At 39.8% G+C, this 144,179-nt stretch overlaps 2 protein-coding genes across 5 annotated transcripts; one reads left to right on the top strand and one right to left on the bottom strand.

Annotated features, from left to right (window-relative positions):
- Positions 1–29,678: 29,678 nt before the first annotated feature.
- Positions 29,679–61,518, bottom strand: AQP9 (aquaporin 9). Its single transcript, XM_074155933.1, has 6 exons — positions 60,927–61,518; positions 48,108–48,234; positions 44,392–44,529; positions 41,950–42,068; positions 40,116–40,333; positions 29,679–34,599 (listed from the first exon to the last, which is right to left on the bottom strand). The coding sequence occupies exons 1-6, from the start codon at positions 61,026–61,028 to the stop codon at positions 34,440–34,442; spliced, it is 864 nt and encodes a 287-aa protein (XP_074012034.1). The 5' UTR covers positions 61,029–61,518; the 3' UTR covers positions 29,679–34,439.
- Positions 61,519–73,692: 12,174 nt separating this feature from the next.
- On the top strand, positions 73,693–131,417 carry ALDH1A2 (aldehyde dehydrogenase 1 family member A2). 4 transcript variants are annotated; one of them, XM_074156468.1, is made up of 13 exons: positions 73,693–74,074; positions 98,237–98,341; positions 98,535–98,675; positions 100,289–100,418; positions 106,331–106,392; positions 109,132–109,260; positions 109,393–109,506; positions 118,815–118,917; positions 121,708–121,892; positions 122,638–122,802; positions 123,515–123,672; positions 124,476–124,550; positions 129,144–131,417. In XM_074156468.1, the coding sequence occupies exons 1-13, from the start codon at positions 73,958–73,960 to the stop codon at positions 129,214–129,216; spliced, it is 1,557 nt and encodes a 518-aa protein (XP_074012569.1). In that variant the 5' UTR covers positions 73,693–73,957; the 3' UTR covers positions 129,217–131,417. The 4 variants fall into 4 exon arrangements, with proteins under 4 accessions (XP_074012569.1, XP_074012570.1, XP_074012571.1 ...); XM_074156470.1 differs by lacking the exon at positions 73,693–74,074 and adding an exon at positions 97,994–98,011; XM_074156469.1 differs by lacking the exon at positions 109,393–109,506 and having other exon boundaries at positions 73,958–74,074; positions 129,144–131,357.
- Positions 131,418–144,179: the final 12,762 nt, after the last annotated feature.

Below are 144,179 nucleotides of genomic sequence, written 5' to 3'. Positions count from 1 at the left end.
GAAGTCTGATAAAGTATTCCAGAAATTCTATGCATGGTTTCTTAAGGTTCCATATTTTGTTATAATTATGTTAAAACTTCTTTTGAAAAGGTCCATACTCTGCCTGGAAGGTGAGGGAAAGCCTGGAACAGTGTAAGATATAAGCAAGAAGGTTTTACAGGCTTTATCTTCCTACTGTGCTGTTTACAGCGTCATCCTTGCTTTCCAGTGCTCTGGTCATTGCATAGCACCTGAACTACTTGCCTGGAGTGTTTTTAAGCTTAGGTACTGAACCACACCACTGTTTCTAAAAAAAAAACCAACAGAATAGTCTAAACACAAACAGTGAAATGAAAAGGTTACTTACGTGAACCTGTTCTAATTGTGGGAGAGCCACGTGGCAAGAAAGAGCTCTTACCTAATCCACAGAATGGTTACAGTGGCAACAAGGAATGCATTTTAACCCAAAAGCCTTGGCTTTCATTAACGTTTGTCTCTGTGTTGTGAGTAGAAGCACTGTCTGATCTTTTCATATAGCCTGAAAGTGGACTGCACCGTGGAGCTGGATAACTTGAGTTTAGGAAGTACAAAGCAGAGCTGCACTCCCATGAAGTGTAAGCAGCTTCTTTCTCCTTCACTAGTTAGCAGATTTACAGTCAGGAAAAATCAGAAATTTATTTCCCACAGCAAAATTATTACTAAAATATATTTTTAAGTGCCCAGAACTCGGATCAGTAATTAGCAAAACTGAGAAGATACAGCCTTCTACAGAGAGCTGGTAAGAGACAGTCCAGGCTCCTGTGCAGCTCCCCACTGTCTCTGAGCGAACGGCTGTATCACGTCTCTGCTGAGGAGCACCACTGATTTGTTCAGGACCGAAGTGGGAGACTGTCTGGGAGCAAACGTTTATCAGTAGTAACACTGTGGTGGTTTGAGCTCCCCAGTTTCTTTCTTCCCCAGTGAATGAGGCTCCCATCTCCAAACTGCAGCTAATGGTTTGAGCATTAGCCTTTTGGCTGTGGATTTGTAAAGCATAGCACCTGTGGGGAAGTGCGGTACTGGGAGAACAGGAAAAATATATATGGATTTTAAAGTATTAAATGCTTTGGAATAAAGGTGCTATATGCGGTGTGCTATACTCAGGTGTTCATGGTGAACTTGGATATGACTATTCAGTGTCTGTCCATTGTTGTTTGACTGGTACCAGAACTCTAACTCCCTACAGTTTTTCTTTCCTGAAATTGTAGCATTTATACCAGAAGCATTCAGTTCTTTAGTTTGTTACCTGAAATTATTATTATGTTTCTATATATTGCTAGGATCCATTCTTAATGCTGTTAGGATGTATTGGTGCTGTCTTTTTTATTTTCTCTCTTATGAAACTGTACTGAAATTAGTGTTCTTTATGAATAGGAAAGTATTCATTCCCTCCAAAATGTCGAAGTTTGTCATCAAGGGAAAGCACAAAATTGTGCACATTACCAGTCAAAGGGACTGCTGACCATTGTGGATGGTCTCCTAATCCCTACCAGACCCCCCAGAAATATGCGTTTAGGGAAATTGTAGCATCTTTGAACAGTCTGTTATGAGTAAAATTGGTTCATTTTGCAACAGACTTTATTTGCTATGAATAATTTGATGAGCTTTATTTAACTGGCAGACACAACAATAACCAATCATGTCACATTTCCCACAGGCTCTGAATCATGTTAGAACCCTTTTGCACTGTTAAATGGTTACTAGTTTTCCTCTTTCAACATCTGTTTTAGTCAATGTTGCCAAGTATCCATTCATTGATGTTATAACATGATGTCAAATATTTAGAATTACAAAACAGCTTTAGGATGGTGCCTGAACAGCATTTAGCGCTCTCTTTTTTTTTTTTTTTTTTTTCAAACTTTGTATATCATGTACAGAACTTTAAAAGAAAACACAGGAATCTATTAGTAAAATAAAAAAGAGAAACAAAGCATTAACACTTTCAGCAGAATTACAGATTTTCATTTGGATTTCAGTAGAATACAGATATCTGAATCACTTAGGAAAATCAGCATTTTTGATCCAAACAGAAACAATCCAAAGCCTTTTTCTTCCTTTCAATAATAGTCAAATTCACTGATGTTAAATTATATTGGAAAACCTATTAAAACCTAAGTAAAATTTACATGTCAGCAGTTCTCATTCTGATCTAGTAGATAATGGAGACATAACACTGCAATATTTGGGTCCCAGGTTGAGTCAATTCTTTTTGACTTCAAGGACCAGCCCTGAATATTAAGAGTAATAGTAGATTCCTAAACCAATTAATCTTTTAATTAATATTCTCATTCATAAGCAACAATGGATCTCATGCTGATTTTAAGCTTTCATGCTAACCTCTCTGTAAAAAAAGCAGCTTAGTAAAGCAACTTCATTCTGAAAAGGATTCAGACCACAATGTACTAATTAAATACAAAAAACATGTGCTTACCCAACTTCGCTTTACTTGATGATATGTTCCAGTTTGCATAAACTATTTTATAAAATGAAAATTGAAAAGAGACACTAATGAAGATTCCTTCCTTAGAAACAGTGAATAGATATCACAAGCAAACATTTCTCAATTTTATATCCTCTTCAACAGAAGGCACAACTCTGTCACATATTTGTATGGCTGGTTTCTCAAAATTGGTATGTTCTTCAAAATATTGCTAAATAAGATCACTGTATACCACATTCTTTTGCCAAAATACACAAAATAATGCTATATAAGTAAGTCACATATGTACTTAGGCATCCAGGATAGAACCTTAGAATAGGCTTTTTTAAACTGTAAAATAACAAGCCTCTATTATGAACTAAATGCTATTCTCTCTGTGAGAAAACCATAACATTTGTCTACCCAAATTCAGCAGAACTCTTCCTCTCAAATTATAGGAAACTATGAGAGACAGAAGAGAAAGACAGAAAAGATTTAGGTCCGGATCTTGGCCATTTTTTTGAAGTCAAAGGCTGATCTGTCATTCCCTAAAAGAGACCAGTATTTTGCTTATAATGAACAGTTACTTGAAGCTGGCTTTATGGTCAAATGAAAGAATAAGGAATGTATGAGGGAGATCAGATTTCCTGTAGAAGACCAAGGATGCATAAGCTGGTGTGCAGATAAAAATGTGCACAGTAATCTTCTACATGCTGGATCTCGTACAGGAAAACAGGTCCCTGTAATAAGATACTAATTTTGAAGGAAATAGAGAAAAAAAATGAAGCCCTGACGTGGGATTTAATTGGTCAGATACAGGGACAAATACAAAACCACTGATCAAGGAAAGATTTATGTGATACACAGAAGCAGTTGTTGGGCTTGTTATCTTACCGTCGATTTTGACTGAGAATTTTGTAAGACTATTTTGCAGGATTTCATGAAGGAATGTCCTGAAAAGCATGATTTTGTGGAAGTCAATCAACCTGGGTTTCAGACAGAAAGGTTCTACCTCATTAATTTTCTTGCTTTCTTCAAGGATAGAGTGTCACAGCTGTAGCTGGCATGGGTGATACAGGGGATGTTATGCAGTGCATGTTGAAATAGAAGAAGATGATTCTATGCTTTAGTGAGAATTGCACAGCAGGAGCAAAAGCATGTAATGGATAAAAATCCATCTTTGAACAGGATACTGAGTGTGATTATTAGAAAATGGTACATTTCCTTAAGGATCTGAGAGAGACATCTTCTGTTTATCACTACATCTAGCTACCTCGGATGGCAATATCAATTTTTAAATAATCAGTTGCTTATGAAACCAAAGATGAAGGTAAGTAAACTGCAGAGTAGTGCAACAATGTCCCAGGAGACTTACCCATTTAAGATTATAGTGGAGCTAAATGATCAGTCAAGTATAATGCAGGCAAGCTTAAATTAATACTCATGAGTTCACATAAGTACATACTGCATGTATTAAGAGCATGTTCACAGTAAAACAGAGCTAAAGGATTTTAAGAATTCTGGCTGCTTTCATCTCGAAAAAAACACTTGAACGCTGTCCCAGTGAGTTAGAGAAATGAACCCTGCAGAGGGTTTGAGGGGAAAAGGGTCTTAGCTCAGAGTTTCTGAAGAATATATTTCCTAGCCTAGAGAAATAATATGAAAAAGATGCTTAGCTCAGACAAGGACATTGCTCTTGTTTGCTTTCCCAGGGGCGATTTGCCTTTTGGTTCAGATGAGAGAATCCATGGGTGTTTAACCACAGTTCTGGAGACTTTGCTCCAGCACAAAATGCTCACCTCTCCATATTGCAGGCCTGGCATATCACTTTCCACATCTCCTACAGTTTCCCTCCTGTTAGGAGCCCAATCACTGTACATTTGCAGAGCAAAGTGCACTGAAGTCCCAATCTCAGAGGCAACTATCTAGCGAAGAGAATATTCACAGCAGGTTAGAGGGAAATAAAATGCGAGAAGAGAGAAAAGACAGAGAAAAAAGAGGAGGCTGAACAGAAGTGTTAAACTTCCATCTCTAGTTTGTGGGATAAATGCAGGCCACTCAGCTCAGTTGACACAGCTCTACCTCACCAGATTTCATGAGGAGGCAGGAAACTCGGGTTTATAGTTTAATTTGTATCCCTGGATTTTAGTCCCCCCTACACTGCCCCCATGTGGTCTTAGTTCCAGCCAAAAAAAACGTGCTAGAAGCACAAAAACTGACACTTTGAGGTTTGGAGTGGTGTGAAGCCAGTCATATCAATCAGATTTTGGACCCGATTCCAGTACTTAATGCAGAATATTTTAACCAGTCCTGCTGTTCTGGGCTAAAATCTCACACTGAAGATTAGAATCTGTTGGTATCTGATCAGAGCAGTAGTTCTTAATCTGATTGTCAGCCCCTGTGCTCTGAGAGCAGGCCTTACTATGATCTAAATGCCAGTGTCTTGCCCTATTTTAGCCTCTGGGTTTATGTCTTCTGCTTGCTCTTGTGTGGCTTGTGTGAAATGAGTTGATGATTCCAGTGCTATGGATAGCCAATGGTTGTTTATATCATGAAAATGAAGTTATCTCCAAGCAAATGGCATGATTAGCACAATCAGATCTCTGAACCAGAGAGGAGAAGGCTTTAGGGGTAGTGGGACTGCACCACTTTCTCTCAGACATGACTCCTACACCTGTGTTGTTAGCTAATGCAGTTAAAAATCCCCCTAACTGTAGAATGTGCTGAGTATGTTTCACTGATCTATGAAAGAGTTTTGGTCTCTGACATTTGTGTCCTTTCACAGCTCTAAACTGTCTAAAAGTATAAAGGAAATTCCATGCGACTGGCAGGAGGCAACCGTTTATTGTAGCATTGCCAATCAGTCACTATAGAGTGATTTCGGGCTTCCCCTCACCCCCAGCAGTGTCTGAACAAGATCTGACTAGAGCCAGTTGGAGGCAACTGGTTGTGGCTGTGTGTAGTGTTGCAGGCTATTTTCCTCTCTTGCAAAGACAGGACTGTCTGACTCAAAGTCACCTCTTCTTCCTGCACTGTGCCCTTTACTGCGTTAGACCTGACTGCTGCCGAAGGATGGACCACACTTTCAAGGATCGAGGGCTCGCATTGTCTGCAGTATGGGCAAATGTAGCTCTAATAAAGCCAGTGGTACTGTGCTGGCTTACACTGAATATAAATATTTCTACACCAGTGATTTTCTGGGCAGTGTTTTACTTTAACTTAACCTGAACTAATACTAAAATGCAGCATGGAGAGGGCGCTCAGCCAGAGCTCCGGATTCTCTTCCTGGCTCGGCCACGGTCGTGCTCCATCTGTTTTACTGTCTGTCACATGGGAATAGTAATACTGAAATTCCCTTGTAAAGCTACAATGCTGTATGTAAGAATTAACTGTTATTACTGTAGGCTTTGGGAGCCAAATTTTGACCTTTCTGTGCACTCATATGTCATCAAATTGCCATAAGCCTGTCTGAAGAAATAATTTAACCAGCAGGCTGTAGCAGAGTGAGGACAGCAAAACCCGCTCGCATCACAGAACTGATTGAAGGCTGTTGCCCCACTATAAAAACAGAACAGGAGACAACAGGTCTAGGCAACAGCAGGTCTTAGCAACCGTTTCACACCAACGCCTTCTAGGAGAGGTGAACTGATGGAAGTTCATTTGGGTGTGATTTGAAGAAAAATCTCAAGAGAAACAGTGGATAAAAGAAACAAGTGTTGTGAAAATGAATATGATGAGGCCTTTTGGGCCATGTGACCTTGGCTGTTGTCTAGAATCCTTTTCTGCTTGTTAGTGAATACCCCTTTCCTTCAGTTCAGGAAATTTTCTGTTTAGGCAAACACGAATAACAGCTATGTACTTTTTGTTTAGGGGAGACAACAAAGAAAGCAAAAAGAACAAAAGCAATTTTTCCATGAGAAGCCACAGTCTGATCTTTAAGAGGCTGTAGCAACTCTGAGAACAAAACAGCTAATGCCTCCGCTTACAAGCAGAGTTCTTAACAGCTTTACAAGAGGGAACAGGCATGGTGATTTCATGGCAACACACTCAGTGCTCTGACTTCCACATTTAAGAAAAGGTAAAGGGTGCTAATAAAATATCTGAGAGCAATACCCTTAGAAATTAGTAACAGAACATGAAAAAAATTCCTTTTCAGTTATGAGTCATGTTTTCTCAACAGCATATCCATTATAGAATAAAATACTACCCAGCATACCCTGATTGTCAGTATGTAGGGCCTAATTAACCACTGAGGAAACATTATAATAGTCATAAAAATGAAGGTACAATTATTTGAAGATGATATGATAAGAACTGGTTTGTGGAAAGAAGGTTGGATTTTAGCAACTCACTGCAAAGAGAATTCCAAGCTGGAGAGAATATGATTTGCAAATAGCAGTGATCTATACTTTCCAATTGTGTCAGAAAAGGAGGCATCTGAAATACATAGCTGTGAAAACAGATTTTACAGCTCCCGTTCTATTTGTTCTCCCTATTTTTCTGCAAATTTCCCATGTTCAGACCAGTGTTCTCCATTGCTGGCCAAAGTCCGCTTTCCTGCTAGTGCACTCAGCTGTTCTTTACTGTCTCCTTCTAGGATAAATTATATGCAGGTTGCCACAGGTGCTTCTAGCATCCTTGATCACAGTGATTATCAACATACGAAAGTGGATTAGCAAAGGTTAACAATTAACGGGACACAGAAAGGTACAGAGAGAGCTGGTAGCAGGATAACTGCCGTGCTCAGTGAAAGTTGTACAGACAGATGCATGAGATTTTGCAGCTAAACTGTGCAATGAATAAGTTATCATTGTAGAAGGTACATTTCATTCAGCACTTGTGGAAATAATCTGGTGGCAGGAAGATGAAGTGTCTACCATACATTTTGGCATTACCTAGAATTTGTAGATATTTGTGTATTGGTTTTGCTTTATGTTTTGGTTTCTTAGGTGGTGCGTGTAAACGTGTATGTACCCGTATTCCTTACTGATGGCCATTATTCTTGCTCCTCTCCTCCCTCCCACAAGCCACCATCAATGAAAATGATCCACTCTAATGAAAGAACTCAACTACCATGTATTAATTTTAGATGGCACCTCTGATATACTGGCAAGTTAGATTCCACTGTGCACATTAACATTGTGCTAAATACCATCGTTATTGTATCTGGACACTGTGTTCTGTGCTGTAAGAGCTCTGACAGCAAAGCTTTTGACTAAATCTACAACAAAGCTGTTTAACACTCAGCAATCTGGTCTCCATTACACAGTTGGACTCTTCCTTTGGGTTGTGCCTGGAAGTTTTATTGCAACTATTTGGATCTAAACTAGACATCAGAGTGGAAAGGAGAATTTAAGAAGGAAGAAGGAGCAAAGAAAGATTACTACTTTTATTTATAACAGAAGGCATTTTAGTGTGTGCTCAGAAAAGAAAGGGAACAATTTTAAATCCAGCCTTTCAAGATGTAGCTTTCCATGTTTTTTGTAAATTTGGATCATACTTCAGTGTATTTCTATAGCAGTCCATCCCCCACTTTGAAACAAACAGAAAATTTGCGCATCACATTCTGATTATGCAGAGGGGAAGCTTTTGTGATGCTCTGCCCCAGTCCTACAAAAAATTAACAAGCCAGGGCACAAACTCGCTTTTAGCTGCAGATTTGTTGCAGTCCCTTTTCCAGTTCCCCAAAGCAGACTCTGGTGTGGGGTGGAGGTTAGTGCACTTGAGCATGGGATCTCACTAACCTATTCTCCACCAGTGAGATGATGAATTTGCAGGACATAAAATGTCCCAAAACATTTTACCTTTTGGACTATGGGCCAAATTTTGCTTGATTTTCCTGGTGTGAGTCAGAAAATGGCTCAGTTACAACAGCGTAAATTGGATAAGCCCTATTGGCCTCAGTGGGATGGCTGAATTTGGCCCATTGCTTTACAATTGTGTTATTAAAACAGTCAATCTTCTGGCTGCAAGGAATAAAAAAAATTAAAATCACTTATGTTGGGATGTGCTCTGGATAGTGTTATAACAGAATAGAGCATCAGACTTAATCCTATTTTGTACTACAGTGCTGACAACATATATGCGGCAGCACTGGAGAAAAAAATGGCCTCCTCGTTATTCTCAGTGCGTTTTGTAGCACACCAAGGCATCAGGGCAAGGAGACTCTCAGAGCCATGGCAGGGCTGGAAAAAATTGCCTGAAATGAGGTGTAAAGATGAATAAAGAATGATTTCCTTGCTTTAGCTTGAAAAAGAAAGTATTTTTTTCAAAAAGCAGGAAGATAAATTAGAAAGATTTGCATCTCGTGTGAACAGTTCCATGTATCTTCAATTAACAGAAAATATACATCAAAATTTATGATGAATGATACGTCTGCTTGGTCCTGTTCTCATTATACATACATCTGAAGTGGAACCAATGCCATTTATGAATAATTTAATTAAAGTGATGACAAGTATTATTTTTGTAGTATACAAAACTGTAAACATTAATTTATTAAGGCTGAGAATCATGAAATGCAATCTTAATTACTAGAAACTAGAATAATCAGCTGAACTGAGGCAGACAAGACAATTAACTCTTTAGAAAGGAGTTTACAGCTGCTGGGGTGGGACTAACATCCTAAGAGGGTTAGCATAGTCATTACTTTGAAGTGCACAGTGTTTTGGAATAAACCATAAAAGCACCATAAGATCTCTTCATTCTGCTTGTCTTTTGAATATTCTGCAGCCCTTATAATTTCTCCCAGTATTTCATGTTTCTGTTGTCTGCCAGCCCCAGGGCTTAGTAATAAATCTCCATACCAACTCTCCTTCACAGTGGTGGCTAAGCTGTCATCAGGTGAAAGTACAGACCAGATGATACCGCTGGATCATTGCAGGCATTCGTGGTTGTGTTATCCCTCTCCTGTCTATAACTGTCAAGGTCTGCTTAATAGTGAGTAAAGTTTCTTGCATCTTGTGCTCTCCTGGGAGGCACTTCACTGGCTTGCCAGGTAGAAACCACCTGAATTCCCAACTGTCCCCTACTTTTATTTGAGGACGCTTTTTATAGCTGCTTCTCTGCTCAGGGTTTACCCCTCCCCCTGATGTATTTAAAGAAAACAAGCATACTCTCTATCAGGATAAGCAAAGTAGTTGTTAGAGCCTCCTGTTGTAAGATGGACTCACCTTTCCCCTGATTATTATTTCTACTTTGATTTTAGCTTTCTTTAATATTGGTACCAAAATTGTGCAAAGCTTTCTGTCTGGCTGTAGTGGAGAACGCTTTTCAAACTGGGTCACCCTCTGCAAGGGTGAACTTTTAGTCCAAGTTCAAAGTCAAAAGCATCAGAAAGCTGAGAGTTATTACCCTGAGAATAAAATATATGGAGCTTTTAAACCATAAACACTGTGCTTGACAGCATCTCTGTTACTTACAGCAGGACAAAATTACACCGTCTGCTCTGCAAGTGGCACTGCTTTTTTTTCTCAGTGTGTTCATTTCTCTGCTTCTCATTCTCCAGTGCCTCATTTCTGACTCATTGTATGAACAGAGCAAAAGAAGAATGAGAACAGGTAGCTGAGGCTTCATGTTTTTCTTCCAAAATCACCACACTCGCTCCCATCAGCAGTGCTGCCCCTGCACGCTGATGGCCAAGCATTTCCCAGTTCTGTAATTCCCTAAGTTGCAACAGAATTACAAAACAAGCAAAAGTGTGATTTTGTGGAGCTAAAATTCTGATCCCAAATTACAGATGTGATAGACAAATTTAGATGACATTGACACTTTATGAATAAAGGGGATGAATTAACCTTTGCCACAGTGTTTTAAGAGCTCAGATTTTGGAATATGGAATAATAATAATCATTAAAATAGGTAGAATACTCATCAGCATCACCAGTTCTCACTTAAAACGATTTAAAATGAGAACGAGATTAAGAAGCTAGCTACTAACAGAAATAAAACTCACACTAGGGGGAAAAATTCTTAATAAAGTGACATCTAGTGGCTACACCCAGACATGACTGAAACCCGAGAAGCTGGCCCCAGAGCAAGGCTGTGCACAGCCTGTGAAGTTCAAGGCTGAACAGGTGTGGCAATAAAAGCAAGTGCCATTTAATTTTGAAGGGAAAATGTCTGAACATGGCTTTTTAAAAACTCTGCTGTTAGTCTGTGAAATATTAAAATTTACTTCAATAAGCAAGGATTTCTGATCCTAAATTTTAATTCCAGATTTAATACTGAACAACTCTGTGAACCTAATTCCTCTTGGCTTGAGTTTCTCTATCTGCAAACTTGGGACAACACAGGGATATCTTTTCTTTTAGTGTGGCTTTCCAGCAGTGCTTTATTAGGTCATTTCTTACAAAATGTTTGCTATTTTCGAATGGAAAATGCTACTAATGACAGGTAATTGAATTGATCATGCACAGGAGATGGAGAAGCTGTGCATGCTGCTTAGACTAAAGGGAAAGAAAGTGAAGGCAAGTATTGTTAAAACCATTAAATTTAGTCTTTCTCTCTCGGAAGTGGTGCATCTGGAAGACTTTGGAGAGGACAATTCTGATTTCACCTTTGTCCCAGTGTATTTGTTAGCCAATGTGTTTCACCTTTTAAAAGCTGAGGTGGTCATGCTGTGTAGCCTTTAATCAGCATAACCAAACATCTTCCTCTGTAGCTTCAGTAAGAACACCAGCATGCAGGAATGAAAGGATTTAATGCACTGTGTACCAGTACAACAGAGCTATCCTGTGTTTCAGACAGTGACTATGGCCAACATCCAGTTTACATGAATAAACTGGAGGGGCATCAGCCAACAGAGCCGATCAGTCAGGATCCCGTTGACTGACACAGCTATTCTGATAGACACCTAGAATGATAATGCTTCTTCCGTCACCAACGCACACAGCAGTATGATGCTGCCAGGACTGGGAATGCTTCCCATCTTTGTATCTTACTGCAAACTTTTTCTCCTAGGTTTATTAAAAATTAACATTTATTTTTAAATTTTTAATTGTTAGCACATATTTTGCTGCTCTTGGCATTTTCTGTGTATCAAAGTTTCCCATCCATTTTTATTTTGTGTTTTATATTTTCTTGAAAGTTAATAGTTTTTTTAATACAATTCCAGCTTGAGGGAATATAAGGAGAGTAGAATTTGGTGGCATGAAGCCCTGAAGTAGTACAAATTTCAGCAATATCTGAAATGTCTGTTGCTCCTTAGTTTGAATATATAGTGTCTATATGATTCTATTTCATTCCATGTACATTCATCAGCTTTGAGTCTCTTCAACAATGGCAACTTAATAAGTCATGTTTGCCAGGAGCATTGAAGTTTGTATGTCACCAAGAGCAGTTTTACACTCTGTAAAAATGGATATTCCAGGGCTCTTAGATATAATCAACTAAAAATATGACTGTAGCTTACTAAATTTGCTGTTCAAATGTAACAGAACTATGTTTGTCTTGGAGTTTCTATAAGAAAACACATGTATATTTTTTCCTAGAAAGCAACGTATTGTTAAACAACCTTGCACACTAAGGATTGTACCACAATTTTTTTGTGGTTTACATAGTACATCTCTTATTTTAAAGAATGACAATTTCCATAGGAAGTTTCAATGATAATCAGTAAGGTTTGACAGTAAGTAAGTTTTAAGGACAGAAAATAGAGTTGTGCCTTTATATGGACAGACAACTGATTTCCTGATATGCAAAAAATATCTGATGGCACTTCAGAACCGACTAATGGGGTTGTGTTTGCACAGAATTGATCTATGTTTAACCACATGATTAAATTCGGACTTGGATTCTAGTTGAAGTATTTTGTGCTACTGTGAATCTGTGGGGTTTTAGAGGTCAGACTGTAGGAATCAGAAAATTTACAAGTTCTGGAAACATCCACTTCACAGAAACGAGAATCCAAACTGTGTGATGTTTTATCTTCAAGTGTGAGTCCAAGAGAGACATTGGTTTTCATCTTCCCCACCCCTCCTCAGCTCCTCCTCCTTCTCTCCCTTCATCCGGTATCAGATTATAAATGGAAGAAAAGGCTTCATGCTGGGTCTAAGCAAATGCCCCAATTCCAGTTGTTCAGGAAGTCTAGGTCAGGATTTTACTCCTTGGTTCTGGACTAGTGCTGGATAAGTTGAAGCACTAGATAAATCATTCACTTTGAACTCGTGTTATGAAAACAGGGCAGGGGGATCAGTTTGGAAAGACTACCTACAGAATATGCTGTAGTTATGGCCAGAGAATAACCTAGTGCTGGAAAAAACAGAGAAATTACTTCCTAGTTTACCAGAGTCTTTTAAATGTTTCTATAAAGCAGAAAGCCAATGACTACTGTGTCCAGGACTCGAAGCGTACTGGCAAACTGCCTGATAGGGCAAATAAGGACATCCCACAATCCAGTCTTCACAACCTTTCTTAAACAAGAGAAAGAAGCAAATTATTGCATTCTGTCATTAGACAAATATTCAGTTCTCAAATATAACAGTATGGAGTATTTTACTGAAACTTGTAGACATCAGCCTGCACTCTCCGTATGTTCAGGGTTTTGCAAGCTGTTTCAATTACAAAAAGAAATTGATACTGAAGCCAGATAGTTAATTGGTTAAATCCTTTTTATTTACCAAAAAAATGTAGGCAAAACTGTTCCACTCAACACAGTAGGCAGATTCCTTGTTCATGCTTACAAACCTTCTTTTCCAGAAACCACTCTGCTTAAAAAGCTTTCTCCGAGGAAGAAGATTCTTTTACTCTCTCCTTTTTTTTTTTTCTAAGTGTGTCTCATTCATTAGGGCAAGAAGAGTGTTTTTCAGCCATATAGAACTTCTAAATTCAACCCTTTGAAAGGTCTGTTCATTTCTGCTGTCTTCTGTGAATTTCCTACGTAGTCTATATTTTTCATGGGATACTAATTATTTATACTAATCATGGATCAGTAGAAAGCGTAATCTCTACTGTGTATAATTAATGCAACTGTTGGAAAGTTGCTGTAGTCAGAAGAAAGTGCTCCAGATTTTGGGTTTTTGTTGTGTTTTTTTTTCCTTCGCAATGCGTAAGACAGGACAAAACACTTGTCCATCCACTGGCCAAATGGTATGACAACATGCTTCGCAAAGGGATAAATACCATCCAGTGAATTTTATGGCGGAAAAAATCTGTCTGTAATAAAAGGTTCAGGGATGTTAGTTGGCCCAGCTGCGATTACTCTCTAGGCAGTATTACCCAGGTTGTCACATGAGCCATAGATCTACTGAAAAGAGATTAAATTTTAGATACGCAGATAAGCTACACACTTTTCAATATATGTTAACTGATACTGAGAATCAATGTTCAAGTTATTTTCTTAATTTTTGGTGGCATCAGCTCATGGTGGCATCATTTAGGAGCTGTCAGGGGTCCTCCCAAACTCTCATTCTCCACCGTGATGAAAGCACGGTGCAGCACAAGTGACCGGTCTCACTGCCAACAGGAGCTTTGACTGCAGCACACGCAGGCTGTCTGTGTAGCACACTTGGAAATCAAGAGGCTTTTGCACAGGTTAGCTGCTGGAGTCACTGGACTTCACAAAAGACTTATGTGGTCTGTGCCACTCCTATTAGTATCTGAAACAGCTGATATAAAACCTAGATTGCATCTGCTACAGTCACACCTCTTGTTGGCACTGTGGAGGAACCCAGATGGAGCAGCTGCTGCTCACCTACCCTTCCTAAGCACCAGTGCTGCATCACAGCCTGCATTTTAGCAACTGCAGGGAGACAGGGACAGGAGGTCCAGGAAATTAACCATAATTTTAAAGTGTGTTGTCCTTTCTATATAATGTCTGTCACATAATTCTTTCCCTTGCCCTAGAGTTAGAGCAACTTTACATGTGAAAAGCTATCCTGTTTCCTGTTCAAAAAAGAAAGAAATGAGAATTCCTAAATTGCTGAATATTTCTTGTGAGGCAAATCCAAACATAAAACACCTCATACTGATCACAGTGGTGTAATTGCTATTGAGAAGTTAATTTTAGATTTTTTTAAAATAAAAAAGCTCCATTTCATTTGAGTTTTCAGGGCTTTATAACAAACAGAGGCTAAAGTCCATTTCAGAGAGGTCATTTTTTCACTCGTGCTTTTGTTCTGTGAAGTGCAGATCAGAGCCAGCTCTGTAAAATGGAACAGGCCAAAGCCACACTGCCAGCTATGGTCGTGTCTCAACCCCTTTTTACAAAGTGGTCTTTGTACACTTTTTTATCTCATCTTTTCAGCATACAAGGTACACTCTTTCTCTGAAATGCAGGGCATGTATTTCCTATTCTGGTGAGCAGTGTTGCTCTTTGAGTCTACCCCTAAAAAGTGTCTCTGTGAGTTTTGGAGCTATAACTCTGCCTTGCAAAATTTGAAAAAATAAGTACTTCGGTGGTTTTATTTTTAAAATCGGTACCTGTTGCTCCAGATAATCTAGGTCCTACATAAGATACTTTTTTGCTAATTAATAATGGACTGTGAGATTTCCTAGGTCGTTGTTAAGGAATCCATTTATTGAAGTCAAATGGTTACACAATCATCTTAAAATTTAGGAGCAGCAGAATGCATTTCAGTAGGCAGAATTTGAAATAATTAATTCTGTAAAATAAAATAAAAGGCAAGCTGGAGGGTATAGTCTTTCCTTTAAACTAACTTCTCCTAGAAAGTTCTTTGCATCTTTATTCAGCTGATTGATACTGCGTGGGAGGAAGGGTTTTATTTAGAGAGGTGCAGCTGAAGGCTCAGTTCGCGCACTCTTAGGCGTGTGCAATTTTATTGAAATGAATATAGTCCTTTGCAGAGAGCAAGCTCTTAGACCACTATAGCTCATGTCATTTCCCAATGCCTACAGAAACCCCTCCAATTTCATCCTCTATGTGCATTACAGAATAAACAGGGAGAGCAAACAAAAAGTACCTTTGACTCTTCAAATACAGGCAGTACTTGTTTGCAATAGGAGATGGCCAGCTCTGTGTCACCTAGGAAGAGGTAAGTAGCACCCAGTTCTTCACAGATCTGCCACTGGCTGCACTGATAATTTACAGAAGGCCACACTATATCAGATTTTCTTACTCCATCTCTGTAATTCAAATGGAGAACATTTCATTTGTAATGAATATGAAATGAATATGAAAGTTTCCATTTATTTCAATGGCCTTTAAATCAGGAGCTTGTTGTGTAATCAAACATGGAGAGAGGATGAGAAGATACATGTTAAACAGAGTGGGTTTGGCAATAACACAAAGGATGAATTATATTTAAAAAGAAAATCTGGTTGGCAGTTATGTTAACACTATTTTATCATGTTTGTTTCTGACTTGGGAAAGGTGGAGAGCTTGGCAAGGAAATGTTTTGTTCTAAATCCTGGCAAGCATGTTCATATGCCAAAAATGCTATTTTGTCTACTTTTTTTCTGAATTCTGGAGACATCAGAAAATACCCACATGTGTGTTTGTGGACATTTATTCTGTTGTGAGAATGTATATTCATCATGTGAATATGAAATCAGAGGATTAAAAAATTAGGTGTCACAGCTACTTCACACATACATGTTGGAACCTTAAAGTTTTCTCAGTATGCATTCTGAAGAGAAAAATACCCAATTCAGTAGAAATATTGCCTTGATTTTCCAGTCACTTATATGAGTTTTGCATTAGTGCAACCTTAATTGGGTTTACTCCTGATTTACCACAAATGCAAATAGAATCAGGTCTATATGCTTTTGCAGACTTTCACTGGGTTTTGGTAGGTTGCTGGTTTAGTGGGAGAGCCATAATCTCAGAATACTAATCAAGTGATTATTACCAAAACCATCTCAACTTCTTGAAGACATTTTTCATAACTTTTTTGGCACCCTGGCTGATTTGTGCTCTGGGCTTCAGTCTGCTGTAGACTAATACAAATGATCTATAAAGACCTGGAAAGGAGGTTTAATAGAAATCTGAAATTGTATTTACTAAAGGCAGTTTTCTTAACTGTCTTTGCAAATACATCAAGAGCTGGTGATAGTAAAACTGAGCTGTGCCATAGTTTTCTAGATGGCCAAAAGCATATCCTGAATCAAAGGGATTGTGTTTCTCAGATTCTTTTCTCTCCTAGAGCACCTGTAGCAAAGATTAGTGTGAATGACTCATAAGACATATCTACATAAACAGTTTTAAACACCTTCCCATACACAGCATGAACAACTCTCTAAAAAAATATAGCATTAAAATTATTAGAACAGGTATTTTTGAAGTATCAGTACTTTACAGGTATCACATTTTCATTTTATGTTCTTAAATGTATGACATACCCTAAAGAGAAACTCCAAATTCATATCACATTGGAGGTTGAAAGAAATAACTTACAGTTGCTTCACTATCAGTGCAAAACTTTAGAAAAAAACCCTTCATTAGAACATTTATGTTTCCCATCTTAACATTGGGGGACCTCAGATTTAAGTTTGATAGTTCACAGAGTCTGAGATCTAAAGAAGCTGACAAGTATCCTTTTAAGATGGATTTAGTGCATAATGTGTCTCAACTAACCTGGCTGAGGGGAACAGTTTATGGAGTCCCAGATTATGGAGTTTATGGAGTCCCAGTTTCTGCTTCTCCATTTGAGTTGCAAGAGAAATTGCAGTATATTTCATACTGAGAGGCAGTGAATAATTGTATCCTCTGCGGTAGAATTCTGTCTCTACTTTACTTTTGTAGTGATTTTGTAGTGAGCAATGTCCAACCTTTAGTATCCAACACACAGCAATGAAAATGATACATGCAAGTATTTCAACAGCTTGTGTAGCAGCTGGCAAATGATGTGTAGGAAGGTTTGTTCTCTTGTCCATGTACGTGCTAAATACATACTGGTCCCCACCTTTTAAATATGAAATAATAAATAATGAAATTTAAAGCAGTAGAAGCTCTTAGAAAAAATGTGATTTTATGTAATATGTCTCATATTTCATTATGCAATGAGGAAACTCCTAAATGTCAAGACAGGACTTAAAATTTAATCTCCACTCCCACACTAGACATTAACTTGGACATTCAAACATATTTTGAAAAATGTTGTTTGGCCAGCTGTCTATAATTAGCAAAGGAATTGAATAACACATCAGTAGTAATGAAAACCCTATCAAATATTTGTACTAACCAACTTTAAACCTCAGCAAGTGTAAGAATCCTGTAGTGGAACCTTTAACAATTATTTTCTACTATATGGACTAAACAGTTTTAACAGTTTTAATGCATGATTTAAATGTTGTAGGACCAGTAAGATATGTAGGTAATATACTAAACAGAAGAAAGTACAATCCAAGAAATGATACCTTTAAATTAAGTTTATGATGAAGTAATTTGGTATTGGAATAACTTCTTGTGCATTTCCAGAGGGAAGAAGAAACAGTTTGCCTACATCCCATTATTAAATAAATTCTTTAATGGACCATAAATGGAAAATTCTGAAATTAACATTTTAGAATTTCTCATGTTAAAAATCTAGAGCAATTCATCATTTGATAGGGAATACAGAGATTCTAATTTGATTATTTTACAAAACATTTAATGTAGAAATCATTCAGTGAGAGTGCTTTCTAATCCTACAAATGTGCCTGTGTGAGCTACACTAAATAGGTGTGCTTGTTTCAAACCCTGTTCCCTGCTGTTTCTGAATACTCATTTGCATTTCCTGGACTGACTTTGGACATAACTTGCTACCTTGCATTTGTCTGACAATGGCTGGGGTGTTGATGGAACCACCTGCTGTCCCAGCTATGCTTTGCTTGCCCCAACCAGCTGCCGTGGGTTGTGGTCCTGCCTGTGCTGTGTTTGCTCTCAGCTTCTCTCACCAAGCAGCCCTTCTCTTACCGCTCCCTGATGGCAAGTTCAGGAAAGGATGGAAAGATTCCTATAAAGGAACAGGGGAATTTCTAGAAAGCTGCAAAAAAATTCATAGAAAGTGGGGGGAGAAGTACTAGAAAGCATCAGGAACAGCCCCAGAAAGCAGCATATGAATTCCTAGAACACTGTCGAAGTTCAAAGAAAGTGTGGAAAAAATACCTGGAAAAAGGACAGGACATTCCTAGAAAGCACAAGGTGAATGCCTAGAAAGTATCAGGATTTCTAGAGTCTAGATGGGGAAGCCCTAGAAAGTAGTGGGAAAATTCCTAGAAAGCAGTGAATGAACTGCTAGAAAGCCAAGCGCAAATTCCTAGAAAGTCTCAGGAATATTGATAAAATGGACTGGTATAATTCCTAGAAAGCACTAGGAGAAATCTAAGAGAGCTCTTGAAAATTTCCAGACTCACGATTTCCCAGCAAGCCGCAGAAAAAGTCCATGGAAGTTCTAGAAAATACCAGCATTGGTTAAAGATCCAGTTTTCTTTATAAATCTTCAGAAAATATAAGTTTTATACCTTTAAGCACAGTATCTTGTTTTGCTTGAAAACTTGATGCTCTCTTCTGGCCTTTGATGTTCTTCCTTTTAATTGTTTTATTGCAAATATTCTCTCTTTTTTCATGAGGAATTGCGGTTTCACAGTCAGCAGCTTGTGATTTCAGATGAAGGAGAAGGAAGTGGAACCAATGAACTTCCAGGAAAAAACCCAACTTGCTGTCATGCGAATCTTCTTAATAAATGAAGAACAGGGAAGCAAGAAAAAAGAATAAAAAGAATATAGGCTCTCAGCAGATTCAGTGAGATTGTTTTCCATGAGAAGTTACTGGTTCTTAGTGAATTACATGAATCTATTAAAATATGATGTCCATTTTTCAGTGTATAATGTCTCAACTTCCTGTGAAAAATACAACTAGTCTGATTTGAAATTATTTAGGAGGGTGCCAAAAATAGTAATCACATATAGAGACATGTGAAGGGAAAAATTAATCTCCAAAGTAGTGCCTCCCTAGACCCAACTATTTGTACCTAATTGTATGAAAATTCATCCCTCCCTTTGCCCTCCAACGCCTTGTTGACTGAAATGCTTTTCCCTTTGTTCTTGTGCAACAGCACGACGCAGCAGATGGGGCCCCAACAGCATCTCTGCCAAGCCCTGCTCTTGCTTGTCCTCTTCCAAGCATGAATCTCACCAGCTCAGTTCACTTCTGTGTCTGCTTTGCCGTTGAACCAGAGCTCCCCAACCACTGTGCAGCACTGTGAGATTTGTGAGCAAAAAGCACTATCTGGGTACTTGGTGGCTAACCAAATAGAGTGATAACTTCTACAGGAAGAATTCTTCTCATTTCAATAGATTTTGTGCCTGAGCAGGCCCCACAGGTTATGCTAATGTGAACATTTAATAAATATATATTCCTTGGGGAACGTAGTAACTGCATTTTCATACCAATGACTGATGAATGCTCCATAGGGCTTGACCTGGCTAAAGGCATTTAAAATATTGGCCATGTTGAATAGTTACAAGCCGACATATGAATCTCTTGGGACGTATTCCTTCTGGATGGGAAGTTCCCCATTGTAAATGGTTTCCCTGCTTTAAGGCACCAGACTTTTAATTCAGCCTTTATTGCAAATGTGTCTGGCTAATGTTAAATTAAAACACTCCAGGGAATCTGTACTTTTAACTGTATTTGTTATTTATGTAAATCTTTGGACAGCGTCCATTGCTCCAAGATCAAGTTAATTGGAAACATAGAGCAACAGGCGTGAACACAGTCCCAGCAGAGCGTTCTCTGTCTGATGCTGAACTGTTAATCTTTATTATTCTTCTAAGACATTCTCCAGATTTCCACACTGTGAAATCTTCAGATGCCAGGTGAAGGCACAGTCTTTTATACTGAATCTCATTTTTTTTTCTGAAGACTATTCCTATTCAGCAAATCATTTTGGGTAAACATTTTAAGTCAGGTTGATGTAAAGCTAAATCTGTGCTCTGATGACCTGGGGTGTTGGCCTGCATTTGGAAGGTTTGGGTAGATTCAGAGGTCAGAGTCCACGACTAAGGCATCAGATGCTGTTCTGACTCACATGTCCGTGGCCTGTGGAATGTGATTCTCTGAATGAATGACAACCCACAGTGCAGATCTGCTCTCTCTCTGTGATGTTTCAGTGACATTTTATACTGACATAAGGCTTTGTAGACTGCTCCCAGGCTTTATAATAGGACAGCTTTCTGCTGCGTGAGACCGTTTTTTCCACTGCAGATGTGCGTAGCTTCAACAGAAAGTTTCTCTGCTTGGCTGAAGCACTTACTTTCAGCATAATGCAGGCCAACATCTTTGCCTGGAAAACAACGCAGCAGCATCAACAGTAAGTAACCATGGCTAGGGATACAGAGAATTTAGGAACTATGGCTTGGCTATATGTTTTCCTCCTATGATGAGTCTATTTGGGTGAAGTAGCTTATTCTACATTGAAATGCTTTTGCCAGCCTAGTTATATTGATTTTAAATTTAGCAAATCATATGTTACCTACCAGCATAGTCTGTCCAGCAAAAGCTCTAGTGCACCTTAACCAAAAAGTTAACCAACTTGTCTGTGTGCTGAGGCTGTGATAGTTAGGAAGATATTTTTGTCAAGTGAAATTCAGGCAGAAGACCAGGCCACTCAATGTGCCTGCTTGGGACTGAGCTCCCCCATGTATAATGTGCCACTCAACTAGCAGAATTGCTTGAGAATCACAAGATTCTCTGAGACAACCAAAACTGAGATCTAAAGTTGGTGTTTGTATCATAAAATTTCCCTTAAGTAGGCCACAGTTATGACAGCAAGGGAGGAAGTTTGTTCTTTGATTGCAGGCATTGCCATGGCAGTTTGAAGATGTTAATTTTCAGGAAAAGAAGTTTTCATGGAAATGAGATGTATTTGCAGAGAGGGGCTTTTACTGTGTTATACTGGTTTTGAAACTGGTGTAAGGCTGGTAAGTGCCTCACGCTAAAGTAAGGTAATTAGGATGCAGCCCCCGGTTGCTTTACCAAGAATTACAAAGATTAGCAATGAGTAACAGCGTGATTTTACCTTGTGAACACATAAGTTACCACAGGACAGCCCAGACCCAAAATATTCCAAGGTGTTCCTTGGCCAGTTAACTTCAGGAACAGGTGAGGCAAATTAGTCCCAGCTGAAGCCTTACTAATATGTCTCTATAACTTCTGGCACCCAAACTAGTATCTTCAGCCAGGCATGCAAAAAGTCTGCTACTGTCTTTGGAGAACTGCAGCTTTTCTAGATAACAAACCTTGCTCAGCTACCCCAGGACACAGGTATGTGCACTCAGTCAAAGTCTTCAGCGCTTCCACTTTTGAGGATTTTTGCTCCAAGTCATATGGTCATCTCCCGCCCTCTCCTTTGGCCACAGCTGCACCTTATTTCTTTGTCTTTTGGCAAGTTGGGCTGGTCAGCCTGAAAAAGCAGAGACGATGTCTCCTGTATTTGCAAAGCAACTGCCAAGTCTGATGAGGGTACCTGCATTGTGTTTCCCTGGGCTTGTGTGCTCTAACAGCTCTTCCAAGATACTTGATAGCTTTTGACCTTTATTTCATCATAAGTATACACAGTTTTAGGGATTACTGTCTTTCTCCACAAATCTTATGGATTTCATCAGGCACTTGATTCTTTTTTGTGACTTGCTTTCTGCGCTATGGGCAGTCCCAACATCGAGGAGACATATTCCTGTTTTCTTCTCAGATAAAGGGTATGCCTTTTAAAAAGTACTCAGTGCCCGGAGTGCTCCATTGTTATTTAAAGACTTAGTCCCAGCTTTTGATAAATTTCTCATTTCACATACACAGACAGTGATTATTTGGTGGCCTGGACTTTGGAGGAATTGGAGAGTAAACTACAGGTTATTTTTCAAAAATCAAATTAAAATTGTGAATGGAAATAAAAATTTATATAACTTACATTTCAAAACTGAGTTGACTATATTTTCTAATGTATGTGCATCTCTTGGGTTTGCACTCATAAGGACCTGAGAATTATAATCAAATTAAAATCCTGCAAGCAATGATTGTTTTTTTCCAGATGGGGAAGATGAATATGATATTTGAAAGTGTCTTGAAGGAGGTCAAATATGGTTTATGTATATAAGAGAGGTTAAGTAAACTGCGTCAAGATTTTTTGCAACATGTTTCATGAGACTAAATACAACTTGTTATCAGGCCTTTATGGGCTGACATTCATAGAAAGTATAAATTACTTGCAAATGAGGGCTATCTCCTGAGGATTAGCTGTTAAAAATGTTTACCTCTGTTCATAGTTTTCTAAGTCGGGGTTGTTAACAGAAGAGCAGGCAACTCCTTTAAATATTACACATTTCTGAAGAGTTTGACTGAAGCACACTATTCTAATGGATTATTTACTGCTGACAGTGCTGGTTGTTATCGTGAGATACATAGGTTAAATATTGACTATCTAATTTTAGTTGCTATGATAGTAAGTGGGCAACTACTAAAGTATGCAAGTATATCTTGTAAGTCTAGATCAAAACAATCTAGTATGAAAGGAATGATTAATTATCCATGAAATGTGTGAATCCCTCAGAAAACGCATTTTTATCCTAGGAAGTATTGAGATAGGGAAAGTAGATAGCTGTTTTATATATACAGGTTATATTGAAATGTTAGTTTCAGCTATCCTGGGAACTCATTAGTTTCTTGTTATATCTTTGGTTTAAACATAATTATCTATTAAGTAATTAAGCAATGAACTTGCTATCGTGTTCGTCGTAATAATATTCTTAAGTATATATAATTCTCTGCTGACGAATGGTACTGTGGAAACATCGCTCTGACTAAAAATCATTAGTTGATAAGAAAGAAATTAGTGTGACAGAAAATTTGTGGTTCCACAAGATCAAATGCCATTTTTTAGCAACACTGGGCAAGGTACTAAGACTTATACATTATATATAGCTTTCAGTATTAGTCTATGCAATTAGCCTCTCTTTTCTTGTAGTGTAATCAATTTGTTTATAACACTTCACTTTCGTAGTGCTCCTAATATGACAAGGGTAGAGAACCTACAGCAAAATGATCTCTTTTTATTGTCTGGTTTCCATATTTTTTCCTTCTGTTTGGTCTCTGCAGGATATTTTCTGGCTGTGTGTTATTGTTTAATCCAATGTCTTTTGTTTGGACTAGATTTTTGGTTCCCGGGCTCCTGAATTTGCTTATTGAAAAATGTATATATAAGCCACCTGGAAACTAGAAAATTTCAGTGCATTGAGGACAAAAAATCTAAAATATGTCAATGATTTAGTGTTCATGTTTTCTCTAGTGTTTTAAAACTTCTTCAATACTGAGAAGGTATAGCATTTGCAAAGGCGGGGGAATAAAATTAATAGGGAAAAAGTTTAATATATCATATGATGTTTGCCTTTAATTCTGTTATTTTCAGAGGCCGAAAAGAGGAAAATTAGAATTTATTATAGATAAAATATTCTCTTTTTGAAAAATTGAGCAAGAAAATATTTTGGTTTATTTTGGAGCTTTCTAATAAATAAAAATATGTAATTTTGGATGAAGACCCAGTTCTAATGCACACTTAGTAGATCGCAAAATTTTTGCCTAGCTGGCATTTAAACATTCATGCTTCCATATACTTCATTCATGCCAGCAGCCTGCTTTCTACCTGCAAAGTTTTATTACTATTTTATATATAGTCTGTTCTGAGTGTGGATGCACAGAAGAACATCACCCAGGGTTCATAAGAAAATGCTTTTTTTCCTAGTACAAATCTTGGGGAAGACTTGTGTGTAGGCTTCTGTAACTTGGATGCTAAATTCAGCACGTCTTTGCAATTTGTCTGCAACTATTACAGATTGTATAGCTGCCCTTGCCATAGCTGTGGCTGGTAGCTTTCTCCGCCCTTTTGTAGAGAGCTTACTTTTGCGGTGTTCAGGAGATAGAAAGTAATTTTAAGAGGCTGTTCTCTTTTTCATGGGTAATTCTGTCTCTAATTTTTTGGCCCTTCAAAACTGCAATAGGAAAATGTAGTTATCCCTTAGGAAAATCTCAGATATTGACTAAGGAGTAAACCATTAGATCAGAATGTTGCTGACATGAGATATTCCGATGTGCTATTTCAATAATGAGCACTTGCATTGCTTTAAAGATTTTATTAAGCTTCCCAGGAGGGCAAAACAACCAATCAGCTTAACGATGAGCTCTCCAGCTCACTCTGGAGCATCTAGCTCATGTTACTCTATGGGTCGCTTTACCACATTCTGGCTCCTTCCCTGCACTCCATTAGCTGGTAGCTAGTGGTGTAATGGAAGTAGCCCATTCCCACAGTGGTCTCTTGCGAACAAAGGTAACCATTCTTTTCTGTCTTTAAAGTACTTCCAAACTGGTGAGGTTTTTTTTTTTTTAATATATGCAAGTACAACAAATAGCCCAAAAATAGAACAGTAGCTGGAATGTGAGCTACTTAGCATGGATTAATGTGTTTATTAAAATCTAGGGATTTTGGATAGTCTTGTGAGATACACATGACCTTTTCGTGATAGTCCCCAGAGATACTAGTCATACTGTCCAAAAACAGCATAAAGTAGTTCAGTCTCATACAAACAATACAATTAAGGGCACTTTGAGCCTGGTAATGAGATATGAACGTAGTAGGCTGCTCCAATTGTCTTTCCAAGTATACCATAGTTGTCAAATATTGCAATTATTGCAAGGGCTTTATTTCTGCGGATATAAGTAAGTTTTGTTTTTATACTGTTGAATATAAAGAATAAATTTCTTCTCTTAGTAAGCTTATGCTAAATGCTACTCTGTGTTAACAAGGAACCAGAATCTGCCTCTGAAACTCTGCATGGTTGATGGTAATCTCAGTTTACTGGAAGTCTGTCCAATCATAAAAAACAGCCATCACTCTTGGCAGTCGTTGGAAACTGTTATTAGCAGTCTCGGCAGAGGGGTCAAGGACTGCACAAATGATGTAGGTTAATCTATCTTCCCTACAATAAAGGGCCACACTTGGGGTCAAGGATTATTGTGGAGCAGCAGAGAGAAGCTGTATATCCTATTACCATCCCCAATACTATGGGGCCTCATAATTGTGTTTAGCATCAGGCAAACCTGTAACAAAAACATATCTGCACTCAGACCTTAAAGTCTAATCATTGTCCCCCCATCTGGGCACAGGACCTGAGTGACACAAGTGTGACACCTCCTATTTGTGTTATATTTACTGACTCCATTTCATACTTACACTGCTGATGATTATAGAAGCCACCTCTATAAAAAGGGTAGGACCAATAGACCTTGCTCTTACAAATTAATATTTAACAAGCTGTTAGCATTTGAAAAGTCTTCTAATTAAGACATTCATATAAGCAAACAGCTTAATAAAGTACAGACGTAGTCCATGTATTTCAAGACTGAGACAGATAAATAAAATTTTTTTTATTAATGTGATCTTGCCATACACATCACACTTAATATGTATATTTTGCATCAAAATAATATGTTTCTGTAGTTTCACAGTCTTCAAGAAGTAATATAGTAAGTAATGGTGATAAACAGCATCCTGTCCAAAACAAACTTTTAAAACCAGGCTTTGTTAAAAATAAAATTCTACTGCTAAGTATGGTGCTGATTATTGAAACTTACAAGTGCTGTGGCTTTTGATACATAAATGACTGAAAGTTTTCTAGGTGGTGTTGCAGTGTTGATGTTTGGGGAGGGGAGAAAAAGATTTCTTTGAAGCGCTGCCTTCCACCAGGAACTGCTCTTTGCTGTGTAAATGCTCAACAACTTATATAGACCTCATCTTATTGTATCATCCCTTGGTCGAAGTTGCCCAGCAGAGGAATCGCATGCCTGAAATACCTCCTTATGCTTCAGTGCTACATTTGCTACAATAGAAAATATTTTTTCTGTCCAAGCTTTTCTATGACCCTTACTGCAGAACAGCTGGACGCCTTTAGTCAGCGCTGCACCCCTCCTAGGAAGGTGCACCATCCTCTTCCTCTCACACCAGTGAAGTTGAGGTACCACTACGTCCTTTGTGCTAGACGTTGCTTTTGATAAAGCTGTCCTACAGAATAAAGTACTGTTCTGACAGTGAAAATCTTCCCAAAGCCACTGTAGGAGGAAGGTTTGTGGGATAAAGCTCTCTAGGACTGACTGAGCAGCTGCTGTTTTTTTGGAAGGCTGGTGTGTAATGTTGCATTTCCATAGTTAGACGCACCACCTGCATGGAGTCAGGGAGCTTTGCTGAGTGTACCAAAGCTGAGGAGCGAGATGATTGTGAAGGAACATGTGTTTATTATCAGACCAAATAAAAGCACACAAGAAAGGACTACATTTGTGTTTATTAAAAAAAAAAAAGGAAAAAAAATATTTAAAAGTTCAGAAGCGTTTGAACAGAGCACTACACTTTCAGGAACACCAGGAAAAATGATGACAGAAGCCAGAGGCTATGATGTTACAAATCTATTAAGGAAAAAAAGGTTTGGAAGTAAAGCCAACTAAGTATTTTTGGGCATGGCCATCTCAGTCATGATAACGTTAAAATGCCATCAAAAAGGTTCAGATCACAGGAATTCCTTTACAACATTCCATTTTTATAAACTGTATACACTTACTCTTTGGGAATGGAGTGAATTTTCTACATCTGAAGAGAGTTTGGGGGGGGTTGTTAGGTTGAGGTTTTTTTGTTGTTGTTGTGTGGTTTTGGTTTTTTTTTTCCCCAGGATAGCTGTGCTCTGAAGTTTACTTAGTATTTTTTAGGGATGTATGTTTGTTTCTGGCTTTCTAATTTCTAATGAAATTATCTGAAACCAGATGTACAAATAAGAACTCTGTTAACCTTAAACACTTTCTACCCAGAATCTGGAAGACAATCTGATTCTTACTGACTTATGAACGACATCCTGTAACAGTGTAGGTAACTACCCAGTTTCTCAGGGTCGATCTTGTATAACAAATAAAATCCACCAATGCCTGAGCTATGTTTCTTCTTCTAGGATTTTCCCTTGGGGGAAATCCAAATTCCATGTACTGTAGATCTCCTTTAGTGAGATAGCAACCTGGTAGGGTAATAACTGTAAGCAACACCTCTGATTAAAAGCAAGGAAAAAGAGTATAATTGCCAGGTGAATTGTTGGATGACCAGTTTACTAGCAGTATACACTTCTTGAAGCTGTATGGAACCATATGCATTTTGATATAAACTATAAAGATGACTGTTTTTTTCGGCTTCATGGAAATGGAATATTTTCGGATGAGGCCTGGTGCTCAATGGATATGAAAGATCAGTGGTACGCAGTCAAGACAGGAGCCCAAGAGTGAACCAGAGGCCTGCTGCCAGTTGTGCTAGACAACCAGATAAAAGACCTGGAAGAAGAAAAGGCTACAGATTCACTTGCAGGCAGGGTAAATAGTTTGGGTAGATTTTTATCCTTTGTTTTAAAGCTGTACTGTTCAGTTTCTTGCATTTCTCTAATTTCAAAGAACTGCTTGTGACAGCAAATGGGGCTACTAGTGGCTTCCAGTATTCTGTAGCTTTTAGTATTTTCTTTTTGTGACAGAAGATAGAAATGTTTGTGTTTATACCCATATTTTGTTCAGCTATCACATTCGCTTGGACCAGAAGCCTCTGAAGTGCTAGTGGTGTTTGCATATACATTGGGTTTGCAAATGGCCTGTGTCTTTGAAGCATTCTTCTGTGAAGACTATTCATAGGTGTGAAGAACATGTGTTTCTGAGTCAAAGTTTATCTGTTGTTGCTTTCCTCCCCCAAGACTTGCTGGAGCAGCCTTTGCACTTGCTTTTTCCCCTGGGATTCCATGGTAATCTGGCAGCTGGATTCATGTCTCTATTTGTGTTTCTGATAGCTGTTCTTCAGTGCTAGCGTCTTCAAAAACAGGTGTTGTTTCTATAGCCTGAAAAGCATGAACCCACTGGGGATTACACGTGTATGAGAGAATTCTCTCTGCATTGAAGCTAAACAGGCTTTCTTCTTTAGATGGCAAAATGGTTACATAGCAGAAGTTTTCTGCTGTGCGTTGCCATCAGCTGCCAATGTTTTGAACATCTGAGATGGAAATGAAGATAAAACAATTCTGGTCTTGGTATCACGCAGCTTAAATGAAAAGGTCCTTACTGCTTCTTGTGAGGGGCTGCAGCAGGGTTCATAGGGCTGGAAATTAATTCAAGAAAGTTACTACTGTGCTTTCCCTTTTTCCCCACTGAGATGTGCATTCTTTTTTCCTTATTTTTTTGTTTCAATAACCTGAAAATGTTCAAATTCTCAAATTTTGCTCCTTTACTATGGAAAAAACCCACCACTGCAGTTTAGTCCTTTTATTCTCAGATATAATTTATTTTATTAGTCTATTTAAAAGGCATTTACAAAACACCCAGTTCTCTAATTTACCTTTTTTTTTTTTTTTGCCAAGCATGTGCTGCTGCTTTGGCTTCATGTTTATTATTTGATGCCTCAATCATGCTACAGAAAGTGTTGCATCTGTTCAATTCTGTTGAGATTGTTCATTTCCTTTTGTTCAGATGCTGACTTTTCAAGTCTTAATGTAAAGTTTGCTTTGAAGCTTTTTCAGTCATAGCCTTGTTAATAACTGGAAGTCAGGCCAGGTTTCCTGAGAAGAGTTGTGCAGTGAAACAAAGTACTTTCATTTCTGGGGGTGTGGAAAATATCTTTCACTTATTAGACTATTTTGTGCCTAATGCCAAGGAAATAATAGTATTAATGTGCCTAAACTGGTTTTCTTGGTGATACTGCGAATGTTTGAATTTGTATCCAAAACAGATGTGTTTTCTGACAGGTGAACAAAAAGAAAATCTTCTGATAGTGTTATTTCTTACTGTTGTCTCTTTATTTTCATGTTCCACAGTAAAATGTGTGCTATTTTCTGAAGTAACCAAGCATTTATCAATCAGCCTTTTGGCTGACCTCTGGCCAAAAGGGCTTGCTTTGTTTTACCAGCTTTTGAAGTTTTCTCTCTTCTTTATTATTACTTTATTTGTCAATGTAGTACATAGCAGAATCTTTGCTCTCAATTTCTGGATGGTTGGAGCAATGTTTGGAGTATGAAAGGAACGCTTGATTTCTAATAATGTAAAGCAGACTGCTCAGTCTGTAGGCAGGTCGTAGAGAGACCATGGCTGTCCTCTCCTGTTGTGGAAAAGGAGGTAAGTGGGTCATCTGGCCAGAAAGCTTGATCACAGCTGATTTAAGGTGCTGTAATATTCATGTTCCCTATCTTAGTAACACCCTTTAAAGGAAGCAGTGGTCAGCAAAGAGAGAAAAATGACATAAGTACGCCATGTCTAGCTTCATACTATATGGATTTCTTTAATATTTGATTCAAATATACAATGAAACGTCAATGGCTAAAAGTATTTACCTACTATTTTCTCCTCTAAGACTATGCCATTAGAGTGTGCAAATAAGCAGAAAGACACTAACATTCACTGTACAATAATAAGAGGGTTTTTTTAACAAGTTGTAAGTGCAAAATAAGATAAAAATCCAAACTACTGATGCGTGTAGATTTTTTTTTTTCTGGATGATCTTGGCTATTTTTAATAGTCATTTGAAAAAGGAAGGCTTTAAAATTTGTACATGTTTGAAAGAAGTAATCTGTTATGCAATAACAATTGTACTAAACAGAAAAAGAGCAGCTGTTACTGGAAGTTACAGTTAATTGTTGTATTTTCCAGCACAAGGTTGTTTGGTGGGAACAGTGGGGAAAAAATGCAAGCAACTGCCAAAAAACAAGCGTGTGAGGTGAAACTTGAATTTGCTCTCATGAGAACTTTCTAAGGCTCATAAGTAACTGAGAAAAGCATGCTGTATTTAAATCTCTGGAGATGTATTGTACTGTATAGAGACAGAGCACAGCACATAGTGTTGGCAGGAGAAAGAAAGGAGAACAGAAAATTAGACTTAAGGGAAGGTAAGGGTCGTTAGAATGGATGGAGGGTAAAATGCCTGCTGCCACTTCAAATTGGGTTGTCGGTTTTGGTTTTTTCCTTTTTTCCCTTTTGTGGCTTCCTGAGTAAAATTGAAGCTCCTAATCTTCCCTGCCCCGCACAGGCTTTCATGTGTTTTTTAAATGACAAGAGCAAAGAATGTCCCTGTTACAAACTTGTAAAGTAGAAGATAGATAAATTTTCTTGGGGCATTTTGTAAGCACTGTAGGCCAAATCGGATGGATATATGCATGCCTTAAAAGCAATCTCTGAAGAGGGACTTAAGCAAAATATCCCACCTAGGTTCTGACTATTATTAGACTGGTGGGAAAACTGTAGCAAAACGTCCCTCGGCACACTGCAGGCAGGAATAGGAGAAGGTCCAGAGGCTAGGGCCCTGGCCCTCTCGTTGCATGGGTGCCTCCTGGCCCAGCGGTGGCCATTACTCATCTGGGAGCATTTCGCTGCTTTGGTGCTGCTTCTGACCCACAAAATCTGCCACAGCAGCTGTACTCTGGGAATACAGCTTGTTAGTCAATGTGTTCTTCCAGCACAAGGCTATAAAACATTGTAGGTCATAATAGGCAACTATTTATTTCTTAATATGTCCTTAGGTGCCGGGGGGAGATTGGGTTTGTTTTTTAATAAAAATAGTACTGGAATGCATTTATTAGGGATTGACTGCTTTTATTTTGAACCATAACACATTCATCCAGACCCACAGTCAAAACTACAAGAAAGTACAATTTCGACTATGCTCCAAGCTCAATTCTCTGAGCACTTATCCTTGCCTGTATTGCCTCCTGTTGTGAATAATTCCACTGGCTTCTATGAAACAACATGCAGTAGCCAACCTTTAACCCAGTACTATTTGCAGGATCACTCTCCAAATTACTTCAGTACTAAGTTTAGCTCTAAAGAACAAACACACTGCCCAAAACGAACAAACCCAGACGGAAAGTTGAGCAATCCTCTGAAAATGAAGTTTTTTCGACATTGAAATGGTCAAGCCTGATTACTATTAATTCATTAACCAGAATGTCTTACAGCTGGAAAAAATGTTTACTTTCCAACTGTATTATATAAATTCAACATGAGTGTGACCACTGAATATCAGTTAATACTAGAAAATTGCATAGCTCATGCAAAGTAAAAATATTTTTTGTTTTGCCCAAAACAATCATGATGTCTGTGGAAGCTTATGGCATGAGATGATTATTATTGTTCCCATTATATTATAGAGATACTGGTCGTGGCTCTGCAGTTAAGACTCAACTGAATTTTGTCCCTAAGGCAGAAATTCATTCTTGTAAATTATGTAAAATCTGAGACAGAGCTATAATACCTTGTTCCTCAATGAAATTCTGGGGTTTGTGAAGTCAGTATGAATTGTGGTACTAGTACCATGTGTCTTCAAAGAACTTACAAACCTATTAAATGACTAATTAAAGTTTAAAAATAAGTTCTTTAAGCAAACACAGCATTGAGAATAACTTGTTGAGAGCGTATTTTAGATATTGCTGTGCTATGACTACTGTGTCACTTCTTACGATTTGCATGTTGATAACTTCAGACAAGTAAATATCACTTATACAGAAATTCAGTGCATAGGAATGTCATAAATAGGAGAAACAAATCGTGTTGACTTACAGGCAAAACCTGTTTTGCTCAGAAGGATTTTGAGAAAACATACAACTTTATGTACCTTGGCCAATGCACAGACACACAACGAGTGTAGGCTGGTCACTCAGTAGGCTGTATAAATAAACTGTCCCTTTCTCATTCCTGACCTGCATTCTGCTTTTCCCCATGTTTTCCATGGTGTATTAAAGGAAGCAATATCATGAGGCGTATGAAGCTAGCAAAATTCTAGCACAATAAGTGATAATCTGCCTCTACCATTTTGGACAAAATCAGTTACTTCTGGTTAATTGGCTGTCTATTTTTATTTTCTGCACAGGCATTTCATGTTAGATGTTGGCATCAATGGAAGAGTAAGCGCCTTTTAGACCTGAGGGCAGCCCTCTGGCTGTTCCAACCTATGTAATCTCTCTCTTGAGACACATGGCTGGCGGCCACCTATGAGTGCTCCTGGCAGGTATCACCAAGGGGCGAGACAGGGCTCATTGCAAGAGGGAGCAAAAGGAAGCTCAGTCTGCAATCGGTTTTACACACTATCTTGTTTTATGTAGTGCAATTTATCAATATACAGGAAAGATGAACTAACTTGTCTGTGCTGCTGATACAAGGTCTGCAGTTAGGAATAATTTCTATGTTGTACTCCTCATTTTCCTGTATTTGCCTCTGCTTGAGTTGAGGACTGATTCCTCTTGTTATTGAGGCTCTACAGATAATGATACAGTGCAGTCAAATGTGGATGGATATAGCTTTAACCCACAGCAGAGAAAAACTGAATCAAGTGAGCTTTTTTTGCACAGGGTTGATATGGTCACTGGGCAACCCACGTTCATTACAGTTCTGTATGTTTTCTTCAACAACATAATTAAAATTGGAATTATACTACCTCAAGTATACCACCTCATCTGACTTACAGGTGCAGCAAGCAAAGCTTTGCTTGACCTGCTAGTTCTACCCCTTTGCTGCCATGAATTCAGCATGGCATACCAGGGAGCGTGATAAAGACATGCGGTGACACAGGCCTGATTTGCCCAAATGCTGAGGCAGATTCTCACCACAGTATGTTCCAAAACACTTGTGTGGATGCCTCACCAAAATGCACAGACTCCTATGGCAACATGAAGGATTTCTCCCTTCAGAACTGATATCAGAAAATACTGTGGAATGTTAGGGAGCAGAACTGTAGGAATCCAAAGGGAAGAGTGCCCTAAAATGAGTGCATTGAACTTGGTACCCTGAAGTTTTGCCATGAAAATAGCTCAGAAGCATCACTGAACAGGATGTCTGTTTATTCATGATCACCACCACCCATATATATATATGTATATGTGTTAGAAATTAACTTTGATTTAATTGGCTAGATTCAATTCACAATGACTAAGCAGAAATAACTTCATTTTTCAAGGCTGGATATTTAGGGAGTGGTGTATATCCAACCACTTCTCTTTAGCAAGAGAGAACCCATGCTTCAGAACTCTGATGAGGAGCTGGCCTTCCTTGGGGAATTCAGAACTAGGACTAGGCCTGAGACTAGTTTCTAATTTTAATTACTGCTTCCCAAATAAAAATTACTCCACCAAAGCTGTTGAAACCCCCCCATGTAGATCAGCAGCAGCAGGCCTTTTTAAAGCTTATACAGATATAGGCCTTGTGCTGACCCCTGCACAGCATAAGCCTCTGTTGCTGGCCCATCTCCACGGGAATTAATTTTATCCAGAAAGCACAGTGGAAGAGGTTCATATTGATATTCTAGGGTAGAATTTTAATATTGAGTAGCATAAAGGTCAAGTAAATAGTTTAAAAATAACTGAACATTATTGCTATGAAGAACCTGTGCAGAAGAACAGCTTTGTCTTTTTGGTGTTGATCTTATCACACAGTTTTTACCTTTTGTGATCATATTCTGAGTTACTAAACCTCATCACCGATAGGTTGATTCCTTGCTGTTCAATTAGTGAGTTAATAAAAATTTATTAAGTTATTTAGAACCACTTCAATTGACATTTAGGCAATTCAGGTATTGTTTTTAATTTTCAGAGGAACCATTCTTAAATAATGGCTTTAAGATGTGAGCGGTGCTCTTACACATTAATTCAGCACTGAACCAATTAACTACCTATGTATGCTATTTCATAACAATATCTCATCTCTTTTCAGTTAATTAGGCAACATGATTGAGATCATATGTGTTGAATTAACAGGTCAGTGCATCATCTCACTACAATTTAATCTAGGAGATGACTTGATCCGAAAGCCATGTGAAAAGAACAGCAATTTACCCTTCCTATCCCCAAGTTCCCAGTTTTGAATGTGATCAGCCTGATCCTTCATGGAAAGAGATGGGTATTGACCTTGTCTTCTGTATAGATTTTCTACTTTGAAATGTGAATTTCTACTTGAGGCATACAGGTTTTATAATATGGTCCAAACAATTATTTGCATAAAAACTAAACAACAAAATGAGAGAAAATTCTTCCCTTCTTACTCCGTATTGGTCAGTTCATATTTGTCATACACATCGTTTTCTTCTGGCTGAGTATCTGCATGATGAATTTCAATAAAAACAATATAGGTCATTGCTCCAAGCACACCTCCCAGCATAGGTGCAACTATAGGGACCCACCACCAATTATTTCCAGCCCTGTAAGAAAAAAAAAAAAGTAAACAAGAATTGTCATTATTTGTTACTCTAGTGAAAAGTATTTGGCAGTGAAGAAATATGGTGCTGTGACACTCACTATGCTGTAGATCTTTCTATTTTGTCTCATGTTTCTGTAAATGGCTGACAGCCCTGTCTGTCCTGCCTGTGTTGCGGCTGAAAAGTAAAGTAACAACCACCAGGCACGTTGGTCTGGTGCTGTACTCACACCTTAGAAAATAAGGCTTCTCTACTATGTGTCTGGTTTGGGGGCAGGGTGTAATTTCTCCCTTGTGGAAAATGGGCTTCATTGACTTACAATGAAATGAACTGGGACATATTTATTGCACAGCAATCTTGACTGATGCTGTTGCCAGATGCTCATGAATAGGTTTTCAGGAGTGATTAATGCAAATGTATGTGCAAAAATGGGTTATCTCATCTGCATGGAGGTTTGCAGGTTGAGGCCTGCAACAGTATATACGGTGTTCCTCCTGACAAGTGTAATAGGTTATACTTGATTTTTGAGTATATTTGCCTTAAGGAACATAATAAAACACTGTAAAAAAAAAAAAAAAAACCAAAACCAACCCAAACAACAAACTGTACAGTGGATTATACTTAACTAGAGTGGTCAAGATTCAGATTTCATTATGTAGTGTCTTTGTGTTTAAAATATGGGGTCTTTCAGTAAGAGGTAAACAAGTGGTTAGGGGTTTTATACACCTAAAAATCTTTCTTAGAATTGCTGTGTTCACTAAGAAAGTCTGGCATGTTGGTTCCTCTGAGATGTTTACATTCACTTTGCACAGTTACTAGGATTTAATTTTAAATGTGTAAATTTATGAACATTTTTAAAGAAACAAGTCCATCATTAAAAGGTATAAAACAATAAATAACAAACTCTTTATGCAAGATGTAGAATTGCTTTCCCTTTCCTGGAGGTCCACATTCAGGCAGTGAATTATTGAGTACTGGTTTCAGAGCACAGACTTTCTTAACTGTACCGCTGGTGCATGAAGGTGTTTTGATTCGATAACATGCTGTATTAATTGAATAAGTGAGTCTGCAGTGAAAACCCAGCCACCTCAATTTCACGCATATTGAAAATGGAGAAGTAACTTTTTTTTTTCCCAGAAATACAAAGGGACAAATTTATCTGTGAGAAGAACTTTACAGGAAGCTGCCAGGGGAATTTTAAACTGTAAGGATAATTATTCAGTACTCAGTTGTATAAATTTATGCAGAAGTGAACTTGTGGTTAAGTCACAACGCAAGAATAGAACAGGGCTAGAACCTGGTGCCCTATTGATGATAATATTATTCCTTGTTCAGAAATGCCTTGGCTGTGTATGTTTTCCCTTTGGAATTATTTAGATTTTGCCCTGAGGATATAAAATAACTACTGATATTGTACTACTGAGTTTATAGATCTGTTTGTTGTTGAATCATGAAAGTCTGTTGAGCCCCTGAACTTCTCAAAGAAACACGGACTTAAGGTTTTACTGAATTAATCAGCAACAACAAAATCTATATCAAGTACTTGCATGTATTCCTCCGTCTGAGTGCCTGAGTGTGTACGTGGGCATGCAATGAAGGTGTTTCTTGGCAGGTTTCTCTCTCGGCTTGTTCCGTGAACTCGCATGTGACTTTTTGGGTCCTGCATGACCTTGTCCAAACCATGGCCTGTATTTGCACCAGCTGCTTTCAGCTGCGCTTTAGACACCCTCTGCTAAGTTGATGGGTGTAGAGTCTTTATAGAGGGCAATACCAAAGCTGAAATAAGATCAGGACACAGCTGAGTTATGAGTTTCCATGACACTCAGTCCTCCTTCACTGACACAGGAGCAAGAACTCTTTGTGACAAGCACAGATAGCTTCGCTGAAGTAACCTTAGTTCCCTTATACCCTAGCTTTAGTCTTTGCTGCCAAGTTAGCAGGAAAACATCCAGCTATGCTTTCGTCATCATCAGGTGGTTTTGCTGGAGGGAGCGGGTGTGAAGGGCAGGAGGAAGGGGCAGAAGCCTGGCAAGAAGCACTTCGGTTAACTGCAAAAATCTGCAGGAAACAACAGCGTATAAGCTACATGGACTGGGGACTTTAGCCCATTTTAGAGCTGCAAATACATTTCTCGCCTAGCCGACAGCTGCGGGATGGTGAGATAACCGTTTGCTGTAAGAAATGCAGGGTAATTCAGGCATTCGGCAGCGTGGACGGTGCCTGGCCACTGTCCTACGCTCCGGCAAGAATGCAGAATATTTCAGAGGCCACTTTCCCATCCAAATCCCTGTGCAGCCAAGAGTTGCGTCTCCTGACCCTTCCAAAAATGCCGTTTAGTGTAGTCCGGGCGACTTGTCCCCGGTGCCGCCGGTGGGGCGGGCGGCCACGAGGTGTCAGCGTTACCGCGCCGGCGGCTCTGCCCGCCCGGCCCCGCCGCGCCGCAGCGAGGCAAGCGCCGTGACAGCGCTGCGGCCATCGCCAGCCAGACCCCGCCGCAGCAAAGGTGTAAAAGGAACCTCAGTAAACCCATGTTCTATGGCTAGCTTCAAACGCTGATGCGAAATACTACTTTGTAGAGCTGTTTCTCCCTTTCTCGTTGCCATTTCATGCTCTGTTGTGCTTGTCAGAATCTAGCCTGGTATTTGTACTCAAAGCTCTGTCTGTTTTCTCACTACAGACAAAACTTCACTATCCAAAACTTTTCTTAAACTTATTATAACATTAAGCATGGGCTTAAGAAAGACTCTGGTTATTTCCAGAGGTTTAGGACAAATCATTAGAAACATTGAGGTCTCCAAAGTCAGCAGTTGTCTCTAATAGAATGGTTTGGGTTGGAAAGGACCTTAAAGATCTAGTTCCAACCCCCCTGCCATGGGCCCGGACATCTTCCACGAGACCAGGTTGCCCAAAACCCCATCCAGCCTGGCCTTGAACACCTCCAGGGTTCCACAGCTTCTCTGGGCAACCAGTTCCAGTGTCTCACCACCCTCACAGTGAAGAAATTCTTCCTAATACCTAATCTCAATTTACCTTCTTCCATTTTAAAGCCATTACCCCTCGTCCTATCACTATGCTCCCTGATAATGATGGGGAAAGTTGCCACCTGTGACACCTACTCCCAACAGGTTGAGGAGCAGTTTGTAGGAGGAGGCCACAGTGCTGAGTATGTCTATTGTGTGAAAAATGTTGCTCTATATAGGGTGGTAGACAGACACCCGCTTTCCAGCTGCAGCGGGTCAGAAGAGCTTCTAATGGGAGCCTTTAACCAAAACAAATCCTGTTGCACTGGCTGGGGAAACCACACCATGTTGAGAACATGATAAAAGCAGAATTTACTGGACCTGCAAGCACAAAGAAGGGTAGAGGGGGTTTTCCCCCTGTGAACTGATTATCTCAATGTTTAGAGCATTTCCTTGGGATGAGGGTGTAGGGCAGGATGAGACTCTCCCTCTGATCTCTTCCGAAATGAGGCTTTCCTGGTGGTCCCTGCCTGCTCTGTAAGCAGCACCCGAACACTCACTGACCTGGACAGAGAGTGAATCTGTCACCTTGTGAGATACTTCCATCCTCACTCCAGTGAATGCTCAGTGTCTCTTCAGTGTTTCCTATTGCTCAGTTTGTGTAGCACCTCCCTCATGACACTATGGAGCTTGTGCTCTTGTGCTTAGGTCCCAGTTCCTGGGCATGCCTTTTACTAGAGAGCTTAAACACGTGCCTCAAGGCTGTGAATTCCAGTGAAGTTGAGACATCCAAAGTTTAGTTGTCAACTACTGCTGTATCACTTAAGTCTCTCACACATGCGTAAAGCCAGCAGAGCATCAGGCGGTTCAGAATCCCAGCTACAATCATTCTCATTTCTCCCATGGCCTGGAACTGATCCAAAGCTTCCAGCTACCTAACAAAGCTCAGGTCTTTCCTATGTCCCACCTGTATCTGAGCTGTAAATGCATGAGAACATATTTCTGTTGTATCATTCCCTTGAACTTATAACTGTAGCCTTGTAACTGAAGGCAAGGAAGAAGACTTCTCAATCTATACGTCCTTGAGACTGCTGTAAGTTTATTCTGGCAATGACCAGAGATCTCATATCTCATTTTTTATGTTCCCATTTTTAATTTTCTTAGTATTATCTTTACAGTGGGAATGCATTTCCTTTCTGTATATAAATCCTAAAACTAAATTAGGGAAGAGTCCATATTGGTACGGATGTAGAGTTTTCTTGTAATTTCATAATTGTAAATGAGTAAGACCTTACTTTTGGAGGCAAGGGGAGTTCACAGGTATTCTGTGACTAGGCCACAGCACAGTCAGGCTTCCAAACTTTTTCAGCAACGTAATAGCCAACTTCATAATATATTACAGATTATAGCACATGACACTGTAATTAACAACATAGTCAACAACTACTTAAATAGGCATGAGAGAGGAGAATCCTAGGTCTGGGATGTTAGTCTGTGTGCTGCTGTTTTAAAAAAAAGTACAGTCTAATGGTACCATGGTAAGAGCTGACGTCCTGCTGGCGGCTCACCAGAGCTGTGTTACATCTGAGCTTTGGATCTGCCTATGGTGTGACTGTGTGCCTGTTTCTTCTACGCCATGCCTAGTTTTTTTTGTGCAAGAAAAGCTTTGCTACTGCTCTCCTCTACTAAGGCATGTGATTTGTGTAGATGGAAGTCATACTAAATAAATACAGATTATTTGTACTTGGTGAAGTAGCTAAAATGAAATCTCTATTAACCAGAGCTCTCTAGTGGTCTACAGTACTTCTGGGGATTCCTACTTGTAAATAACTGGAAAAACAAACTATACAAAAATAAACCAAAAGATCTGCCTCCTGATGACAGATTACTCTAACTTGGATATCCCAGAGTGCCTCTTACACTGGATGTGTGTAAGCTCTGGATTCGATGTGCAACTAATTCTGTGCATTTGGCCAGCCAAGAGCATGTGTGTGTGTGTACACACACGCATGCCCAGGGATTTGAGAGTGTGCTCTGAAATGTGGGAAAATAAAGGAGCTTGCTTTCATTCACTCCTTCGCTCCCAGGCAGGAAGTCAGGCTTTTAGATTGTTGTATATTTCTGCAATAACTCAGTAGTAATAATAAGCTAAATCAATCTGATATGTCTGTGTGTTTTACAGCACCCAATAAATATTCCCACCTAACTCTCTCACGATTTCATTTTTTTCCTGAAAGCTGCCAGACAAGAGAAGAAAGCATTCTTATATTTTCAGTGACCTCTAAGAATCTCTAATATTTTGGGAAGGGTCTGCTTGAAACAATGATTGATATTAGAGATAATGCATGTTTGATTTGCCCTAGGAGCAGGAAATCCTTTTTAAAGCCCAGTTCCTAGAGGATGTCTGGCTTAAACTGCATGAATAGCTTCTTTCTGGTATGCAAAGAATTACCTATACGTATATAAAGTATAACTTGGTACCATGTTGAATCAGGATCTTACTTTCCTAGGAAGCAACTTTAGCCAAGAGCATTTTACTTCATATCCAGGCATACTTACGTGAATACTTCCATCCCCCATCCTGCAATGGCTGTGAAGAGCCTTGGGCCTAGATCCCTCGCCGGGTTCATGGCACAGCCACTGTTCATTCCCAAGGAGCAAGTAAGAACAATTATAAGAAGTCCTACTGCAATTGGCTCCAGGCCCTTTGGTACACTGCTATTTCTGGTGTCAAAAATAGCAAATATAGCCAGAAGAAGAACAGCTGTTGACATCACCTGGCCAATGCAAAGAAAAGAATATTGAATAAGTATGTGCAGATTCCTTCCACTAATGAAAAGAGGGGCCATGGCAGCTCTGTGGATTGTGGTGGCTCAGATCTGGTATTTAGATTTATCCCACTACACAGAGTAGCAAAATTTGGAACCCAGTGCCTCTCTACTTCACAGTAATGACAAGTTTTGATACCTGTACTGTAAGAAAAAGACAAGAAATATGTTGAGGACATTGTTGCAAATCTGCAACAACCTGGTGTGGAAAGAATAGAGGATTTAAAAGGCATGTCCTAGTGTGAGGTCTGATGCTTTCTTCCTACATTTTTTCCTAGCAATTTAACAGTTCCACTTACTTGATTTTTGGTAGTTCTGCTATGCCAATACAATCAGTTACATTGTTATAAAAGTGGTTTATGTGACTGTAGGTTATGCTGATAAATTAGACTAAAAATGCACGTCTTCATCCTTTATTGCATAATGTGACAAAAAAAAAAAAGTGAAGACTGCAAAGTCAAAACTAAGCAGCGGAAAAATTACCTAAATTGAGGTTGCACATGTAACTGTAACATGAACTCTATTGCATATGGTAATTGAGCTGATGAAGGAAATTTTCTTGGAATTACTTTGATGGAAATGCTGCTCTGCTTGAATCAAAGGCTTTGTAAATGTTGATTTTGCTAATAATTAACTTAGGGGAAAAAACAGACAAAAGTTTCAGTGATGTCAAAACATTCGGTTTCTATACTGATTTAAAGAAGCTTAAGTTTGGGGGTTTTAAAAAATTATTTTTATTTAATTTTGTTTTAAAATACCAGTGGGCAAAAAGATATTATGGAAAAGTCTTACTGATCCAAAGAATTGTCTGTCTTACAAAATTTCAAAACAATATTTGGATTTTTTTGAAGCCAAATTTCACAATCTTCAAGTCTTTTACGTAAGGAATTTCTGTGCTCCAGCAATCTCTAGTTTTTCATAGCTTGCTTACGCAGTATATTTATTTCATGTATGCCTGAAGAAGCCAGGTAAATTGATTAGAAGTAGATAGAAGATATGAAACTTCATTTTTCACTGTTGGATAAGTGGGATTAGAGGATACAGATTGGAAATAAACCTGAGATTTTTGCAGATTCAGCCATTTGAAAAATAACAGATATTACAAATCTATTTCCAAAGAGAAGGTTAGAGAGGAGGATTATGGTAGCAGAAAACTTGGTTGTTCAAGATGTGTTAATCTGTCTGCTTAAGCCTTACTTAAGGAATAATAGGTCCACAAAATGGGCTTGATTTTGATGTAAATGGACATAGTTCAGCTGAAATTTATGGAGAAACACTGATTTATGCTGGAGAAAACCTCTTACATATATTGCATTAAAGACATATAGAGTGCAACAATTAATTTGATATATGTGGAATGAACAACTTGAAATTATCTTGCTTGTAAAATAAGACTGTTACCCCCACAAACAGCACTTCATTCTCATTGCTATTGTACACAGGGAGGTATGACCAAAACAGTGAGATTCATCATACCAGTTAGAGACCTATGTATTTTTTTACTGCTTGGTTTTACAATTTTCAGTGTGCTTAATTTGTAGAATCAAGACGGCAAGGGCACTTACCTGATCTGCAAATCCATTTATGAGGGACAGATACGGAGCTGGGTAGGTTGCAAAGATATGTGCTGTTGCGTTGGGTCCTGTGACTTCAAGTGTTCCGTTGCTATACTCCATAAAGGCATCTGCAGAAAACAGCCATTACCTGTTTGCACTTCTCCATAAACATTAGGTTTTATAGGACTAGAATACATGTGATAGGTCTGTGCACTTCACATTCTCAGCTGAAACAGATTGTTTTTTCTGGGAGCATAGTTAACGGGTTTGAGGTGATGTACTAATTATACCCTCCTGTCTCATCTCTCCTCCTGTGCCTTGAAGTACGTGTTTTATCTATCGCAGCTTTCAAAATGGGGCTGGTTTTTCCCCTGCTCTTTGCTCCCAACTCAATGCCAGGGAGCATTTTCTGATTCTGAACACAGTTGCATTTTTCTGTAAGAGGTGCTATATTTGGCATGATGCCCCAAAAAATGCGTAGTGTCCTGATGGTACTGTTGTGGATTCCCAGTCACCAGGAATTACTGCTATTGCATTTGACAATTGTGCAATGACTTCTGGGAGTTAACTCTCCTGAGAGACCTCCTCTTCTAAAGGACTTTGAATTTTTCACTCTGCTTGGGCTTTACACCCAACTGCTATGCAGGTCATCCAAGATGTGAGGAGAGAAGCTAGACCCAAAACTTCAGTTCTTAATATATCAAGTTGTATATTGTAAAAATTTGTGTATATTGTAGATATGTGTATATTTCTGTTAGTATATTTAAAGTGTATTTTAAGTAGTACAATATGACTTCTATGTCAGAATAATTTGCTGTCTTGGCAAGCCCTGAAATGTTAAAACTAGGAAGACACTAAGATGAAGCACTCAAAAATCTGCACAGACAGACATGAATAACAAACACTATGCCTTTGTTTTGCTAGTGGATCCAGTGATGGGGTGATACTTGTGAGTAAAGAAACAGCTTCCCATCTCCCTTGGAAGTCATGGTGAGGATGGTTAGCTTCTCCTGAAGCTAGCAGACAAATCTATTTCTCCTTGCCCCTGTTTTTTCTAGCTTTTCTTAAGGCCATGACATGGGTGCAGAGAATAGGTGTTTACTGGTTTTCTACCAATGTTTTCAGTGGAGTACAGGACACTTCTGCGAGTTGCAGGAAGGAAGAGGTACAGAAGAGGTTTGGGAATTAATAAGAAGCAGCAGGCAAAACATTTGAGCAGAGATAGGGCTAGAGATTTCTTCCTGTTATTCAGGAGTACAGGATTTTCTCATATCCCTAAGTTCCCTATCTTGGCTCCCTATCCTACTGCTGCCCTTTGGCAGAACACAGTGAATCCAGCCCTAACTCCACGTGAATGTTGACGTACTGCTGCATCCTGGCCACAGCCCTGATCCTGGCTGTCTGGCTTAAGGAGGACTTAGATTCAGGTGGAAATCCTGTTCTAGAATCCCACAGTTTCCAAATTCTAACACTAAACTTAAACTCCCCTTCTCTCCCCCTGCCCCAAAACCTGAAGAAACAAACTTCCCCCTCCACCCCCCAACCCATCAAACCCAAAACAGTTAGCACAGTTCCTAAAGATTTTTCTGTTCATGATTACCGCAAGTACTGAGCACCTAGCTGATACACAATAGGTATTTCCATTTTCATTTTTCCTCTGAAGCACCTAGACCCAGCACTGTCTGCAAACATAGTGCCCATAAGAGAGAGGCTTTGGAGGAGGTGGGCTGTAGAAGTACAATTTCGGAGTAGGTGATTGAAGCAATGATCTGATGGATTCAGAAAGTCAGGGAGTCTGTTACTAAGTTTTTTCCCTTTGTGGCACACTGTGTAAAAGAAACATGCCTCAAAGATAAGGGTAATCTTTTTCTTTTTGCCTTCCACCCCCCCCCCCCCCCCCCCCCCCCTTCTAATATGTGACCCCTTTATCACTCTACCTGGAGCTCTTTGCCTTGGAGAGCTACCTCTCTAGGGTGGTCTGAAGTTTAGTCAGGAGGGACTTGATCTCATATCCTGTAACCTCAATGAACAACGTTGGTGATACTTGCCTACAGGCACTTGGATCAGGTCTTTAATGTTTCTAATTTGCTTGGAAGATGAATAGCCCTATATCCTGGCTATTAAGTAATTTAAAATCCTTACTGAGAAATACATGATCTCAGAGTATCTGATTTCCCATGAATAATTTTTCTAAATTTCAGAACGTTTCCTGGAGTATTAGTGTTTCAGAAAAGTTGTAGGATATCTGGAATCTGGAATGTTTGAACTCTTTTCTTTTTCCTTCAAACTCTTTATGCTTCTTCCTTTCTTCTGTATGGCTTTAGCTTCAGTCCTATCATTAGCACTGTGTGAACGGAGTCCTCTGCTTACTTGGCATTCATTGAAAAATTGAGGCCTTAGAGACTGCCTGACCTCTAGTTTGTCCTGTGAGCATGTCTAAGGTGTACTCACCATAATAAATCCCAAAGACAGCCGCTGCTCCAACAAATGCTCCCAGGAGTTGTGCTAATATGTAAATTGGTAATTTGGTCCACTTTAATCTTCCAGTCACGCACATGGCTAATGAAACGGCTGGGTTTATGTGACCACCTGAAAAATAAATCACAAAATAAGTCATAAGGATGACTCGGATACATGAGGAAAGGTGAAGGATTTGTAAAAATATGGGCACATTTGAGCACGAGACTAGTACATGCTTTTCTAGATGTTATTTAGCAATTAAGTGCTGACTGCAATTAAACAAGTTGGATGAAATTAGAAGAGGATGTGGAAAAAAGCCAATATCCACCAAGATCCAGCTTCCCTCTTGGTGTTTGCAGACTGTGATTTTATCATACTGCTGTCCTGCAGTATATAATCTATAGATAACTTTTCTAGAAAAAGCCTAAACCTGTCCTATTGGTTGTGATGAGAGGATCCATCATTCTGCACATATTCTCTCTCCTCAAGGGATTTGACTTTTTATTTTTCAGGGAGGACTGGGGCAGCAGAACATTCATTCAGTTTAGTAAGCATGTATTAAGATTAAGGACTATTACTGTCTTGATCATATATCTTGAGGCAGATGTGGAGTACGCTGGATTTGTCATGTTTATGTCACCGTCTTCAACCTGGGGTTACTTAGGAACTTGGTTTTCCGGAACATAAAATAAAATAACGTTAGGGCTGTCCAGCTTCAAGCTGACTGCGGGTGAGCTATGCCCAGATGGGATCTGGGGACAGCAGTGTGTAGTTCTTCATGACACATTTTCATCAAGTTCTTGCACCTTCCAGAAAGGTCTGTAGTAAGGAAACTGATAAAGTAGCTGTGCTGAAACAGATAGTTCTATTTCCTATGGAATTTCCTTCTTTTGTATTTTGGAGTAGCTACATCTAAAGTCACACATGGAAAAGATTTCAGCAACGTTGAAATTCTTTGTGACAATTTTACTTTCTAAAATATATTTATTATTATGTCACATACTAGTCACTTCCCTCAACATCTTTTATCAACATGGAAAAGAAGTGTTGAATGCTTTTGGAAAACTTCATTTTTTACAAATATGTAGTTGATACTTAAGAAATACACATTGCCAAATAAATAAACTGATGAAACGTACTCCATAGTAAAAGTACAATAAAACCCAAGTTTTGCAAGGACGTAGTAAATGTCCATTGCTTACCTTCCAGGTAAAGTCTCATTTCAGCCTGTATGGTTATCAGAAAAAATGGCCTTTGTCTTAGTAAAATAACTAAAAGAGCATGACCTTTGTCTGTCAAAGTCTAGTCATGGAGAAAGGGCCTCTATGTACAGTTTCTGTGTTTGCTTGCACTTCAGGTCAGTGAGTCATTATCTTATGAAATCCGGGCACCTTTGATACATAATGAACTGACAAACACAGATAACAAGCTGGATAAAAACTTCTTTGTATCATTTCCAAAACTCTGACCTAGTAGCACAGGTCTTGAATTAATTTTGAATTTTTCACTGTGTTTCAAATTCTTCAGCACAGAGCAAATAGATGGATGGCACCTTATTTAACAGCCCTTCATGTGAATTTTGATAAATTGTTGTCTTGTCTTTTGTTCTTTACTCTGATTGGAATGAATCATTTTCCTTTCTTTCAACACTTGATATTGTTCCCCACCTGTATATAATACAGAGTGATTATGATGGCCAGGACAAGTCATAATAATATTAGAGATGTCTGATTAACATTAAATCTGGAAAGAAAAAGTCTAGTTGCAGGCTCTCATGCTGACATAGGGGAGTTAAAAGATTCTTGGTTCCTGTGCCACTGGTAGTTTCCAAGTTAAAAAAAAAAAAAAAAAAAAAAAAGAAGGTCTGCTTTGGAAAGTGTGTTCCCCATTCTTTTGTAGTTGCAGTGATGACAGTCATGAATTTTTTTTGAAATGCTAAGTTGGAAAAAATGGTGGAAAATTACCTAGACATTGAGGAAAATTAGGTGGAGGAAAAGCAAAACTGGGAATTTTCCTAGGTAAAAGAGTTCAAATTCACCAGGTGCTGACTATATATTTTATGTTACCTTGAATTTAGAACTTCATAAAGAATGGATGCAAAATATTTTAGCAGTACTTAAACATGAGACTTCATAGCCAAAGTGCCACAGAATTTGCTAACAAATTCTGTACCGGAACTGATATTCTGAAGTGTCCACTAGTAATCAGATGCTGGATAGGCATAGCCTGCTGAAATATCTGTTCCTATTTTTTCACAGAGAAAATGCACTGCATGCAGAATCCTTTGTCATGGGAAAAACACAGGAAGCACAATACTGCAACATCTGCAACTGCTCTGCCCTGCTGGGATTGAACTCTAATCTTCTACATGACGAATATAGAGATGAATATCCCTTACAGATGTAAATGCAGGACAGGTTAGTGTCTTTACAGGTTGGTTTTTTTCCCGATATTGCATTAGACAAGTTTACCTGCCTATATATAAACCAAGATCTGTAGTTTAAAATTGATCAGATAGTAGGAATGTACTGCTGAATTAATTTTGCGTGGTATTAAGGAACCATTCTGCTGTTTCAATGACAGTAACAAGACTGCCTGTTTTGCAGTACCTTGAGCACTTTCTAATGTGAACTTAGAAACCTCCTCATGCGTGGTGTCTCTGTAAAAGAATTTGTAAAAGGGAAGAGAAATGGCCCCAGTGACTTCTGCTATAGCAACTATTTATAGTGGCCTTGTTATACCTAGAGATATCTGCCCAAATCACTTTACCCTTTTCATGAATGGTAAAAATTCGTCTGTGAGAACTGGAGTACAGGGACACCACTCGCTTTAAGAGTGCAATAAAAACTCCACGTGCAACATGGAGTATTGTGTATTATAATACACAACCCTGTGTATTATTACAACTCATCATTTTCTATTTTAAAGGGAGAATTTAAATGTTAAAAGCAGTTACGTTAATGTTCCTGATATTAATTTAGCCAAACTGAATGGTGGAAATAGGAGACAAAGCACCATCCAATGTGGCGTATGTAGACACTACTTAGTTAGCCCAGCTACGGACAAAAGAGAGATTCCTGACCAATATATAGTGAGGAAATGTTATAGCAGAAACAAAGGGGCAATTACAGTACATTGACAGTGTGTAACAGAATGTATCTCTAGTACTGTATCTTTTTGCTGTTTCTGCTTTCTGTGATCTGCAAATAAGCAAAGAGACAGAAGCAGACTTGCTACTGCCTGTGATAGGACAAGGAGAAATAAATTGTACTTTGTAAGGTAAACCCTGCTCGTTATACCCATTAGTATGTCATTCTACCTTCTACCAAGCTGGCAACCATTGTAGCTGGTGACTGCTGGATTCTGTAAGCTTTTCATGGTTGTTTTCTTAAACGCCACGCCTGTGCTGTCCAGGATCATCTCTATTGACAGAATTTTCCAAAGCCTTTTCCATAAAGGCCAGAGGTCTGCCGAGGTTTGTACATGGGAGTTCAGAGTTTCATAGAAGAATGTGAAACACAAAGAATAGAAGGAAACATGAAAAACATGAAATTTTGCTACTGAAACACTGATGCTGACTCTGGTATAAGGGTGCTTGTTATTGCTAGATACATAATTGTTTATATAATGAAATGGAAGTAATTTAGTAAGATAGCCTTAAACCTTTGGCAATAAATGCTATATAAGACCCAAAAAAAGTCACTTACCAGAAACCCCCCCAGACACATACACTGCTATAGTGACTGCCATTGCAAATCCAACTGATACTGTCATGGGCCCGCCATGGGTTCCTCGGCTAAGGACAGCCTGTGCCACACACCCACATCCAAGTGCCTGTATTTTAAAAGAGAAACGTAAAACCATGAGAGTGTCTGTCAAATGTTATTGGTTAGTTTGCAACTCCTGCTGCTGTCCAGATATAGCTGAAAATGTTATTAAATATTGAAGCAATGCTAGAACTTTAGATTAGTGGCATGTGTACCATTGTTGCCTTTGCTGCAATGAACATTTGCTCTTTATTTTCCCCTGCCCTGTGATCAGGAAGAATGTGTGCTAATAAGGACCCATCTCTGAGGCCCAGATGACGGGATACAGATCAGAACTTGGAGCCTAAACAAGATCTCACAGGGTCTACAACAAATCCCTGCATCTGAAAGTGAAGAGAGAATTAGTTCTGTGTGGTAAGTTTTCAGTTCCAGATTGTTGTTAGAAGCAATGAAAAAAATACTATAGAAGTTGTGAAAGATAGTTTAAAAAACTTTTAATGTTTAATGCTGAACTCTGAAATGAGACAACTTTGTGGAGGTGAAAGTGTCTGTTACTGTTATGCTGCCTTGATATCATATAAAGCTCTATCAAAATATGAACTTTTAGACCTTAATATAGCTTATTTAAAATGGACACAATAAATGAGGGAGAAAGTTGGAACAGGTAGAATGATTCTGAGCCATGCAAGAAGAATCAAGACTCAGGGCAACAGAAGTGAAAATCTGGGAGTTATTATGGGCCAAGGCAAAAAAAAAAAATATAACTTGGGGAAAATCCTGGTGAAATGAGCCAAATAATGTTTGTGGCTTCATAGTTCAGGCAGATTTAAAAATAAGTGGTTACTTACGCTCCTGAAGTGTTAATTCTCCCTCTGCCATGCTCATCTAGGTTTCTGCAAAAACTGAGTGCAGGGTATGTTCTAAGGAAAAGGAGAGGAGCACTGGCTGTGGAGCACAATTGCTTATGCTTGAAGCATATGTTTAGATCCTATTAAAGTTGGTAGGAAAGATTTTTCAGAGGTACAGAAGGCCTTTAGTTTAAGATAGACTAGCTGACCCATTTCTGCCAGAAATCAATTTGTGTCTTTGAAAATCTCCTTTTAAAATATATGCCTAAGTGCTTTGCTGAATAAGGATACAACACTCTACGGAAGATAGCAAATAATATCTATAGTCTGAAATATTTTGCTTCTCTGCAAGTATAAGTGATCTGAATTATACCATTTCTGGGATGTGACTAGATTTATCTTGAGCAACCTTAATTACTTTGATGTTAAATGGGATATATAATATATATATATATTCATATTCCTCCTTTGGTGGTCCATGGGAATCTGATCTTTTGTCTTCCTATAAAATCCTTCCATCTCAGCCAATGTAGTTGCTTTGGTTAACCTCCTTGCTTCGCTCTAGTGTTCTGCCATTAACTGTGTCACCAATGACTCTATTGCAAATATTCTTCCTAACTATGCATATTTGAATACGTAAAAGTTAGTTAATTTATAAATGCTTATTTTCAGTTGCAAGGCAGTTGCATTCAGAAATTGCAATGTAATGGGAAAATCTCCCCTGCCTTAGAATTAGACTGTACCAAAAAGATTTGGTGATTGAGGTTTAACAATCAAGTCCTGCTAGAATAGATGCAGTTTAAACGGGCAAAATTTTACTTTTGCTTCCATTATTTCCCCAAGGGTTTTAACTAATACCAAAATGTGACAGAAAAAGTCTCAATAAAATTACACTCTTAACCAGCTTTGCCATGCAGACGGAGTTTCGGTTATAAAAGTGCCCCAAGTCTGTGTCATATACCCAGGTGCAGTTCTTGCCTTGAGGTTATAATCATGCAAGCAAACAAAACACTGTCTGGTGCCAAAGTGTTCCAGCTGCCAGGTTAGGTAAGGGTAGGGTGGTGTTAGATAGTAGTTTATTGGACTGTATAATTGAAAGTTACAAGACACAGTCCAAGCTGTGGTCAACTGCTGTGCAATGGATAACGTAGGCTTACGTTAGGCATTCTCTCCTTGCTATGTGTCACATACCTAGCTATTCAAATGGTAAGCGCAAATGCACGTACAGATATAAAACCGAAACAAAATACATTTTAGTTGTTTGCAGCTGAAATCACATTTTTTTTTAAAAACTTCATATGAAACAATTCTACTCATCATGTATTTATATGTTTAATTATTAAGGTAAGAATGGGTATGCTGGAATTAATCAAGTCTAAGATTAGGGCACAAGTCTAGAGGAGATGGAATTAGCATGTTCTAGCCTTCATTTTCCAGACTTCTCAATGGGACTGTGTCCAGAAGTTGCATCAAGCAAGCTTTAGTGAAAGATAAGGCTGAGATGCGGAGCAAGTGCAGTGGGCTGGTCTGGGGCCCTGTGTACGCTGGGGTGCAGTCTGCATTCAAACAAGTAATTAGATCTACAAGTATGCACTTGCTTTCTGAAATGGCATGGACAAAGTTTTGCAGATTCAAAGAAAAGGATGTTCTTTTGAAATATATTACCCCTTTATGTAAGGACGATGAAAAAAGAGAACAGAAGTTGAGGAGATGGGTATTGAAAAGGATAAGGGACAGTAACCACATCTGTGTATATTAACTACAAATTCACAAGAAGCGGGAAGGAAATAACAGAGGAAGGCTGTGGGCTCCCTTCGCTGATTACCAGAACTGAGAAGAATCATACAGAAACAGCTGAGTAGTCCTCTTGCATAATAGCTTCTGCTCTGCACGTCGTAGTGAAATATGCAACCCCAGACACTTCATTTTTGTGCTAACCAGCCTCAGAAAAGTGAATCAAACAAAAAAAGGATACAAGCCAGCTTGAACACAGCTGCACTGGCTTCTTGCTCGGCAGACGTTGGTAAATGACTGCCTGCTCATGTACGATGAATGAACACTGCTGCAGGCACAGTCAGTGTGTGCCTGTTCTGGGATGGGGAAACTGGGAACTGAACCTGCAAATCTGAACCATGTCACAGTAATATTTTCTCCATCTGCTGCCATTTTAGGAAAGAGATAAAAAAAATTTCTCATACCTGCTGTAGCTAGGTTAACATAACTGGAAACTATCACCTAATCATGTAATTACATGAGCAGCAATTTAGTACCCTGTGAATTTTTGCTTGGCTGAGTTAAGACCAACTAGATCATCAAGTTGTAACTAAATATTCCAAGTTCCTAGGCCAAGCTCAGCCATCAGCTGCACCCACACAAACTCATTGATTGAAGCACATGGAGTCGATGGGAGTTTAATTTGTAGTAGAATCTAGACAGATCTCTTTATCTTATCTTGTCTTATCTTATGTTACCAGATTTTCATCTTAGCAGTTGTCTATAGCCTGATCTGCTTAAATTTATTGGAGTAGCTTCAGTGCTGACTTTTTGTTCACAAAGTAATTTGATTACTGTCATAAATAACATATTTGGGTGTGGAATAGCTGTCTGCACTTTCTGTGCCAAAAACCTTGCTTCATAATCATTAGATCCTTCTCTTTGTCTTGGGCAAGAAGGCTAGTGTTAGGAAAGGAAAACAACTGGCCTCCAGTGAGCATAATGTCCTGTTAATCCCTGGAAGATTCATCCCACTCATCAGAGAGACTAAAGATCATTTTGCCTCCATCTGTGCTATTTTCAGGATTTTTGCAAAAGCTTGTAATAGCATTTTTCAATGTAAATAGGATTTCTTGCAAGATCTGAATTCAGAATTTTAGGGAATCTATTTTTCTACATGGCCTGTAAAACTTTAGACATCTTAAAGCAGAATGCTTATATATTGAGCAGATCTAGTGGCAATGTGCATTCATAGCCATACATGTCTTACTGTAACATTAAAGCAGCAGCCAGTTCTCTAGCTTTTTAGCAGTGTGGAGACAACAATGTGTGTTTTGTTCTATCTTGTACATCACCAGCTGCCAAGCTGTGGTGAGTTACATACGTATGGTGGGCTACCATAGATGTCCCTGCATGCAAAGTATGGCCTCAGTGGCTGCACAACTAATGGTCCTCTACATGAATGCAAGAATTCAGTGTGCTACAAGGAATTTAGAGTTAGCAGTTACAAAAAAGTCATATTTTAATTATAAGCTGCACACTTTCAATCAGGGAATGCTAGAAAAATAGTTCAGAATTACTATTACAGTCAATTTTCAGGACAGAACCGTACTTGCAGCCGCAGCTAACTATGAAGAATCTCCAAGGATCCCTCCACCAATTCACAGTTTTCTGTAAGGATGCCTTTGTTCAGGGAAGGCAGCAGCCCTGCCCTTTTCCCACGCCACACTCCCACCTATGTTCTCCTACTGTTCCCCAGACAGGCATTTCCTGCTGGCCCGTGACTTGTCTGCTCCCCTTTTTCGGACTAGAGGGATCTGCAGTACTGTGGGGATTCTGCCGCCCGCGCCTGCCTGTGTCCCTGTGCAGTGCGGTGACGGTGACGGGTTCTCTGGGGCAATGCAGTGCGTCAGGCTCAAGTTGCGCTTGTGGTGAGTGTCCTGCTGTCCTAAAGTACCCGTTCTGGCTCTGAGGAAGCAGAGCGATATTGCTGGGACACTCAAGGACATGAGAGCAAGCCCCAGTATTTCACTTCTTAGGGAAACCTCCATGACTTCTCCAAGCAGCCAGACTTAGCACCGCATATTTAGGCCCTTAAAAGCAGGGACAGGGGTGGGAAGAGTCAGAGTCCTTCAGGGGCTGGGAGATGTTGTTGCATTTGCCCTTCACTGCAGGTAGGGATCTCTTTGACCAGAATTGCCCATGAAAGCATTAGAGGGTTGTTTGTGGTTTACTGTAGCCTTGTACAGTGTCCCCAGCCCCCCATTAATATTTCCATATACAATTAGTTTGGGTGTTGGTTAAAAACTTAATAAATAATTTTTTCAGATAGGAGGCTGATTACTACATTCATGGTGTCCTTAAGGTCTTTAATTTGGAGTGTATTTTAGAACTCACTTTCATTTCCAACCTCCTTATTTACAAAGCAAGCCTGCTTAAGAATTTATCTATTGCATTTCATAATAAGGTGTTTTATAATGGGTTAAAAACTCTTTCCACACAGAGCCGTGTTTTAGCTACATTTGTGTATTATGTAGGGCTTTAATCCAGACTGGGCTCCTAAGCATTCTTTCTACTAACAACATAATACTAACAACAGCAACAATAATAGAGACACATTAGATCTATTAAAATTCAGGGCATTAGCTCTGCAAGAATTCAAGTTGCAGGAAGCTCCTATTCTTCCAGGAAAGAGCAATCTTCATCTAATTTCATGTTTAATATTTGCTGTCCTTTGTTAGATCAGATAGTAATTAAAATTTTTAAGGTGAGATAAAAATACAGCTTACTAGTCAAGTAATTTTTAAATACTTTAAAAGCACATGACTCTGATTTTATCATAAATTAAATATTTTGGTGGGGCTGGGGAGGATTTCTGTACATTATGATTTAATCAAACTTGGAGTAATAAAAAATCGCTATATCCGTTCTCTTGGTGATCTCCTGGGACACAACCAATATCCTCTTGGGTTCAAATGGATTTCCCTTTATTTTTCTCAGCCCTGCTATCTAATAAAATAAGGGTTTGAAAAAAACCCTTATCATTTAGTTAATTAAATAGTATAGACATAAGCCTTAAAACTATTGCCATTTTGAAACCATTTTTTTAATGACAGAAAGCATTAATACTTGGAGACATGAATGCAAATTTAATAAGGTTTTGGATGAATTGTGTATATAAAGCTTTTAAAACATAAAGATCTGCTTCAAATTGCTCTGTGGGAAAAAATACAGTGAAAATATTGAGGGACAGACTATGCTTTGTTATATAAACTGATGCTTTTAAATTTTTATTATTGCTTTTGCACATGCAATAGGAGGCAAATAAAAGCTTGAAATCACCTAGAGAGAATGCAAAGGGCTGTATTCTCTCATATTTTATTATGATTAATATTGCACTCTTCATCCTGAAATGCTAAAATGCTTTTCTTTCCTGAATTGTATAAGGCAACTGGCTTGAGTCAGTTTCTTCAGTGAAGATTATTTTTATTTTCTTACTAAGTTTTAGAAATTCAGGAGAGGAAGGAAATGAAATATTTCATATTCAGATACAAATTTTCAGGAGTGAAACATGGCCCTTTGCAAAGGGGCTAAGAAGGAAAGGTTGTGCAAGGGAATAAAATCTTACCTAGTAGCTTCTTGAGGAGAAAAAGAGCCTATTCAGGTGCTGCTTCCCTCCCGGGTTACTCATTTATTCTCAAGCTGAGATATACTTCTCTGCTTTGCTTGCTACACCAACTGAAATGATTAAAATCTCTCTAAACTCATTACATGTGTTTAGTCTCTGTAATGGTGCTCGGGGCATCGTACCATTCAGAGAAGAGTGCAGGAGCAGGCACTGCAGTTTCTGAGAAAGGAGGTTTTCTGTCCTCTTTCAGGAGTATAAGGGTACACGTATCTTTTCTTTTACTCTTTCCTTTGGGTGCAGGAACAGGGTGGCTGGATCTTTGCTGTGCCCTCATGGTTGAAGGTGCACAATTATAAGTAATCAAAGCCTCAGTATGTTCTCTTCCTAATCTGTTTTCTGTTGAAAAAAATAAAGCTGAATGCTTTTAATCGTAAAGAAACCTTTGAGGAATGGGTTAGAGGAACTGCATCGAGTTTGCCTTTAGATGAGACCATGTACTGGAGAGCTTAGTAGAATTCACTTTTAGCCAGAATGTTTTATAGAAGTGTTGAGAACCTAAAGATATAAACTCACTGTATGGCATGAACTGCATTTATTATCTTTTATTCTGTTCTCCAACTGTTTATGACAGTTTTAAAAAGGTAATTACTTTTATTACCTTTCTTTTTTTATTTGGTGAAAGCTTTGAAAAAACATCCTGGAAATCTCTGTCTGTAAAACATAAATTTAAGTTTTGCACCCACAGCTGAATGTTGGAAGGATGCAAGTCTTCTGAGAGTGCCTACACTTCAGTCCTATAGATGCAAACTTTCTGGAAAAAAGTGCATCTACAGAAAAAGCTCTTGGAAAATTAAGTTCAACTTACTGGAACCTCTTGGTTAAACGATGAAAGCCAAGTTATGTGTTGGGGCTGATGTTGCAGAGATGAATATAATTCTCTTTTAAAACTTTCAAGCAACACAGAACATCTGAGTCACCTGAAAGTTTAAAATGTCATATAGTGGAAAACTTAAATTTGTATTGAAAACGAAAGATTTCCTGTGACTTTTCAGAATTATTTGCTGTAATAAACATTTCAGGGTAAAAGAACAATTAGGTAACCTTCCTTTCAGTTCTTTCACACTGTTAACTATTCAGCTGACTTAAAGAATGACTTCAGGGAAACAGAAGTGTTGTCTAGAAAAATAAAAGTTAATTAATTTTGATAATAGCAAAATTATAGAAATAATACCAGTGTGTAAGAACACCTCCTTAATCTCAGCACAACTAAGGGTCTTGGTTACCACTTTGACTTCTGTTTGCAATGCTGATTTAATACAGTTGCAAGAAAGAGGAAGAGTTTGCACATTTTCAGCAGAATCACTAGCAAAATTTCATGCAGTCAAAATATATGGAACTGGTACAACTGCAGAAACAGAAAGGAATCTGAGTTGGTGACGACAGGGAAAGGAAGCATCTTATTCCCACAAAATGATCAAGTTTGGTCTGTAAGTGCAGGATTCAATTCTATGACATTGCATTCATGGGTGCTATTAATTTCTGGTTGTACTATAGTATTGCTGCTAGAGGCCCTAATGTATGGATCTCTATGACATGAGAGCTGCTTTTCAGAGCACAAACATCGCTAAGACCCATGGTATTTGTAGCATTATATAATATTTTAAAAGCTGTTGAGTAACATATCAAAACACGAAATATAAATATGTTTTAATAACCTTTTTTATCTAGCTTTGACAAACTTAAGTTCAATGTCTAAGAGCTAATTATGCAAGATTCTGTACTCTGGGAAATTCATGCTTGATGGCAAACAAGGTAGCTGTTAGAAGATACTGCTATTTAATTTTCGACCTTTAAGAAAACTCGCTGTAAGCAATTTCATCTTATACAAAGGAAGAGTCTACCTTTCACAAAATTTAGACCACAGAATTTATCTTTGTTTAAAATTTCTAAGTAGTAATTTTGCTAAACACTTATCTAAGATGCTAAACGCTTATCTAAAGAGTAAATGATCAAAAGCTACGTGTGCTTTCATGTAATAACTTCATGTACTGAGGATTCTAGTGCATGTTTTGAATAAGGGATATATATAAAACTATTCAGTATTGTAATTAACATGCACTGGAACGTAGGGCCAAAAAAAAAGATGTGGAATAGTTGTTTAAACTTTTGTCTTCTGGACTGAGCAAATCCATGGAATGTCATACTTAAAGATTTTTCAGGCAAGATTAAACTCTCCAGCAAAGCAGGAGTGATAACTTACATAATGAAGTGGTCAGAATAGGAAAACAAGTCAAAGATTTTGATGTGCAGAACATCACTAGCATTCCTTCTGATTAGTTGGACTATTTGCAGCATGGGGTGTCATGCATTCAATTCATGCTCGTGCACTGCATGCTCTACGAATACACAAACACTTACTTCAGTGGGTGTTTTGCAAGATGCTCCCTACCTCCAGTTGGAGTCTGAGCTTTGGGATACGAATATATATACTACCCACTTGTCTTTATATGCTAAATGGAAGCCTGTGCTCTGTTTCAGCAAGGAAGCATACACTGCTCTGGACTCAGGAGATACCGGCTCCTGTGCAGCAACTTTCTGGGAAACTGTTTAGTGAGATGCTCTCAAGAGTGAAATTGAAACACAAACTATGTTAGGTGAGCAGTAGCTGGTAAAGGAAGCCACATGGCCCATTTGGCTTCTCTTTTTGGAACTGTTCCAATTCAGATATGCTTAATGGTGTAAGCCAGAGTAAATCCCATTTTGTCTGAAAGCAGTGCAGCCAAGTTCCAAAGGGGAAATATGGAGAGAAGCATGATTAAAAGCAGAGAGGCAGTTGGAGAGGTGAGTTCCAGACAGACTCACTGAAAAGTCACACAAACCATCTATTCGATGCATCATGGCTTCTTGACTCTTTTGTGCTGGCACCTAAATGTTGTCACCCAGAGTAACACACAGGAGCTCCAAGGGGAGATGTACTGAACTAGGAAACATATTGGAGGACAAAAACTTCTCCAGAGGGCTCTTTCTCAAGGGAGGCCTCAGGGGCAGCCCCAGCTACAAAAGGCTGAGGCTGTGTCAGAGGCTGGGAAACATGTGCGAGCACTGGCCTCTCAGACACCATGGTGTCCTCCCACCTCAGGGACCTGTTGCATGGGTGTAGGCTGGAGGGACCAGTCCTACAAGTTGGTTCCAAACACACTGTGTGAAACTTGCATCACTCAGTATACATTTCCTGGAAAACAGCTGTATGCTTTTCAAATGTTCATTGAAAACCGTATGGGTAGATTGTGGTTTTTGTGCATATTTATTCTAAATTACAAATGGTACAATTGAACTTTGCAGGTTCGGGGTTTACCACATGACAGCACCAAGGTAAATTCAAGAAACAGGCAGGAGTTCACAAATAATCTGTAAATATAAATACCCAGCATAATGTGTGCTCCTCATTGCCTGTACTGCAAATGTAACTTAGTTATGTTAAAACTGCATCACTCCATTTGTTTTATAGAAATCACAAAAGAGGTGAAGTGCAACATTTTCTCAGGTTGGTGGAACCTTATAAATTGAATATGATAGGGTTCAAGACAGTAACCAAAAGCTCAGTGTAACCAAACCCACATGCAATTTGCGTTTGGTTGTGGACTCTGCGTTTTGGGGTTTCTGCCCCAATTCTTGTTCTAGAGTGCAATTAGAGAAGCTGTGCTAATGCTTCAGATACTGAAAGAAATACTTGTTCCCCCAGCAGAATAGATCTAAGAGTAAAATAGTCCAATGACCAGCAGGATTACCCAGACAGGAAGTAACAGCAGCTGCTCTGTATTCCGTCGGATCCGCATATACAGCAGGGCACTTCCAGGCTTCTGGAGATTAGTGTTTCTCACTGAACCCTCAGAGGTTGGAATGGGGTGTGTTATAAGCAGAGAGTGAGGCTCGCACAGGCTATGTCTGTATTATCAAGTCATGTAGTGCAAGCAGCTGGTTCAGAGAACCTGGCTGTGGACAACTCTGGAGGGATTACTTAGGAGTATCTCCAGTCTGATCCACTGGACTGAGCATCCACCAACGGTCAGCACATTTGCTGTGATTCTGGAGCTCACCTTCCACTTTGAATTCTTTTCAGATGAAACTAGTTTATATCTCTGAGACTATGCTGCAAGGTAAACCACAGCATGTTAAGTAAGGATGACAAAGAGATGTTATCCAAACTGTATACCCAGTGACTTTCTCAAGGCTTGTTGTCTCAGATCTGTTCAACATTGCAGGCAGAGCCCTTCTTACCCCCAGGTGAAGGCTTGGTTTTTGCCTGAGGAGTGATTTCACTTTCTAGATGTCATAAAATTAATCTTACAGTTTGTACATTTTCCAGTTTGGAAAATAATGTTGCAAGGCTTGAGAGTTACCAAGAATGGTAGTTTAAGCTCTTAATTATGTGGTCTGTGATGATATTCTCCAGAAAAAGTAGAAATAGGTGATTCGGGGGTACAGAATTCCACCCGGCTAAGGTTGGTCGCAAATTTAGGTACAGCCAATTAGCATTGACTTCCAGACAGAGCCTGTGGGTAATGGAAATGTTGGTCCCTGCCTTGCTCCCTGTCGCGGGCGCTCCCCACAGGCTGCAAAACCCATCACAGTGACATGAAATGGCTTTCAGCAAAGATCTGAATCAACTGTGCTGTAGGCTGTGAACTCTCATCTCGCTTTCACTTTGTAACAGGATTAAGACATAGTAATAGGAGGGTGGAAGAAATCTATTGCTTCTTTTGAATACACAGTGTCTGTTTTTCAAGGATTTCTGCCCTCTGACTTACCAGGGCGCCCCTTTAATTAGCTCCAATTGAAGTTAAGGGTTTAATATTTATCTGTTCTTAAAGAGAAACTGCCTACTGGCTGACAGAGCCTAAAAGCAATAGCAATAAATAACGGCAGAAAGGTCAGTTTCTTCACAATAAACACTTCGTACTGCCACTAACTTGCACAGTTGAAACATAAATTGAGGTAGCCGAGCACTGAGAAAGCTTCAGTTTAATGCATTTGGGGCTCTTCTCTGCTTTAAGTCAAGGTTGAAACAAGAAAGGGTAAGATAGAATTGAGAAACTCAGATTATCAACAACAATTTTGTTGCTTCATTTTCTACTATATTCATATGGTGAATATACTAGAAAATGGGGTCTGGGTTTGCATTTCCTTCTACTCTTGTGCAGCAGGACATTAAATAATAGCATTTGCGGTCTAATCTGCACCTTAATACATTTTCTCTGCTTGCTTAATTGTATTAATGGAAAGAGGAGGATGATCTTGTGGCGAGGACAGAGTACTGGAAGTCAGGTGACCTGGGTTATATTCAGAGTTCTGCCACAGGCTTCCTGTGCAGTCTGCTATAATCAGGTTTGCTAATATATAAAATGAAGATAATGACATTTCCCCTTCTTACCAGGGTGTTGTGACACTTAATTCATTAATGTTTGTAAAGTGCTTTGTGCTCCTTGCTTCTAAATGTGCTCCTTACTGTAATAATGTCTTATGGATAGTATTAAATTTGAGAATAATGTTACTTTAGTGCCTGTGCACTTCAGCTGGCTGAAGTGTAGTAAAGACCATTATTTTCATGTATTTTATGAGCTACTGGAATTTTTTAGATTACTTACTTGAAATTTAGCTAATATAGTTACAGTTATAAAGTATACTATGTCAGTACTATGCCTACTTCTTATTTTTTTCTGTCCTTTCACTATGATGAAATATTCAGCAATAAGCAAGACTGTCTTGTTTGAACTGAAAGGAGGAAGAAAGAGTTTGGCATAAATACTCCAGCTGCTTGACTTTCAGCTCTGCTACTGAGCCTGCTCTCTCCCCTGGTAAATCACCAAACGGCTGTGTCCCAGTACAAAACGCACAGAAAAATGGAGAAAGAAATTAAGTTAAAAAAATCTAGGGATATGAAAATGGGGAGTTTTGGTATTTATCTAAATTGTAGCAGTGCTACAGGACCAAGCAACTGTATAACTTTCACAGTACAGTTAAAAACAAACCAAAAAATAGTTAACTTGCAAAATCTCGGAAGGTTCAGCAATGCAACTGCCAATAAATTCACCACAAATCACACAGCTTAATTTCTATATTGCACAGGAAAATAACTCAGCTAAAATTTTCTTATTGTGCAATAGAGTATGTTTGCTAAAGCAAATGGAAGTTGTGAATAGAAGTGAAAGTAGAATAAACTGCTGAGTTTTTTAAAACAAAAGCAAGAGTATTATTAAAATTCATTGTCCATATCTGGATTTCTCAGAATGTGGTAGTTCACTGAAATTCTGCTCCTGCGTGAAATCAAATACTTATCAGGCAATTGTAATACATAAAGCTGTCTGTTTTTAATAGCCAGTGATAATTACATCAGGTGAAGAAAGGAATTACAAACTTACCATAAATAGAAGCAATTCATTCAAGGCTGTACAATGTTTGTTAGGCAGTAACCACGCTGCTGGTACAGTACAAGAAAAATCATGCGTGTCCCCTTACAAGCACTGTCCAACATTAGATTAGTAGGAAGAAAGGAAAGCAGCTGATACTTACTATCAATATAAAAGTTCCCAGGAATTCTGAGAGAGCTTCTTTAACCAAGCTGTTCTTCAAGGCAAATTTCTCCTTTAAACTCCTTTTGCTTTTCCGGCTCATTTTGGCTTCCTCTATTGCTCTGGTTCCCTAGTAAATACACACAAAATTTGTTCTGGATTCGTCCCTGCTTCAGCTGAACTTTGACACTTTTACTTATACATTGAAATATGAGATTTCATCTTGCACAGCCAGTGAAATCATCTGACTGCAGGCATTGACAGAACCAACTCAACATGCCCTAACAATTCATCATGAGTTTTCAGTCCTGTGCCTTCTCTGACTACACTTCTATTTATACTGGTTAGATAACACCAGTAAGTTCAAAATCAGAACTCTTCTTTTTTTTTTTCAGAATAGATTAATCATTACCTTTCCTGCTATGTTACTTTTTCCTTTTTTTTCTAGTAAAAATGAATAAAATATTGTTCCTGCCACCCTGATCAAAAGAAAAAAAAAAAAAAGGCAAAAAAAGAAACCACAAAGTAAGGAACCAAAATATGGTTGAAAATTTCTCTCTGACCTAGATTGGGATTTAAACCATGCTACTATTGGCTGTCCAAAAACTTTTCAAGGGGAAGTTGTAAAAGAGAGTGAACACTTGTGAGAATGCTGTGCTCTGTAAACAGAAGCTCCTATTTTGTCACTTCTGAGGGATTGCAGTGTCTAATGAGGAATCTTACCTTGGTAGCTTGTTGAATTTGTATATTCACTCACAATACTCTATTTGGACTAAATGCCTTGCTCTCTAGTGACCCACCCGGTTTACAAAAGAGCAATGAGGCAGAATAAATTAGGAATATTTAATGAAATCTGCTTCGTTCCAGTGGCTCCCTATAACGCAGTATAGGCAAGTGAGGCACTGAGTCACTATATGTCTCCAATATATTTAGCTTGAAAGTGCATAGGTTGTACAATATGAATCATTATAATATTATTTTCTTTGGGCTTAGGACATGAAGTTGCTGAATAAGTCAAAGAATTGGGCCTTCTAGAGAAAAATATTGTACTCGTCATCTCTTAAGTGTCTTGAATGGTTTTATCAGATGTTATACTGACTTGACTAACACGTTGTTTTGTTGATTTACAAGTATTTTCTGCCATTTGACTTGACACCAAAACCTTGGCCCAGTTCTGGTAGATTATGTTGGCATGTGTTGTAGATGCTCAATGCCTCGATTTGTATCTGTCCTAAACCTTTTTCACGTTGGTGGTAAATATGTTTAGGTTTGTCAATACTGCTGCCTGCTGTGAATAGGGCAGAGCTTTCTGGGATTGGGCAAATGGGCTACTTCTGTTATCCCATCAGTGCTCTTCCTTGCCTCAGGCTAGGACCTGACCTGTGTTCCCTGCAGCTGTAGCCACCTTGCCCACCACCATTTCATCCCTTAATCACCCAGTTCACCCTCACCGCCCAATTTTAATCCTTAACTGCTTTTTCATGTCCTTTTACTCACCTTTCTCTACCTCTGCATTCAAGTACCACTCTGCCTTTAGCTGATTCAGAAAATGGTGGCATTTGGAAAGCCACAGAGGTGATGAATGATGAGATGACTGCATCTGCACTGGTGCTGCACAAGCCAGGGTGAGGATCTATGCAGCAGCAGCAGCGCGCTCTGTAGGAGTGCAACAGGTCCCCACTTGCACAGCCAGCTGGGAGATGCCTCTGGGAAGCCCCTGAAAATAGCCTGTGTACTGCAGTTTGAAAAGCTTTACCCTACACTACTGCAAAACAAAGATATTATTCAGGACCTTAATTATCACAGCGTGTTAAAGTATATGTTTGTTATGTCTGTGAGAGAAGTCTTTCAGAATTATGTATACACTAGAACTGAGGGAGGATGGTAGGGAGGCCATTCATTACAGCAGGAATGAGATAAACCACTTCCTCTCTTCCAGGAAGATGAGAACTAAATGAATACATTTATGGAAGCAATTTTTAGTTGATTGTCCATCATGGTTCTTTATCTTACGCAGATGCAGGTCTCCCTCACAAAGTAGTATGCAGACACCTCTTAGTTTAGTCTTATAACAGGTGTGAAGGCATTAATGCTATTTTTCAACTAACAATAAGGCAATAATGCGTCAGAGACAGAAATCCCTACTCATTTGTCTAGATCCTATTGCCTTCCTTATAATCATTTTCTCTCTTTACAAGGTGGAGAACTGACATAAATATGTATATTTTACATTTGCTTTCCTCAGATTGTCTTCAATACTTTATAGAAATCAGATGATTTAACTTCATTAATAAGAACTGTGATGCTAAGTTAGACAAAAGATCCTCCTCAGCTCCATAACCAGATTCAAGCAGATGCTCTAACAAAGTATAGAAGAACAGAGTACATAGGGGATGTTTGCTTCCTTGGTAAATCCTTACAGCTTTTGACAATTGGCAATTTAAAATCACTGCTACACTTTGGAACCATTCCAAAACTTTGGATTAAGTTTCTTCTTTTTTTGTTTTTAAGTATTCAGAAAGATATTTCCCAAATCTAACAAATATGTATGTAGCATAACAAGAAAGACAAGTAAAATATAAAAATAAACACCATGAAAGCTTTGGCCTTAATTACTAACCCACGTGATCCATGCTCTCTATTACTGCCTCCTAGTCACATGCAATGGACCACATGGCTGAACAATGGAAAGCAGATCCACTGTGATTACTGTTTTCTACTAATCTCCCTCACCTGGGCCCTGCTCCCAGAGTCATAATGGCAAGGATACTGGCAGTGCCATCCACAAATATCAACAGCTGTGGCATCTGAGGGAAGAAAATGCATGCATCCTTCAAAAATGGAAGTCAAAATATATACACACCTTCAAAAATATATAAGCAAGGAGCATAGAAAGAGCATAAACTCTGTCATATTAAATGTAGAACCACAACACAGGTGACCAAAAAGATCGTAAGATTTTGCAAAGAATGTGGAAGTAATAATATAAACTTTTTCAAATTCCATCAACAGAGGAGTCCTGCAAGGCAGTAAGTAAAGCTATAGAGGATGAAAATGTAGAAGCAGCATTCAGGTGGCTAACTCCGCAGCTAAGAAGCTGAAAACATTCTTTGCCTTGCTAAAGAAGCAAACATTAGGTGGGCTGAGCGTGAGGAACTGTCCTCAAATGAATTGTCAGTAGGAAGGACTTCAAGAGAAATTGATAACTTAAACAGTAACTAATTGCTGGAGCTGTGCGGTGTTTCCACCAAGGGATTCAGCTACTGAAGTGTTAGTGCCAGCGGGTTGTTTTTTGCTGAACCTGATCCTAATGACAGCAAAACAGAACACAGGAAATGTACCACTGAACCACTGGTCTTTCAAAAGAGTCCTCCAGGGGTGCTCACAGGAACTACAAAACTGTCAATGTGACTTCTATGCCAGGAAAATTAGATGAACTGTTGTAAAGAATAAAATCAATAGACACACAGATAAAGCTGATTCTCTGTAGAAGCATCAAATGGATTCTGCTAAGGGAGGTTATGCCTCTCAAATCTATTGGCATTCTTTAAAGGCATCAAAAAGCACATTGATATTATTGTTCATGCTTGAATGTGTGATCAGTGTAATCTTAGATTGCAAGACTAAGACCCTTGGGACCCTTACCCCAAGGCAGTCTGAACAGAACTATTTCTCTCTTTGCCTGGATTCAAGCAGAGCAGGAATTCACACAGGGTATATAGCCTAGCCATTTTTATAATAAACTTCACTTCTATAGAAATAGCAAAGTAGAGAATAATACACATAGCTCCCACAGTTTAAATCCCATGGGTAACAGTATATACTGTACTGAATTTTTAATAGCACATTATTCAGAGTATCACATAAATTGTTATTACTGATGTAATAAAACCTAAACCAACACAGCTGGAGAGACCAAGGCTATAAATACACCATATATTTTTTTGTATTGTAATAATATGGGCCAAATTATTTTTAAGTCTAATTCTGCTGATTTTAGTTGCATTAGACGAAGTCTGAATGTGTATTTCTACTATAATTCATGTCCCTGGTCAAATTCCTTTGCCTAATTTATATTTCTGTTTTCATACAGAAACTGCTGCGTGGTCCTAAAGGACAGTCTCTGTTTTATGGATTGATCCTGCTGCTGGGGAACTCAAAGAAAAAAAATTCAGGTGAGGAAAACCTGAACACACTGTAATTCAGCATTCTAAGCTTTTTGAGTACATAACCCCCCTATTTCTCTAGTTCTTGTGTTTTCTGGTCATCCCTCTGTCTCTGTTGTAGTCTGGTGAAAAGTGCTTACAGGGGCAAACATCTGCACTGTGCAGCTCAGGTCTAGCAGAGCCCACCTTGCAGGAGGGACAGGGCACACAACATAACTCCTTGAGAATTTCTTTGTTCTTTCTTCTCTGTTTCTGTGATCTCAGTGTCCAGATAAAGCTTTTCAATCACAATCGTGAATATGACATCAAAACCACATCACATATGTGTATTTCAAGCTTTTCGGAAGTTATCTTTAAGGTCCCATTCAAAGCATGTCGAAGTCCACTGTTGCTGACACTGATTTCAGGGAAAATTAAACTGAACTTTCTCAAAAGCAGGACTTAAAACTTTTCTTTGTTCTTGCTTGGCTGGGCACACCATCAGGCCTCAGTGCATAACTGATGGTACTACCCATGTATGTATTACATATAGTTATATAATTGATGATGCTAAATCTTAAAATCTGTTGTACAGACATGTCTGTGTATAACACAGGCCCCAAGATCTTCCAAGGAGGTTTAATCTCTGCAATAGCCACGCTGGCATAGTGGGGCACAGAGAACATTTCACACCAAAGGGCTCTGTGACAGCACTGTCAGTGCTGGCAAAATGTGCAAGCGTTAGGGAAATGTCACACAGATGGTTACATGCACCAGTACTGTCTGCTGTGTGGGGCTGCGCTTCCTTCCAAACGTGCCAGACACCACTCCAGTATAAGCTTATCTGATAGGTTACAGTATGGGCAGGTCTTACTTTCTGAATGTATCCGGAAAAAAGACTTTTTCAGTGCAAGAAGAATTTTGCTTTTAAGGAATAGATCAATTTAGTACAGATAAATGCTTTGTTGCAGCCAATTCCCCGCTCATTTTTTCTGCATATTCCCTTTTCTTGAATGTTTAGTGTAATACATGAGAAGTAAGTGTAAGGGAAGATTTTTAACAGCATGTTCTTTTCAAAATAATTCCTTCCTTTTCTGAATTCTTTATAAAAAACCCTCAAAATGGAGATAAACATTTTAAATTCAGCTTTGCTATTAAAAGCAAAAGATATCTTGGTAAATATATCCCTGCAGCATGAAGAAAACCTCAAAGTATATCCAATGGGCTTTGCAGGGATCTAAGCCCTATGTTTTCTTGATACGTTGTCAAAACCTTTCCTCTTTCTACAAGGCACAGATTCCCTATAGGAATAGACACCCTGAGACTTGTTATGGCTACCTATAGGGTTGTGAAGAACAGGGAGATCTGAGCTTAATAAAAGTGATTTAACATGAAAGCCAAAGATAATGACAGATTTGACTCCACTGACACACAAAGGCTGAGTAGCGCATTTGGCAGACAAATAGATGTAGCTAAATAGGACTTAATGGTTCTGATGCCTAATTACTATCAGGAAAGTGACGGTGTTTCCGGCATTTGACTCGCCAACCCACCTCCCTTCAGATGTTGCCCACTCGACATGGGCCCCCAAGGATGCCATCCACGTTTTTAATCTCTGTTGGAGAATCTTTTTCTTTAAGAGCTGCTGTTTCTGGTGCTTTGTTCCCTCTCTCCCACAAGAGAGTTCGTTTGGTTTGCCTCCATGCTCCAAACACTCATCCCTTGTCCTTTAGTAGGTGAGGTGCCACTCTGCCTGGTTTTAAAAAATTCCTTTTTATTCAGAATTAATCACATTTGAATGTTTAAATCCTCTGTCTTTCCAGAAACGTAGGCTTTGCTTCTGGGATTCCTTTTACATATTAAATGTTAACAATATAGATGATAAATTTATCTCAGACCCCAGTAAAAGAAAATTGGATTGCCAGGCCCAGTTCCCTTGGAACTCCCCAATGAAGATTTTTTTTAATAGAAAAAAATAGTTCTAAGCGTGTACTTAGGAGTAGACCCAGGCAGCAATCTTTTGTTACTTCTCTGCAGTATCTATATTCATTAAGGTAATGAAGCTATTAATTGAATATGTAAGTTCAGGTAATTAAATATAAGACTTATTTCTTTAGTTTAAAGGGTAATAATAAAAAATTTAAACTTGCAAACTAGATCACACATTTAGTGATGATAAATGTGATCTGGAAAGTGCAGTATTCCAATATGAATTAGTTAATTGCATCTTATTCATTAGGTGAGATACATTAGCAGAAGGTCAATCCATTTGAGGCTTGATGTGTTTTAAAAATAATAAATTCAAACAGGTAAATTGAAGAGAAATTAGAAATAGAAAAGTTCTTTATATATTTAAATTCAAACAGAATCCCTACAACCAATAGAATGTTGTCTATAACTTCAGAGTTAATGGCATGTGTTCTTTCCTGCACTCTCCCGAGGCACTGCCACTTGCTGCCTTTCATGCTCTGTGGGAGAAGATGGGTGCTATTTTGCAGAGACTGGGCAACCCCCCCTGTGGCTACGTGTTGGTGTGTGTTGCTGTGCACGGGGTGGTGACCAGCTGAGAAGCAATGGTGAGCTGGATGGTCTCAGGGAGTCTTCAGACTGTGCGAGTGGTACCTTGGGCTCACTCCGTACCTGGCAAACCCACCCTTCTGCACAAGAGTCTAGTGAGGGACATCTTACATTTCAGCTGTCACCTTCAACTATGATACTCAGTTTTGAAACTGACCCAGTTATAAGTGAGTCAAACACTGACAGTCTTTCTAAGCATATTCTGGTTTTTCACCACCACCGAATTATTTGTGGCTTACTTAAATCCTTAAACTCGAATTTCAATTTAGGACTGAATTTACCACAGCAGCAATTTACAGTTCAGCTGAGTATAAAATGGCCAATATCACAGGTAAGAAAACTGATACGTTTGACTCGTTTTTAGTAAAAATGATGTTAAATCAAGTTTTCTTCATTAGCCATTCCTGGATTTTCAGTAATAAAATTGGTTGTTCCTGATATCAGCATTTATTTTATTTTTTATGTTAATGTAGAAATAAGGAAAATAAAAATAGATTTTCTTTTGTTTCTATAGAACATAAAATATATCCAGACTCATTCTTAAGCAAGTATTATAAGATTTATAATTTAAAGACAATTAATCCACTGGGATATTTGAAAAATTTCAGAAATAATATTTTATAGGATCATCATAGTATTGTGGGTGTTGCTTTACAGATAATACTGCTTAGATGTATACCAGTATTTTTACCTTATATGTATAAAACATCTTTGTCTGGAGCAAGGACCGATACCATCCTGCACACAATTCAAGAGCCGTAATTCTTAAGAGGTTTCAAAGAGTGAGCCTCTTTCAAATGATCAGACTTAGAGACATTTAGAGAATTGATTCAATTAACCTAGAGGGAAAAAGTGCTATAATGTGTGATTTATGTTTGCAGATAAATTAAAATACAAGTATCTCCTGAAGAGCATTTGCTGCCATCATGGTCAATAATGAAAATAGCAGGCAATTAAAATAAGACACCTGAGGCTGAAGCTTTTACTGTATGGATGTCGGAAAATGAAGTTCAGATTTCTTAAGTGCAAATCTGAAAAATAACTTAGTGGAAGTTTCTTTTCAGTCCCTATTTTTCTTCCAAAAGTGATTTCTAAAGCACATAATAGGGAGGGCCATTTGCTGAGGCAGGAGGCAAAGAGTACAGAGCAGTAGGCTCTCTCAATCGGCGCTGAATTTGTATGAGGAACCATGGACGTCCTTGCTAAATGGTAGTGGGACAGCTGAGAGATATATACATAGAAAGAACACAAAGGTCAGACTGAAATAATTTTGGGGCAGGTTTTGAAGCTGATCTTGAAATGAATCACTGGAAGTGTCTGACAGAATATGAGTCAGTTCCTTTGCGTGTGTGACAGTGCTTAGAGTCTGGAGCTCACCAAGGAGCAGAAGAAATAGTCACGGGTTGGAAGTAGTAAGAATGAAGAGCTCTGTGTTGCTGTAGCCACTGTCCATTTCAGTGATGTGTCAGTATATGCTTTGGTACACCTGCTCTGCCCAAAAGAGGTATTCGAGATACAAAGTTTCACCCAATCCTCTAGTTTCATGACTTCCTTTAGGCAATGGGGACAACAGTAACATAGAGCAGAAAAAATACCAGTACTCTGCCTGAGCAACCCAGGAATGCCTTGATTACATCTGTATTGTCTTCAACATCACAACTCTGGCTTTTGCACCCTCTCTGGCTACCAAAGCTCCTGTTTCCATCAGGAAGATGGAAAGACCTTGTATAAGCAAGGTCTATGTCCTTGTCCACAAATACTGCCAGTTGCTGGGGATGGATGAAGAAATTGAAACTTGTAAATGAAACAAAGGTATTTCTTCAAATTTCTTCTTCTTTAGATAGATCTAAATTAAAAAATAAAACTCTTCAGGAATTATTTTGATCTTGGCTATATACAAGCCTAAATTCTAACACTGAAATAAGAAACAGAGTCACTTAGTTGTTCTTCGTTTTTTTGACAGCCATTTCTTCACAAAGTGTGAAGACAGTAATATCTCTGTCATTACGATCTGAAACAGAACATATTTGTTTCCTGATTTGCTGTCTAAGTAGGAGTTTAATTAAAACCCATTCATGTGAGAGAAAATAAGCCAGTCTGACTTAATTGCTGGTTGATTTAGTACTGCCAATTCACAAAAAACCCAAAACTAGAAACTACAGGACTGCAGTAAGACTAAGTGGTTTCTCTCCCCTGCGTAGGTGTTTAGGAACGGCAGAATTCGGGGCTGAACCTGGAGTGTTGTTTCTCTTCTTTCTCTACTTGGTGACTATGGAACTCACTTTTTTCTTTCACAAATAATTTAGTTCTGTATTCATTTTTGTTGTGTCCTATGTAGTTATTGTCCTAATGTCCAAGACAATAAGGGTAGTAATCCCTTCCACAAAGAAACAGCATTAAATATTAAAAATTCACTTGTGCAATTTGAAGCCGTGACTCAATTTGCTCTAATAAAGTGGGCAGTGTTGTGCTGAACCACTGAAGCAGGTCACCACGCTGGATCCATCAGTGTGTCCAACATCCCCTTACAGACCTTGTTCCTAATTCTGATTGGTGAAACTACTGTTGTACTTGATGAGACCCCACTTGTGGTGCTGGCGCTGAGGCCTATGTTGTTGTCTTTCCAGGTGGCAGAAGAGGAGCTGCAGCTGGTCACTTGCTATTGGGAAGAGCAACGGCACACGTCCACCATGATATTCTGGGGAGCCCTCTGAAGCTAGCTGAAGACCGGGAGCCTGCAGCATGGTAAATGCAGTGCTGTTCTCTGCTTGGGGTGCGCCAGAGAGGTGTAGGAGCAGTTAGTCTAGAGGTGGTCAGCTCCGAGAGCTTTTGCAAACTGAATTGCTTTTAGATGTAAGAGGAATGTGGTTTGTATGACAAGTAGTTGATGGAGGTCTCTTAAGCAGCTCCGGATTTTGTGGGTTTGAATTGCGTCTCCACATGCACTGGAATCCCTTCTCACCAAAATCTCCTGAACTTTATTGACTTGATTTAATAGTGAAACTCTTATACGGTTTCCTCATTCCTGAAACTTGTTTAAATGCAGTCCCCTTTTGAAGGAGCACATCCCCACTCTGATTTATTTTAAAGCAGCTTTTAGAAGGTGTCATCCTTGTGATGAAGTGTTAGCTCTGTGTTGCCAGTGTGCCATTAAAAATTATATTTCTGACGTTTAAAAGTCTCACTCATCCCAAGTGTCACAGTTTGACAGCTCTGCATGTCACATTACAGTACAGTATTATGGATCCATTTCCTCTGTCGAGGGGGAAAAAAAAAGATGAAAAATGAGAAAAAGCAAAGCCTGCAGTCTCCTTCTTCATTATTGAGCTGGAAATTTACAGCAATATGCATGTTAACGCTGAAATGACTTAAATGGCACTCTGTATCTTGTGCTGCCTGTCTGTGCAGAAGCAACCTTTGTCCCACGCTCCCGCACAAACACTAAGAGAACACTGGGACAGTCTTTTCAATTGTCTGTGAACTTGTAAAACACAGAGCAAGGAGTATCTATGGAATCAACAAGTGGATAATGTAACAAAATCAAAACATGGCCAGATCCCGTTGTTTATTCTTGACTAGGTCAATAAAAAGGTCACACAGTATATTTCTTGCTGCTTTGTTTTGCCAGCTTTTGACAGCTGTAGGCTTTGGTGTCCCTTCTCTGTTTATCCATCTGCAATGTGATAACTTCAAAACATGACATCTGATCGGTTTCAAAATGTTGGGAGTGTTTGTATCAGTAAGTAGAACTTTATTGATTTTGTTGAAAGTAACAAAAATGGTCTGGGCTTCATAGGTTTTCTGTCTAGAAGTTTTGACCAGAGAGAGTGCAGGGCTTTAACCATAGATTTCTGATGTCCATCAGCCCAGTCAGGGCACAAGCTCAAGCCATCTGCTGTTTCATCCAGCAAGCTAGGACAGATGTCCACTGCACATGGGCTGCTTGCGATGAGTTTCAGACTGGGAGCAGTGGCATTGGGCGCTCTTTGGCTGCTGACTTCCCACTTTATGGCATGCCCAACCTCTTGCATGATGTGACCTCCCACAAAGAGAGGTCCCCCAAAAATAATTGCTGTGAACAGGTGGTTGTTGCTTGAACAAATTATTCTGCTCTTTAGGCCTCTTCCTTTTGCAAAGCACTTTCAAGAAAAGAGAAGGCCACAGCTGGGCTGAGGGACTCACCCTGGCAGCGAGGACCTGCTCCTCCTGGTTGCTTTCTTTCCTGAGAGGAATTTGGAAACAGAGGTGCACCTGGGTGCCCTCGCTGCTTGGGTGCCAAGCCTCTGGGCTTCCTACACAGGCTGTCCCTGTCCATGGCTGTGCCCTGTTAGTGAGGGCTGTGCTGCCAGTGCTGGAGATGGGAGACTGTTTTCAAGGAAGGAGGAATGACCCCATGTGTGTTGGGTGACAACAACCCCATGCAGCGCTACAGGCCTGGGGAAGAGTGGCTGGAGAGCTTTCTGGCAGAAAAGGACCTGAGGGTGTTGGTTGACAGCTGGCTGAATATGAGCCAGCAGTGTGCCCAGGTGGCCAAGAAGGCCAACAGCATCCTGGCCTGTATCAGGAATAGTGTGGCCAGCAGGACTAGGGCAGTGATCATCCCCGTGTACTGAGCACTGGTGAGGCCCCACCTCAGATACTGTGTCCAGTTTTGGGCCCCTTGCTACAGGAAAGACATTGAGGTGCTGGAGCGAGTCCAGAGAAGGGCAACAAAGCCGGTGAGGGGTCTGGAGAACAAGTCTTATGAGGAGCGGCTGAGGCAGCTAGGGTTCTTCAGCCTGGAGAAAATGAGGCCGAGGGGAGACCTTATTGCTCCCTACAGCTATCTGAAAGGAGGGTGTAGCGAGATGGGGTTGGTCTCTTCTCTCAAGTAACAAGCAACAGGACAAAAGGAAATGGCCTCAAGTTGCGCTGGGGGAGGTTTAGCTTGGATATTAGGAAAAACTTCTTCACCAAAAGGGTTGTCAAGCACTGGAACAGGCTGCCCAGGGAAGTGGTGGAATCATCATTCCTGGAGGTATTAAAATGACATGTAGACGTGGCGCTGAGGGATGTGGTTTAGTGGTGGTTTTGGCTGTGTTAGGCTGATGGTTGGACTCGATGATCTGAAAGGTCCCTTCCAACCCAGACAATCCTATGAAAGGCAGGGACCGCAGGGCCCCCAGCCGAAGGGAGAGGGGAGTAATTGCGGGACCTTGCAAGGGGCAGCGAGGGAAGGCGAACAGCGCTCTTCCACCGAGGCCAGTCCGGCTGAGAGCGGGGGCTTCGGCGTCAAACGGAGACCGAGCCCAGCAGCCGCGGGAGGAAGGGACCAGCCCGGAGCCCTGTGCGCGGCCGCGGGCGGGCCTGTGGCGGGGCAGACGCTGTGGGACGTCGAAGGTGCGGGGCGGGGCGCGGCCGGCAGGGGGCAGCAGGCGGACGGGGATGGCGCCGCGGCAGCGGCAGGTAGGGTCGGGGCCGGGAGGGGGTGTCCGGGCGTCCGTCACTGTCGCCAGGGTCTCGCAGCCACTGCCATGTCAGTTGCCGCAAAACAGTAAAAGCGCGGCGGTGCGGGGAGCAGCGGGGACGGGCCCTACGCAGAGCGCCCGGTGGCTGCGGGGGCGGGCGGCGGCAGCGCAGCCGCCAGGTGCGGAGCAGGCGGCGAGGGATGGCCGGGGAGCGGGGACAGAGAGAGTGCTCCGAGCCGGAGGCTTCCCCCGGCCTCACCGCGCCTCGGCCTGCGACCCCCGAGGGGCCGCCCGCGTCCCGGCGGCCGCCCTGTGAGGCAATGCCGCCGTCCCCTGGGTAGCCCTGTCCCGCCAGTGCCTCCCCTCGGGGCTGCCAGGGCTCCCCCCGGGATGGCCCGGGGCCGGGGCTGGCTTCTCCCGGACGCGGCGCCGCCCCGCCGGCCCCCGCCCGGCACGGGGGAGGCGAGGGGGACACACACACACGACAGTTTCGGTGACCCCCGCTCCCCCGCCGGCGCCGACCGGGTTCCCCAGTCCCGCTCCGCAGGCGGGAGGCAGCGACCCGCGGCCGGGAGCTCCGTCCCCCAGCGGGGTGGCAGGGGAAACCCCGGCGGCCGCGGGGGCCGGGGGGGGCCCGGCGGAGGCTGCGCTGTGCCGCTATCGCCCTAGGTAGGACGGACCTGCCCCCCTGCCTCTGCCCCCATGTCCAATAAGAAGAGACCCGGCTTGACACCTGCCTATATACAGAGGAGGGGAGAGCAACATCTTCAGCGCTGGTCTTTGGAGGGGGGGGACAAACCCAAAACACAACATCAGGTCAGAGTGGGGGGCTCGGTGGTACTATAAACCCCCCCCTCAAGACTATGACTTCCAGTAAAATTGAGATGCCAGGGGAGGTGAAGGCAGATCCTGCAGCTCTGATGGCATCTCTGCATCTGCTGCCTTCTCCCACTCTCAACCTTGAAATCAAATACACTAAGGTAAGTTGTGTTCGTTTGTTCTGGCAGGGAAATTCACGGCTTTCCCTCCAAAGGAGGGATTTTGCTTAAAATCATTCTGCCCTAACCAACTTGAGTGTAGAGATAAAAAACTACTAAAAGACTGCGTTGAATCTGCAATAAAGGAAACAGATTTTTATCCTGTAATCGTCTGAAAAACCACAGGATACAAGAAAAGCAAATTAGATCTGTTGGGACTGGCTTTGCCACTCTGCTTCTCTTTAAACGTAGTATTTTCTACAAAGCTGTTGGGGTTTATTTTCAGTGCAAAATCAGTAGTTCTCAAATACGTTTCAGTTGCTTTTGATGTAGTTCAGAGGAACTTACTATATATACCTGTGTATCTCCATCAGAAAATAAAAACGTTTTCTTTCTTGAATTACCCTGTGTGCCCAAGGGACTCTTTTACAGTTCCTGGAGGACTCTTAATACTACCAGGTTGTTACAGCACTGGAACAGGTCTCTCTGCTAACTTCCGTGATACTTGAATGACACCCTTGAACGATATTGCAAGAGGGCATATTTTTCCCTGCTAACCTTTAAGACTAATTTTCGTGAAGAGAGGGTTAAGAACAAACCCATTGGGTCAATGTAGAAAAATCTGCTGGCTTTCTATGTTGTATTATGGGACAAAATTGTTTTGGTCGATTAAAATGGGCTTTAAGAGCAGTCATTTGTTTGTAAATCCAATTTGAATTTTTAAATTCGTTTAAATGTTTTGAATTATTGCATCTTTACTATCTTTAGTTAAAGAATATTTTCATTTCTGTTGGAGAAGTTTCAAATGTATTGTATAAACAGAGTACAATGTGTCAGACTTTGTTTCTAATTACTGAGTAACTTAATAGGAAAATAAGCACATCAGCACTGGAAAAAGGTGATAACATTTTTATCTACTGGAAATACAACTTCAGGAGCTTTAAAGCTGATAGGAAACTCATTTTGGCCGATGTAGTGTAATTTTTTCCTCCATATCATCACTTTACAAGCTTTTCATCTTTTCTCTTTTTTTAAGCGAGTGCCAGAACTAATTTGTCCTCTAATTTGTTACAGCAATTCCATGTTCTAGAAGAATGTTTCAGGGGAAAGTCAACTATTTTAGATTGAATTCCATTTTAGTGCAAACTGCAATATGCAAATTAAACTTTGCATATGGTTTCTGGCATGCCCTTTCTTTGAAAATAGTTTAAATAAAGAAGGACTGTAGTTATTTGATGTTGTGTGGTGTTACACTTTGGGAGCAATCATACTGTGCAAATAGTACTTGGCATGAATTTTGTTTATTGCTGGTTTCAGTGTAAAATATTCTTCCGGAGTGTTTGGTGGAGAATACTTGAGAGTAGTATCACAGTCAGTTTGCATAATAAGTGTACTTGCGTTTCTCTGTTCCAAAACTAGAGAATTGGTTCTAAAAATCTTTGAAAAAGATAAGTCATCAGCAATCATATCTTCCCATCTGTGAGAATGTAAGATGGATAGTAACCTTTGATAATTCAGAATATATGGTGCCATCATCTCAGAAATATGTAAGATGTTATACATTTTATACTAATGGAACAAGTAAAAGAAAGTTGTTTTATTTCCATATTAAGCCAAAAACAACGACAACACGTTTCTTCTAAGCTTGGGTTTGAGATATCTGGTAACTCCTGGTTGCTTTTGAGAAATATTTGGTTTAGGACAGGTATCAAATATTTCACTTGGCATATCCCCTGTCTCTGTTTTTCTGTCTGTCTCGCTCTTCTCTCCTTTTTCTCTTTCTCTGCAGGAAATACAAGTGATTTATAGATAATTGGAGTCTTCAGCTTGGAGTCTTGTCTTGGGCAGGACTTTTATCCAGGATCCGCTTTCCCACCTATTACAAAGAAAAACAATCAAAAATGAAATAATGGATTGTAACTTGATTCTTTCTTTTAGGGGAGTGGCCACTTCATGTCTTAAATGACAAACAACTTCCATAAACAATAAATAACATTAGACTAAAGCACTTTAGCCAAAAAAAAGCCCAACAACCCCAAACCTTGTAAAATCAGACATCTGTAAGCATTCCTAGCAGCCTCTCTCCCGCTTGTTAGCTGAGAATTTTAAATACACATCCAGGACACAGAATTCTTGAGCTCTTTATTACAGCTGCCTCTGAATGTAAAATCATAACCATTTGGGAGTTAATTCTTTATGAAAAATTGAGGTACCTGTGAACATTTAAACTAAGTGAAATAATTTTAAAATATGTTTTGCCAATTGAATTCCATTTCTGGAGTTCTAACATTGGGAAATAGTTTTTTTAGGATAGAACATGTTAAAAGTCCAGGAATCCCCAAATGAGATTTGTTAAAGATTTGTAATATGCACTGGAAAAAAGTAAATTTATTATTCATTAATCTTTAAAACATTCCATCATCCTCAGAATTACTGTGAAGGCTCCAAGAACACAGAAAGAAGAAATACTGCCCATGTAATTTTCATGTATTTGATTATTTAGCAGAATTATTGAAACTTGTGAAATATTCTCTGGTAAGTTTACTGAAGCAAGCAGAAAACTGTATGTTAAGTCCTTCTGATCTGTACAGCTGATGTAGCACACAGGGACAATGTAGTTTTTCACTGGTGAGAAAAAAAAATATTTAATCAGTGATGAAAATTAAACGATGCCATGTTTTTATGTAAGATGTGCAGCAATATTTATTATGGCTTCATTATTGGAAGTCAGTCTATGCTTCCTTAAAAAAAATAGCCATTAGAAATATTTTTCCCAGCTTTTTAATATGTTGGCATGGTCTCTGTGAAAAGTGTTTTAGATGTGCATAGTAAGAATTGGTGAATAGGATGTGAACCAGACATTAAGGTGAGTGTTCAGGCACACAGGGTTAAATTGTTCTATGTGGCTGGCAAGTAGTAAAACTGCTACATGCAAGATTCTCTCTCTTTTCATTGTGATGACTCTTTAATTCTCTACTGCTTAACATTAACATTTGGGGAGGGATTGCATCTGCAGAACAGTATCGCCTGCAGTTAGTTTATTCTACAGCCCTGTGGCACAGCAAGCCCTCCTCAGGCTTGTGAGGTGCGTGTTGGCAGTGCTGTGCCCCATACATAAGGGAGCACGTAGGTAGGAAGGGGATCCAGCCCTTTCCCTGGCAGCAAGTCATACTTCTACAAATGTCAACTCTGTGCCAGAAACTCTCCCAGAATGGGCTGCTCCAGAGATACCAGATGTGTGAGACAAGCTGTAGCATGGTGTCTGGTAAGGACATGTTATTAGCGTGCTTTGTACAGGAAGCACACCCCTGAGTTGATGGCTGTGAGGACCTGATAGCTTTTGAGGGTGATCAGAGGGTTCTCAGGTTACTATTATATTGATGCCTCCCTCTTTCATGCTCTTACGGAACTTCGTTCTCCCTCCTGAGACTTGAGCATCTCCCAGGTATCTGACAGTAGATGTGGAAGCAGCCCAATGGATTGAAACCTTTGGAGCGTTCTCGTCTCACCATCTCCCCCTATATTGATATTAGCCCCCTATATTTGAGGGGCTAACGGTGTTTCTGCAGGATGTGGCTATCCTCCTTTGTTATGGTATAATCAAATCTACTTTACAAAGTATTTTCATAGTGGTTTTAGTAAGTCACGTTGACTTTAAAAGACCATTTGGTATAAAATGAGAACCCTAGGGTTCTGTCCTGTCCTAGCTCTGTCACTGCATCATGTAACTGAGTGAACAAACGTTCTCAGTTTGCGTTATGTTAGGGACGCTAATCCAGCCGGATGTTTCAAGTTTTGTTTCTTGATTGCCAACTTGATTGAAGTCTGAGAAAGAGCAGAACTTTAGCATAAGGAAAACTTGTAGAATTGTGGTTTTGAGAGCTTTTTATAAAGAGGTGCTCTAAAGGGGTGAAGTTTCAGCGCTGTGGCAGTGAGGAGGTACAAAATGTTTCTGTAGTAATAGCCTGTGAATTGGCTGACAACCGTATTTTTTTGTCCTCTGTAAAAGGGTTTGCTCTTACACCACAGGCTAAAATCAGGTAAACTGCCCAGCACTGGAACAGAAAATTGTATACAGCAGTTTGTATTAAGTGTAGACAAACAGCTTCTGGGTAGATAAGAACTAACAAATAAATTTCAAATTCTCCTAAGATAAGCATTTGGGTTTGAAGTGTTTTGTTACTAAGTTTCTGTATTTTCATACCCATTGTGCTTTCTTGGCATTGTCCAGAAATTAATTCTGCAGAACGCTTACAAATTCTCTTCGCCAAAATTTCCAGTATGTGTTTTCCAGATAAAATTCTAGACTGACATTAAGATAGGAGGCAGGAAATCTATTTTATTTACAATAATATGTAGCATCTTTGTCATTTCTTGAACTGAAGACAAGCTTTGGCAAAACTCAGGTAAGTGATGAATACGTGCTATTTCTCACCTGTCTTTCCCTGAATGAGCTCACTACTTTAATGCCTTTTGAAGTCAGATTCAGTGACTGATGGCTGAAGAAATCGGGTAGCCCAAAGGGTCAGCTCAGAGAGCGCTGTCCAGTTACTAAAGATGGGGCACAGAAAATTAGAGATGTTTACATGAAGAGTAGACAAAGAGAAGAGCTATTTTTCCCATTTGCAGAACACTTCAGCATCTGATGCTGACATTAGATATGTCCCTCTGTATCATCATATATGAAGTTTTAGGGTATACACTGTATTTAGATTTACTGTTTTTGAAATCTACAGTTTGAATTCTCCTCTAGTGTGTTCATACTTTGTGGTTAGTATTACAATCCATCAACCCATATAGCAATTGCCAACTATTTATGCATTTCTTTCCAATTAACAGCCTGAATATAGGATTCTCTCCTCCCAAACCTTTAAGGTCTTCTGCACAAACCCGATTTACCAGGTTTTGCACGAGTGATCAAGAAACAATTGTAGTCTTATGCATATCCAGTCCCCTGCCTTTTCTTACTCGAGTGCAGCTGCTATAACCCTGTTAATTCAAGAGCATTAAAAATACAGAAAATACCAGGCTGAAACTGGCAGCAATTAGATAACTACTGCAGATAACTAGTATATTACTGAGTAGGTAACCGTTGTAGTGGTGACTTCTTACTGTGCTGAACTTTTAGGGAAAGACTGAATCTTTAGGAAAAATGCAAACTGGATTAATGCATCAAGCTATACAATACTATATTGCTGGCTAGAGAGAAGTTTTCTTCTCTTTGTCCTGTCTATAAGGTCAGATGATACACCAAAAGACAGGAGCTACGCAATTAGTGTTTTTCTCATCTTTGCAAAAATGTTTACGATTTTGAGTATTCCAATAAAAAAGATGCATATATTTATTTGCGCACCAAAGCCAGAAGGTCAGTAATAATCAGAGCACTTGCCCGATTAGAAGAGCAGCCAAATTCATACCCCTACTCTGAAGCAAACAGAGCAGAAACCTGAATATGGATCCCTACTTTCTGATGGTGGATAGGTCCCCATTTTGGATGCTGTCCACCTTTGGCTATCCTTGGAAAGAGTCTCACATTCTCTCCTGTTTTGTAATTCACTTGTAAGTATTTATGAGGCCTGAGAGATACCAAATTGATAGCCCAGTGGGCAGGACACTCATGGGGGAAAAGCAGGATTCAGGTCTTTACTCCAAGAATACTCATGATGTTGGACAAAGCAAGGATTTGATCCAAGATCTGTGGCTGTCTAAGCATTGACCCTAACTATTGGACTGCTGAGTTGGGATAATGTGCCTTGAAAATACACTTTCATTCTGACAAAAAAAAATCCCCCTAATTCTCTATTCCATTCTGTCCTTCGGAAGGACCTTCCACAGAAGTTCACCAATCCTGGTACAAATCCATGTTAAATTTCTGTCTTGATATATCTGTATTTTCTAATAAAAAATCCCAACAGTCAGAAAATCCTTGATGATCTCTGCTCAGCTTGTCCATCTCCCTGTCCACGCAGAACTGTTCCCCACAGACCTTAATGGGATCTGCCAGTTTGAAGTTACTCACTGCCATAAATTGCTTTGTTCCTGGGAGTCCCACGCAGTGGAACCACTGTATCCATTTGTCTTCCCGTCTTTACAATGCACACTAACAGTTGCCTTCAATAGACTGTCCATAGACTTTGCAAGTCATTGGGAAAACATCAGCATCTAAAAGTTACTTGAACCCTTCCTTCCAACAGGCTTTGCTTTGCGTTTACTACCTTGAGCAAATTTCATCTACCCTTGAGCTGCCCGAATGTCTTTTAACTTCAGCCCGAGTGATATTTTCTTCAGTACTCCGATTAGTCTGAATGTTTTTATCTGCAAACTATGTACCTTACTATTCATGATCTGCAAAAGCAGGTGAACCAAGATATCGATTGCTAGTCACAGTAATGAAGGGGCACCTTGCTATTAACCTCTTTCCAGGGAGAATTATCCATTCATTTCCAGTCTTTTTATCTTATCTCTTAACCACTTTTTAATCCATGGCAGGACTTTATCTTTCACCATATGGTTACTAACTTTCCTTAATAGCCTCTTGCTAAGGACTTTATCATCAAAAGCCTTTCTAAAGTCTAAATAAATTATATCCACTGATTCATCTCGGCTCCTCATTTGACTATCTATCTTCCAAGAAATCTCGCAGGTTTACAGAGATAAGTGACAAAAGATGAGTTCAGTGGTCCATATCATAAATTCTTAGTCAGATCCTGCATAGTCACATTTCTTCTTTTACAGTTTTGCAGCTATCTTTCCTAAGGCTGAACTATAACATTTTGCTATTTATTTTTTGCAAATTGTTTCATTCTTTCCACTTCTAAAACCCACAATTTTTTGTTTGTTTTTTCAAAGAGTAGAACTCGCTCTCTGAAACAAGTAACCAGAACATCAACTTTAGTTCAGCTGAAAGAAATGAGAGACAAAAATGCATTTATACGAAGATGACATTATAAGGAAGCTATATAAATATAATATAAGCACAGGTTTGTAAAGGTGAAAAAAAATTTTAAGGAAATTACACTTCCGTGCAGTCCTCTAGTGAGGGATCCTCAACAAGTGCTGCATCCTACTCCAGCACAAATGAGTGCATAAATAGCTACGTGAAGACTTACTATTAAGTAATATATCGAGAAAGGTGGAGTCTAAAAAACTTTTGCTATCTAAGGGCTGATCATTCATTACTTTTGTGCTTACTCAAATGAGGAGAGGGATTCCTGTCCAGCCTGCATACACCTACTTGGCTTTTCTCCAAAACACAAGTTCCGTATTTGGAACAAGTCAGAATTTGTCTAAAACCACCAGCTACTGACCAGCATTTTCTGTTACTTTTAATAGCAATCTACCTTTGTGATATGAATGCAACAAATCAAATTTAAGTTATGCAGTGTAACTAAGCTTTAAATATAGGAGTAGTTCATTACTAAAAGTATGATATGTGAAGCCACATCAAAGTGTTGCTGCAATAGCATTGCTGAAATAGTCTCCAACTGACAAAAGAAAAAAAGGGCTTCATTCTTGTTCAGTTGGAGTCAGCTCCTTTCCCAGAGAGCCCAGTGAACTAGATTTTTACCTTATGACTTGAAACATAATACATTCCAGCTTGTTGGACTGAAGTGGGAAAATGCTTCAGAGCAGAGAACCATCCACATCAAATTCTGCGACCCAAATGAAAATGTTTAAGGTCAGCTCAATCTCAGTTGACCTCAGCTGGAGGTTAAAACACAGGGGCTACACTGACCACTAGAGTATATAGAGCTTAATCTGGGAGGGATTCATAGGTAATGAAGACTTTGGATTGAACTCCGAATCTAAAGAGATGCCAGGGGGACAGCGGTGGAGAGGCCTACAGCAGGTGGTGTGGTTACAGAAAGGATATACTTTGCTAATTTCCATGTGGATTTCCAGTATGCCCCAATTTAAAATATGTGAGTTACAAAAATCCATTTGGAAAGTCACCGAGATGTAGGCAGTGTTGCACAGAAGAACAGGCTGCAGCCTCTTTGCTGAACTCGGATGGGAAGAGGATGCCAGGACACTGTCCTCTTACCATGCTCTGGTCATCTCGCAGTGATTGCACAAAATTCCTCTGTGTTGACTCAGAAACTATCAGAAAGTGCCTTTCCCTACTGAAATTCCAAACACGCGTGTTTACAGGGGTAAAGGCTTTACTCTAAAGTGAAACTGATTTATTTCCAAAGCAGAGCTATTTACTAGTTCAGGTAAATACAGGTATTATTTGACTGTCATATAAAAGCTGATCTTACCCTCTTGTGAATAGGTCAGCATGCCTTGAATCTGGCCTCAAGAGACTAGAGCTAGTCAGAACCTCAGATCTATGTTTCAGTTGGAAGGTCCTTCCAGGTCTGTGCTGTGGCACTGTGTTCCCATGCTTTAGTGGGAAAAGCACCACTTAACACATCATCACCATCACGCCCCACCACTGCCCTGGTATATCCTTAGTGGCTTTTGTGCAATTCCTGATGCCTCAGCTTTTGAAACCTGGAAGAATTGATATGCATTAGCATTTGGGATTTCTTTCAGGAACTTTATTTCAGCTCTTTGCAGCACAACTGGGACTGAAGCAACCTTGGTTTGGGCATGGCCTTTCAATGATCCTTGGTGTATTGCTGGAGAGTATTAGTGAAGGTGAGTTCCCAGACGAAGTATTTTACCTGTCATCTTCTAGTGTTCAAACTAGTGGCTCTGCTTTTCCACCCTTGGCCCTACAATACACATTAAATTTTGGGCAAAAGTATCATCTACTTCAGTATAGCCAAATTAAGATCCCCCCAAATGAGCAGCCACTTCTGGAAATATTTTTGGTCTCCCTTTTATACCTTTCATAGGTTGTTTTTGGAATCTGTGGACTCTCCCACAGCCTATATTTGTTTATTTATTAAACTTAGGCTTCTCTTGGCTGTTTTATTTGTGTTACCTTTGGGGTATTTTTCTTCAGAGTATTTAGTAGCAATTTTTAATTTTCATTTTGTGTTTTGTAACCTTTTAAATTTAGCGCTTTGTTTCTCTTTTTTGGCCTACGTTTCCTCTTGTATTTTCCTGCTTAGCCACCCCATTTATTTTCTTGCTTGTGCTTCCCGTTTTCAACCTTGGGAATGCAAATCTTCTTTGACTCTTTCACATTCTTAAGCCTCCATGCTGATTCTGTGGATTTTAATTTCCTAGCTTCAAGCAGGGAGTTTCTAAGTTACTTCCTCTTTTAAAAAAAATCGCTTCTTGAAGTTTAGTATCCCAGAGAGTGGGGCTTCTTCATGTGTTTCTCTCCTGCAATGAAGCTGAAATTATTTATGTGATAACCATTTCTCAGGGGTTCAGACACAATTTTTAGTCCTTGACAGGACTATGTCAAGTGTTGTTTAGATTAGGATACAGAAAACTGTATGTTCTCTAGAGACTATCTCAGTGCAGCCCTCACCGAACTAATCTGCAGTTACTTTTGCACCCGTCTTATTGCCTTCATATTCTTTTTCCACTTCAGTGCCACTTTAATGTCACTTCGGTTGCTCTTAACCAGAAGTCAGTACTTCACTCCTGCTATTATCCTTCATGATCTACGCTGCCTCTATATCTGTGGGTTTGGTTATGTGTTATGTTTCTCTTCCAAGAAACATCCATGCAATTCCTTGCATGCAGAGCTACTCCCCCCTCTCTGCAGCCTGATTTGTCCTCCCTGTGTAGCTTATACCTAGAAATCGTGGTATGATAATTCTCATCCCCTAATGCTCAAAAAATGCTGGTCTTTTTCCTCTATGTGATACAGTCCAGATCACCCATTTTCACACTTAGATTTCTTATGCTGGTTTATTGGCACTTTCGCTTTTATTTCCTAACTATAAGATGACCTAGATGAAAATTGTGATGTAGTTAGTTGAAAAACCCTGTAAAGTTTTTTCAGCTGAGCTACTCAAGCACTTCCCATTGACACTGCACCTCATTCTCATTTACCACTCTGCTAGTGTCAAATGTCCTTAAAATAGAAATTAAACTGGCTTTAATACTTCTTTGCACTGTTAGATTCATTTGAGAAGGCATTTATGTAACTGCCGGTTGGATACATAGATTTTAAAATATTTTTTTAAGGAACTACTTCATTTTGTTGTTTGAAACATTTTTCATTTTAAATGTTGTTTGCATCCAGGCATAAAAGCACTGTCCCGATTCCACTGGGTAGTTTCAAAACTTACCAGTATACCATACCGTAACGCATTTTACATTTGCTTATGTGGTTTTTTTCAGCTGCAACAGAAATAGTTTAAGTTTACTCTTGAGTAGTTAGAAACTACCAAGAAACTGCTACCTCCCTTTCCAAATCAAGGGGTTTCTTTTACTCTCTCCAGTTTCTTCAGTTGTGACGTATGGTTGCAGCAGTGCTGTACCGGAATGGCCTGCACGGAGCTTGAGAAACACGCACACGTGTTTTTCTGGACATCTGGCTAAGCCTTCATGCCCTTTTCCATCAGTGCTTGATGGTTTTTTGTTGGTCTACCTCTTTTTGTCCTTATCACACTTTCTTTACCACAGCTACTTAACGGCCTCTTCTGTCTTTTGTGATGTCTCTGGGATGCTGTTTTCCAGAGAGGTGAGAATCAAGCTCTGCTTCTTCACTTGTCCATCTGAAATTGTGATACAGACTAACACTAAATGGGTGAGCTGTGCTGATGATGACCTAGTCTTGGAGGTCCAGCCTTTTGATAGAGACTTTAAAATCTGTTCGTTATACTACTAAAGACATTTTTAGCTAGCATCGCTCAACTGCAAGTGTTAATATTCTGCTCCTTCCATCAAAGCTTTTAGAAAGCATTAATTGATTCAGTCTCACTGTAAAACTGGTGACAAGGCTCCTTCACAGATGGGGGAGTTTAAATTTGTGGGAGTGTAACCATGACTAACTCAGACTGTAGGTCAGTGTCAGAGGCAGGATCTCTTGCTAAACCAGCCAGACTACTAGAAGATAAAACCTCTTTTTCTGTACGTATTCTGGGAAATGGAAATACAGATGAATTTCAGAGCCAGGGTTTACACATGCATGCATGTCTACATTTCTGTATGGTACTAATTACACGCTTTTCTGTGCGCTCACCTATACGTGCACACACAGTATAGATGAAAAGACCCCTTTCTTTGTGCTCTTTGCTCCCTTTCCATGTCTTTTTATCAGGAGTTGTCTCTGTTATTCCCTTCAGCGTTGTCTGGGAGGCAGTGCCCTCCTTGCTGGAAGATCTGCACAATGAGTTCAAATGAAGCTGGAGCTTGCGGTGTTGCTCCCCTCTGTACTTTTCTGTAAGGAGGAGGAATATTTCCATCGGTGCAATGCAGTGACAGTACTGGAAGTCCAGGTTGTTGAATCTGGTATTGTTTCTATTCACTTTTCAAAGGTTTTGTTTTAGTAAGGATCTCCAATATGGAGAGAGAAGGAAGGCCCTGCTATTGAGATGACAACCCAGTCGGGTGCAGAACATGCCTAGTGACTGGTGCAGCACAGCTCTTTCTCCCATCAGCCAAGACATTTGCTTTTAATGTTTGGATTCCAGCTGAAACACAAATGTGTTCATGCTCTTGCTTTCTGTCTCAGTTCATTTCTCTCCTTGAGGGAGCAACAGGACAAATCCTTGATAATTTATTTCCTGGTTAGAAGCCTTTACCTGCTTTCCTAGAGTGGTTCCCTGTGACTGGGAACCTTTGTAGTCAGCTCTTCCAGCTGTTTGCCTAAATGGTCTTCAGGGAGACTAAAAGCAGTGAACCTGGAATAACAACATTTGACTTCAGCTAGGTCCCAGGAGAATTTAGTTATTACTTAATGGATTGAATTGGCGACATACCTTATACCAGATAACTGCTAAAGGTTGCATGAAATTAACCTTCACAAACGGCTAGTTATTGGTATACTCCTTGCAGAAAGCTGGGCATTGGGTGACATATGTTCACTGTAATTAATACTGTTTTCCATACCTTTACATGCCAATAGTATTTGCAGTGTCTGGGTGAAAAATTTCTCAGATTAAAGTCTTGATGGTGGTTTTAGCCATTTAGTGATCATGTGTCATTGTGTTCACTACACTGAGCATAAATCCTGTCTTGTAAACAGCAGGGAGACTAATGAGGTTTGCCCACATTCTGGTATCATTACAAGGGGTTCCAGCAGAGAAAAAGGGAATTTGGTTAGAAAGTGGGAACAGAAACATGAATTTTAAAGGAAATGGGGAGAAAAAAATTTCTCAGGACTGCATATATGAGCATTTTTTTTTTTTTAAGGAAGGCTTTTTATTGACAAGACTTACAACCTACTTTACTCATTTAAGGAAATCTTTGTATAGTTAGGGTTTGGTTTTACCTTAGTCCATTTTTTAATGCTGCATGTTTGGCAAGAGGTGAGGGTCATGCTTTTAATTTACACACTCAAAGTTATTAGTCTGCTGCTATTTAAAGGTAAATAGAAGAGCTCATTTTTCATGCAGGCTACATCTCTGTACAGAACAGCTTGCCAGTCACATATAAAAATGTTAAACTATTAAATATTGGCATTATTTGCTATACCCTGAAGTGTTTTATTTGCTAGGGACTGTAATCAGCTCTTGCAAGAACGCTTCACGTCCAATTTTAGTCTTAGCACCACAGTGTACTTTGGGGTGTAAATTTGTCAGGTATCCAAACACAGCAGGATACTTTGACAGCTTAAGCCCAGTTCTCCCCAATCAGCCTTATGAATAATAAAAAGTAGAATGACCTGTTCAAGTTTTGTGTATGTAAAGTCAATGGCTTATCAACAGAAAGAACTGGAGGAGAAATTGGAGCTAAACTCTGAGGAAAGGGAATCTAGCTAAAGATTTCTTCTCTCCAGAAGAATATTCTAAAGTAAATAAATCAGTATTCCCCAAGACTTTTTATTGAAAAGAATTTCCAGCCTGAGAGATTTAATTGCAGCATTGAATGAGAGGTGTTGGGTTCCTTTGCATCCTCTTGAAGAGCAAAAAGGGTTTATAAATCAGACTTCTGGGAATTGTTATCTCCCAGCTTCTTCTAACAAACACAACAATTTGTTTTAAAGGCTTTCACCAAAGATGTCATAAGTGGTAATCCCTATGTTGTAAGTGGGTACTTAATGTGATTTAACTTAATGCTGATGATGCAAGGCTATTCTCCCCCAAAGCCCATTAAGAACATCCAATTTTCTGGTAGACTAACACTCCCGCTTACTATCGTAGAGATAAGTGACTGTTTAACCAGGACAATAAGGAATAGTTTCAAACCATGGCTGGAAAACTGAGTGGTCACAAAACTAGTCTTTGTGAAAGTCCAGACTTCAAAAGCAAATGTCACAAGCTACCTTTTTTTTCCCTTGTTTTAGGAGTGGTTTGAATTTCTGTGTGTACAGACATGTACCTGCAGGACTTTCAATCACCTTAATGAGTGCACTGGTGAATATCATTATTTGTGATATTTGTAAGTATGGTCTAGAAGGGCCAGTGCAAGCCATTTATGTAAATGAAATAAAGAAACTGATAAATACTGAATTTTATTTCATGTTACCCTAGAGTGCAGATAATTCTAACAGTTTATCCAAGATAATGCTTCTCATACTGCATGCTTAACTTGTTTGTTTGTGGATTCTCTACATGCAGGATGACATGAAAAGAAATGTCACTGGCACCACTTAGCAAAACATGCTAACAGTAATATTTGAAAATATTCAGGATGCAAAGTAGAAGTGAAGGCAAACTTTCCAGGAGCTTATGGCTGCTCACTGGGGTCTAATATGGAGTTAGCACTTTGCAGGTCAGTGGCTCTGCTATTTGTCTCTGACCTAACAGATCTGGAGTTCTTCACATCAAAACCAAGTCTTGCTGAGCTGAGATCAAACGTGTTAAGGTAAGGATCTTGCCAGTGATTTATCGTGCCAGGGAGGGGTGATCAGGCCATAAGGGGCCACTGCAAATGAAGTTGACATTCCAGCAATTTCTCATGTGTAGTTATAAGGTAATTTTCTCAGACGGAGCTTTTAAGTCAAAATAAATTTGCCTGTTGTATTTTTCTATGTTGCCTGTAGTCTCTGAAATTCTAGTAGGAGTATTTATTTATGCAGCATCGCTAATTTTTAAGTAAGAACTTGTTCTTTGGTGAGGAACATTTAAAATGGCAGTTTTACAAGTGATGATGCGCTAGATTCTTTTAAATGGCAGAACATATTTCCCATATACAAATAAATAGACCACGCTGTTTTATGTCACGCATAATGAGTACACAAGACTTGCAATGCACAAATAATGCAAAGCACAGGAAAACTGTACAGATTAATAGTAGTCTTGTTTGTACAAACCCGTCCTCACTCCCACTGTTTCAAGGATGGAAGGGTTTCCAGGATCAAGTTCTTAATAGCCACAACTTCATTAAAGCCCAGTGAAAGCCCAGCAATTGATTCTGTAAACAAATACTCCCTCCTCTCCACTCTTGATTTAATGGATTTTTAGAAATCTTTCATTAATTCATTTTTAAGTTGCAGTAAGTGACATCAAGGATCATGCTCCACAAAAACCACTGCCATCCTTACCCAAATCATTCAGTCATGGCTTTTCTTTGTTGTTAGTGGAAACGTAGAGCACACGTAATTTTTTAGTCATCCTGGCTTCAGAAACAATGTTTTCTGATGCGCTGCTAAGCAAGACAGTAAATGTTGTTCTCCAGCAACAGAAAGCTTAGAAAGCTCCACAGTGAAAGGACAAGTAAGCTTAGGATCTTAGTTTCTTAGGAATACATGAAATATTACCTGAGCTATGGGAAAGTGTTATTGCTGCTGTATTGTGCTACTAACAGCAGAGAAATTCTTCATTAACTGAAAAAAGTAGAAATTACTTTGAGGAAGCCTTTATGTGCTGTAAGTAAAGTTTCTTCCCACAGGTTTAATAAGGCAGCCAAAAGGAGTAAAATGTTTGTGGTGGGTATAGTTCAACAGACAATACAATCTAAGTTTCTTCTCTTTAGATTAATTTTCTTGGCCAACCAGGCACAAAATAATCCCTTTAATGAGACTGAATTGAAATAACGGATGCTATATCAGCATGTGGCACAGTGAGAAACTAAAATAGAAAAGAGTATCATCACGGTTTGGCAGCCTGGGTTCTGTGCAGGAAATACCTGGGGGGGGGGAGGAAAGTAAGCATGCTACTGCATGTTGTTAAGACTTATTTAATCTTCTTAACTAATTACTCAAACTTCCTAATTCAAAATCATACAAACAAAAACGTTTAGATAGGCTGGGAGTTTTTTCAAATGGGTGCCCCCTACAGCTTAGAAAATAAACATGACAGGTTTGCCCTGTCTGATGTGCTGCCATTTGCAAAAGAACAGACCCAGCTCTCAGAAAGACAGAAGACTAATTAAGACAGGAAGACGGGCAGGTCAAACATTTGGTGTGAGGGATTTGGGACATAGGGGAGAAAAAAATCATGTTACATTCCACTTTCACAGCAGACTGACAGGAGGCTTCAAGCCCTTTCTCCAATTCCATTTGCTGCTCAGAGACCCTGGATTCCCCCAGTTTCTCCTCCCAGTCGCACCCATTTCCTAGCGTACCATTCCCCAGCCCTATACTGTGACCTGCTCAGCAGGGGATTCACCGTATCTACCTTTAAGCACCCAAATGAGATGTCTAGATGAGTGGGCCAGTGCAACAGCCACTGGAGAGACTGGCCCTTATGGGAGGTGCCTGAGCACACCTGAGGCGGTGGGTACTGCCCGGAGGGAGTGCTTCTCCCTCTTCTCCCACCCCACGGGGACTGGAAAGAGACTGAGCTTCTGCAGTAGATGCCACCATTGGGTGCTAGATCACATGAATCCTACTCCAGCTTATGTCTTTCACACTGAGGTCTGACTTCATTTACACAGGCTGAAATGTCTCTGAGACCTTGATGTATTCACCTATTTTAAATACTTGGCTTCTGATCCGAAGTCCACTGATGTCAAGGACTGTTTTTGATTTCAGTAGGCTTGGCTCTGGCCTTGCTACTTGGAATTTACATCCAGAGAAGCTGAACACTCCAGCCTTCTCATCCAGACATGTACCCTTGGCAGAGGACTCGGGTTGCGTAAACATAATTCTACTAGATTTTGCTGTACTGCTGCGCTGACAGCAAAACCAGAGCAGCCTCATTCACTTTGTGCAATTTTTTTTTTTTAATTCCACTTTTTTATCCTCCTGCTGTAGTATGTTTGTAAATATTTCAAATTCTCCAACCTTCTCAGTACACTCTGAAGTTTGGACTTGAGATTTGTTGAGTGAGCTTTCAAGCTTGGGTTTATGAAGGAAACCCCCATTTATGGCAGACCGTGTCTAAAAGCCATGTCATTATCCTTCTGGCTCTGAGGTCCAAATGACTTTAAACCACCCTGCTCAAACACCCCAAAATACACACACAGCTTTAAAAAAGAGCAATTCTTCCTTTTCAAATTTTTTTTTTTTTTTTTTTTTTTGGAGCGGGTGGTGGTGGTGTGAGGGGAGGAGGCAGGACAGCCCAGCAGTGAAGAAGATGAAAAATAAAACCTACATGTTCCGGTCGTCTTTGGCCCTCACAGGCTCTAGAGCAAGTGTCAAGTTTTCAGTGAAACAGCTTTGTCTCCTAGTACAAACATCCCTCTGGAGGCTGTTGCCATTGCTTCTTCTTCATCAACTGAGGCCTGATTCGGGTCCCACTGAAACCAGTTGGATTTTTCCTTTTATTTTCCTGTGGGTGGGACTGGACCTCTAGTGGCTGAAAAGCAGCTATGTCCACAGGAGCTTGCTTGCCAGAATTAAATTTAGTGCCATGTTCAGTGTTACTCACATACAGTTCACTCTTCTTAAAACAGTGACAGTTCTTCCACAGTGGGAAGTCATCTCATTACAAGAACCAAAATCTGGGTGACTTCTGCAGGACTAACACTGCTGGGTGGTAGTGCTAATGAACGACATGATAACTGCTCCTGTTTGTACACTCAAGCCAGCCAGCCTGCCTTGGCTTAGGGAGGTGTATCATTTGAAAGCGATGCCGTCACTGGCCCTGCCCAAGGAAAGGCTCCATCGTGGATTGCCTTGAGCAGTGCGATTCTGCACTGAGAATGTCTGGGGAGGTTGGCCTCAAAGTCTGGGGCCCATTACTCATGATTTGTGAACTGCCAGCAAGGAGCAGTGACTTTTGCTGTTCACCTGAACAGTCCCCTTCAAAATAAAATAAAAGGCCGCTGCTGATCAATTGCTGGCCAGTCAGCAGCCTACTGGGGTTGGCTTTTACCTTCCTACTGCCTACTTATAAACCAGGCTGTCCTTGATCCCGTAGCCGGCTGTTGGTTCCCAGTCACTCCCAGGAGTGCCCACACTCTGCCTAGAGTGAGAGAGATTTGTTGTATCAAGACAGCCATAAAAGTGAAGGAAAACAAAGCTTGAGAAAATAAACAAGCTGCACCTCTGATTGGCTCCCTTCTACTTCATTCCTTTGCAATTGTACTAATCGTTAGGACTCTTGAAATGTTTCCGAAGGAGAGGAAATGAAGTTGCTGAGATGAGAAAGGATATGAAATTTCCTGACCAGACTGAGGCACAGGTGCCCAGTATCTGTGATGTTATGCAGTATTTACCAAGGGAAATGCTGCTGCTGGATTTTTTGCATGCCTCTAAAATTGTTGTACGTCCCCCCACCCCCCCAAAAAAGTGCCATTATGTATTTCTTAATGCCTCCAGCTACGAGAGGATGCTGAGGGCCAAACAGCTGTGATTCTTGTATAAAAAGTACTTTGGCATCTGATGCCCCCTCCCCCATCCTTGCAGACTTCATGTCAAAGGCTCTCTAAGGAGAAAGTCACATATGAAAAAAAGATCTTTGATGGAATGAAACTATAACCAGCTACTAAATCAACTGAGTTAGGAAATTCCCATTCCTTCCTCCATTCATCCAGAACCATATCTCCTGTGGGAAGCCATTATTATTTGGATGTTAAAATCCTCTTCCTGTACCAAAAAAACATTTCTGGAGCTGCAACAGCACAAAAACATTGTTTATTAAATCCATGGGAAAATAATTCCACCTCCAAAGAGCTGAATGCTAGGCCACTGTCTGTCCACTGGCCGAAGTTTGTTCTTATACAGCTGGGGAGCCTGAAGAAAATGTCTGATGACATCATCACTAAGCAATATAGAATTAAGAATGTAGATCATCATTTCACTCACACATCATTTGAGAACATTTTCAAGAAAGGAAATGAAAAGTTACATTGTTGCCACCTGTGTTGATTACTCCTATGAACTAAAGGAGCCCAAATTACTTTTTTTCTTTATGTTTTCAGGGAAGACAATACAAAAAAGAGAGGCAGTGAGCATGCAGGAATCCCCAGTGAATTTAAAAATCAGTTCCATTTTCCAAATCCAGGGCTAGCCCCTGGGTGAACATCAGAAGGAATCTGTAGTGCCATGAAACCAAATCTCATTCAACTAAGAGCTGCAAAGGAGGTATTCGTTCTGTGCTGCATTCTAATTAATTATATTTATACACACCCTCACAAAGATAGTCGTTTTGTACTTCCTGAGTGGTAAATAGTGATGAAAAAATAAAATGCTATCCATTTTCTCCCCGCTCTAAATTTTGCTACTACTGCATTGCAGATGAGATTGTTCAGCCTGGTTTGTACACATCCCTTTCTCTTTGAATACTTATTACTGCCATTACCTGCATGGTTTGAAATGAACATTAAGTTGCTAATTATTAGTAAGCCAACTGGGACAGATGGCTACTTAAACAAGATATTGTAGTTGTTTATTTGCAAAGCTTAATTTGCTTTGCTTTACACTAAAAACATTTACTCTTGGCTTGATTTCAACACTGATGAGCATCCAAAAATGCTACTGAACTCGGTGCATAATGCTCTTGAAATGCAGGTCTTATGCAGAATATAGTTTCCTTCCAACTGCACGTCATCGGGGTCTCAAAGTAACTTGAATTTTCACACGGTAACTTTGAATTTTACTTTTCATTTGTATACCTTTTTTGTTTGATATGGTATCACAAAGGCTCTGAACAGCCCTGTGCCCTGTAGGATGGGTCAGATATTGCTTCCTTCATTAGTCCTATGGAATTCTGTCAACAGGGGCTGTATGCAATTAACCACAGGTAGAATTTGAACCAAGCAAATACATGGTGGGACCATTACCTTGCAAAGTTCCATCAAAAGTTCTATCAGAAGATGTGTGTGTGAGGAAGAGGTTATTGTCAGTACCAGGAGGGATGTGCCTGTCCTTTTAGGGAAATGCCAGGCCCTCTTCATCTCTCACTTGGAAAGGAACAGAAATTATCAAGAGACCTTTACAATGAGATCTCATGAGAACGATGACACTTCAAGGGCACAATCACAAGGGCAACTGGGAGCTTCCAGCCGCACCTATTACCCTGTAAGGCCTGTCTGAAACATCCCCATCCCACACCTCACCCACCCGCTACCTCAGCTGCTGCCTTGTTCTGCATGTTGCCTCGGGCAGCATTGCTGGGCAACAAATAGTATTTAGTTTCCTCTTCAGACCATTGTACATCAACTACAGCTAGAGTCCTCATTTACAAGAGGCATTGTCTGTTTTGCCAGTTGGGTTTGTTCTTGGCCAAATCACTGTACTGACAGGGACACCTAAGTAAAACAGGAAAGTTTGCTGTTTCTCTTCCTGCTCTGACACTACTGCAGTTACTGGCTCTACTGAGAGTAGACGGCAAACTAAATGTTTCTGTGTTCCAAAATTTTTCAAGTGTTCCCTTCTTCCCTTTCCATTTTGGCACAGTTTTGTTGAGAGCATGCAACAGGCCAGATTATTTAACTACTCACAATACCGCATAGCAAATACATGACATACTATATACTTTTTTCTTTTCCTTACTGCAAATCACAAAAGGTAACACTAGGACTCAAACAAAAACAAATTACCTCAGTAACTCCTGGAAAACTCAAGTGGTTAATCAGTTACCTTTTATTTACATATATATGCTTAATGCTGAATTAAGCTGTAAAAACCAAAGGCTGATTTATAGCCCCAGTCAGTCTTAATTAACATTGATTCCAGGGGAATAGTAAATGTGAATAGCCTTCACAATTGAGGTTGAACAATGAACTCACTGGGTGTTGTCCAATTTGTAGCATGATTTACATGGAAGCAAGCCCTTCTTTTTTCTAGGGTTACCCCTTTTTCATCTGGTGTTTAGGATGGGTTATATATAATCCATAGATAGGAACATTTGCTGTCAAATATTCTCCCTGATTTAGAGTTAGCCTTTACCATGGTCACTATAAATAAGGCAGAAAAAAAACCCAATTTGAGGCTTTGCAGGGATTCCTTGTTCTTGCAATGTGTCATCGCTCGTCCATTTCATGGCATTTTTACGAAGTGGCCATAATGAAAGTCAGATTAAATGTACAGGATATATACGTTTAATCAACAGCCATTGGAGTCAGTAGTGCTGGAAGAGTTATAAAAGCCTCTGTGAATGCAAATTTATTGCAAAAGAATCTGCGTCTTGGTGGTAGGAATATCTGCTGAATGGTACTACCTGACACAGAACACCTAAAACTTTCAAAAGTGAATTATTTAAGTGTAAGGTTTTGCTTGTAAAGGCGCCAGCTGCTGGATTTCAAGACTTGAAACTATTCCAAAACATGGGACTAGGTACTTTATTTGTGCACTAGAGTAAATACTCTGATTTTACTGCCAATTTAAATGTGCTCAGTTTACAGTAATGAGCTTGTATAGGCAATACCTTGTTTATAGAAAGTGGAACAGGAAGAAACTAACATTAACCATTAACAGTAGCAATTTCTCTTGCCTTCAACTCTAACTTTATGCCAAATAGATCCTTCCCATGTCCTAGCTGAAATATTTGCTATTACTGTTCTTTTTCTAAACCTGTGGGCTAAATGGAGCATTCAATAAAATAATACACCCTACAGTTCCACTCAACTTGAATTGCAACAATCTTTTGTAATTCCAAGGCACTATTTCTTATTCCTATGGTGAAATGTATTTTAAGAACAGATATGTGTCCTGTGTACTAGCAAATCTGATGATAGGTGTTCATCCCAGCAGAACGTAGTTAACATTTTTTAATCTTTTTAAAAAAGAACAGACCACTTCTATAAGGGAAGAGTACTGCACTATGGTTGCCTCCACTTCTCAGGTTCTTGTACTTAACCTATCTGTTTTATTCTTTCAAGACAGATCACAGGAGGAACCTATGTGTTTATGTACATACTGTAACCTTAAACAAACATCCTTACATTTCCTTTGGCCATCTGTTCCTGAAGCTGCAAGCTTTTCTTCTTTCCCCTCCCTCCTCAGCATGCCCCACACACACACACTTTGGGCATGGAGTTAACTCCACCAAACTCAATGGAAAGGTCAACAGTAAAATCCTTCTTCCACACAGGTCACAGATCTCAGAGTTTCTTTGTTTCACTTACAGTCTTAAAAGTGACAATGGTACACCAGAGGATTTTGGCTTATGGTGTTAGTCACTAGAGATCATACTGGTGATTCTTTCATTATCTTATTTTGGCTGGGTTAGCTCCAAAATGTCCTACTGGGGACCAATACTTTGGTTTGCAAAGCAGCGTAATCACTGAGCAGGAAACACCACCCATGGTCTGAGAAGCTACAGTCCAAGGATGAGAACGGGTTCAAGATAAATACAGTGTGCAAAAAAAGTGATAGATGGGTAATGGTGCAGTAGGTCCTGGGTTCAGCTACCCCTGAAAACCAAAACAAAAAGTGGGTAAAAGTAAAGAAAGGACGGACTCTGAAATGGATGGAAGGGCACAAAGCGAAGTGACTGAGGCTACAGGCACAGGGAAGATGAGGAAACCAAAATGGAAACACATCCATAAAAGCAAGAGCACATGTAATTGTTGGTTTCTGTGCACGGTTGTTACATCAGCAGGGTCTTCTCCAGGCAGGCACAGGTTCTTTCCGCCCATGTCCTGAGCCAGCCGGACATGAGTCAGCTCTGAAGCAGAAGCTATGTCACTGCAGTTAGCGTGGCACTGAGCCTGAGCTAATAAGCCCTGCTGAGAAGAACATGGCTTCCATTTGGCTTGGAGAGTGAGCAAGCTCATCTCAGGTAATAGAAGATTCTACAGATGCATCTTTGCCCTCAGATGTAAATATGAGCGTGCAATTTCTTTATTTCTTTAAAATTCACAGGCATACTGGTATCCTCACCATGTTCTTTTCCTTTACAGACACTTTGTACCTTTTCGTGTTGCAAATGTTCATCTTGAGCTCTCCGACTGTATTTTCTCGTGGCTGGTATTTTGCTAGAATAGTGTTGGGGTTTTTTCCCAGCTCAGTTTCTTCTCATCAATTTATGATTAGGTCTCTCCTTGTTTCCTTCCTTCCTTACAGATAAAGCTTTGGTGATCCTCTTTCCTTAAACACCCAGAATTTTGATGCTGATGCTTTTTTTTTTGCCATCAGACAAGTTGTAAACACTTATGTTAGTTTTAAACAATTTAGTTGGCAGGCTGGTGCTGCTATCGTCATTGTACTATTCCAAGCCTAAAAATTCAACAGCTGATATGAATCATACCATACTATTCTTTGACTAGAAAAGACAGGTATTACATTCCATTCATTTCCACATGAAAAAACATGTAGTTTTTTTGTCCTGGTTTTGCCACATCAGACTTTGCTGTAAAGAAAACAAACAAAAAAGGAACCAGCAACATGACAGCATTTAAGCAAAGTCCTTACATAGGAACTCTTTTCCACTGTGTCCCTGAGCTCATCTGGCTGACCCGAGCCAGATACCAGTGCAGAGATAACAGCTTCTTTATTGCATGGCAGTAAGACAGCAGAAAGCGCAAGATAAAAGAGGTGGCGAAGTACTACTCGGGACAACTCATTTGTGATGTTTAGTCGCCTCATCGGTGGGACCGGTTTTTGTCCCAGCATCTGTGATGGCTCTGTGTGGAAACTGGACTAATACTACATTGTTGTTGCATAGCCGTGATCTAAAAAGATAGACCGCTTTCTATCACCTGAGTGTCTCTGATTGGAACTGAGACTCCTGAATCTTTCAAAGGGTCCCTTGGCTTTCTACTGTAGGATCTCTGTGGGGTATGTTGCTTGCCTCTGCTTTAACCAGAGAAAAGTTAAACACAACTTAACCCCTCACGCAAAAAAAAGGTGAAAATTCCTTGTATCTAAGGGTGAACTACCTCCAGTGAAGTCAGTGGTAAAATTCAATGAGGCCAGAACCTCCCCTTACACACTTCAAGTTGTATTTAATGGAATACAGTGAAAGAACATTGATACCTGAACTCCAAGGAACCCCTATAGTGCCTGGACTTTTTGAACAATGAAGTTTTTAGAAAGATTTCAAAGACAGGAAGAGTCTGAATACCTGGAAAACCTTCCACTCAGTCATTTTCCTAGAGTGACTTATTTCATATTTGCTAATAAATAATTCCATCCTGTTCTTGAAAGTCATTCTGTGGAAAATAACTGGCACGTATACAGCTACCAGTAAAAATCTACTTCAAATAAATTCATTTGTCATTACCTCTCTCAAGACAGCTGTTGTCAGCACCATTAAAATTCAAATTTGGTTTCCCCACGACAATTAAGATGATGTCAACACCGAGAGAATTTAACAATTTCCATTGTTCCAAGCAGATAAGCAAGTTAATTCCGTGCTGCAAGCCATCACTGTAGCCATAATCAACTGACTGTGTATTGAAGAAATGTGATGTTTGAGATTATTCAGTCTTGACTTGGTTGTATCAGTGACCAAATGTTTACTTACTGAATTGAATGATTACTCCAAATCCTTGTCTTGTCTCCAGCAGTTTCAAGGCTTTTTCTCCGATACAGGTATTTATTTTTTTAGTTTATTTGTTACAGTTTTTGAACCAAATTTGAATGTCAACCAAGTTATTTAGAGTTTGATGTTGCTTCTCTAGTTACACTGCCACAGAATACAGAAAGACATCAGGGGCTGACCCTTAGCCTGAACTCTTGAAAACTGTAACTTTCACAGGCATAAATAAGTTTCAACTCTTTTGTATTAGAATCTGCCGCCTTTCCCAGGAGTTTGTCGTTACATACATTACAGTTTTTTCATGCAGGAGGACTGATGACTTTTCTTCCTTTTCTAGATTTTCATCAATAATGAGTGGCAAAATTCTGAAAGTGGGAGAATATTCCCAGTATATAACCCAGCAACAGGAGAGCAGATCTGTGAGATCCAGGAAGCTGACAAGGTAACGCATCCCATGAATGGGCAGAAATGTATAAACAGATCAAAGCAACAGGCCCAGAATAGCACCGCTGGACAGTTATTTATCATAGTTCCCAAACCCATCGTGTGATTACGGTTGTATAACGGCAAATTTCATAAGCCTGATAATGTTATTTACCTCAGTGCCTTTTGGTTTTTTTCTTCCTTCTTGACAGGTTGATACGGACAAAGCAGTGAGGGCAGCTCGCCTTGCTTTTTCTCTAGGTTCAGTCTGGAGGAGAATGGATGCATCGGAAAGAGGCCATCTTTTGGACAAGCTAGCAGACTTGGTCGAAAGAGACAGGGCAATTCTTGCTGTAAGTGGTATATGAAAATCAACAGTCAAATCCCCTGTCAGTTTTACATTCTGAGAGCAAATTAGTTCATAAATGTGTTAATATGAATTACATTTGAAAACTACGCTCAGCTTGATGGCTAAGATGGCTGTCTACTTAAGACCTGATCCAAAGCTCATAGAAGTCAACAAGAGTCTTCCAACTGACTCAAATGAGCTTTAAATTGGACGTCAGACAAATAAATGGGTGTGCACATACGTGTATGCCTGTTATGCACGCTTGTAACTCTTCTAAAATAAAAAAAGACTGAGTAAAGTGATTTGTGCTGATATTAAAGAAAAGGCAGGCGAAATGCTTACTGACACTCAAGTGGTTACATGAATTCTGGGTATTGCACTATTTCGCTCACGTATGAAGCCATCTAAACGGTGGCATTGTTAATGTAGTTTTCCGCATGTCAAATGCTTTGAACTAAGCTGGTGAACATCTTAATTCCAGCTTTGTCAACACTTAAATCATCTTACCACCAGTGTATGCTGTAAAATCGCCACAGGGAGAAGGAAGTGCACAGCAAATCAAGTTTACTCTGCCTGTCATTTGATTTGTATTTCCAGAGCCAAGTTCTTTACTGAATTGCACTGCAGGCAATGCCATTAATTGCTCTTGGGGATATAAGTCAGTGCAGAATTAGGCCTCCATTCTTCTCTATAGAAACTCATTTGACGGTTGGTGTGTTACACATGGGCGTACTTTGCCCATTCTTAACGATTTCTATTAGACAGCTATTGAGAATGAGTTAAGCTACTCAACATCTTAGGATATTTTATTGGATTGTTTTTGCTAAATGATCTTAGGAACCCCTAAGAGGATAGCTTATAAGATACTTTTAAAAATAGGAATATTAACTTAAAAATAAGGACATTAGCTTGTTAATTTATGAGCTTCCCTAGAGGAGAGTTTGTTTATTTGATGGCAATAAATAAACTGGCTGTACAGTATAGATATCTCAGACCTCAGCAGGAGTCTTGGCAGCCATATAGAGAAATTTTTATATTCACATCAATTATATAAAGCGGGATATGTCCATTCTTCTCTTTATGGATTCAGATCATTAATATGGGGTTACAAGGAGCCCCTTCTCAGCTGTTATCATTAACATAACAGAACCTAGTTTGACAGGCATTTTTATCTTGGCTCCTGATGAAAGCAATTTAGCATTTATATATCTGGACCAAACACAGTGGCTGTTAGGTCCAAAATACACACAGGCACATGTACATGCATGTGGATACACACACAAACCCACAAGACAGACAGACAGACAGACACACAAATAAACACACATACCCGCACACGTTCTTAAAATCATAGTCATTCCAGAATACTCCAGAAGGAACCAGATGATTTTGTTTTTAAGGAAAATGCTTTTAATTCACATTTGGAAAAAGAAGTAACAAAGGGGATCAGATAGTTGTTCTGAACCTTGTGGGTAAAGACGATGCCAAGATGTAACTGGTTGGTCTTCAGCAAAATCTTTCTCATGATTGAAGAGCTGTTAAGACAGTGAATACTTAAGTACAATAGTCTAAAAATGGTGCTGTGCTTATATCTCTTAACTTTTTCTTGTCCTCTAGACTATGGAATCACTGAACAGTGGCAAACCTTTCTTGCAAGCTTTCTATGTAGATCTTCAGGGAGTCATAAAAACCCTGAGGTATTATGCTGGTTGGGCAGACAAAATCCATGGAATGACCATTCCTGTAGGTAAGGGGGATTAAAGCACAGGTATGCACCTAATCTAATGCTAAATCAAATCGCTTAATAGATTACAGCTTCATGAAAGGTAGAAGAGAACCTTGTTTTGCTCTTATGTGTGTAGAATGTTGCTGAAGCAGATGGTGGGAAGTCAGCAAGGGCTGGAGTAGATGCCCTGCTATTGTTCTGCCCGACACCCATGTCCGAGAGAGTGTTTTGTTTCTTTTGCATGTGTCCATCTCAGAAGGAGATAGCTCAATACCTACATTTAAGTATTGTTACACCTCTAAAAATGGATGCAGTATAAGCCTGAAAACTACCTTGGAGCACATGAAAATAGTGTTAGCTGTCTGTTTAAGAAACAGTATGCTTACATATGCATTTTGTTTATATATGTCTTCTTACTGCCTATGCAAATCATTTTACTTAGGACTAACACTGGATCCAAATTAATTTATACTTTGAGAGAGTTTATAATGTTACTACAGAAAACTATACATACGTATAAGATATATTTTGTTATTTATGCTTCTTCAAATTATTCAGTGGGGTACGTTTTATATTGTATATATGAGATAAATTTTATGAGTGCTAGGAAATTAAGTTATTCTGCCCTTAGTTTTTGCTAAAGAGATAAGAAAAGAAAAGAAAAAATCCTTACCAATATTTTTATTTAATAAGTCTCTTCCTCCTGCTCCTCCCTCCCTGCTCCTCCCTCCCAGCTGTTTAACAAATACAGGCTGCGTTTGCTGTTGCGAACATATTCATTTACAGTCTGGAATAGATGTACCAACTGCTATAATTATGCAAAATGGCACATGATAGCAAAGAATGATTTTATGGAGGTGTAGTCATTAAGATGAATGTATTCATCTTTTACCTGCATAAAATAAATCTTTGGAAAAACAGCAAGGAAAAACAACATTTATACTATGGATTCTTTTTCGCTTCATGGTGCACTGTTCATTGCACATGCATGTTTAGTACACTTTTCTTAAGGAGACCAGGAAGGCACACTAACAGGTAAATGAATTTTGCTGTTACCCATCTGTTTCCATAAAATTACATTCTGTAACATGTTATCTGCAGTACAGTAGCTTGCCACCGTACAGCAAAGCACAAAACTATCAAAGTCAGGCAAGCAGATAAAGTGAAAACATGGCCCCAAAATTTTCATGAGGAAAACAGGTCATGTAACTCTTATGGTTACACAACATCACGGTGTTTCAGCTTATTAAAACTGCAGGGTGTACGGACTGATGTTTATCATCACTAGTATACTTTCACGAAAGAAATTACAATATTAATATTTCAGGTGTAGACTCTCCTGTAAGGACTCTTGAAGATTTCCACAGTCATTTGGGCTGAGATTCATAAATCCTGATTTTGCTGCTTGCACTTCAAATTTAAACATGCAAAAGTGCAGAGCACACCATAAATTCATATATTCAGCAAATTTCCTGTTCCCTAATCCCTTTCTCCCTGGTGAGTGAATGTCGCCTTCTCACTCGTTAGCCCCCCAGGTAAAAAGAATTTAGGTCAGGCACCAAAAGGCATTGCCAGGTTAAGGAGAATAAATATTCTCTGCTTATTCTTGTCCTCAAGTAGTGTATCAAATGAAAACCCTGATTTTTTTCAATGAGGTGGGCTACAGTGGGGGAGAGGAAAGCACATTTTCAGTAGGCTTTCCTAAATGCAAACTTTTGTGCTAACACAGTTATCAGTAGTGCAGAATCGTAAGTCCATTCACAGATTTTCAGGGTATCAATTAGTTCTACCTCTTGCTTTAACACTCCTCTCTATTCCTCTAGTTTCACACCATACATTTGTCATTCTCATAAAGCTATTTTCGAGCAAGGCTAGTGTTAAACAATGCTGCTCTTTACATTCACTTACCATCAGCTCATCAACGGAAACCAAACAAGACAAAAAAATCACAATAAAAACCCTATTAAATCTCCATCTCTTTCTGTTCAGTGTGCTAATAAATCTCAAACCTCCCAATCTTTCATATGTTTCTGTTGAGGTTTTCTTTTTCTCTAAAATAAAAATAGGCAAGTGATAGACAAGTAGAAGAACAGTGCATTTTGCAGTCACATTCCTGCTGCTCCCAGAGCTGCTAAAACCTTCAGGCTGCCCTTTGCTTGCTCCCACGAGTAAAGCCTTGATGATTTAAATTAAAACAGAATGGGGTTAGACTAGAAACTGTTAAACTAATACACTGAATGCAAGCAAAAATGTATCTTTGAATCAATATATGATCTGATAGGATAGAGCGTAACGAACCACCTTGGCTGTCCTCACCCACTTGTTTGCTGTGTCCTGCTACACAAGCCATGTGACTGTATTATGATTGTTATGCAAATAAAATATCTGGGATGGAGACTCCTGATGGAAATCTGAGCAAACACATCTGTGGAAGGTATTGCTGTCCCAAAGTGAGATCCCTGGATAAATGGGGCTTTCTTTCTGATTAAAAAATAAAAAACTTTGGGCCAGGTGCTAAGCAGCTGCAAATTGATCTGGCTCTATTAATGTCAGTAAGGACTGAAGAATGCCAGTTTGTATCAGCTGAGAATATTAAAAAAAAACTTTTAAGACGAATTTGTAGATTGGATGTGGGATCAGACTGTCAGACCGCTCTCAGGCAATGTTCTTCTGGCTGCCAGCTAGTACAAGGGGAAGAGTAACAATCACCAGCAACAGCACCTTAGAATAAGTGTCATTAGCATGACTTGTATAAACTAATCTAAAACTCTAAAATGTTTTAAAAGTCTCCTATTTAATTTCTGAGCACAGGGGAGCTTTCTATACTCACAGTTCAGAAAGAATGATTCACTTCATCAATCTTGAGTTACTTTGCCATGGTAATGGCTTATTTTACATTATGGACAAGGTGGCTCTTAGATACATCTTTGGCCTGTCCAGAGGCATCTGAAGCTTCTGAGTAACTTCAAGTCACATATGTTCACAAAGATATTGTTAGAAAGCAACCTCAAAATCCCATCTTAACAGTAAGTCTGTGGATGATGAACTTGGAAGTAGGTGTCAAAAAGGGCAGCTGTCAAGTCTAGTGGAGGAAAGCAGGGCAAGCAACTCTGCATGGGAGGTATTGCTCTGCAGAAAGAACGTTCTGCCTACGTTCGGTAGAGTTAACCACCATTGGTCTGACTTGGCAAGCAGGTTCAGCTTGTCTATAACTTTATGTTGTGAAGCACGCAAACATGTGGCAATGATTATGCAGTGACAATCTAAAGTCAGACAGTGCTAACGTAACTGTGTTACTGTTATGTTGCCACCATCCTTCTGGCTGAGAATCCACCTCTCACAATATTACCAAGTACAAGCTGATATTTTTAGCTGACTCCTCTATGTGTCTCTTGAGCACGTAGACAGTTTTGCCTGTATATAATTCTCTGTATTTTGACTCCTACTTTACTTCTGTCTGGTCTCATTATTCTTCCTATGGTCTGTGAACCACTGCTAGCATCCATGAAAGATAACCTAGAAAATCAAACTGATCATCTCAATTTGTGAAGTAAGTATTCTCATCTCCACTGGGAAGTTGCTAAGCATCTAGAGATCAAAATGGTGCAACGACATTTTGTCAATGCAGAGCAAACTGACTGATCAACTGTTTTCTTCCCCCTTTTCGTAATGTGAATCTCTTCTCACTCTCTCCCTCCCTCCTTTAGTTCCTCTGTTCTGTCCCTTGTTCTTGGTTGCAGACTATTGGTACCTTTCTTATAATTATTCTGTAGCTGGCCCCCAGCTGATGTATTAGCTACTCTAGCTCAGGTTTCTACTGAGCAAATCCTGTAAAGTAGATGTACACAAATAAGCAGACCTGAAAATAAGTTATTTCTATTCAAATTCAAGTTGAAGTCTTTACTTAAACCTAAGAAGCTTTATAGATTAACCCATTTATTGTTACCAGATGTATAGTACAGGACATTGCAGCAGGTTCCCAAAACGTACCCTCTGTTGTGAGGTTAGGTCTTTCTCCAACACTGAACAAGGCTGGCAGCAGCTCCAGACTGAATGGGGCAGGGGCCACCGCTGCCCGCACGCTCTCACACAGCATGAAGGGAAGCACATACCGCTGTGTTGGACAGTGACAACGGGACCAAAAGCACTGTAACCTCTCCTCTTTTTTCTCCCTTCCTCTGTCTGAACATTTCCTATCCTGGTAAGTCACCTTCTGTGATTAAGCCTAGGTAACCTTCTTGTCATTCTCACATACTTGGTTGAAATGATTTTTCTAAGTAAAGACACTCAAGTTTTTCTAGATGACCAATCACTACAGGCCAAGGGGCATATTCAGATCATGCCTTCAGGATAGCCCTTCTCTCAGCTGTAGCCTCACAGAAAAACATTTGACCTAAATTCAGAGGTGGTTTGAGCCTGGGATAGTTTATAAAGCTACAAGACTCAATTTAGGTACAAAAGTGCTGTGAATCTACTTTGCACAGATGCAGGCCAAGCACAGTAGCAAAGCCGATGGTTAGGCAATACCTTAACCGGTCCTCACACGGAGCAGGTCATTTTCCTGCTCTTTATCAATTGGGAAGAAACCTACATTACATCACAGCATGTATAACCTCAGCATGTCCACCCAGACCACCGGCAAGTGCTGAAGCAGCAGCAACTGTGCAGCTTTGTGAAAGAGCATGAACTCCATCAAGCCCCCGTGACAGTCACTTCTACCATCTGTGCAAAGTGAGCCAGCACAGGGCCGGCCGCTCTGAGCAGGCCAGGCCACGGGAAAGGTTCCCACAGACCACAGGCCTGGCCCCAAATCACAGATCTGTTTATTTCATGACCTGACTCAGGCTGCCCTGAACTCAACAGCGCATTAGTTAAGGACTGCAGATCCAGTGTAGCACTCACTTTAACTAATGATACCTCTCGCCCCTGGAGATTTTTGCCGTTTTTGTTCATCGAGACCTTAAAAATAATTATCAGATCAAAGAGTTAATTAAATAGTTCCCTTTAGCCTCATACCAGCCACACCTGCCATTTGTGAACATGCAATCTGTTTTTCCTGCATCTTTGTTGTTAGGATCATTTTTTGTCCCTATTCTTATTTCTGTCAAAAGTCCAGTGAGAAAAGCCCGTCATTTCCAAGTTTCCAGTGACTTGGTCCCTTCATTGATTTAGTCAAACCAAACCATTCACAAACCAGAAGTGAAAACTTTTCTTATTCTCTGGTGTGTTTTCCAGACAACACATCCAACTTTTCTCTGTCAACTTAAATTGACCACCTATTTAGCTTGAGGCCATTTCTGATACAGGCCTTGTTCTGTGGGCCAGCTATCAGAGCACACCTATATGATGACCCCTGTATTTTCCTTAGTGTTGTCCTCTGCATTAAGTTATGCTCAATGACACATCAGTCGCAGGCTTCCTCTCTTCATTCCACATCTACAGATTGTGGTATATCATTCCATTACTTCTAACTGCCTGTGTCTTCAATGGAAGATGAGTGGGATGTATGTTACTCTGGTATCACACATCTGCTTGTGTATATATCTTTATATTGCTGTGTTCCAGTCATGCCTTTCAGGAAATTGCCTTTGTGACTCTTCTTTCACCTCTCTCACCCTGAAATCAGCTGAGGCCAGTAAGTGGCTTCCTTGCTACTGCCTTTTTTTCTGTGGTACAGCTTGTCCTCCTTCCCAAGGAGCAAAGCAGGTGACTTTCTGATGGGATGCCTGCTTCCTTTGTTCTACAGAAAGAACAATTAGGTTGCTCCTGAACCTAGGTTTCCCATGCCGGCTCTTGAAAAAACATTTCCATGACTTCTTTATTTCTTTTACTGCCATCAAAGGCTGATCCTTAGAGCTTCCCCCCCCCTCTATTTTTTTTTTGTTCTGCCAAGTCAAACTGCACTTGAGAGTAACCATGCTCATCTGTTTCAGATGGAGATTATTTTACGTTTACAAGACACGAACCCATCGGAGTGTGTGGACAGATCATCCCTGTGAGTATCTCTACTAGCGCTTTGTATTTATTTTCATTTGAACCAGCTCTCTTTAAAGACACATAAAACATGGTCCTCAGCTATGTGTGTTTTCCATTACGAAAAAAGCTGAGCTCATATTGTTGACATATCTTTAACAGCCTCCCTGCAAATGCTTATTTGAACATGCTAATAGGGTTTAGGCTCTGTTATTAGGAGTTAAGTTCTCAAGTCATAGAATTCTCATGATTAAAACAAGCAAAGCAAAACACAGTGTTAATATGCTGTCAGTGGTTATGGATGTTCACACAACTTATGGAAAATTGATGCTTTGCTGTGGTAGTCTTTTTATTTATTTAGTTTTTACTGTGATTTAACAGGCTCCTCAGTTCCTGGGAGAATGTGATGCATTTTAATTCCATTCTTTCCTGCTATTTCTTTTACAAGGCTGGAGGAGAAAAGGAAACTCCAGGAGACGTATCGTTACAATTAATGTTGTGTAGCTAATAAAAGACATGAAATGTTTGTTTTATTTGTTATGAGAGAGAAACACGGCACTTCATCAAATCTAATACTCCCCCTACACCCCAATATACATCCTTAATAAACTCTTGCTGAACACTGCATGGGAATTACACTGAGAAGCTAACTTTTTCAGAAGAACCAGTTAACAGGTTTGGCAGAAATTTCAATGGGAGGCTCACATATAGCTAGTAAAATATTGTGTGGAAGCTTTTTTCCTTGACAAAGCACTAGGGAACTAATCAGGACATTCTCTGAAATTTTTGTTGATGTTTTTTATTTTGTTCATGTTAACCACAAAACCACTGAACAGCAACATGCAGCAATTCCATTAAAAGAGGAGCAGCCAGAAAAGAATACTTTAACAATGTTAAGCCCTTTTTCCCTATTTATATTTTCTGTTATATCATGTCTTTGTTAAGGGGTGGCTATTGTGTTTGGCACTCTGGAGAAACTCAGAGAAACATGCAAACGGCTCAGAGAGTCTGTAGCTACACCCGTCCTGCAAACACCTACACATTCTCCTAACTTGACTCGCGAGTGGTCCTTATGAATGAATGATTCCACAGCTCCGTCCCCATTCTTCAGTCAAGCACATGGATAAGCATTTGCGAAATGACAACCCCAACATCTAACCCCAAAGCTGCTGGACATCTCGTAGGCTTGTCTCATTGAGCTTAACTGACAGATCTGTTGAAGAAACTTGTCCACAGGCTGAAGATCATGCCAAAAGCAGGATTTATTTAGTTTAGATTTGTAAAAGTCTTTGTTCCGGGTACCGAGCCATCTACCATACTTGTTCTTTCTTCCCCCAGGTCTGTGCTCCAAAACTTCAACATGGCTGTCATAAACATCTATTCTAACACTCTGCTAATCTGTTACATATTTCCTCCACAGCTACCAGTCACAGAGTACAGCCCCTGGGCCACTGCGTGCACTTTGCCATTACACTAACAAATATGTTATTGCAAAAATAAAATTAAACAGCAAGCCTAACACTAAACTCCTCATCCTCTTTCACATCCTAGCTTCCATCACAACATACGCTCTTTGGCAGCTTTGTAGCATAAACAGGGCTATATACTACCCTATAAAACTCAGCAGATCTCTCCTTGCCATACCATTAGAAGTGCAGGCTGTCAGCACGCTGTTGGCCCTATAGCTCCCCTCCCAGGTTTATATACTAGAGATGGAATTAAAACATCACTTTGTCTCCAGAGTTTATAAACAACTGAGGGAGTAAAAAATTGGGTGTTCGGTGAAGGAAAGACAGTTGTGTATTTTTTTAAGCTAGCCAGGGGCTAGAGAGATGTCCGTGAGAGTGGCAGCTGATATGCATCAGGCAATAATACATTCTGGCCCGCGGCTGACTCTTTGTGACTGATATTTTCTATTTTCTTTCCAAAGGAGATTATTATATGCATTCGTAAGAGTGATTGTGCAAACGCAGTTATTTTATTACTCTGGCATTTCCACTGAAATCAGCAGGTCTATCCACTTAACCTGTTAGTATCAGGCCTTAATGCAGAAAGGCTTGTTACTCTTATCTTTATCCACAACTTGTTTGTGCATCAAACTAATATAATCCAGTACGTCTGCTGCTGCAGTTAAATGAAGTTGAAATTAATGATGATATAAAATTTCATATCAGCAAAGAGTGTTTCTCAACTTGGTTTTTCTTTTAATGTCTTCCATATAAATTGCTCAGCAAGAAATTTTCAAGAAAATGAAATGCTTTGCCTGAGCATTGACATTTATGGGCTTTTTATTATAATCCCATCAATTAAAGGTGATATAATTTTGAGCACAAATTTTATATCTTAAGATGTATTCAGGGATAGGAAATTTACATCCTATCATGCTTCAGCATGAACAAACAGTTCTTTCCAAATATATGAGAAGGAAGAACTATTTGTCATGGGAGAATTAAAAGTGCCAATTGCAAAACAGTAAATGAAATGAAAAAATTGTGACTAAAAAAATTAACAGATAACAGAAGATTCTTTTATTAAGACTGCGGGTGGGGGCTGTATTTCTTTGAACAGGAGAGAAAGAACTAAAAGGTCACTGTTGTCGCTTTCTTAATGGCAGTAATTAAAAAAAAATCCTTGCTTTGTGCTGGGAAAGATTTATGTTTAGGATCAGCCTGAGAAATAAGTGAGGTAGCAGCTTGACATCTTGAAAACAAAACACCACTGCAATATTTTTCCATCTATCAACTTTTATTTTTTTCTACAGTGGAACTTCCCCCTGCTGATGTTTGCATGGAAGATTGCTCCAGCTCTGTGCTGTGGCAATACAGTAGTTATTAAACCAGCAGAACAAACACCACTCAGCGCTCTCTATATGGGAGCCCTCATCAAGGAGGTAAGAATAATTGACAGGAATAATGTCTCTGTTTCTCCTTGTGGGGAAGGAACTACCAGCACATGCCTGGTTTAACGTGCTCTGTCAGTTTTCATAAATTGTGCTTCACTTCATTCATTCCTATTTCGACAGGCTGGCTTTCCACCAGGAGTTATCAATATTTTGCCAGGATTTGGTCCAATTGTTGGTGCAGCCATAGCATCTCATGTCGGCATCGATAAAATTGCTTTTACTGGATCCACTGAGGTAAGAGGATTCATGGATATGTTACTGTAAAATGTCAGTAAGTACTTAGGGAGATAGCATTAAGTCCTTGTGCTGCATTTCTCACTGTCACCAAGTAAAAGAGCTACATCTAAATAACAGTGGTCTGTCCTTCCCAGCTAAACTTATGTACCGCAGAACTTGCAAAGCAGAAATGGCTCCCTTCCTCCAGCCCCTGCTGTGCTCGGCACCTCAGCACAGGAGATACGCCTGGAAAAATATTGCTGGGATTTCCTGTGGGCTTATGAGGATGTGAATCACATGCAAGTAGGCAGAACATCCCGTGTATATCACAGCACATATAAATGCTGCTTTAGCATCCATAATTTGTGTATCTTGGCAAACTTGGGGAAAAGGGGAGAGGACGGGGGTAAACTGGGGCAAATGTACTTCAACTTTGATGCTGCATTCAAGTATATTGAGGAGGAGGAGGTCTAAAAAGGAAGGAGTGCAGGGAAAAAAAGATTGTCCAAGGTATCTGTTCCCAAAATGATGGAAAGAAGCTGGCCAGAAGATGAGGAGAGTCAGTGGTCTCCTGGATGCCAAAATGTCTTGCTATGAGTCTATGACGCAGATGTTACAGAGGAGGTTCGGTCTGAAGACAAAGGCTGTAATCTACAGAAAGAGTAGTGAATCCCTCAAAACTCAGATCGTGCCTTTCTCTCAAATATGTGCAAAGCTGGCTGTTATCAAGGTTGGGGCGGGGATGATAGAGGTACTCCAGACTGAAGTCACAGGAGAAGGGGCCTTATCTCATCGTCTGAAGGCAGACAGAAAGGAATCTCAGTGGGAGTTGCAGGGCTGGTTATATTTAGAGAGTGCTAAACCCAGCCCTTTTCAATTCAAAATCTGACAAACTATTGTATGGAGGGAGCTAAACCCCAGGGATCCAGTCTCTCTTTGATATGTCTGCCTCCCACTCGTGGCAGTGGTATGCATCCCAGGGATACTGCTCTTCACCGTGAGTCAATTTATTTTTGATTTGAGTTGATAAATTCACTGACCAAGCAGCCCTACTAGACGTGTGTGGGTATCTCCCTGGTGGGCCCAGGGATTGCAGAAACCAGCTCAATTATTTCAAATAAATTATCCTGGTGGGATTAGCCTGTGATCGAGTTTGGAAGTCACCATATACAAGCCTAAATTACCAGCAAGCTGTAGCTGCAGTCATAGGCCTAATTTGCACACACAGAGTTGTTTTGCAATTACTATATGCCTGTTCATTAATTTTTTATGGCAATTTTAGATTATAATATACACAGGTTACATTCTAAGTCAATGGCAACATCAGATTTTAGATTATTCTGTGGAACTACTCTAGTCATTACATCTCCCGTAACCAATTTATATTAGCATCCTGTAATACTGAAAACCTTAATATGAGCTGATTACCCCCCATAAATTAAGTTGAAACAATTGTTTTCATAAAGATATGTGGTCTCTGTTTAAGATAAATATTCTATTATACAGGATGTTGCACTGTTTGGAGGAGGAAAAACACAGATGGGTTAGGTTTCAAAGTTGTCTTTTGTAGCCAAAATAAATTTTTATTGTAGTTCCAGACAGCTTTAGTTTTAATAGGCGTTTAAACTCAAAAGCTGTGGGTTTTATACTAACTCAGTGCCTACCTTTAAAAGCCTTACTAATAGGAAGTGAAAAGCATTACAGAGATGAAAAAGCAATTCTCCACGAACCTAAAGCAAGAACAGATGGAACGTTTTAATGCAGAGTTAGTGTAAACTATTCCATATTGTTTCTGATTTCCTGTAACACTGAATTTTTGCAACAGCAAGTCAACATTGTAACATTTTAAACACAATGCTGTGATATGAGCTGTGCTAGAGAGTCTTCGACTTCTCCAGAACAGATTTCAATTTCTAATGAAATAATAATAATGGAAATATTTTGTCTCTCTGCTCTTGTCTGAGGCTTGTCAACTATACAGTCCACTGATGTGGATGTTTGATCGCCATCAGATACATAAATGCCATGATATTACTTCCATTCCCCCTTTTCATCCAGGTGCTAGTTAAGGCAGTTAATACTTTCAACTTGAGCAGGTTAATGGTAAAACCTCTCAGTACAAAAGCAGAGATCTTCAAGTTCAGATGTCTGAAGCACAGGTTTTTCTCAAGTTTTCACCATTATGTTCTTTTGGAAGAAAACACAAATTCTTTACCTTTGAAGTATATGCTTATGGCTAATGAAAACTCCCCACTTGCCTGTAAAATCACAAAAACCAGGCTATTATTATCTATTTCCTGCAAAGTTTTTTTAAAGGCAGAAAAAAGGTTGTTCTTCCTACAAAAAATTTAATGGTAATGTTTTCCAAAATTTGCAGAATCCAATCCATACAAATATGAGACAAAAGGCCAAGCTTATGACCTAACTCACTAAAGCCTGACATAGCCCCACCAAAGATCCATCCAGTCTAGCACCTTATCTTGCAGCATGACCAGTAACAGATGCTTATAGAAGAAAACAAGTGTAGAGTGATCCTTTCCTTGCTGCAGCCTCACAGCTTCTGGTAATCAACAATTTAAAGCCTCCCTGAGCCCGAAGGTGGACAGTTGTATTTGACAGCAACCAATGGCTTTGTTGTCCATGCATTAGTCCAGTTACCTTGGAAAGTCCTGACTATTGTGACGCCTCAAGCACATGCCTATGCAATGAAAACACATAAATGACTTCTAATTTATGATACTGATTCCTAATTTATGATGTTGGTCCAGTTTGCACTATTTCTTTTCCGTTCCTTAGATTCTCTAGTGCTTTGAAAATTGTTTTAAATAAGAATATTTACTTTTCACACACTCCCCCCCAAATAATATGTGAAAAATCATAAAGACCTCTTTTTCTGCGTTACCATCACTGTTTGATTCCACTTCTCTCCCTCTTTCCTTCTGACCCCTCCTTTTATGAGTTAATTCACGCATATTAAGAGTAGTCAGCCAACACTTTCATCCCTTAGCCTGCTTCTTATGAAACACCCTCCCGTGGATCACCTCCTCTCCCGGTCCCCTAGTGCATGGCTCTCAAAACTTTTCCCTCTACAGCTCACTAGGAAGGGTTCTGCAGACACCCGGCAGGCTGTGAATTTCACTTTGACAACTGTCACACTGAAAGAAAAGCATACCAAGTAGGAAAGCAAGCCTAAAAATATTGTGCCGCCTTAGATTCCAGCAGCTTTCTTGGCTTTTCTGCTTGCTTTGCTTCATACTCTTCAGCAGCTTGTTTGATATGGGCATTTAAACAAAAGTGTTTATTTTTACTGTGTTGTTTTTAGTGAACCAGGGCTAATCCATGATCCTCCTTAATTACGGCACTCTCCTCTCAGGCTTCACTGACACATTTTTTCCTCATTTTCCACAATCAGATGAAACTTAAACTGGCAAATCAATCTTTCTTGCAGCCAATCTGACCATGTCAACACTTGCTCCTAGCCCTTTCCTCCCTTCCCATGAAAGCCAAAAATCAATTTAAATATCTCATTATGTCTTACTGTATTTCTCCTTGATCTTTCTGGTCGCTAGGTGTAGGGGGAAACTCTCACTCACCAGGACCTTGGGAGTGGTTCTGTAAAGCTCAGTGATCTCCCACATTATGCGAGTTGTTCACTATATATACCTTTCCATTTTACTCTGCCCCTCTCTGCTTCAGCTTCTTCATTGTTCCACGTATTCCTGTCTATTTGAGTTCCTTTTAAAAAATTACTTGGAACAATTTAACTAAAATAAAACTCAGTCATTTCTATTTTCTGAGCTTAAGAACAGATCCAAGGTCAGGATGTCTGGCTACCCATGTGTCTGCTGTTGGGCCGCAGAGCTCAGAAGTACAGAAGAGGTTATACACGTCTCTTCTCTTCCCCAGTTAAATGAACAGTGGACCTTATTTATTTCCAAGACAAATGCTGCTGAGGGGACAATTTTTACACATATCAGAAATGCAGAGAGGTTCTTCATATTACGTTATTTTCTGAACGAAGTTTTGCTAAGTAGCAAGGTGAGAAGCCTTCAAATAGCAGAGAAAAGCAGACATTAGAAGCTGCTTTACTCTTCATTTGCTTTTATTTCCACTCAAATCTGTGAATTCAGTTACAGACTTTGCAAATACAGCCACTGCGACTGCTGTGAGCTCTCTGGCCATGTCTGTATACGTGTGCTCCATTTGAATGGGATCTGGGTACGCATAAGTTTCTGGCGCATATAGAATAATGGGGTGCAATGTGTTCTAGGCTCAAGATCAGAGACTATTATGGAGAGCAAGAAGTTATGCATTTAAAAATATGTGCATTTAAAACACTGGCTGGATTAAAAAATTGTATTTTTCTTGTTGCAAAAGTCTAATTAGTTCTAGTAACTTCTGTTCAAAAACAAGTGTGTTACCTCCAAATCAGAGTGGCTGACAACTCTCTTCAGTTGTTAAATGCTCTCAAGATGAGAATTATAGATAGCACACAAAACATTTGAAGCCCTGGCCAACAAGAAATGTATCCTAAGTGGCGGCTTTCCACTTTGTTCAAACTATGTCCCATTAAAATGCAGACAGATTAAAGATAGGATTCAGGTCTGTGTTCATGCAATTCTGTAGAGTAACCCAAATAAATATCCAACAAATTGGTCTGGATGCCTGTGTAAACAAAAGGTCTATAAACAACTGCAATAAACCCCAGCAAAAGAGTCTGCATTTTGCTTGGCAGAATGTTTTCTTTATGCACTTAGATTAACAAACCATGATCTCATCGTTAGTCAACAAGATACTAGAGAGACCATCAAAGCAAACTACAGGAGAGTCGAGTTTGATTCATGCCAAACAAATGTTTGTAGCTAACAGCTGTATTACCACTGATTCTAATTTACTCAGCAGGATTCTCCTTTCATTTCCGAAGTGAGATGAATGTCACAAATGCATGATGTAGACAGAATGTCTACCTACTGCATGAGCAATGAGTTGTGTCAGCTCTCCTGGATCACACAATCTCTTGCTGAGTTTGGATATCATGAAGAATTACATCCTGGCATTTTCTACTTTGGCAACAACAATCCTAAAGTCTGAGAAGTCTGTTAGCTTTCCATGCCACACACATGCCCTGTTCAAAATAAGGAGGATTTAAGGAGGCTACATTATCATTCATTCTTCCTTCTGCTAAATCATATCTTGGACAGCTTATGCCTCCCGACCGAAAAGAGTTTGTTTCCCTTTTCCTTCCTTGGTATTTCTGGTAGAATTTAGGGAGCTGTCCTTGGACAACTGTTGTGCCTCTTTGCCTATAAAAGATACATGTCAAAAGGATTTGCCTTCTTAAAACTGAAACAAATAGGGTGGTGTATCAGCCCTATCAAACGTTAACAGGAGTTTAGACACGGACTTGCATGGGGCCAGGATTTAACTTAGGGAATAAATAAGCCATTTATAGCTTAGGATTCTTTCCAGGAATTTATGTTTGGGATTGCCTTTTTACTTGTGCTGCCCTATTCACTATGCTCTTTTCAGGGCGTTGCACAGTCAAATAAAGTTGCTCTTCTTCACGTCAGTATTTCAAAATTCACTTGTCTTCATTAGAGACGTGCACAGAACATGCCATGCAGGCCTAAAAGGTTTCTCAGAAAGAGTTTGCATGCAATCTGGAATATAAAAAAAATCGGACAGACTAAGTAAGCAGCAGGTTTTGCCTGAAGGTTTCGCCAAAACAGACACCCAGTGCCACAACAGCTGGAGAGAGAAAAGCGCAATTCCAGAAAACACAAAAAAACCCACAGAAATTTTCTGTCTGATCATACCAGCTCCCCAAAACTTACAGAATATCTTCAGATATTCTCTCAATATCCCAAGAAAGGTGTAATAGGAACAATGGGCAGCCCAGTTACTTAAAATGCCTAAGTAACTGAAGATGTATGTCTCCTCTGTCAATTTTTGCACTGTTCACAGAGTCTTTTAATCTAGACAGCTTCCTGTGCAGCCTGACCTTCACAGCCTTCTCTGTGGCAGCAAGAAAACTGCCTGTTGTTCAGCCAGACTGCTGTTCCCCTACATTCAGGTGTTCCCTAATGACTTAACGTGCATCTGCAATCAAAGGAAGGTTCAGAGCAGAGGAGAAGTCAGACGTTCTGACGGAGCTGTATAGGAAGTATCACAAACCTTGGAGGTTTGCTTTTGCCTCGTGACACTTCCAGTGCTTTAAAAGTAGCAGGCAAACCCACCTGTACCATTTAGAAACATTGATTTCTGTCTGGAAACAGAAAACTAAGAGAACATGAAAGCCAACAGACTTTTAATTTCTGCACAAAGTATTTAAAATGTGACTGCATAAGCCTCCTCTTGAAAGAGATATTAGACTTCCAACACAGAAGGCATAAATAAGCAACAATCAAATGTTTTGTATCCTGATACACTCTCAAAGTCTAACATCATACAGTTCACAGTCCAGAAACAGATCCTTCCAGGACTATTCTTCAAATAGCTTTTTTGCACAGGGGTGCCACAAAATGCTTCTTTAATCTTTTTTGTTGTTGTTGTTGTTGTTGTGAATAACAAATTGTTTTATTTGAGATGGGCCAAATTACATCTGCTTCACCCTCCATGCAGCTTACAAGGTTATGGTGCTTCACAAGCTATCCAGGGATACTCCTGATATCAATCTTGAAGCCTATTCAAAACAAGGATGGGGAGTCAGGGCTTTTGCTGCCAACATTCCTGCTGAATAATCGCACAGCTCCATTATCTGTGGGGGAGTCCTCTCTTCCAGTGTTCCCTCGCAAGGCTGTACTGCCTGTTGGGAGCTCATGGATATAGCTGAGAGACACCACAGGAAGCATGTACTGAAAGACCATACAGATTGGAACACTATCACTTATCCCTTTCATGCTGTCTTTCTATATAAAGAGAGGGTCAGTCACAAAAGGCTGCCTTTGTCACTAAAAAATCACAGCACTGGTGCCTTTCCTAAGACTTTTCTCAACACGTAAGTGCACAGGGCACAACGGGAGCACAGTGAACAAAAATGCTGATCAGCATGAGCCCCTACCATCCTGATGTCTACACTGTTTTTTAACAGGAAGGACACAGTGAAGCTCTCTGTTAAGTTTATACTGGGAAACTTGACAACAACCTCCCTGTATTAACAATGCTCTGGACCATACTTTCCAAATTAACACCATTGTATCCAAGCTCTTTGGACTTTAATATTTGCCATATACATAATATCCAGACTTGCATATTTGCCAATTGCTTGTTTGCATAGAATCCTTTCAAAAATCTTTACTTACATGGACAAAAGAGTTTTGACATTAAAATGGTAGAACGGAAGGCTGAAATGGTGGGCTGGACACATTGCTCTGGCTTCTTTGGTCTGCTCTTTGTGAATTTTTGAGGGGAAATAGGTGGTGGTTGTTCTTTGAGAGAGGGAGGGTGAAGGCAGTGAGGGCGTGAATGGCATTGGCTGGCACTTGCTATAAACACAGCACTCTCACTGGTTTCCAGTGTACTTTTTCAGCACAGTTTGAGAGATTGGAATTCCCAGATGACGTGCTCGATGTATGTGGTGGGGGTGGAGGGCAGAAAGGTTCTTCTTTTTCATGTTCACTTCTGGCTGTCAGTCAAACATAGCAATAAAATCCGCTCCAATTAAGGGGATATGCAAGGAATTTCACGATAATGTCAACACTCCTTTCCATCAATAAGATGGAAATAAAGGGATAAAGAAAAGAAGCTAATTGTGATTTTATTTTATTTTTTTTTTAAGAAATAACCTCAGTCACACTCGACGGTGGTATCACCAGATAAACAGTTAATCACAAAGGCACATGAAGTGGTTGACAATTCCTTCATTATCCTGTGGGGTTTTTGCTTTGTTTTTTCTGTGGGGGCCCTGGTTTCTGTTTCATTTGCTTTCTGATTACTTCAGTGCTGACTTAACTTTCTCCCTCTCAGACTGGCTTCAGTTCTCTGAGAGGGAGAGAGAGAAAAGCCTTCAGCTTCTCATCCATTAACCCCTTACTGCAGGGAATCTCACTCACCTGACCTTAGAAAACAGCTAGAGAGAACAGAGTACTACGTGGAGAAAAATGGCCAGCTGTGAACTCACTCCCATCTCACTTCACATCTCACTTTCTGTGTGACCTTAAAAAAAATCCCATTTAAAAGAAAGCACTTACCAAAGTTCTCAAGCTTCTCAATAGTCAATAGATGCTTTTAATCCTATGTATTACTGTGTAGGGGCCTAAATGTATCTGTGATTACCTCCTAAGCTACAAAATGGGCATAGTTACACTGCAACAATAGAAAATCTGATCTATTTTGGATTCATTGATCCAGAGAAGGGAGACCTTCCAGTGAGCGTGGTTGCCTCTCCAACTGTACATGGAAACACATCAAATATGTAGCTGTCAGCTTGCTACAGCATTTAAGCTACCCTGATGTTCCTTGGCGAGATCTGCAGTTTGTGGCTGCTCCAGCCACAGGGCTGCATTATGCTCCAGCTGACCCCACAATCTACAAAGACATTCAGGAGGTGCTTTTGACCTCCTCAACCCATATGAAGATTATCTGTGGTGCAGCTGAGAGTCAGGTCTGGGATGGTGCCCTACTTGGTCTTCTGCTGTGTGCTGTTAATCCTGCAGAAAAGGCTGATGATTTCATCAGAATTTCACATATTCTGTTATCATGATTTCATGGTCACCTTTGGGCTCTGAAAACTGTATTTTGAAGTTCTGTACTTTGTGTTTTGAAATGCCCTCCTATTAACAGGTCGGCTAGCAGTTTAGTAACTGTAAATAGTAAGAGTGAAAAAAATCCTGAAAGCAGTGATCATCTTGGGTAACTAACACCTGGACTGTATAAAGTATGATAGCAGTTATTACTAATGCATAGTAATAGGCTTAATACATACTCGGATATCAGATCTATTTTTTCCACTAAAAATTATATAACTAAACTTCTTAATAATGGTATCTAAACCTTGTGAACATGCCACTAGTTTGGATGGAAGTAATTCTAGTTACACCAATTTCAGCTTTTTAATTCAGCCCTCCTAAAGCACCCTAAAAGAAAGCCCCAAGCCAGTTTGGCGTAGATACAAATGGGTGAAGGGTACAAACATTTTGTGCTGTGCCTTATTCCCTCTCAATTTCTAGAAAAAAAACTGGAAAGCTGTCCACTGCTTGTGAGAATCTGTTTGGATTGAAGAATCTGATGGATTGTTTAAAGCTCTGTTCCAGTGATAGCCAACATTGGCTGTTAAAGTGAACTGTATGACTACATTCCCTGTAAAATGTGTCTCCATTTCCTTTCAGGTTGGGAAGCTGATCCAAGAAGCAGCTGGAAGGAGTAATTTGAAGAGAGTTACACTGGAGCTGGGTGGGAAAAGCCCAAACATTATTTTTGCAGATGCTGATTGTAAGTCAGCACTTCCATATTTTTCTTTAAAACATGTTTGTGTGGTTTCTTTTTTTTAAAAGTAAAAAATTGGGGGCATGTTTCGTATGAAGTGAAATAGACCAATATAGCTGTATCTAATTGCTCTTTTTAGTCTCACAGGAGCAGCCTAAGGTGTGAGATTTTTTATAAAAAGACACATTTGAACCCACAGATTCACAGACAACAAGAAAACAGAAAAAAGTTATAACCAAGCATATAGAATAACACCAAGTGGCGTTATTCACAGTCACAGTCTCATACACATTTGTTGTCCTAAACTCTGCAGCAAGGTGGTTTAGTGCTTTAAATCTGGAAATTCTGTGATTTTTTCGCTTCACAGCAATTATAAGAAGGAAGTGCTTTAATTTACACTTGAGTTGCTAATCTTCAGTGCACTAGTCCTTTGTTAAGCCATTTTGATAGTAGCTATAAATAGAGATTATTCCATTTTTTAAATTTTCGCAATTGAAGAATTGTCTATTGAAATATCCTCATTGCCACTGTCAGCAGGGAGCTGAAGATTTTGGCAGCTGGATGATGTTGTGCAGCTGAGATTTTTGGCACCTGAGAAGACACAGGACAACCATTTAGGATAGAATAAAAACACAAACTGGAAGTTTCTGCTTAAATGATCAGCAATGAAATAGTTAAAAATGTTGCTATCTAAATTGTCTGCAGGAGGTTTTGAAGTTAACCCCCCATTAGGATGAATGGGACAGTTCACACCTTGCTTTGAGCTACTGTTTCAGACTCTATGCAGGCACATTGTACTCAATGCATTTTCTGAGAATTTGTAACCCAAATAAATAGACATATTAGGATTTGGTCTTTTAATTTAAAAGGGCAAAGTCAATAGAAGAATTATTCTGAATAGCATGAATTACAAGAGTTAGTTACAATCCTATATTCATTTTCAAAATTTACCAATGTCTGAAAGACTAGGAAAGGCTTGAGAACTTTCAGCAGCTTTTCTACATAAAAATGTATTACCAATTACAGCCACAGTCATCCTGGTAAGCTAAAAAGATGCAGACGTTACAGCCTTCTACCCCAGTTACTCATCTTCATCTTCCACCAGAAATCACCACATTTCAAAGGTTCCTAACCTACTAACTCAGACTGGATCACCTGAACACTTCTAGCAGAACAATATGCTGGGCAGGTCTTGTGTTATGGCCTTCCACAGGGGAAGGAGATATACTCCTAGCTGCCCATAAAGAGCTCTAGTTTTATCTGTGACTTATATCTGCCAAATAAGGTTGAGGACCTGGAGAGAAGTTGCAGGCAACAGGAGAATAACAAGGCACAGAGGACAGCACAGTCTTTTTCAGGACTGTCAGTTCCACAATATATCATACTAAAGCTCTCTGGTCTTCCCATAATTACAACCACCAGCACTTGACCTGAGATTCAGACTTCAAAGCTCTGATTATTTAAGAACGGCAGTTTGCTCACCATTCCAAAGGAGCTGTTTGTTCTTTTTGAGGAACACTGTGTGCCAAAAGTTAGCAGAAAGCATGACAAAGCTGTTGAAAGTTTAGTGCACAAAAAACCCAGAGAATGGCTAGAGCCCCTCATGGTGAAAAACTCTGTTAACAATAGAGCAAGAAACATCGTTTAATCAGTTCTATCCAGTAGTGTTTTCAATCTCCATGGAGCTGCCTGGGAAAATTTGAATGTGGTCCAGGGAACACCCTATATAATTTTTTTTCAAGACCACACTCATGGGAAAATAAGACATTTCTGTTAGATGGAGTTGCCTACAAAGTGCTGAAAGTAAAGCGCTGTTGCTTTGTTTATTCCATAAAAGATGACACTTTAAGCCATGTTCCAAAGTGCTACAGCTGATCACAGAGGTGTTACAGTGCTGTAGGACATACCGTTTAAGGATGAATTCAATATTCTTGTCTACACAGCTGTTACACCCAATGAGAGAATTTAGCTCTGAATGTCTAAGTATGACTGGATCCTCTCTCCAGCTTGGATAGTGGATGGGTTAGTTGTACCTCCAAGGAAGTTAGAGTAGAAATCAATGGTTGAGTGTTCTATAATTAGCCTATATTTTTAAAGCCCTATGAGGTCACCTGTATAGGCCAAGAAGATGTTTCTAAGCAAAAGATGGGCAGAATTAGAAATAGGTCTTTAGAAAATGTACCTGCCACTAATAACTAATAGCTGGATTTCTACCATTTTCAGGAAGTTAACCTGGACCAAAAAATAATCATCTGCTCTGTTTGTGCTTATAAACCAGACTGCTTAGCAAGAATGTGGGTTCAGCCACATACATAAAGGGACACATCCTTAAGAAGACTGAGACCCAGGTTACAGTCAGCAGCTATTTGTCAATTTTTGGCAGCTCCAGCTCAAAGAGCAATGAATATAAGCATGAGTGTACTCATAGATGATGCCTGAAGTCCCAAGTGGTCCCTTGCAATCTAGTATTTCTGAAACAGTTGTAATGCTCCTGTTATCCCCCTGGTATCGCTGTATCCTGGGTGGAATAAATGGAGAAAAATATCAACTTCAGACAAATGTAAAAACTACGTCTTTTCACAGGGATTGTGACACAAAATGAAATGAATCATCTTCATTTATGGCCCGACACAACAATAGAATGTTTTGACTTGGTCACTGTTTTGTTTTTTTTAGCCAAATCCTACTTCTGCTTTGAAGTTTTGGGAATGTGGCACTGTAATACACATGGCACTGGTGCAATAGCAGATGTGTCTATGATGTTTCAGAGCTACATATGCTGTCTTGGTTTTTTAGTGGACTATGCTGTGGAACAAGCTCACCAAGGGGTCTTCTTCAATCAAGGTCAATGCTGCACTGCAGGCTCACGGATTTATGTGGAAGAATCAATCTATGAAGAGTTTGTTAGAAGAAGCGTAGAACGTGCAAAGAGGAGAGTTGTGGGGAGTCCTTTTGACCCAACTACAGAACAAGGTCCACAGGTAAAGGAATAGTGCTTCAGCTCTACAGCCCAGAAGGAGTCTGGAAGCATTTAAACTCTACTAGGACAGAGGTCAGTCAATGCATACTCACTCACAGTCCAGGGTAGCTGACATGATAAACATGTTAAAGATTGAAATTCTAAAGTAGATAATCTGTGCAGCTCAGAGGTGTTTCTTGTTAAGTAAAAACTCTCATCTTAAATATCAGTAAGTTTGCCTCCCAGCTTTAACAGCAAGATTCTTATATTCAGCCCCCAAGATACGGACGTAAATTGTGAGAAGTCCTCAAAAGCCTCTGTGGGCATGCACTTTCAAGAATTGTCTACAAGCATAACTGTGCTTATAGACCACTAGAGAGACAGGAATTTTAAGCAAAAGATGGGCGGAATTAGAAATAGGTCTTTAGAAAATGTACCTGCCACTAATAACTAATAGCTGGATTTCTACCATTTTCAGGAAGTTAACCTGGACCAAAAAATAATCATCTGCTCTGTTTGTGCTTATAAACCAGACTGCTTAGCAAGAATGTGGGTTCAGCCACATACATAAAGGGACACATCCTTAAGAAGACTGAGACCCAGGTTACGGTCAGCAGCTATTTGTCAATTTTTGGCAGCTCCAGCTCAAAGAGCAGTGAATATAAGCATGAGTGTAATCACTGAGACATGACTTGTCTAAAAAACCAATTTTGACTTGATTTTCAAGTGCACAGTCTGCAAGTCAAATGGCTTCTTCTCTCTTTCAGATTGATAAAAAACAATACAACAAGATCTTGGAACTGATTCAAAGTGGCATTACTGAAGGAGCAAAACTTGAATGTGGGGGTAAAGGGCTAGGAAGAAAGGGCTTCTTCATTGAACCTACGGTGTTCTCCAATGTAACAGATGACATGCGGATTGCCAAGGAGGAGGTATTCACACACATGGGCAAGAACATTTTAGAATGTCCTAAACATGATTTTTTTTTCTTTTGTTTACTTTCTGAGACAAAAGCTTTACAGTTAAAATAACCACTATATTTAAAAAAAAAAAAAAGTTGAGGGAATTTCACTGAATTTCACTGAATTTTTAGAGTTGGAAGGGACCATAAAGATCATCTAGTCCAACTCCCCTGCTGAAGCAGGATTGCCCAGAGCATGTCAGAGCATGTTACTCAGGACTGCATCCAGGCGGGTCTTGAAAATCTCCAAAGAAGGGGACTCCACAACCTCCCTGGGCAGCCTGTTCCAGTGCTCTGTCACCCTCACCGTAAAGAAGTTTCTTCTCATATTTGAGTGGAACCTCCTTTGTTCCAGCTTGTGCCCGCTGCCCCTCGTCCTCTCACTGGCAACCACTGAAAAGAGTCTGGCTCCCTCCTCCTTCAACCCACCCTTTAGATACTTATAAGCATTGATAAGGTCTCCCTTATCAATGGGAGAGGGAAGAATGTATGAGTTCCACTGAGGCCACTGCTTTCAGAATTCATGCAGTTTTACAGACAGCTATTATCACTATTAAATGTTGCTGTGGGAATTTGTAAAGAGTACAACAGGAAAGACAAAACAATTAAAAAGCAGAATAAAACAGGAATAAAATGCCTCTGAGTGGGCTGGTTTATTAATTAAGGATTAATCTTTGTTGCAGATTTTTGGCCCTGTTCAAGAAATACTGAGATTTAAAACCATGGATGAAGTTATAGAGAGAGCCAACAATTCCGATTTTGGGCTGGTAGCTGCTGTCTTTACAAATGACATAAACAAGGCTCTGACAGTCTCTTCAGCAATGCAGGCTGGGACAGTCTGGTAAGGCAGAAGTTATCACACTCCTGCTCTTGAAGATAAAGTGTTTGACTCACTATCATTATGGCACCTCAGTTTTGCACCCTGTGTCTGAAAAATGTTTATCTAGACTATCCTAGTGGTGAATCACTAACCAAGATACGGAACAGCTGTAGGGAGGTGGTGTGACTCTGCTCACTGCAGGTGAATGCTGTTGAAAACTTGCTTTCCAGCACCTTGCATGGCAGCCACACAGCTGAATGGTATGACTGAAAACAAACAAAGCTGAGTATAAATGATCCATTCTGTGGAGCATAGGAATCTTGAGAGGCTTCTGCTAAAGGCACAAAGACTCATGTACTTTCTACAACATTAAGCAACTGAGGGGACACCTATCCTTGCTAATGCTTAGAAGTAGGTAATGCCCCTTCTAAAGCTTAATACCTTGCAATTTGGTATGTCAAGCCTGGGTAAACTAAAGATTCATGAGAAATCAGGGAGGAAAAGGACAAATTCAAATCTAATAGCTCTGTTTTATAAACTGGCATTGAGGTCTGTCGGCAGATTAACAGTTCATTACTGAAGCTGCGTCCAAGTGTTCAGTGCCCTTCTCCAGCTCTCACAGGCCAAATCCCGTTCTCCTTATGAGTAAGGAGCAGAATGCTGGTTTTGTGGCATAAATCCCTCATTTATTTTCAACATTAGACAAGTTTGTTATTACTAAGAGGCATACAGCATCCTTAGCTCCACAAGTTTCAGCCTCTCCTTGAGTTCTCCAAAGGTCTTGCTGACAGCACAGTTGGACTTAATGTCTTTTCCTGTTACAGGATAAATTGCTACAATGCCTTAAATGCCCAAAGTCCTTTTGGAGGATTCAAAATGTCTGGCAATGGGAGAGAAATGTAAGTATTACACTGCTGTCTTCTAAACTGTGTTCAGCTCTACAACTTATTAAACGTTACTGAATCCTTCCATGCAAATTAAGATCTGGAAGTATGCCTGTCTGAGGATCAGGGCATAATATAGGATGACTGATAATCATTGCCAGTCCTAAATGCCATTTTTTTTTAATTTTTTTTTTTACATAGCAGAGCAAATAATTACTGGAACTGCCTTCTTATTCTGATAGGAACTGAAAATTTCTGAGTGTTTTTCTAAACTTGTAACCTGTGTTTTCTGAGAGTTTTTCTTAGCCATATTAACCAGCACTTCTGCAGAAAGATTCTCTTTTTGGTACTGCTGTGTGCTTGTTGACTGGTTTGATGTACTTGTTTTAGAGTTGTTTTGCCTTATGTTGTGCCTCTTTTGCTATTTTTCCTTTATTTTTTCCTACATTTATTAATATAGGTGCATCTGAATTTTATTAAAATGTTGTCTATCTCTTCCAGATTTATGAACAATGTTAAATGAAATCAGGCCTAGAGAAGGATAGACAAATGCATTTACATCCCTTTCAAAAAAATCACCTTCTGTCTTTTCTTATTCCATTTTGAACTAAGTGCCAAATATTTTGAAATGGAGCTCCACGCTCAAATATTGTCCCATGTACCTGATTTAAAGTCTTAGCAGTTTTTAATTCTCATTACAATCATGAGGAAGTTTAGCAATTGCATCAGCCCCAGATTGGTTATGCATACAAAGGATTCAATTAATTTCTGTGCAGGAGGCATGTACACCAGATATGTCTCACCTAAGCTTTCAAAATAGCTTATGGCTAATGGCAAACTGAGCAGTAAAACTAAAGTAAGGTCAAACTCTTTAAAACTTTAAATATGTTGAAGTATACAACTTGATCTATAAAATAAGCTCTATGTAGTCTGAAATATTTTCCCTCATTAGGGAGTACTTTGAATAACACATTCATACTATTCTCCACATTCATGAGTTATGAGGTGATCTCACACTGGCATAAATATGTCAGCTCATCTAACTCTTATCATTGTGAAAATATTCTAAAACTACTAAGTTCGATAGAGCACATGAGTAACTTGACACTCAAGAGTGACCCCATTGACTTCAGGGAGGTTAACTGTGCAAGCAAAATATTCGCATATCGATATCGTTGAGTTTTTGAAAGGGGGGAAACCAGGCAGCACCCCAGCTCCCATGGAAAAATCTGTGGTAGTTGTACACTCGATTGCCATCTACAGCTTTGAAAATATTCATCATAATAAATGTTGGGAATGGCAATATTCTCTATCTCACAAAGATGCCTGAAAACCTACTTATAAGTAACTATTCTGCTCCTCTCAGAACCTCTTTGATCAGATATCACCTTCTAACTCACCTCCTCCCCCCTGCATTCATATCTGCATACTTTTTATTTAAAATGCCATGGTTTCTTAGATCCCTGTTTTTAAGGGATATGTTTTACAGCATAAGTAATGTTGAGTCAGGCAATTAAAGAACAAAAAAAAAAAAAAAAAAAAAGAAGAGAAAGTGTCCATACGTGTATGTCATTGCTAAGCTAATACTATGTTCCAGCCAGATCATAACTGTGCCACTGTGCTGTCTGTGCTAGCACTGTATTATCTGGAACCTGTTTTGTTCCTGCATTTAAATTGACAGATTTTTATCACACGTGGGGAAAAGAAATGAACATAGAAAGTTGAGGTCTGCTATATTCATTTTACACTCCCACAAAATGTAGCAGGGTATGTGCATACCAGTAGAGAACCAGAACTCGCAATACAACTGATTTCTGTTCACGTTAAGGCTACTTACAATATTCTTGTATTCTTAAAGACATCTAAAAGAGGGATTTTTTTACAGTTACACTTCTTTAAAGCTTATTATCACTGCCTGAGTGGTGTAAAATTTAACTCCTGTAACTAAAAATCAGGTGATTCATCCCACATAGCCACATGTGGCCTTTTCATATTAGACAGAGTTCCCCAAAATGCTGGTCTCTGTCCAAGTGTCTTCAAGGGGAAGAGGTGCCATTCTACTTGAAAGCTGTCCTTTAATGTCATAGGAATTATTATTGTCTGGATAGCTCTGAGATACAGCAGTGCATAATTGCATTCTCAAAAAGAAGTGCAAGCAGGAGAATGGCTTAGAGTTACAATTCTTTTCCTTATTTCTTTTCTCTTGGACTGAGGGAGGGAAGAGGGTATGTAATACTTCTTTTCGAAGAGCAATTTGTTCCCTTTCCCTCACGAGGGATAGCATCATGCAAACTTGACCCGTGGGCTCCTTCCTTTTCACAGACACAACCTTTGTTCTCACCCTGTCCAAGTTGACCCAAGTGGCCATAGAACAGGATGTTATTGCTCCCTACTTCTCTGTATTAGGCTGTGGGGACAAGTGAGCCCTTTAATTGAACTTGCACTGACTCTTCTGCTCTGAATGTCTGGAATAACCCATCTTCCTATTCAGCAAGGGCAACGTTTTAACTTAAAAAAGATCTGCCTTAGAATTCATCACAGTTGTCCACTTCCAAACTTTCAGACAGAAAAAAATGTGCAAGGCCCTGAAGCCTTGAGCTGAAGAAACAGACAATAAATACATGTAATTTTGTTTGCCAGATGATGATAAACCAACTGGCAGCTAGAGCATACATAAAGGCAACGGATACTCTGTTGGCTAGGTTATCTATTGACTTGCAAAAATGTGTCCAACAGGTGTCTGGAGCCAAGGCGCAGCCCTGCTGAATCACGCAGAAACTTTCTCACAGAGAGATTCACTAGCATTAGTTATCGGGCTCCATGCAGCTCCCGGTGACAGCTTCCACTGAGCCATAAGGGAACGGTTCTGTGGCTCAGCCGAGCCTGATAAATAGCTACAGTTTTTGGTCGTTCTTTGGAGACAAATCTACCACTTTCTACTGAAAGCTGGGGGTGGGGTGGTCCAAATCAATGGGAACCTTTCACATGTCAAAAAATCTTTACTAATATATTTCCTTAGACTGGAAAATCTTAAAATGCCTACTGAATCAGTGAGTTAACTATCAACCACTCTTATCACATGGTAAGGCTTACCAAGCCAACAGGCATGTCAGAAAGTTTTCAAAACTGCAGGTAGAGTGAAATGTGCTGGTAAATACTTATATTTCTGTCCAAATGAATTAACTTTCCAAGGAAGGTTACAGCAGTTCTTCCCCAATGTTATATTTTGTGTAAAATTTACAGTGTAGAGGTAAATGCAGTAAAGTAAGCAAATACTTGATGCAACACTGGGGGCATAGAGAGGGCTTTAATTGCTTTGTACAGTGGCCCCTCACTCCATTCTGAAAGCAACACGTATTAGACGGAAGTTCTCAGGAATTCCCCTGAAATATTCTTTATGGTGCAGTTGGCATTAAATTTTGCACAGCTGGATTCAGAGGGAAGGCAGTGTTAAATAGTAAACATGCTAAGATGATACACTTGTGAGCACTTTTTAGATTTTAATATAAGTAAGGGAGAAGTATTGGCTGTATTTTAGGGTGGGGATAAAAATTTAACCAAGAAACAAATGTCTGTAAGAGCTTGTGCAAAAGAACCCCTGTATGAGTTCAGACAGAAGAGATACTCTACTTCTAGACTTGGACTGTACCTGTTTTGAGGTGGGGATGCTGTTTGCTTTACATACACAGCATCCAGCAAACATATTAGAACTTAACTAATGACGTGACTCAAAATATGCACAGCAAATGCAAATACCTATACTTCAGAGAAGACAGGCATAACTCCCAAGGAGCCATGCAATATCCACTCTAAACCTCAGCAGAGTTGCCCAAGAGATAAGCCAGGCTGGAGCTGACTACAACAAAATCTACGTAGCATTTGGAAACACCCATTTCTTAAGCATAATTTACCCAGAGCAGAACATGTGCCTCTCAGAGCTGCGTGTGAGATGACTGGGACCTACTAAGTGGCTGGCTTCTAGCAGGATAGAATCTCTCATGTGAAATGCTGTGCCAGGACAAAAAGAGGTGGTCTACGTAAATCTGGTGGAAAACTGAGCAGGCTGACCGCTCTTTCACAGTACATGCAAATGCTGATTTCTGCTGCTGGATGTTTTGTCAGGGAAAAAAGATCAGTGGGTTAGGACTCAAGTACAGCTTTATCCAGGGTTGTAAGTAGTTCATTTTCCAGAGTACTCAGTTTGGACCTTCTCTTTCTCGAGTGCAAATATAAGCAGTAATTTCACTGGCCAGTGGTGTAGGTTTTGGTGTTTGGACATTTTCAAGGTCTGGAAAGGACAGAGGACGTCAATTCACTCCCAATAGTTTCATCAACGGACAGTGAGTATTTCTGGGTTTAATGTCATTCTGTATTGCCTTATCAAACGCTGGAGCCATCCATTGTTCTTTTGACCTACGCTGAAACTCCATCTTCAGGTTTTCTGAAAGATGGCATGAAAGGAAAACCTGTATGAAATCATAATACAACAGAAACCTATGCCAAGAAGTTTGGGTTATATCTTAACTTTATCAAGGAATCACTTTGCAGGTTTTTGCTCAATAAAAAATTAATGTCTGGTGTAAGCTGATGCTGCAATTTGTTTTTTAGGGGTGAATGTGGATTGAGAGAATATTCTGAAGTTAAAACTGTGACAATAAAGATCCCTCAGAAGAATTCCTAAAATGACGAAGGACCACACTGTGCAGAAGAGCACATGATGCCACCCTCTCTGTTCCTTATGGAGACCAGCACTCAGGAATAAAAAGTGTTACACAATATATATTTAAGAAATTAAGTTGCAACATATATACTGGGCACATTAATTGCATACCTAATGCAAACCAACTCTGCATGTTTTCATAGAACTCTCCTGAGAATTGTTACATCTTTATAAAACTAATCATAACGAGATAAAATTGCTATTGGGCATCGTTAATAATGGTTCTAGCTATAAAACTGTTAAATGCAAATGCATGCACACACACATTTATCTCGTCTTTAAATAAACAAAATAAGTCTTACTGCTTTCAGGTTGCCTTCTCAAACAGACCTGCCTTGTGCTGACAGTCTAATTTCAATCAGGGCTTTACAAGCCAGATTTTACCCAAAATGCTAGCAATGAACAACATAAACAAGTATCACTGATGTTCTTAGAAAATAAGAGACTCCGAAATCTGAAAGTAATGAGCCAAAAACTGGTATACTGGCAACTTTGCAATTAGCATGCTCGCATAAAGAGGTCAGACTGGGGAGGGAATTAAACCATTATATGGGCAATGAGATCCAAATACTTATTAGTGAGATTTGGCTTTCATGACCCACAGAGATTTGGTTTTCAGAGCTTATTTTCATAATTACTGTATGTCTTGCTATAAGCAAAAATTCTCCCTCACTTACAGGAACTTGAAAGGTTTTACCTGCCTTCCAAAAGAGCATGGCCAGGCAGAGTGGGAGGGTGTTAAGGAGAACAGGAACAGATCCCAACGCTTCACAGAATATTTCAGCTTTCACTGCTTGCCTAGTTTTGTTGTTGTTGTTACTGTTGTTGTTTTCACCTTTTTTCTTTTTTTAAACAAGTATACGCACATGCAGACTCCATGTTTGCTATTAAACTGCCTCTGATTACACTGGGAATCATTAAATATTCATTACAGCAGGAAGAACCCAGCAAAACCCCTCCTAACAAGAAGTAAGCCCGACTTTATTTTCTTACTAAATGACGGCTTTGCCATCCTCACCATGCTTGTAAGCCTCAGGTGAGCTTACTGGCTGGTACTGACTTTTCAATTATGTGTTCTTTTTTTGGCCCAGGACAAAAATATGAGCAAGTTCTTTTAGAATTGACGTGTTTAAAACCTGTCACTTTATTTCCTGCTGCCTACAGAATCTCTTCCAACTTGTAACTAACAAACTAAACACCATCTCTTTCTTCTTACCAGCTGCAGAGCTCACCGATTCCCCAGACATTTTTAAAGATGTTTCATTTTATGTTTTAACTTAGAATTAAGAAATTTTATCTTAAAGGTACAGTAAATCATCTAGACTGTGTAGCTACATTATCTGGGGTGCAAGGACAGAATTATGGCCTCAGGTGTAACTAGCTGCAGAGTGTATACTACAAACTGTTGAAAACTCCAGACCTGATCATGAAATCATTTCTACATTGTTCTTAATTTCCTTTATTCTCTGAGGAATTCCTCTTAGATTTGAAGTTGTGTGTGTCCTTGAACATACTGCTAGATTAGGACAAAGAGCATCCAGCACTTTGTAGTGTGGTCCTCAATATTTTGCATTTCTAACTCATGTCAAACTGTGTATGTGGTTTTAAAGCAATATGTATACATGATATTCAGAAATGACAGTGCATTCACCAACATGGAGATGAATCAAAATATTCCTGAGTTGTTAAATGCAAATGCCATAGACTTCTACTCTAGTGTACGCCAGAGTTAAGAAAAACAAAATACAGCAAGTAAGAGATTAGTTATCTTTTAAACTGCAATATAAAATGTGAAGAAAGGAGATTTTACTTCTTTTCTCCTATTTACTTAAAAAAAGAAACTTCCTGTCCTAACAGCATTTACACCATGTACTCTTTTGTATTCTTTTTGTGTATTTTGTATGTCTGTGCTTTATTCCCAATACATTCAGGTAAATAATAGAGAGTTACCATTTTTTTCAACCCTATCACTGCAGCTCCATTTGATGTACATGGATTTGTGAAATCCTTTTTTAAATGTACCATCTGCATGTATCCAACAAAACATTTTTTCAGTCCCTGCAGCTTTTTGTTACAGTTTTTAATCATGTATATAGTTATATGTTATTAAAAAAGTAAAAGGATATTTTCTATGAAGTTTTTTCCATTAAAAAGGTTTAGAGAAAGACTTTAGACTGTGAGACTCCTTTATTGTTGACAGAGCTATAAAAATATTAAAACAAATATTTTCTTAGCAAAAGATCTGCTCTCACAGTAGCTTTATTTTCATTTGCAAAAGTGAATGAAGTAAAAGGCCAATTACATTTTCTGGAATATTATTGCAGCTGTATGAAAAACACTTGTGAATTGCAGATCTAGGTCATAGCCAAAGTTCATCCTCACCCTCATGGTCATAAAGTTTAGCTATTGGGGAAGGTCTGAAATCATCAGAATCAGTGGGGCACCCTTGCAAACTGCTGCATCACAGCTTGAATTTTGGATAATGTTTAAAAAAAATCATGATGCCTGTTCTTTCTCCAGTAGATGAGTCACAGAGATGATTAAACTGACACTCAGATCTTTTACGGAGTGATATTCTACTTTAATTTCAAAAGGCTAAAACATCAGAAAAGGACAGATTGAATGTTATTTGACAGCCAGTAAAATTCACATGGCCAGGTACTATACAACTCTCCCTCAAGCACTTCCTTTATTCCAGGGTTACTTCCATTGCCAGGAACAGCATTCCTCTTTTGAAATGGTGCCTTTTAGATAAAGTAACTACTCAGTTAATAAGGCCAAACTACTTCATTGTATGGCAAGCAATGGTTATACCTCAGTGTCACAGAATAATACTGTTGGTTTAATCAACACTCTACAGGCAATCACAATAAAGTAACTTGACTAAAACAGATGGGATAAAACAGAATAAAACTTAATAATAGGAGTGAGATTGCATTCTCAAAAAGGAGTACTGTTCCTGAAAGTCTGGGATATCAGGAATATATTGAGCAGAGTTTCATTTCTATTTAACTAGTGGCATGGACATGTCATGGAACTTTGAGTGGACAATTAGTACCGTCCATATTCCCCATCTCTCTGACCTTTTTGCAACCCGCTTCACCCCTCCAAGCAGTCACAAGGGCACAAGAAATTGAGTGCTTTTCTGAAAGCAAAATGAATGAAGGAAGGCTGTTCTGGAACCCACTGAAAACAAGAGTCTTGTCATCTAATGAAATGAGCCACGTTCAGTCCATAGTAAATAAGCACTCTGTGGAGCTCCAGCTGCTGAAAGTAAATATATCAATAAATGTGTACACAGGTCTAGTAAAGGGAGAGTTTGGAAATAACTGTGCATTCCTTCTGGGAAAGGATTTGAAGAAAGGCAAAAAGAATTTCACTTCTGTGGCCTTCAGACAAAGCGATAGACATTGATACTACCCCTGAACAGCATTCACGCATTTATTGGTGCCCTGTTACAAAGAATGCTTTTCCCTTCCTCCCCACAAAGGCCAGGATGGAAAAGCTTGCCTTGCACATGCAGAAGCACTGTGTTACAGTGCCCTCTCATTTCTCAGTTCTGTCCTGGAGGAAAGAGAACCCATAATAACACTGAATTCAGGGCACCAATTTAGCTAGAGAGGAAGTCAAAGACAAGTAATACGCTGTACTGTTTACTTATGGGTCTCTGCACGGTCACACCTAGAGCTCTGGAGAGCTACATTTACAACCACCTTACATTTGCATCCATACATCTCCATTTACTGCATGTTCAGTCCATCAACACAGGAAGTTATTTTTCTCATAACAACTTCATACCACAATGACTGATATTCACAGTGCTGTTATCTGTCAAGAGGCAGGAAAAGCCTCCGTGGCTAGTAGATGCCATCAGCATTCCCAACCCATTCAAACAGACTTCTCTCAGCACTTTAGACTACAGCTGCATAAAACGCATCTTTCTTCCTCGTCCTCGTTAAACACATAGTTGATTCTGTATCTTCACTGTACCTTCTGTGTGCACTGACAGCACACAGGAATGTCCTGGTTTGGGGACAAGGTATCAGGGAGGAAACTATGTGTGGCTCTGCCAGGAACTTCCAAAGCAAAGACTTTAGCATGAAGTTGGGCCATTTATAGGGATAGATGGTATAAAGTCAGATGACCAAAGTGTGGCTAGAATATGCTACTACTAGGTCTTGGGGTCCCACTTTCCTCCTTCACACAGCACAATGCGGAGTGCTGGGATGCTGGTTTCAATAAGCACTTGCTTAATTTTTCTCAGAGGACCGGAACTGACACACTGGAATTCAAGGTTAACACAAGCAATGGATTATTACAGCTGGCTGCAGCGCAAGTTCAGTCATTTTAGTGGGGAAGAGCCGGTTAAGCTGTCTGCGCAGCCGCAGCTGCTGCACTGGGGTGGTGCTCAGCACCAAGTGCTTGGTTAGCTGAGACTGAGGCCTAGGGGCTGTGCACAAACACACACCTGAGAATCTGTCCCAAAGACAGCGAGTAGAGAAGGCACAAGGGTGACCTGGCTCCTGGTACACCTGGGATAAGTCACCACAGCTGTTGCATAATGTCCCTAATCCCCTTAGCTTACTGGGAGAGGGGGAGAAAAAGCACATCTACATGCCCTGGTTCACAAGAATGGTTAATTCTAAAACAGTTCAGCCAGCTGAGTTTAAATCCTGAACCCTCACTAAAAGCCAACCTCATCCCCCTAGCACAGGTACTCTAGAGCCCAGTTGTACCGTGAAGACCACAACTATTTTTTCCTGATATCAACAAATTTAAATCCACTCAAGCCACTACTGAAAAGAGGGACCGCACCCACCAACAACTGCTTCTCTATGGTGAGCATTTGCACTGTTACTCTTCATGGGTTTATAGGATGAGTTTCATCCCACAGCAGAGCCTGTCCTGTACTGTGCACAGTACATGGTTTTTTGGCTGTGCTGGCAGTGCCAGGAAGCACTCCAGGGAACATTCTTTCACCCAATTTCAGGTGACATTTATAAACACATTATGGAGGGCCCTTGCCATCAATTGTAATGCCCCGAAGTCTCCAACGTTCAGGAAAGCTGGGACATCTGCAAGGACAATTTGCCTTAAGGAGCAATGAAATCTGCATTATTGATATGTTCCTCACTGCACTACTGTAACCATTCCTTGTATTGTCATTTAATCCTAGTATCTAACATCAAATCCTGCAATTCCAGACTGGTTTTGAGGTGGTTTTGTCTGCCTGGAGTCTCTTCACGAGACCTGCTAAATAAACCTGGATTGTGCAACCACAACAGGAATAGACTGTAAGAGAAGCTCCAGCTGCAGAGGTTGCCAAGGAGGCTGTGCACACAGCAGGCTGAAGGAACCCAAAAGGGTGCTTGTGAAATGTTTGTGCTGCTGGCAGGCAGCACATTGCCAGGACAGATCACACATCATGCATTTGCACATCAAATGAAGCTGCACTGGTCTGAGAGCATGGGAAAGGCCTGTCTTGAACGGCATGTGTCCTACTTCCTAAACATGTATATTTTACACTTTACACTTGGTTATTGGCCAGATTGAAAGTACCGCAAGTTCCCCAAAGCTTGTCGTTTTCCCTTTGAAGTAGAACTGTTTGGATAATGTTTCCTTTGGCAATTTATCTATGTAACAAAGCAGGAACTTAGCTACACTGCCCTCTCAACAATCCACCACTAGCTTTTGTCAAAGTATTCATGCGTTTGTGTATATGCACTCACACACGATTTGATCATTTTTCATGACCTTGCTTAGCCTCTCTCCTTCTCCCTTATGGTTCCTCATGATGAGGTTGGTGTAATTTGTGCTAATATTAACTCGCTTCATTTTGGGGTTTTTCTCTGCTTTGTGTACGCCTGGCTGAGTTCCCATTTCCTACAGCTGCTTAATTAGCAGACATTCGTGTGTAGCTCACTCCTGCTGCCGACCAAAAAGAAAATGTGTTTGCGCTGCTTCCCCTGGCAAAGGGGCTCCAGTTCATGGTCCACTGGTTTTCTCAGACTCTCCTGGGACCACAAGATGGGACATAGAGCAGGATCTCTTGTGAAGTTTCTGCTGTTTCCTGCTTTCTATTGGTCCAAAACCTCTTCCATAGTCTTTAGCACTTGACATCCAATCTCAAAGCAGAGTCAGTGCCTGGCAAGAGGGGCCTCATTTTAGTTTTTAATTTTGAACTTCACAAACACTCTGGCTTCTGGGAAGGATGCTGAATGGAAAGGTACTCTTTGCTCCCATCTGCAGATTAGTGCTGGTGGCTAAAGCATTCCCCTTGCACCTGATGGTCCTGCCACTAGTCAGAACTGCCAGCTCGTTCATTCACCATGAGAGTGCGGCTCTCACTCAGAGCTGGGTAGTGAGATCCCTTATCCCCAGACCAAGCAGACAGCCTTTATTCAAATCAACAGATTTGAATCATTCCACAAAGTCCAGAAAAGCGACCAAACACTCTTCAGCCTTATTCTTCCAGCATCATGTGCATACTCTCTTTTAAATACAACCTGGCTGTGAAATTAAGGAGAAATATACATTGCCTCCAAAGGAATGGGCATCCACAGAGCCACCAGTCTGTGGTTGCTGAGTAGCCTGGAGCTCCTGAGCAGTGAAAGGAAAGCTCCTACACTATGGTTGCATTGCACCGGGATTGCCCTATCACAGGGGCTGCCATGTCTGATGTGGGGGAGGAGGCAAGTCTAGTGAGGCTGCTGAGAGCACTATGCCCTTTCTGTCCTGGCATGAAACTAAACTGGAGCAATGGACTCTTTTCTGAGAATCTGTCCCGTGTTTTGCCACTGTGTGTATTGCACGCTTTAAGATACAGGAAGCCATTGCCAGAGAGCAACGCCTCTGATCACATCAATATATACAGAACCACCTACTCCTATAACTGAAACTGCAGCAAACCCCGCAGCAATTCCTGCTCCAGCAGTCTTCTCCTTACAGCACTTGCCTTCCAAGAACAAACACAATTTGCCAGACATTTATGGGAAAAAATGCCCAGGAAATGCCACTGGTACAACAGACTTTTACAGGAGTTTCCTTGGGGAATGCAGAACATTTAACCCTCTCCACAATTCCCATTAGATTCTCCTTTGTGAACCTCTCTGATGCCACCACTTCAGATTGCTCTAGTGGAAAAATGACAGTAGACTCCAGCTGCCCTTCAAAAGACCCAGAAAGATGCGCTCATCTCCTGCCTCTGTAGTGACTTTATAGCCAGGGCTCTGGGACAAATGTTTTACGTTAATTTCATATTCCATTACAACAGACATAAAAAATACGATGAAAAAATCACCACCAATACTGTTTCTCAGTGTTTCAAGTCACCTTGCAGCTCTTTCCCATGAAAATGCCAAATCTGTTTTCTTCCCTCTAGTGAACTGTGCATGTATTATAGAAGGGCTGATGCAAACCTCTGCTAAAAGACAGGGCTGCTGGTTGATTTCTATTTTAAAAACACATAGAACATCCTGATCTCTTTCTCAGGGTTTTGGCAAAGAGGCTCTTTTAACTAACTGTGTTCTTAGGTAGAACAGCAACAAATGGCTCAATGATTTGTTTTTACAGTGTCCACTCTGGGAAGACTAATTACCAGCCAGCCTTCTAGTGTGCTGTTTCAAACATTTGGGGCCCCATTCTTTTTCAGGCAAAATTCATACTATGGACTGCAGAATCTGCCTGGGTGGGGGCATTTTGCTGAAAGTTTCTTAAAGCTTTAGGATTACGGGCTGGCCAAGAGATTTCATCGTGCTTCTAGAATTTTAAAAATTAAGTAGGAAAAAACCATGCTTTTCTCTGTATTACTATTTGTCTCTTTGGGGTAGTAATATTGTCACCAAACCAAAGTCACTGCAAATGCTGTTCTCAGCTGTTTTGTGCGCAAAGCTCAGAAGAACAAAGGTGGATTTCATGCATTAGTTGTTCAGCAGCAAGAACTACATTGCACAGATCAGTGCACTGTGTTGTGCCACTACCAGATTCTGCCTGACAAAGGAAAAGAAACTGATAGGTTTCTTCCAATTTGTCTTCTTTTTATACAAAGTTTCGTGACAATCAAGTTTTTTTCCTTATTATTCTCCCTAGTGGACTTCTTTCTCCCTTTTTAATACCTACTTCTCTTGGACTAAATGGTGCCTTCCTTAAGGTTCTGGCTGAGGCAAAGCACTGTATGTTTAACTTTACTGTGCGTAACAGTCTCTGCTAGTATTTTCCAGCTTTGCCATTAAACACCGGGCAGGCCAGGCAGTAGCTCCTCCTTAGACTATGTTCCTGGGTGATTTAGACTGCAGAGCCAAGGCAGCAAACACAACTGACTTTCTGGACTCAGCTACAACAGCCAATGTTCAGTAAGTCAATATTAGTGTCATCTGCACCAGTCTATCTTAACTAGCTCAACTTGCCTTTTTTCCAATTATAGATAACAACCTTTACAGCAAATAATTTTGTAATCTATTTTTATCAGGAAATTAAGCAGCAGCAAAGCTACTATATGTTCAGAATTCACTGTTCAAAGATGTTTTATAATCATTGAAATAAAAAATAAACAGTCACAAAGATTTGCTAGGTTTCTATCCATAGTCAAATTTTTCCCTGCTTTGAATGTTATTAAAGCTCTGGAAGACACGCTTGCTTACTTTAGCTTGAGTCACAAACCATGTCCCATTGCAATCACAGGCAAATTAGTATCTGAGCAACTGCAGATGCTGCTGAGCAGGGAGAAAAATTGATAAACCAGGATGAAATTTATGGAAGGGAAGGGGTACTCGGAGTGGGTGGCTTAAATGGGCTTTCACTTCCTCTCCCCCTCCCCAGTCCTTAGCACGCCTCATACAGCCTCATGCCTCACTCCCAGCCATGCATTTGATCACATCCCCTGCAAAGCTGCTTTTCTACAACCTGCTGGAATTGTTCTTTAAGTGGCATTATTTTAGAAATCTAAATCAAAAGGTTCCTTTGCATATCAGAAATCAAGCCACATAAACCTCACACAATATTCAGAGTTTACAGAATCCATACAGAATCCAAAACCACGAATTTGATTCAACTGTTAATTTGCATCAGGGATGTTCAAGAAGTTCAGACCTGGAAAGAAACTTGTCCTTTCTTCATGAGACTGCAGATATGGGCACTTCCTACGGAATACATTTACAACACAAATAGGCTTTGGATGGTCTACAAACCAAAGTTACAAGGTAAGCAACCATTTTGAAACTGTTCTAAAAAAATAAAGTTATTTCAGCTGCAATGGCCTGCAGGGACAACAATATTTGTTTTCTTTTGCATCATCTTTGTCAATCCTCCTTTATGGCACAAAAAAAAAAAAAAAAAAAGGTGTTAATTGATCACCTGATTACTTGCATGCAGTCGATCAAAACCATCGCCCCAGTCTCCCCTACAAACATCATAGACTTAGTCTAGGCCTTGTAGGTTTTAAAAGTAAAATGAAAAGCCAGGAAAAAAAAAATATCATCATTTTACAGACAAGGAGCTGATTGAGAGAGACAAATGCAGCAACTCATCCCAAAATCACAGAGGAAAATCTGAAGCAAAGGCTAGGACCAAGCACAGATGTGACTCCCAGCATAGTGTCCTACTTGCTACTGGCTTTTTCCTGAGCCGTGTTTCCTGCATATAAACACTGTAATTATACTATTGCAAAGGAGAAATTAATACATGCAAACACATACACAGCGAACTGATGAGACTCTTACAGAAGAATTCTGTCTAAAGATCTGTACAAGTAGAATGTAAATACTGACAAACTGGCTGGAGAAAGCCCTTGAAATTCTTTGGAACTAATGATCTTTTAACACCTTAAGTAGGGAGGTTTGATTTTTCTTATTACAAATAGCCAAACCAGCCATTCGTTTCTACATACTTAGATTCAGTACAGGATCTCTCAGATAATAAATAATACCATCAACTTCACCCGGGTTTGACCATAGACAAATGAGCTTTTCAGCACTTGTATCAGTTTACTGCGGTTTTGATGTGTTGTTTCCTTCTCCACAGCCAAGTGGCGAGCTCCATATGTAGATATGCCTGTTATTTATTTGTTTGTTTGTTTGTTTATTCTTACACACACACACATTCAGGCTGCAGTTTTTTCATTTGGATGCATACAGTTCAAACTCTTGCATTTCCTTTTTTTCCCATTCCTGCATTTGCTCCCCACAACAGGAGGTGAGCTTGCACAGCACCCAAGCACTGTTCATCCCTGCTGAGTTCACTTGCAACAGACAGCGTTCAGCACTTCTGAAAATCTAGGATATATGGGTATTTAGGTATCTGCGAGGCTTTAACTCAAAGAAACAATTAGGCATCAGTTTGTGGCTGGCTGTGCTTAACATCAATTTGTAGTTGCCTGACTAAAAACCTTTGAAAAGTTGAGTCTAGAGATGGACCACTACATAAGATTTCTAACAGAGGTCCAGCCAGCACAAGCAGTGCCATATGGGTTAGAGCTCTAGGTTGAGATGAACTGTTCTCTAGACTCTGTTGACTAGATAGATCTCTTAGGACAGCAATGGGAGATTGGACCCACAGAGCAGGTGTCAGCACCTCCAGCACAGACATATCAACTTCCTAATTTAGGAATCTTATTTGAAAATTACGCCCTTACTGAGATTAATTCAAATTATGTCTAATGCTTCATTTTTTAAACTCAAAACTACTGATGATTTGATGGTCAATCTACCTAACTATCTACACAACTTGCTGGGTTACCCCCAGAGAACCCTGATTAGAGCCTCTTACTTTGTTGTTAAATCCTGAGGATTCAAAACATCAAGGTACCAACATACAACTGCTGTAACACAGGTATAACAATGCCTTCAGGATGTCAAAACTATAAAAAAAAACACTAAAAAAATCATGCTTTTAAGTAAAAGAGAGCTATAATTTTAGAAAACATATATAGAGAGAAAACACTTAAACAGAAACAGTAGTTCTTTTCCAGTTCTTCATAGTCACTATCCTAAATGCCAATGATTTTGTAAACTGATCAGATAATTAATAATGATACATTTTCCCCAAACTCTTGTCACTTATTCTTTTGGTTCCTTATTCACCTAAGCACTTACATGGTGTGATTTATGCCAGCCCATATGCTGTTTTCCTCTGCTCTTTTATTACTAGTCTCAGTACTCTTTTTTGCTGTCTAATACTGAACAAACTGCGTATAGTCACATTGGCTGCTTCCTCTTAGCTCCTGGTATCTTCTTTTTACAGTGCAATTACCGTGCAATACCCTCCTAGAAGGTACCAGGTACAACAGACAATTCAGCTGCCTTTACAACTACAATAATATGCTCAAGCCAGTGCAAACAAGTGATGCAATGCAAGCTGCGTTCTTCCCAAGGGTGGAGGGCATCCCCCAGCCAGACTCTCAACTTATTTCTTCCCAAGGAGAACAACTTGCAAGGTCACTTCTGAACCCTTACTTCCCATGAGGTGGCCACAGTCCACCCAGCAGAGACAAGGGAAAAGAAAATTAACCTCTGAACTATCTTTGCTCATGTACAGGGTACATGAACTAGCAAACAGCAATACATAACATGCTTCACTTGCAAGGATTGGAAGATTCTCCTAAATAATCTGAAAAGGTACATGGCTAGTACTGAATTCTTGTGACTTTAGTTAGAAGCTTAAATAAGATGGTAGCATATCAATGTATAAGTCATGTAAAATTTCCAAATGCACAAGCCTCAATTATTTTCTCTATGTTTCTACAACAGTTGCTGGTGATGTCCATCTAAATCTATCATTCAGAAACTGGTTTAACTAGAAGAAAAACACCATCTAAATGGATCAGAACTTTTATAATTTTTGCTTTTTAAAGCATTGTGGAAATAGAGAACAGTAGAATATATTAATTAGCGTAACAAAGGATTTGAGAGGATTAGTACTACAACAATTCTTTCATTATTAATCAGATTTCTTTACATGACCACAATTGCATGACCATCTAGTACATACATTTGTTATTTTGATGTATATAAATAGTATTTTTAAAACTATGATTCTCTTCTTTATGTAGCCAAAACATGTATCTCTGAGTTGGCCCCTAACTGGATTTGGACTTTTAGCAGTTTTTCAAAATAGTGAGGATTTTAATAATAGATTACACAAATAAAAGTCAATCTGTATTTCAAATATGTGGCTAGACACAAGCATAAAAGCATTTAAAAGAAGGCATACAAGTCAAATGCATTAAGAAATAGTTTGAACTTTTGCAGAATGATGAACTTCTCTGAAATCTCATCAGGGCTTAATATCCAAGTACACCTCTTTTCCTGTTCATTCCCGTGCTTCATTCCCATTCTGAATCTGTTTCATAGTTCAGTACACCAGATAATTTTTTCTTGTCACGATTGTCTCAGCCCAGCTGACTCTGGTTAGAAATCTCTTCTTGCGGCAGCCCAACCCTTCTCCACACCAAAGAGTGGTGATAAGCAACCAGACTTTTTAGAGGCCAGACCAATGTTCTGTCTGATCTTTTCAGACACTACTTGCTCATAACATAGAACAAAACATTTTAATACCAGCCTTTTGCAATTAAATCAAGATTCTTACCTAGCAGCCTAAGGGACCTCAAAACCCTTATCATCTTTTGCCTTAAATGTGTATGCACAAATCTAAAAAAAAAAAATAAATTCCAAACTGGAATACATCACTGCACATAGAAATAGACATGAGAATACACACACAACAGATGCTAGTTATTCTGTGCTACCGGAAGGTTCTCAGACTGTACATGGTCTGGAATAGTCTGCAGGGAGACTTTTATACCACCTACAAAACATCACTGCTGCGAGATTTTCTAGCATCTCTCCAGCAGATAAACAGCTTCTGCAGTGTTATAAAAGGCCATGCTTGGGGCAACTTGGACTGGATTGGACTGAAATTGTGCAGCTACTATACACAATAAAAATAACAAGTTTTCTTGCACAGTGTAATGTGACCTACTTAAAATTTAGTCTTAATGCCCATGGCATTCCACAGCATCTATAGGAATTATGAACCAAAGGTCAGACCCTCCAGTAGGTGACATCTGCTGTCCCAGTGATGTGTTCCATAACAAATAAGGGCATAACACTAAAGAAAACATGTGACTTTAGAAAAGAAAATTAAAACAAAAAAACAAAAACAAAAAACAAAAAACATGGGAGGGAGAAAAGACAAGAAAAGACATCAAATTTTTTTGAGCAGGACAGAACAAATGTTTGACTGAAAAGCTTCAGGTCCAGCTGGGAGAAGGCCAAGACTAATTTAACCTTTGGTCAAATGGTTGGGAGTTAGTTAGTTTCCTTTTTCCTCTTACATCACTCCCAGAGATTTCGACAAAAATAATATGGCCCCGATTACATGACATTACAGGCTCTCATAATGCACCGGGGAGGACAGTGTTGAAACCCCTTGGAGACAAATTAATCCCAGCAAAGCAACAGCTGTAAGATTGCTATAAACAGGGAAAACAACCACAATGTTTGCATCATGTACTTATATGATTTTAATATCACTTATTAAGAGGAATAGATTATTGTATTTTTTAATGAGTCTGACAGCCTTGTATCATCATGAAAATATCAGTTGTCTGATTGTGTATAGTTGCTCTTAAGACATTTAACCACTCAGTACATTCTTTCAAAAAGCTAAAGCAGACCCAGGTATAAGATGATTTATCTTGCTTTCAGAAAACGTATGCAGTCAGAGAACACATGATCTACAGGTTTTTTTTTAAATATGCTGGAACGGATCACCACTTCTGTCACTGTCTGCCTCAGGCAGCCCCTGTGACTGCTCAGGTGTCAAGCACCTGCTCAGCCTGCCTGCCCTGCTGACTCCCTGCGCCCTGGTACATCGTTCCAGGAGCCCCTCTGAGGAGCCCCCCAGGGGCCTCGTGCAGAAACCTTCAGCTTTTGCACTTTAAAAAACCCCAATTCCCTAGCTGGAGAAAACACAACCCTCCTGTACCCTGCTTTCCAGTTCCTCTACATACATACCCCTTCTCTAGTACTCTTACCAATGCCGACGTGGTGTCAAACACGTGCTGTTCTCCTCTGTGATAAAACCACTCTGGTAGTAGCCCACATGCTTATTTTGGAAAAAGAACTGACCTGGAGGCAGATTCAGCCCCCTCTCTGTAACCACTCCCGTGCCCACCCCAAGCACCCCTGGCTTGGTCCATGCCCATGTGCTGCCAGTGCGCCCAGGGCAAAGCTCACTCATCTGTGCCCAGCTTGGTGGAGGCCCTGCTCTGCCATGGCAGAGCCACCCTGAGGCCACATAGTCTCCAGCACCACTGATGGGGACCTCCGGAGAGCAGCAAAGTGGCACTTCAGCTGGGCCAGGCTGCAAAGTATGGGCTTAACCTTCGCCATGTTCCTCACCAGCGCACACCTCCTGCTTCCAGAGCACTGTACTAAGCCCCCGGTGTGAGCCCCACGCACCACGGCAATGGCATTGGGCAGGGATGACAATTCCAGCACAGGAAGGATACAGGATGGGTGAAAGGCAGATTTACCTGGGCTGGTTCCGGACACAGGGTGAAGAGTAGCCCTGGGTGGCCACCCTAGCCAGGCGCTGTCCCCAGCCACACTGCTGGCAGGCCATAGCAGTCACACCAAGAACTGTTCCCTGTCCTTGCACCCCCTCCAAGGTGGCGGAAATCCCTGGCATAGCCTGGCCCTCCTGGTGCTGCTTCTCCCGTGGTCTGGTCCCAGGCACTGGCGGCACAGCAGCCGCTCAATGGTGCCCGTGCGGGAAAGACTTCAACAAAATACAGTGCTTTCTTGTGATAAAGCAGCAAAAACTACCTGCCGAAGTTTATAGCAGCCGGTAGAAAGCTGTGCAGTAAGCGAGAAGTGCAGAAACCTCTACATGTGCTATCAGGAGAGTGGGAGATGATTTTTTTCCAA

Source organism: Numenius arquata, chromosome 11, assembly GCF_964106895.1.
Source record: "Numenius arquata chromosome 11, bNumArq3.hap1.1, whole genome shotgun sequence".
Classification (NCBI taxonomy): domain Eukaryota; kingdom Metazoa; phylum Chordata; class Aves; order Charadriiformes; family Scolopacidae; genus Numenius; species Numenius arquata.
Note: the sequence above shows the minus strand (reverse complement) of the source record. Positions and strands in the feature narration are given on the sequence as shown.

Bases quoted from the DNA above. Each gene is read 5' to 3' on its own strand.
- AQP9 (XM_074155933.1), bottom strand. From the start codon at position 61,028: ATGAGCCGGAAAAGCAAAAGGAGTTTAAAGGAGAAATTTGCCTTGAAG. The intron at 44,530-48,107 runs GTAAGTGACTTT...TTTATTTTTCAG, and splicing joins TGTGTCTGGGGGGGTTTCTG to GTGGTCACATAAACCCAGCC. The intron at 34,600-40,115 runs GTAAGTATGCCT...TTTTTCTTACAG, and splicing joins TGGGGGATGGAAGTATTCAC to GGCTGGAAATAATTGGTGGT.
- ALDH1A2 (XM_074156468.1), top strand. From the start codon at position 73,958: ATGACTTCCAGTAAAATTGAGATGCCAGGGGAGGTGAAGGCAGATCCT. The intron at 106,393-109,131 runs GTGAGTATCTCT...TTTTTTCTACAG, and splicing joins TGTGTGGACAGATCATCCCT to TGGAACTTCCCCCTGCTGAT. The intron at 118,918-121,707 runs GTAAGTCAGCAC...TTGGTTTTTTAG, and splicing joins TATTTTTGCAGATGCTGATT to TGGACTATGCTGTGGAACAA.